This window comes from Hevea brasiliensis, chromosome 4, assembly GCF_030052815.1.
Source record: "Hevea brasiliensis isolate MT/VB/25A 57/8 chromosome 4, ASM3005281v1, whole genome shotgun sequence".
Classification (NCBI taxonomy): Eukaryota; Viridiplantae; Streptophyta; class Magnoliopsida; order Malpighiales; family Euphorbiaceae; genus Hevea; species Hevea brasiliensis.
The window spans coordinates 101,070,932-101,215,110 of record NC_079496.1 but is presented as its reverse complement, the minus strand read 5'-3'; the positions used below and the strand labels follow the sequence as shown (position 1 = coordinate 101,215,110).

Here is a 144,179-nt window from a genome sequence, read left to right as displayed (position 1 = left end):
TATTTCTTGTACCTTTTTCCTCTATAATTCTTCATCATAGTAAACTAATAGTTTGTTATTTTTAATAAAAGTGATGTATCTATAGAGGCACAAATTTAAATATAAACTCATTAGACAAGAATGTATTTAGAAAATTTGTCAGAAACTTGCTAATTATGCAGTTTGAGCATGAATGTGGTTTTTTTTTTTAATCAATCTGCTTTCCTTGTGTTTTCTCCTTTTATATGTTTCTCTAGATGTCATCGACTAGTTCTTATTCGAATGAGGGAACTCTTTTTTTTTTTTTTAGGTGAATGTTGATTTGGATATACATATGAATGAATCTTTTTTCTTTTGGCTTCTGAGTTCACTTCTTAAGTTTTCAGCTGTTATCTCTAATTTCTAAGTTCATGGGTTTTGCATGTATAGTTGTTGTGGACATGATTATTGCTGCATTTAAATTTGATATATTAGTTTTCTTTTTTTAAAAAAAATAAAAGTTTTATCAATAAGAAATAATAATTTTGTAAGATGCATCAGATTGAAAGTACATTTTGTGGATGTTTATGGGGGATCTATGCTTATAACTATGGGAATATGACACAACATCTTAAGGATTAATCAAGGATTTCTTAATTCTTATATATGTGTATTTGCTATGGATCTGTACCTATAAATGTGCATTTAATTTCTTTTTTTTTTTTAAGAAGAAGAAGAAGAAGAATTTCCAAAGTTATGTCAACCAACAATTGGATAGTAGCATCTGTCTTGTATAATTAATGTTGATGAAATGTATATCTTAATATATATATTTTTGACCAAATCATAGAATTGGGTCAATGAGTAATAGTTAATTAATATTTTGTAATTTGTATATTTTTGTTAATGTTGATGACATGTATATTTTAGACAGAATTATAGAACCGCATTATAGAGATGCAAAGGGAATTTTTTTTCACCAAGCTAAGGGATTATATTTATTTAACAGAAAAAAATTATAATTTTTAGTGCTTATGTTTTTTTTTTAAAAAAAGTTGTAATGATTATTTTTGTTTATTTAATTTTAATGAGAATTTTTTTTCTAATATTTAGATTTTAGTGGTGCTTCAATCATTTCAGCAAATATAATAATGTGTGGTTCATTATAGATTTTTAGTTTAGTTAATATTATAAAAAAAAAAGGTATAGTTAGTTGGTTGGGTGGCTAGCAAAAGCATCGAATGAAAATACATTTATTTAGTTATAAGCTAAATGAATTTATCCAAATCGACTAATTAATCCATCAAAAACTGTCATCAAGTTGGGTTGTTTGGCCTTGCAAACTTCAATCAACGTATGTAAAATGGTTTGCAGTTGTTGCATCCAAACTAACCTGTTAAAGGGCCTATTAACCTGTCATCTTCTCGATTCAATCCAAGAGTGAGCTTTTGAGTGAGTGTGAGGAAGCAGTCACGGACCCTTCAATAATGAAGCTCCTAGAAGAAGACGACGTCTGTATTTCAATTTTTCTGTTTTCTCGTTTCCTCCATATTGAGATTTTAGCAAAACTGTTTCCTTCTATAATTTTTGTGTTTATAAGATGAAACTATGCATTATGGTGCCAATGTCGAGGCTTTTCAGGCTTCCCTTAATCAGGATATTGGAGGCAATGTGTCATCTTCTCAGCCATCTGACTCTGGTATGGTTGTTGATTTTGACTGAAACCTAAATTTATTTGTTTCATACAAAAATAATAATTTGTAGTTAGGATTTTGCATTTATTTTTGCTATTACTGCTTTTGTTTTTGTTTTGGGGTTGAATACTGTGTTTGGAACAAATTATAAGGAATTTATTTGCAATTTTATATTGTGGGATGGAGCAGACTGTGAAACAGAGAAACAAAAGTGTTAGGATGGCCTAGTTTTTCAAGTTGTCATGAGATTTTTTTTGTTTGGAATCACTATTTCAAGTTGCTTATGGTTGCTTTGAATTTGAGGCATTTGTTTTTGCCACTTTAGGTGTTTTTGTTATTTGAATCTAGCAGTAATTTAGAGTTGTAATTTGGAAAATGAAGCTAATTCATTTTGTTGCAATTCAGAATTCTTTATTTTCTAATTATACTTGTAAAATGTTTTCCCCTCTTTATCATTCCTAATAACAAGCATACAATTTCATAACTAGATAAAAATAACATCTAGAAGTGGTGAGAGAGATTTTGTGAAAGATAAGATCTTAAACATTTCCGTTGAAGGTGTTCGGGCTTCTCATATGTTCCTTATGTTTGATTTCTATTTGCTTACTTGGAAATTATGGTTATTTCACATTTGTGATGCGTGCAACTTAAAATTACAACAGCTTTGCTCCATTAAATCAATTAAACTCCTAGTCAATCATTTTCGAATTGGCAAACTACTACACAAGATGAAAATGCCAATGGTGCAAGCTAGTAACAACAGCAGCACTCATTTGCAATGGAGCTAAAACAGCATGCTTCTGCTGCTGAAAATCAGCAACTACATAATGATGCCACACAGAAACCTAGTTCCTATTATATCAGAAATGACCCCAAGATGATGTTCAAAAAGGGCAGGCAAAATAAGCTCCTTTTCAGACTCCTTGAACAACTAGGATGCAGATTTCTGAAAGAAATCCTATGCCACTTTCTGAACGTGAAAAATGCAAAATCTAGACACTGAATCTCAATACAAGAAAGTGAACATGGTTAATCAACAGACTGTGGGCATGGAGCAACCTGGTATGCCACACTTTACCCCTCTGTAAGATATGACATGATTTCCTAGTATACCTAATAAATTACCAAACTTCGCCTATTGATAATCTATTAAATATACTACAAGGGATTTTGAAAAAACAAATTCATTTTTGAGGTTAGCATGATGGTAAAGGAATTATTTAAGTGTATTCAATTTACGTGCATGTCATAAAACTTATTTAGAATTAATTTAGCATTTTTAAAATTTTGCGAAAATTTTACGTGGTGACGGCTAAAAAAAAAAAAAACAGTTCTTACATTCTGTTAAAAAGCACCTGTAACAGTTTATATAACTCATGCTCAACAATTTCCATCAAAAAGAAATTGATTCATCAATTACATAGTTTGGAAATAATTTAAATGTCTACATTCATTGAAGTAATAAAATTAATATTACAAAAAGTTTCAACCAATCAAATTCAAAAGAAATAATATTACAATAATTTACATTTGATTAAAGTCCTAAAATAATACTACAAATGTTTCTGTACAACTGCTCGAATATAATTACATACATAAAACTACATGATTACATCAAAATCTAATGTACAAGGATATACCTATGATATACCTGAAGATAGTCCCATCATGACTTCAAGTTATAGCCTCAAGTAGTCTTATTCAGCTGCACTATCCTTTCTTTCACCTGCTACAACATACAAAGTTATCGCTGAGTGGTGAATTCAGTGGTCCACAATTAATAATTTATAACTTAATATAAAATATGCTTTGCCAAATCATAGCAAAGAATTTGAAATATTTAAATTTTTAAATAATTCATAAAACTAATGCCAACATTTTTAGTCATACAAAATCTTTGTTTCAATAACATTTTATCAAACACTTATGTTAACCAAAAACTATAATAACAACACAATATTTCTTAATCATTATCCAAATCATTTAGTCATGTTTTATTTTATTTTAAGCAATCATAAAACATATGTTTTCAACCAAATTTTGAATCAAAGTATTTACGTTTCAAGGGTATTGATAATATTCACACAGTTCAGAGCATGACACACCATGATAAAATCAATACATCCTAATAACCAAAGGCTAAAGGGGAATACAAAAGCTAGCTAGCATATATGAGTACTCATCCAATACATCTTCAATTGGCAACACACCTCTCTAGCCAGAGAGAGAAAACTCAACTCCACAAGTGGAGGAGATTATATCTAATATATCCCACTAGGCAAGCTAATGAGGAACACAGATCATATTGCCATGCTAACTATGGTTTCAAAACAATTTCAAAAAAAAAATTCTTTTCAACAAAACACATTTACAATCAATAAACACATTTGTAAAACAATAATCACATTCAAATCATTATAAAACCTAAAAGGGTTGGCAACACATAATTTCACAAACACTTCTAAAATCATTCAAAATCGGCCCACCCCCTTACTACAATGGTATCAAATGGTCAACATCTATCTTTTCATATTCACAAATTCATTTCATAAAATTAAAGTTCACAAATGCAAGGGAAAATCATAACTCATTCATATAAATTCATTCAAATCAATTTCAAAGTTTAAAACATAGAAAAAGGGTTAGTTGTGCACAAACCGTCAATGAACTTCTTTCTTTATGTCCTAAGCCTTTCCTTCTTTGGAAGTCTCTTTGTCCACTAAAATCATACAATTTCTAAGTTTTAATACTCATTCCAATTATCTCCAATAGTTAATCAAATAAATGCCTAAGACATCCCTAAGCAGACATTGAAATTTTAATGTATTCTGGATCCAGGGCAGTTCTAGACTCTGCCTTTGCAACCCCATTTTAACTTAGTTCTAGTCATAATTTGATGAAGTGTTATTCATGAAAATTGTCCCTCTATATCTTTGTTTTATATTTCCAATTTGAATAACTCAATTTGGAGTTCTGGATCTCAAGTTATGGCTAAATTACTAAACACTATTCCATGTGCTATACCCTAAAATTTCATATTTTCTAGATTTGTATCTTAACTTTGCATTTTACATCTGGGCATCTTAAGCTCCTAATTTGGCCCTAATCCCTAAAATAATGTTTTAGGTCTTTGTCTTAGGTTTCTAAATCATTTTAAATTACTTCAATTGGAGTTTTGTAGAGGAAGTTATATCCTAATAACCATTCAGAGGTCATAGGGCTAATTAGCTAAAGAGCAGGAATTTCAAATTTAGGATTCCTGATTTATCCCAATAATTCCCCTACTTTGCCCTAAGAACTGAGTTTTGGTCAAAACATAAAATCTTTAGTTCTATATCTTATGAGAAGTTTGGCTTTTGAATCACCTAATTTGTATTTTGGTAGCCCAAGTTATGACAATTTTGCCAAAACTGGTCGGATGGCTCATTGTTCAGGATTTCCAGGTTAGTCCAGAATCAAGGTAGATTTGCTGGACCAAATTTGTTTAGCAATTTGATCAACTTAGGGTCATAATGCTCTATAGTCTTCATAAGAATTGTTCTCCTATATCTTAGATTTCCATTGGTACAAGAATTACTTAATTTGGAGTTTTCTAGAGTGAGTTATGCTTAATTTACTTAGTACTGTTCATTTAATCATTTTTTTGTTAGGTCTAGAATTACAATTCGAATTCAAGCCAAATTTAGAGCAACTTATAGTCAGTTTTTGGACAAGGTGTCTTCATGACATTTCTAGCATTATGTCTTAGGTTTCATTTGCAATTGGTTTCCCACCAATTGGAGTTGTATAACTCAACTTATAAGCATCTAACTAGACCGGACTCAAGTGTCCAAAATTCCAGCACAATGACACACTACCAATTCATCCATTCCTTTCATCAATTCAGCATCAATTCTTAACCAAAACATACCAAATGGTCATTATTAGACCTTATAAACATCAATTACATAACATACCACAAAAGCCCTAATTTCCTATAGACCCTAATTCTTCATCTTCTCAATTTCATGCAACTCATGCAATTCAAACACACCAATCAAGCATACATCATCCCCTAAGCTTGAATTCAAGTTTAATTTCATCAACTCACTCAAAACCCTAATTGACCTAGGCTGGCCGAAATTCGCTCTTCAAGATTCAAACATGATTTCATTCATTTCTAATGCTAACTCATCATAATTAAACTTAATTTCAAGAAATCTAAAGTAACTAAGCTTGAACATAAACTTACCTCAATAGGTGACTTTTCCAATCTTCAATTCCCTTCCAAGTTTCTTGAATCCTTTGCTTTAAATCTTCTTATCAAAGGTTAATTTGATGTTTCCTACTAATTTTATATGGGAATTTGGGAGTAATTTCAAGGTTTTGAAAGCTTAGGTTAGTGAAAATGGTGGAAGGGAGAGAGCTAAGGGGAGTCGGCCATATGGGAGGAAGATGATAAGATTTTTATTTTGATTTTAAAATTCTTTTTGTCTTATTTATAGAGATAATTATCCTATAATTTAATTAAATTAAAATTATAGTTTTTAATTGTGTTATGCTTGAGTCATTGTAATGTCATAATTCAATTAAAATTTGAGTTTTTTATTTCTTTCTTTTCTTTTCCATACCCATTTCTATATTTTTTTATTTTTTTTCAATATTTTAATCTTATACAATTTAATGGACATTTAAGTCAAAAGTCACCTCTTGAAGTCAATTGACCAAAATGCCTCTTGTCAGGTTATAGTTCATCTTTTTTCCATAATGCCCAATGAGTCCTAAGTTTCTGATTCACTTACTTGTGCTTGTTCCCTTTTTATTTATTTGATTTTCTAGTTCCCAATAATTTCACAATTATCCCTTAACTAAGGATTTCACAGGGTCTCATACGAATTTAAGATAGCAACTGAGTTTGCAGTCACTTCCTGGGTTGGTTATCCATCATCAGAACTCTAGGCTCATTTAACCTAATTATACTTCATTTCTCTTATTTTAATCCAACCTCATTTGATCTTTATCAATTTTATTTATGGCTCTTTTATGTCAATTAAGTATAGTCCCAGACATTCTAACTGTCCGGACAGACACTAGTTACCGGAACAATAGGATGCACGAAACTACTTAGTGGGAGAGTGTTACATGGTAACCTAAAGAATCAAGCCAAGCAGATATCATTTTTGTTATTGTTGCCTGCCTTAAGGTCTTGATAAAGATCGAGAAATGAAACTTTAGACTCTGTTTAACAAATTGAGGGTTGATCTCTCACTTGAATTTCCGTATTCTAATGTCTTTCATGAATTACTGAATTGATTTGAGATTGATTTGATCTTATTGACTCTCTGAAATTATTGAAATAAACTATTAGAATTGCACTATCAGTTATTATTTGCTATATGAAATTTTTTTGTTGATTTTGATTGATTTGTATAAATTGATTTTCTGTTTTGAATTGGTACTTATACCCAGTATCTGTATCTGTTATCTAGCCCAACCGTGTGGACTATCACGGTATTAGGTTGCATTGTTGGGTCATGCATCATTGCAATTTATGGTTTGCATTAGTATCATATGCATTGATATCTGTGAAGGAGGAGGAAAGTATCTAATATCTAGTAGCACGCTTACCATTTGACCTTTGGTAATGTGGGGTATCATCACCCTGGTATACTATACCATAAAATTTTATTGAATGAATTTCTTTTATATATATATATATATATATATATATATATATATATATTATGACATTATTTTATTAATGATTGTAATAACATGAGCATGATTTTATTGAATAGAAAATTTATTGTGAAATTAATCAAGCATCTACCTGTTCTCGTTTCGTTGTGTGCTATAATTATCATTCACTGAGCATTAGCTCAAATCACGTTTTCTCTATCTATTATCTGTTTTAGATTAGTAGAATTCTACAGTTGATCCAAATATTCAGACCATTTTCTGGAGAGGGAAAATCTTTGATTTGTTCTCATGGTATGCCCGAATTCATGTTTCCTCGAGCTAATAATTAGTTTAGTTTATAGAACAGTTTAAGTTTTTATTTGAACTTTGTAAAGACTCTGCAGTTTACTTATGGGATATTCGTGATGTTTATTCAGTATTTTGTTTATTTGGATTTTATCTATTTTTTTAGGATTAGTAAGTGACAATATATTTATTCAAGATACTCTAATAGAGCTTGCATGATTTAAGAATAGTTAAATTATGCGCCGGTCATGACACAAAATTTTGGGTCGTGATAAAGTTGGTATCAGAGCCCGGTTGTGGTCTAGCAAACTTGCGGAGCATAGGATCCTTAACGTCTTTTCAGTTTATCATTGTTTTAGATGTCTGCGTCCTTCGTACTTTTTCACCTGTCTTAATTTAACTCACATTTTCAGATTTAATCCTTGTTTATTAAAATGAATAGGTGTCTGGGTCTGTTAGACGTAAGAGGAGAACTAGGGCTAAGGGTCTTAATGGTTCAAACCTTGATCCAACGGGAGAGGTACCACCTCAAACTATTAATCAGACATCTGAACAGACGCCTATGGCTAAGACTGGGGCACAACCATTCCAATTAGCTACTGTAGCTCAAGCGCTAGAGCTGATCAGGTTACTGTGGCAGATCTGGCAGCGGGATTGCATGCAGTGAATCGTGCTGTTAATACTATAACTGAGTACCTTACATCTCAACCACAGTAACCATTTGTTGGCTCTATTTCAGCACTAGCTCAGGATAGGGCTCGATTCCTAAACTCTACAGACTTTCTCAAGCTAAAACCAAAGGAGTTCACTGGAGAGGATGCATTAGCTGATCCCTTAGATTTTCTAGATGACATGGAGAGGTGTTATGACACTATGGGTTGCAGTAGTGTTAGGATGGTGATGTTGGCAGGAAATCAGCTTAAGGGAGTTGCTCGTGAGTGGTATATCTCTAAGAAGAATGGGTGACCCGAAGGTTTTATCCTCTGGCCTAAGTTTCACTCTCTATTCTTAGAGTGATTTCTCCCTCTTAGTGTTCAAAAGGCTAAGGCTTTGGGGTTTGAAGCCTTGAAGTAAGGCAACATGACAGTTACAGAGTATGAGATGAAGTTTACCAAATTATCTCGCTTTGGTAAACACTTGATTCCAAATGAGGAGAAGAAGGCTCGCAGGTTTGAAAGGGGCTTATGAGATAGGCTAATTGATCGTGTAGCTCCTTTACGACTACCTAAATATGAGGAGGTGGTTGATCAGGCTAGACAGATGGAGATGTATGATGATGAATGTTGGGCTCGTGAGCAGTGCAAGCAGTTTAAGAAAGATAATCAAGATAATCAGTTTAACAGAGGACAGAGTCATCAAGGTTCTTATCAGGGTAATAAGCAGGGTTCTCTGTCTACAGTTGGCAATAGGGCACATCAATATGGAATTAGTCAGGGACGGGAGTAGAGGACTCATACAGGGAATGCTCGGTATAGTCAGATTAGCATTGGGCTTGTTTCCACTCCTTGTCAGCATTGTGGTAAGCCACATAAGGGCACTTGTCATTGTGTCACTGGAGCATGCTTTGGTTGTGGACAGCTGGGACACCGTAGACAAGACTGTCCTAACAGTGATAAAACTCAGGGTGCTGGTTAGGCAGCACATTCTGCTCCCTCTCAGGTTTAGCCAGTTTCACAGTATAGTGGTAGAAGTCAGGGTTTTGGTGGTCGTGGTCAGGGTGGTAGAGGTTCTAGTGGTAGAGGATCTGCTCGAACTCAGGGACAAACATCTGGTGGTAGAGAGTCAAGCTAAGGTTTTTGCTTTGACTCAGCAGGATGCTCAGGCATCTAATGCAATAGTGACAGGTACACTTTCTATTTGTTCATTTGATGCTAGAGTACTATTTGATCTCGGTTCTACTCATTCCTTTGTTTCTTCATACTTTTTCATGAATTTAGTACACTACCTACTTTGTTAGAGTATCCTTTATTTATATCAATACCTATGGGGAACGCAATAGACACTGATATGGTGTACAGGGTATGTATAGTTCACATTGGAGATAGGGAATTAGCTACAGATCTTGTTTCTTTGGATATATTTGAGTTTGATGTGATTTTAGGCATGGATTGGTTAGCCACTTATCATGTTTCATTGGATTGTCATAATAAAGTTGTACTCTTTAAAATTCCTGGAGAGGCAAAATTTTAATTTCAAGGAGATCGTAGTATAGCCTCTAGTAATCTTATCTCAGTAGCGAGTACTAGCCGATTATTGCGAAAGAGGTGTAAGCGGTATCTAGCTTATGTTAGAGACGTTCAGGTAGAAGGTGCAAGTTTAGAGAATGTTGCAGTGGTTAAGGAGTTTCCTGATGTGTTTCCAGAAGACTTATTAGGTTTACCCGTAGAGCGAGAGGTATAGACTTAGTTCTTGGAACTGAGCCCATATCTATGCTACCTTATCATATGGCACCCGCAGAACTTAAGGAGTTGAAGGAGCAGCTACAGGACCTACTAGATAAGGGATTTATTCGCCCTAGTGTTTCTCCATGGGGTGCTCCTGTGTTATTGTGCGAAAGAAGGATGGATCTTTGAGAATGTGCATTGATTATAGGCAATTGAATAAGGTGACTGTGCATAATAAGTATCCTCTTCCACGCATAGATGACATGTTTGACCAACTTCAAGATGCAAAGTATTTTTCCAAAATTAATCTTCGATCTAGGTATCATCAATTGAGGGTCAAGAAAGAAGACATACTCAAGACGGCCTTTAGGACTAGGTATGGACACTATGAATTTCTTGTAATGTCTTTTGGTCTTACCAATGCTCCAACCGCTTTTATGGATCTCATTAATAGAGTTTTCAAGCCTTTCTTAGATCAATTTGTTATAGTGTTCATTGATGATATTCTAGTGTACTCAAAGAGTAAAGAGGAGCATGAGCAGCATTTGAGAATTGTCCTTCAGACCTTACGGGAACACAAGCTATATGCCAAGTTCTCAAAATGTGAGTTCTGGTTAGATAGTGTGGCTTTCCTAGGCCATACAGTATCTAAGGATGGGGTGTGTGTTGATAAGAAGAAAGTTGAGGCAGTGCTTCATTAGCCTAGACTCACAACTGTGTCAGAGATTCATAGTTTTTTGGGTTTAGCAGGGTATTATAGACCGTTTGTTCAAGACTTCTCTCGTATTGCAGCACCTTTAACTAAGTTGACACAGAAGAATGTAAAATTTCAGTGGTCTGAGGCTTGTGAAAAAAGTTTTCAGGAGCTTAAGACTCTTTTAACTACAGCACCAGTGTTAGCCCTTCCGTCTGGATCAGGGGGGTTATGCAGTGTATTGTGATGCTTCTAGGATTGGTTTAGGATGTGTTTTGATGTAGCATGGACGGGTTATTGCATATGCTGCTCGTCAGTTGAAAAGGCACGAGTAGAATTATCCAACTTATGATTTGGAAATGGCTGCAGTAATTTTTGCTTTGAAAATCTGGAAGCACTATCTATATGGTGAGACTTGTGAAATCTTCACTGACCACAAAAGTCTCATATACATCTTTGACCAACGTGATCTTAATCTTAGGCAAAGGAGATGGGTAGAATTGCTGAAGGATTATGATTGCACCATACAGTATTACCCTGAAAAAGCTAATGTGGTGGCTAATGCTCTAAGCAAAAAGTCTTCTGGTAGTTTAGCCCATATATTTACCAAGAGGAGGCCTCTGATTGGTGAACTATATGAGTTGCTAGATCAGGGAGTAGAATTTGAAATCATATTTGGATCATTCTTAGCATATTTTTGAGTTAGGCCTATCTTGATTGATCAAATTAAGGCTGCTCAGAAGAAGGATTCTCAGTTGTGTAAGATTATAGATAGCATCCATAAAGGCCAAGCTCAAGGGTTCATGTTAGATGATGATGGAGTTCTTCGTTATGGCGCTAGACTTTGTGTCCCTAGTGTTGATGAGTTGAGAAGAGAAATCATGGAGGAGGCATATCATTCTGCTTATACAGTACACCCAAGTTCAACTAAGATGTACCATGATTTAAGGGAGCATTATTGGTGGGGTGGCATGAAGAGGGATGTTGCAGAATTTGTTGCTAAATGTTTAACTTGTCAACAAGTTAAGGCAGAACATCAGAGACCATCTGGGTTACTTCAGCCATTACCTATTCCTGAGTGGAAGTGGGAGCACATTGCCATGGACTTTGTTTTGGGTTTACCTAGTACATGAGGTGGTTACAATGCAATTTGGGTGATAGTGGACAGATTAACAAAATCTGCTCATTTCCTTCTATGAAGACTACATATGACTTTGCTAAACTTGCACAGTTGTATATAGATAAGATTGTTAGTCTTTATGATGTTCCAGTTCCATTGTCTCCGATCATGGTACTGAGTTCACTTCCCGATTTTGGAAGCAATTTCAAGAAGCTTTGGGAACACGAGTAGACTTTAGTATTGCTTTTCACCCCCAAATAGATGGACAGTCAGAAAAGACCATATAGACGTTAGAGGACATGCTTCGTGCATGTATTATGGATTTTGGTGGGTGTTGGGATCATCATCTGCCTTTAATAGAGTTTGCTTATAATAACAGTTATCAGGCAAGTATAGAGATGGCTCCATACGAGGTATTATATGGTCGAAGGTGTAGGTCACCAATTTATTGGGATGAAGTTAGAGAAAGAAGGCTTACTAAACCAGAGTTGATACAGTTAACTTCAGAGAAGGTTTGATTGATTCGTAATAGACTTTTGACTGCTCAGAATCGACAGAGAAGTTATGCTAACCCTAGCATAAAGATGTAGAGTTTATTGTTAGTGATCATGTATTTTTTAGAGTTTCTCCTATAAAAGGAATCATGAGGTTTGGGAAGAAAGGGAAGCTTAGTCCTCGTTTTGTTAGTCCATTTGAAATTTTGGAGAGAATTGGAGCAGTTGCTTACCATTTAGCCCTTCCACCTGGTTTTGCACATGTACATCCAGTTTTCCATATTTCTATGCTTAGGAAGTATGTACTAGATCCATCTCAATTTTTGCAACCTCAGACCATACAATTTAAGGATGGTATGTCATATGAGGAGCAACTAGTAAAGATCTTATATCGATAAATTAAGAAACTCTGGTCTAAGAAAGTGGCTTTGGTCAAAGTCTTGTGGCATAATTACTCAAGTAGTGAGGCCACATGGTAGGTAGAATCTGAAATGCGAGCCAAATATCCTCACTTATTTGATTCTTCAGGTTAGAATTTTGTCTGTTTAAATTCGGGAACCTAATTTATTTTAAGGGGGAAAGCATGTGGAAACTCAATATTTTATCTATTTATTTATTTTAATTAGCTAATAATAATTTAATATATTTATTTAAAAAAAAGAGAAAAATTTTATTGGATGACCTACTTATTTATATTTATATATATATTATTTTTGAAATTAAATATATATCTGTAATCTGAACAACTCAGTTCAATAATAACTCTTATCCTATTCTATACTTAATAGAATTCTTGAAATATACATACCCTAATCAACACTTTCTGCTAACCTTTGCTCTCAAAGCCTATTTATCATCGCATTTTTCTACCAAATACTCTCAACAAGTATTTTTATCATCTTTCATTATTATAATATGTGTGTGTATATATATAAATATATAAAAATTTACGATTTATAATCTGATGTGCGAAGAGAATTCATAAATTCTTATTTCTCTATTAATTTTCAAGGAGATTCGAATATTTAATCTGTCAGCTGAAATTGTCTCTCTTTTATTGAATATAACTATTATCTTGGAGGTTTTAGGTGAGTGGTAATTATAGTATATAGCACCGTTTTAGTCCATTTTAAAATTTTTTATCATTAAATTTGTCATTAAATGAAAATTTAAATCAATATTTTAACAATTATTTTACATGTGATTTTCTAGAGTTTTATTTTATTATTGAATTTTATTCCAATTTTGATTAAATAATTGATTTTGTCAATTATCTCTGCATTAGAGCCATTAGGATTCCGGGAACAGGCCTTTAATGTCTTTATATTGATTGATATCTGACTATAAAATTTACCGATGTGTTACAATGAATTGATTTGATCTTATTGACTCTATGAAATTATTGAAATAAACTATTGGAATTGCATTATTAATTATTATTTGCTATTTGAAATTTTTTTGTTGATTTTGATTGATTTGTACAAATTGATTTTCTGTTTTGAATTGGTACCTGTATCTAGTATCTAAATTTGTTATCTGGTCCCACTGTGTGGACTATCACGGCATTAGGTTGTATTGTTGAGTTATGCATTATTGCAATTTATGATTTGCATTAGTATCATATGCATTGACATCTATGAAGGAAGAGGAATGCATTTAATATCCGGTAGCGCACTTACCATCTGGCCTTTGGTGATGTGGGGTATAATCATGCTAGTGTACTGTACCATAAAATTTTATTGAATGAATTTTTTTTATATATATGTTTTATGACATTATTTTATTAATGATTTTGATAACATGAACATGATTTTATTGAATAGAAAATTTATTGTGAAATTAATCAAAAATCTGTTTGTTCCCATTCCGTTGTGTGCTATAATTATCATTCACTGAGCATTAGCCCAAATCACGTTTTTTCTGTCTGTTATCTGTTTCAGATAAATAGAATTTTGTAACTGATCCAAATATTCAGTCTATTTTCTGGAGAGGGAAAATCTTTGATTTGTTCTTATGGTATGCTCAAATTCATATTTCATCGGGCTAATAATTAGTTTAGTTTCTTGAACATTTTAAGTTTTTATTTAAAATCTGTATAAACTCCGCAGTTTACTTATGGGATATTCATTATATTTATTCAGTATTTTATTTATTTGGATTTTATCTATTTGTTTGGGATTAGCAAGTGACAATATATTTATTCAAAATATTCTGATAAGACTTGTATGATTTAAAATATTTAAATTATGCGCCGGTCACGACACAAAATTTTAGGTCGTGATAGTACTACATTCTGTAAGTTGTCTATCAATGATGGGTATCCTTGTTTCTATATTTATCAGGTAGGCTCTCGGATCCCCATATGTAGCTGCTTCTGCTGGAGTTAATGCAAGAACATCTCCAAAGAAACCTTCAATTGGCCAAAAGAAGTCACTTGAAGCACTTGGTTCTTCTCCACCTATGTCAAGGTGAAATAGCTTCTTCTAACTTTCCTTATGCGTTAGGTCCTATAATCTTCAAGCATCAGGCTGTTTGGTAGCAAACAATTGGAAGGAAAGAAGGGGAAAGTTAAAGAAATGGAAACAATGAGGAAAGAAGCAGAAATAAAATGTGTGAGAGAGAGAACTTTCAGGAAATCAAGAATATTCTATATTCAGTAATGGAATCTCCAATACAACTCTTATCAAGCTTTTATACTTATAAAAATGGATCAACAAACAACATAGATAAAATAACTAATCAGTTTACGAAGAAATAAAGTTTTGACTTATTTACTATCCGCTTCAGTAACCAATTCCAGCAGTCAATTAAGCTTCCAACTGGTCTTGAAAATATTGTTTATATGGCCAGTTGATTTTCTTTCATCTTGATTAGTTATTTTACTAAATCATACAATAAGAAGCAAAAATATCTAGGGCCCTTTGGGATCAAAGCAACGAATAACTCAATGATGTCACTACTGTCAGTGGAGTTAATCTAAGGGTTTGTTGCTTGTGTGTGCCGTCAAGTTTGTTCGTGTAGAAGCATGCACTACTGATTATTATACACTCTCTTTATCTGCACAACCTTTTGACTTGTTGCTTGTCAAAAACAGGAAGAGGAAGAACAGCTATTCTCTGGGTCCAAGGAGGAAAGTCGAGTTTCAGAAGATCTCGGAGGGTTGTACAAGAAAACTTTTTGTAAAACAATGGTAAAAGCAGTAGTAGTTCAAATAGTTAGATACAATTATGCACCCAACGTCCCAGGTCCAAACTCTGCTGCCTTAACCAATTTAAAAAGTTTTTGTTGAGTGAGAAAATCATTTCAGATCTTGCCGGATTTCCGTTTCACTTATTATCCTGTCAGTTCAAACTGGTTCTTACCAATTTTCTATGATCAGGGTTTGTTCATCAAATCGAACCGGATCAGGCTACGGTTTCTGGTTAATCCGGTCTGGATTTGATAACCATGATGCTAGTCCTTGATCTACCATGGCAAAAAAAAAAAAATAAAGGAAATTGGATCAATCAAGTCAGCATGCCTTGGCCCCAACAACATTGGCTGCATTTCACTAGGGCTTCTAAAGGGAATTAAGCTTGTAACATACTATTTGTGGGCGATAGGCTGGAGGTTTTATTTTCAGAATAACGAATTCAATGTCAACAGCACTGAATGTGTGCCCTCCAATGGTGTAAGCAGCCTGCATCCCAGTGTGCATTTGGTTAAAATCAGTTTCAATAAGCATAATATTGAAGAGAAATGGACAGGAACTTCCCAGCAAAAGAACTACAACACCAAACCTTCTGCATTAAGGAAAATAATTTAATATCACTTCTTGGAACCCCATATGCTAGAAAGGCCTGAGAAACAGCAGCAAGAAAAGCAAGTAGAAACTATGAGAGTTGTACGAACAGGAAATATCATCATTGAGGAAAACTTTAGTAAAACACTATATCTGCAAATCCACTTGGCCTACAGATGCATTATTAAATGGTTGGAACAGAGGTTTCAAATGTTCAGTTCTTGTACAGGCCCAGTGTCCTAACTCGGTGACATGCACATTAAAAAGAGATAGGTAGATAAGGTTCTAGAAATGGAAGAATATATGAATAGAGAGAGGCCACAATGCACAAATCGGAGAAGTGCTGGATAAAGTGTGGAAGAGGGGAATTACATGCATGATCAAAGCATTTTTTTATCTTTTTGATAAGCAAACTATTTTATATTTATTAATAGAATATCCAGGAAAAAATTAACATATGTCATCCAGCTAAAACCCACTTAGTAGACCTTCGCAATACACCCAACCTAGGACGACAAATGCTAGGTGAAAAAACCTAGAGAAGCATAGTAAAAAACTCAATACACAAGAAAAACCACACCTAAAACCACAATGCAAAACAATTTAGCCAGTAAGAAAAAGCTTAATCATCAAGAGAAAATTAGAAACAGAGCTTAAAAGAGAGACAACGTGCCAGACTTATAGTAAATTGAACATATCAAACTCCTTGAATGCCCAATAAGAGAATTTAAAAAAAAAAAAATCAACAGAGTATAAGGAGAATGCAGCCCAAGAGAATTGCTATAATGACCAAGAATTGTAGAAAGGTTGTTGCACTATCTTGAAAAAATTAAACCGAGGGAAAATCTAGAAAATCAAGTAGTCAGCAGCATCTCCATTGCAATCATCATTGAAAGACAGTAAACTCATGAGCTGAAAATAAAGAAAGCAGTAGCAGCACCAATACAAGAAAAGATAACTAAATCAAATGAAAGCCATAAAATCTGTACCACGATTAAGACCCTGCTTACAAAACTATCGGTCACATAATTTGCTTCTTGAAGAACATGTTTGAAAGAAACACTTGGAAGCACATTAATGAGTTGAACTATTGAGTTAATTAAAGAATTGAATTTACATGTTGCTTAATCCAAATTAGTCACCCATGCAATTGCATTTGAAGTGTTAGATTCTACAATTAGAGAAACAGAGCCACTATGAATTTTTGCCAAAGATAGGGATAGCTCAAGTGCCTTTTGAATAGCTTTTAGTTCTGCTACATTTGAGTCTTCCAAGCCTGTTGGGCAAGAAAACAAACAAATAAAGTTGCCAATAACATCACGTAATATACCACCAATTGCACTTTTACCAGGTTTACCTAATGAAGAACCATATACATTACATTTCCAAACATGTGCAGGGGAAGCAGACCAAAACAGTTGTAGGTGGGATTTAATAGGATTGGTCCAGCATCTAATTGAAGCAAACGACACCAATAGGTCCAAACCAGAGAAAGGAAAGTTCACATCTTATGCTTTCATCCAAATTGAAATGCGATGAAGCACCAACGCAACCACATCAGCAACAAAGGTATCAGATCCATTGAATATCTTTTCATTTCTATCTAACCAGATAGACCACATGATTGCAAAGAAAAGATTATTTCGAAACCATTTTTTAAAGCAACCAAAAGCTAAAGACTTCCATTCAACAAGAAGAAGATTAACAGAATTTGGAAGATAAAACTGAATCTCCCACCATCTTAGAAACCAATACCAAATGCGCCAAGCAAATGGACACTTTAAAAAAATATGAGGTACCGTTTCATTTTCTGCTGAACATCGAAAGCAAACATCTTCAGTGCAAGGAATAAGATTAATAGAATACAAGCAATCTCGAGTACACAGCCTATTATGACAAGCAAACCAGACTAGAATTTTTTCTTTGGGAGGGGCTAAGCCTAGCCACACAAAAGCACAATTATAATTACTCAAAGAGGTGGATTGTATTAAGCCCTTATATAGAGAACTCACCGAGAATTTCCCATTTGTTGTAAGCTTCCATAATAGCTTATCACTCCTAAATTGACAAAGATTAACAGAGTGAAGAAGGCCCATCAAAAGTGCTAAAGACTCGGCTTCCCATGAGAACAGTGCCTGTCTCCAAGAGAAATTCCATTCCCAAACATTGCCAATCTAGCGCCCCATCTCATAAACAAGAGCATTAGGAGTGCAAGATAGATTGAAAAGGTGGCAAAAGTGAACTTCAGTGGGATATCAGAGATCCACTTATCAAGCCAGAATAGTGTTTTACCCCTATTCCCAACTGCAAAGCATAAGTTATCCATGATTGAGAAGCTACTATTAGATGAAGAAACGGGGTGTTGGATATCCTTACACACTGAGGATAGAGAACACCTGTTAGTTAATTGAAGACCATTATCAAGAGAAAAAGGGTATCTTGATCGAAGTACTGAAACCCAAAGTGCCTCAAGCTGTGATTGAAAATGCCACAGCCATTTGAAAAGGAGAGCTGGATTATGTAAGAGAATATTCGAAATTCCCAAACCTCCATTTTCCTTAAGCTTTGTGAGGGTGCTCCAACTCACAAGATGGATCTTCTTTTTATAATCACCACCAACCTAGAAGAAATCTCTAAACATTTTTTCAATCATCTTAGCCACACCTTTCGGAACATTAGAAACAGATAAATAACATAATGGCAACCTGGATAAGCATGATTTGATCAGTGTCAATCGACTAGATAAAGACAGAATTTTCCCTTTCCAAAAGTTGAGTTTGTTGTCAATTTTCTTAAGTACAGGAGTCCATGTAGCTTTTTGCTTCACATTAGCCCCCAAAGGGAAGCCAAGGTAGGACCCAACTTTGCAACATGCTATTGAAGCTGCAGAATTCAGAAAATCTTCATCTAAATTAATTCCAAAGAAAACACTTTAATGGAAATTTACCCTTAAATATGACAGCATGAAAACAACGCAAAATTCTGGCAAAATTAATAATATATTCCATCTTCGATGGGCAAAAGAAAAGCTTATCATTAGCCAACTGCTAATGAACTTTAGCATACCACCTGAACCAATAGAAACCCCTTCTACACTACCTCTTAAACAAGCTTCCTGAATCAACAAACTGAGAGGCTTAATTGCTATAATGAATAGAAATGGGGGCAATAAGTCCCCTTGTCTTAGCCCATTCAACAAATTGAACTCCGAAGTAGGTCTTCCATTAACTAGGATAGATACCCTAGCATGAGAAACATAAGAACGAATCCAAGAGATCCACCTGAACTCCATAGTTTTTTTTGTAGATGATCCCACCTTACCATATCAAATGCTTTCTTGAAATCCACCTTGAATAGAAAACAGCCAATTTTCAATTTTCTATGGAAGTCCACCTTCTCATTAGCAATGAGGAAACTATCCAAAATTTGGTGTCCAGAGACAAAGGCACTCTGGTATGGACGGATAATTTTTGGCATGATAGATTTTAATTTATTGGCTAGAATCTTCAGAACAATCTTATAAAGACCATAAATCAAGTTGATTGGTCTGTAATCTTCTAGCTTTGAGGCCCCCAGTGATTTTGGAACCAATACAATTAAAGATGAATGCACAGCCGTAGGGAGTACAGAGGAGCAATGGAACTCACCTAGTATATGAAAGATCTCTTCTTTGAGGAGCGGCCATGCTTTCTTATAAAAAAAATGGAAAATTTGCACCATCAGGCCCAGGTGCCTTAAAGGAGTCATAGTCCCATATTGCAAATTTAATCTCCTGAGGAGAAAAAGGAATCTCAAGTGCAGAAGCCTCAAAAAGATCCAGATGAAGATACCTCAAATTTGGCGCTGAGCATGAGTGTTGGTAGGATTGGTAGAATCTAGATTTAAAGTGTTCAAACACAGCTTGCCTGATAGCATTCTTCGAAAAGAAAGCAGTACCATCAACCACAATTCTTGTAATTTGTTTTTCTGCCATCGATTACTGCACTATAAATGAAAGAATCTTGTACTTTTATCTCCCAACATACACCATGATATTCGTGACTTTTGCCTCCAAATGCTTTCTTCCCTAGCTGTCCATAAGTGAATCTCCGATTTCAATTGATGGAGATTTAACTCATCTGAAGTCGAGGTTCTTGTTCTGCCACTGATTCCAAATTATCCAATGAGGATTTCAAAGAAGAGAGCTTGTTGCCTGAATGGCCAAACATCTCATTATTCCATACTTTGAGCTTTTGCCTCAAAAAGTTTCGACTTATGCGGAAAAGATGTAGTACCAGCACATTCCAACCAAAAATTTTTTTACAATAAATTAGGCCATGTCCACCAAGCATCTACAAATCTCATCGGCTTTGGACCCCAATTTTGATTACTTGTAGTTAGCATAATGGGATTATGATCGGAAGGCCCCCTAGGTAAGGCAGTAAGCAGAAGATGAGGAAATTGAGATTGTCATTCAAAAGAAACAAGAGCTCTATCAATTTTGCTCACTGCTTGAGAGTTTCTACAAGTGAACAACTTCCCTGACAATGCAACATCAAACAGATTCAAAGCATTGACAAAATTTCTGAAATTTGCCATTCCCTCCTGAAAGAACCTTCCACACCTTCAGTCAGACCTGTGTAACACCTGATTGAAGTCCCCCATTAACAAAAAATTCCCACCAATGGAGCTTAGTTCTTGCAAAATTTCAAACCATAACAGTTGTTGTTCATGGATATCACAAGGAGTGTATAAAAATGCCATCAACACCTCATAGTTACAAGATAAAATGGAACCGGGTAATAATATCCACCTATCACAGCATAAACTTCTTTTAATATCAATAGTTTCTTTGTTCCATATTACCAAAAGGCCCCCAGAAAGGCCTACTGCTTGAATAGAAGTCCAACCTAAATTCCTCATCCCCCAAACACCTCTTATTTCAGAGAAAGAAATAGAATCACTTTTTGTTTCACCACAACATCAACTGAATATTTTCCCAACAAGGCTCTTAAGGTGGGATTTTTTATTTGCACCACAAACACCCCTAGCGTTCCATGTTAAGCGTGAAAATATATTGACATAAAAGATAAGAGTAGATACAGCCAAAGACAACAAATCGAGCACCAATGGAGAAGGAAAACACCCAATAGATATAATAATTAAAGAAAGTTCATTGCAGTTCTTACGGACAAGGTCACTAAAGATATGTCTGGCAAACTGATCTATGAATCCAATGTCATCTCATTCGAAAACTATTCCAAGTTCTTTTCCAGCTACAAGAGTGGAAGTAGCTTCCTTCCTTCGCGAGATTACTGACTCCTTAGAATTTCATCTCAAAATTGAGTTATTCCTTCACATTATCTCACTGTCAGTGGCCACACAAGCGTCTTGTGTGTGAGAGACTTTATCATGTGGATTTTGAGGTTAGGTCTTGGTATGTTTAAGTTTTTCAGTTGATGCTAATTTAGGGTGTTAAGTCCCATAGGTCAATAATTGGTCTTGGTTTTCCACGCTGCTTAATAACTCTTGATACTTTAAAATGGGATAAGGGCATATCAGTATTGATACTGGATTCGAATGAAATTGGGATTTGAGAAGAGTGCCCTTCAGATGAGTTACCTTTAGAGGAACTACCATCAGATGAATAATCAACATCATTTGAGGACTCTACAATAGCTGATGAAAGTTTTGAGCTGACAGGCGCGTGCTGAATATCCAAACATGTAGCGAATTTGGCACTGCTGTGTATAGTTGTCATATTAAATGCCTGATTGGAGAGCTCGAGAGTCCTGCCCTGTGTGCTTTGAGAGTTGTCATAGTCATTACATGTAAAGCCTGTTTTTGGGCTATTACGGGATCCAGATGTCACACGAGTACAAACCAGACCAGACCAGAACACGGGTCATCACTCGGGGATCTAGAGTCCACATCATTATCTTCACCATTTGACATCGAACTAGCATGGCACCTGGAAGAGGAAGGCACTTTGAGCGAAAAACCATTAAGCTGCTGCGAAAGGACTGAACCTGGTACCATTGAAATCCACCTCAATGATTTTGCTTATGCGGCAAGAGGACTCGGTGCAAATCAGTAGTTTCGCTAAGTTAAAACAGACCTTGGACTAAGTTAAGCCATCCGAAGAAATAAAGACCCTACATTTGTTGCCAATCCAAGAAATCTAAAGTCCATAAGTTTAAAGGAATGCCAAAATGCTAGAGCCAAGCTGGGCGCTTTTATGAGTTGATATCTAGGAAGCACTGATTCAACCTGTTAGAAGAAAGAATATAAGTAATGAAACAAAGTATTGTGTATTTATTTATGTCTTATTTATAGAGATATTACATCTATTTATACATGAGAATATGAGCTAATTTAGACAAGAATAATATGAATTTCCTATAATCATGCTAATTGCTGTAATTATGCTACACAAATCTCTTATAATCATGCTAATTGCTGTAATTATACTACACAAATCTTTTATAATCATGCTAATTGCTGTAATTATGCTAACAACCCCCTCAAACTCAAGGTGGTAGTACAGGTGCCAACTTGAGCTACCACCTTGAGTTTGCTTAAGAGATCCTGAAAGCGAGCGGGAGGATGCGTTTTGGTGAATATATCAGCGGTTTGGCTGACAGAAGAGACAGGAATCAAAAATATGGTGCTATGAGCAACATGATGATGTACAAAATGACAATCATTTTCGATGTGTTTAGTACGCTCATAAAATACATCATTATGAGAAATCTGTATGGCACTTCTATTATCGCAATGAAACATTGTGGCAGAAGAATGAGTGACACCCAAATCAGTTAATAACCACCGTAACCAAAGTAATTCAGATGTAGCATCAGCAAGAGCACGATATTCAGATTCTGTGCTAGAACATGCAACAACAGTTTACTTTTTGCTACGCCAAGAGATAACAGAATTACCCAAGAAGAAACAATAACCAGTTATAGAGCAACGATCTGTCAGATCACTAGCCTAATCAACATCAGAGTAGCCAGATAATACTAGGGAGGAGGTAGCGAAAAAGTGCAAACCATGAAAAAGAGTGCCTTTGATATAACGAAGGATTCGAAGTGCTGTAGAGAAATGAGTTGAGCGAAGAGCATATATAAACTGGCTGACCAGATAAACAACATATGAAATATCAGGTCGAGTAACTGTGAGATAAACAAAACTCTCGACAAGCTGTCGATATAAAGTAGGATCATCAAGAGGAGTGCCATCAAGAGGTTTAAGTTTGCAATTGAGCTCCAATGGGGTTGATACTGTTTTGCTATCAGTGATGCCTGCTTGAGAAAGTAAGTCGGATGCATACTTGGCTTGAGATAGATAATAGCCATCAGAATTTTGAGAAACTTCAAGACCCAAAAAATAGCTGAGAGAAACCAGGTCTTTCATTTCAAAATGCTAATTGAGATAATGTTGTAACTCTGAAATACCAGATGAATCATCTCCTGTTATTATCATATCATCAACATAAAGCAACAGAAGAACAATACCACTGTCAGTTCGACGAGTGAATAATGCAAAATCATGTGGACTAGAGAGAAAACTAAGTTGAGCAAGAGTGGAACTAAATTTGGAAAACCAGGCCCTGGGAGCTTGTTTTAATCCATATAAGGCTCGCCGAAGTTTGCAAACGTTATGAGGAGAATGATAACCAAGAGGAGGATGCATATAAACCTCTTATGTTAAATCACCATGAAGAAAAGCATTTTTGACATCCATCTGGAAGAGTTTCCATTTACGAACTGCAGCAATAGCTAAGAGACTGCGAATAGATGTTAATCGGGCCATTGGAGCAAAAGTTTCTTCATAGTCGATACCATACTCTTGAGTGTACTCTTTGGTTACTAAGCGAGCTTTGTAGTGTTCAATAGTTCCATCAAAACGTGTCTTGATTTTGTAAATCCATTTGCAACCAATAGGGGTCTTATTTGGTGGAAGATCAACTAAATCCCAAGTATGAGTTTTCTCTAAAGCCTGAAATTTGTCAGTTATAGCTTACTGCCAAAGAGGGTCAGTACTTACCTCACAATAAGAACGAGACTCATGAAGGGTTGCAATAGTAGAGTAACAGTGAAAATCAAAAAGATAATGAGGAGTTTCTCTTACACGGGTAGAACGACGAAGAGTAGTGCTAGGAGGAGATGCAGGCGCAGGACTGGTGCAGATTCAACAGTGGCAGGTGTAGGTGGGTTAATATTGAGCACATCATAGTATTGTCCCAAAAGGTAACATGATAAGAGATGCATAACTTATTAGAAACAAGATCCCAACAACGATACTCTTTGTGTTCAATGCCATAACCAAGAAAACAACATAGACGAGCATGGGGTTTTAATTTGGTATGTTCATGAGGTTGTAAAAGAACAAAAGAAACACATCCAAAAGGTTTAAAGATGGAATAGTTATGAGGTTGTCCAAACAACTTTTCAAAAGGAGATAAATTATGAAGAACCAAGGTAGGAAGACAGTTAATAATATAAACAGCATAAAGAGCTGCTTCTCCCCAAAATTTTTCTGGACATGAGGCAAAAAGAAGAAGAGTACGTACAGAATCAAGAATATGGCAATGCTTGAGTTTGGCTCGCCCATTCTGTTGAGAGGTGTGAGGACAAGAATGTTGAACAACGGTGCCTTGTTGACTAAGAAACTGAAGTAAAGAAGAATCCCGATATTCCACGGCATTGTCTGTTTGGAGAATTTTAATGTTACAAGAGAACTGAGTTTTAATCATTTTTGTAAATGTGATGTAAATTTGTGATAACTCAGATCGATGTTTCAAAAAATATATCCAAGCAAACCGAGAATAATCATAAATAAATATCACAAAATAACGAAAACCATTTATTGAAAAAATAGGAGAAGGACCCCAAATATCAGAATGAATTAAACTAAAAGGAGTGTCTGAAGTAGTATTATTATGAGAAAAAGATAATGTAGGTTGTTTTGCAAGCTGACAATTTAATGACTCAAACTTAGTAGATCCTAATAATCTACGAGAAATTAAAGGTTGAATTTTACTGGCAAAAGCATGACCAAGACGAAGATGCCATTAGTGAATGGAGGAATTAGGGATTGTAGCTGCAAACACAAATCTCTGAGGAAGATGTAAAGATGCAAGCTCAAATAATCGACCCACTCTGCGACCCTCCCCAAGAATCTATCCCGTTTGTGGATCCTGTACCTGGACACCATGGGGAGAAAAAATAACATTTAGTCCTTTTTCACACAACTGACCATTAGAAATAAGATTGAGTGCCAAATTAGGAATATAATAGGTGTCAGGGAGATGAAGATTTGAGGTAGACACATGACCAGTATGTGTGATGTTCATTTTAGTACCATTTGCAGTATGGATTGGTGGTAAGGAAGATACAGGTTTTGCAGAAGACAAGAATTTAAAATTAGTGGTCATATTATTACAACATGCAGAGTCAAAAAGCCAATAAAAATTACCCAGAGTGGCAGGCATGGCAGCAAGAAAATTAGAAGAGATAACCTATTTGAATAGTGCCTCAAGATCACTCATGGTGATGGCAGTAGAACCCTCAGTAGCAGCAACAGCAGTGACAGAGGAAGATCCAGGCTTTGAGACATTCTTGAATTTAGAATGCCCTCCTTTTGGTCTTGGAGGGCGTGTGGGACAATGTTCAAGAATATGACCGTAATCATGACAATATCTGCATTTTATAGTAGAACAATATGCAAAAGTATGACCAATTTTATTACAATTCTTACAGAGTTGATTGCCAGATTTCTGATGTGAGGATCGAGTAGTTGCAAGAGCAGTTTCAAATTGAGGAGTTTTATCCAAACTAAGACGAGTCTCTTCAAAAATAATCTCTTGAATAGCAGTATCCAATGATGGGAGTGGATTTCGATGTAGCAGGGATGCTCGAATGGCCTCATATTCTGATCTAAGAGCCATTAGAACTTGAATGAGATGAAGATGATCTTCACTGATTTTGGCCTGAGATATTTGATTCCAAATGGGTTGGACTTAGGCAAGAAAATCATTCACAGATTGACCTGCTTCTTGTTTCAGATTATGAAGAGTAGTCTACAACTGATAATAGTGGGCAAGTCCGGTGGTCTAATATCGATTAGCCAAAAAATCCCAGATTTCTTTTGCAGAGTCATAATTAGCAAATTGGATGTAGATGGACGAGATAGAGGTATTGTAAAATCAAGTGATGATCTGATGATTTTTACTATCCCAATCCTCAAGACGGTCAGCAAATTTTGCATTAGTTTCATCGTTCTCTCTTGTCGGCATAGTAATATCTCCGGTAACAATATGCCAAAGCTTGCGACCTATCAAAAAACTTTTTATTCCTTGAACCCAAATATTATAGTTGGAACCAATTAGAACTGTTGCAATAGGTTTTGAAATATTAGATTTTTCTATTGATAACAAGATGAGGGAAAAAAAATGCTATAATAACAGAAATGAAAGAATGAACCAGAAAAAGTTGTAGAGAGAGAAGAGAGACCCCAGAAACTAGAAATAAAAAAATTACGGCTCTGATACCATGTTAGAAGAAAAAATACAAGTAATGAAGGAAATGATTGTGTATTTATCTGTGTCTTATTTATAGAAATATTACATCTATTTATACATGAGAATATGAGCTAATTTAGACAAGAAAAATACAAATCTCTTATAATTATGCTAATTGCTGTAATTATGCTACACAAATCTCCTATAATCATGCTAATTATTGTAATTATGCTAATACAACCATTCTGAACTATCCTTTAGAAAACCATGCATCAACTTAATAGAATCGAAAGAAAGCAGTGCCATATCTCCCCCCAAAGGAGGGACTTTTACAAAGAAAACACCTTGCACCATCATATAGGTAGTAAGAGAGTGAACATTTCAAATTGTTGCCACAACAAACCTTTTGCAACCAGTCCTTATTTTCCTCTAAAAGCTCCTCAGTAGCTATGTAACGACCTACAAACATGAAAGACTCCAAAGCTCATAAAGAGGAGGGAAAAAGGCTACTCCTCACTGCATACAAAGGCTAAAAGGCAAGATTTTAGGTAATTTAATTCTGAAATAGATTTAAGTACTGAACCTAAATCTTTTGAGAGCCCCAGAAGCATATTCAAGTTCTTTCTTCCCAGCAGACAACCACGAGACCTTAACTACTGTACTATAAGCTCCAGTGCCTTTTATCCAATCTACCTTGCTAAGAATGTTATATGGATCAATTTTACAATATCTTTTAGAGACTTCAGAACCATGTCCCATGTTAACTGATGGATTCTTCATAAATGAATTCATTATGCGGGAGTCAGAGAAAGATGCCAAAGAAGAGTAAGAGAGATGCCTCTAAGGTGAAAAGGGTGATGCCATACATTTAGAAGAAGAGAACTTAGAAGAGTTTGCTAAGAGGATAAAAAACTCTCATGCACAAGACCATTTCTTCGGAAAGCCAATTAGGGTGGTGCCAAAGTTTCTCAACAAAATGAACCCTGTTCAGCTTTTCATTTACATCTTCCCAGATGGGCTTATCATCCGTTTTCCCCTCTACATTATCTCTACAGGAAGGTCTCCTAATCTACAATAAATTATAGACAATTAAATTCTCCCACTTCTCATTTACTTTTACTTTTACCACAGGAGAATGGCGCTACAATAACTGGCCAAACAAACATAACTTGGTCATCTCCTAGTAAGCTGATCTAAAAGTTCAAGTTCGATCAAACAAAAATGCAAAGTTAACTCATACAAAGTATACAAGTTCTGTTAAACAAGCCTGTGAGGAATCCAATGATAATGAAAGTGAAAAGACAAATATATCCTTTATTCAATTAAGAAAAATTTATCATTTGACTATTGGGATTTGATCTTAGATATCTATATTTTATAAATTAAATAATTTAATCTCTCACTCATATTTTTCCTCAATTAAAATTAATTATTATCAATTTTTTTTGTTATATAAAAAGAATTCAAGAAAAAATTTTAATAAGAACAAAGTTAATAAAAATTTTAATAAGAAGAGAGTTAATAGAAAAAAAAAATTCTAATAACTTTAGCGATTATCAAATATAGAGATTAAATTGTTTAATTTTTAAAGTATAAAGATCAAGTTGTAATATCGATTAAAATCTAAGGATCAAATAATAAATTTACTTTTATTTATTTATCTTCTCACTTCAACTAACAGCAATATTGAATGGATTGACCGTTGATTTTAATGAAAAAGTGAAAGGCTAAATTATTCAATTTTTAAAATATAAGAATCAAATTATAATATCAATTGAAATTCAAGCATCAAATAATAAATTATTCATGAAATTAAGTATTAATTCAAATTAAGTACATTTTTTTATAAATATATTAAGTATTATTTTATTTACAGTAAATCAAATATTATTTATTACAAAACAGTTTTAAATAATTTTATATAAATGCATATTAAATCAGCTTAATATACTATAAACAAACTGGCGGAATCCCGTGCATAGTGTGCATATATATATATATATATATATAATTTTTATTTAAAATTTTCTTCTAATTAATTTTATTTATCTACTATTAGTAGAATTTTCAAATTAATTTATGGTGAAATTAATTAAAAATATTTTATTTAATTTATTTTATATATAAATTAATGAAATTTTCTAATTATATTATTTAAAATATTAAAAGATAAATTTATTGAAAAAATAATTTACTGATCAAATAAATTAGATTGCATCAAATTACTTTCTAATTTGATAATATTATAATTCTAGATTGTTTTGAAATTTAATTCATCAATCTATTTAGTTTAGTTATTCTAAATTTAATAAAATATTTATAATTACTACTAAAGTATTTTTCTTAGTTAAAAAAATTCCTTTTTAGTTTTTGTTAAAAAAAATATTAGAATAATGATTTTTAGGAGATTTTTGAAATATTATATTTTATTAGTATTTTTTCAATTATTTTTTTGGAAATATTTTTCAGAAATTATTTTTAAAATTTTTATGCTAAAATATTTTCTTCAAAAAATTAAAAAGTTTAATAAAAAATTGTAATTAAAATTTGTTTGAATTAATATTTTTTTCTTGAAGAATTATCGTTTTTTATGGCAGCTATTTTTAGAATTATATATGCATTTTAAAATTTTAATTGTTTTAATTGATAATAATTAAAAAAAGAGGCGGAATAATTAAACATTAATTAATTAATAACTTGTATCAATCTATTAACAATTATCAAAATAAATATTACTTTTTATAATATAATTTTAAATTATTTTATTAATTTTAATATGTATATATAATTTTAAAATTTTTGTAATGAATTAAAATATTTAAAATTTTAAAAAACATTAAACAAGAAATTTATATAAATTTTATAATTAAATTAACTTTAATTAAATATTATTAAATTGAATTATAATAATAATAATAATAATAATAATAATAATAATAATAATAAAAGATATTTAAAAAACAAAAAATTAAATAAAAACAAAGTTTAATAGTTAACGATAGTTATAAAGTATAATAATTTTTTCGAGTGCCGCAGCAAAGTGAAATTAAATAATGAAACCCATTTTTCATTTTCAAGGAGATTAAACTTTAACATCATCAAATATAAAATCATGTTCCTCCTTCCTCAGAGGCTCAGATCTCTTTCCAACTTAGAACCTCAGATTCTCTGTCTCTATTATATATATGTATAAATATATTTATTTCCATTTCCTGAATCTCTCTATTCTGTGAGTCTGTTCCTTCCTTCCAAAATGAGACTAATTACTAATGGGTTTTGTTTTATGCACTTGAAAGTAAAAACCCATTTGCTGGCTGTGATTTTTTTTTGGTAAAGATCTGATATCTCTTTCTCACCTAAATGTGCTTCAAGGCACTGGCTTTTTCTTCGCCTTTCAACAAATCTCAAACCTTTGGATCTGACCACATTCTTTCAATCCCCTTCAGATCCATCTCCAATGGCCATGATCTGACACACTGTCCTTGATTTGTATTCCTTTTGGGGGAATATAACAAAGGAGAAGATAAAGTTTTAATCTTTCGCCATGTTGAAGCAAATCTTGAGCAAACTCCCTAGGAAATCGTTGAAGCCTGAGTCAGCTGATTTAACTAGCCCTGAGTCGCAGTCAACTCAGCGATCCAACGGTTCAAGCACGGGCTCCAGAGCCAAATCCAATGGTCCTAAACGGACTTCTTCTGCGGTGTTTCCAGCCAGTGTAGTGGCTGGGATTGAGCCTCTGGTGCCATTCAAGGACGTGAGCAGTGCAGAGAGAATGAACCTGTTCGTGAGAAAAGTAAGTCTCTGTTGCGTAACCTTCGATTTCACTGACCCAACTAAGAACACGCTAGAAAAGGATGTAAAGAGGCAGACTTTACTCGAGCTCGTAGATTTTGTGGCTTCTGGGTCCATGAAATTTAGCGAACCAGCCATTTTAGCCATGTGTAGAATGTCTGCTGTTAATTTATTTAGGGTGTTCCCTCCAAATTACAGGTCTAATTCGATCAGTATGAGTGAAAATGATGACAATGATGAGCCAGTGTTCGATCCCGCTTGGCCTCATTTACAAATTGTGTATGATCTGTTGCTTAGATTCATCACTTCTACGTGCTTAGATGCCAAAGTTGCTAAGAAGTATATAGATCATTCATTTATATTGAGATTGCTCGACTTGTTCGATTCTGAGGATCCAAGAGAAAGGGATTGTCTGAAGACTATATTGCACAAGGTTTATGGAAAATTTATGGTGCATAGGCCGTTTATTCGAAAGTCTATAAGCAATATATTCTATAGATTTGTGTTTGAGACAGAGAAGCATAATGGGATTGCAGAGTTGTTGGAGATTTTTGGGAGTATAATTAGTGGATTTGCCTTGCCTTTGAAAGAGGAGCATAAGATTTTCTTGTGGAGGGTTTTGATACCTCTGCATAAGCCAAAGTCTTTAGGGATATACTTTCAGCAGCTGTCTTATTGTGTCACACAGTTTATGGAGAAGGAGCCCAAGTTGGCTAGTATAGTGATTAAAGGGATATTGAAATACTGGCCAATAACTAATAGCCAGAAGGAGTTAATGTTTCTGGGTGAGTTGGAAGAGATTTTGGAAGCTATTAACATGGTGGAATTCCAAAAGGTCATGGTTCCATTGTTCTGGCGAATTGGATGCTGCATTAGCAGTTTCCACTTTCAGGTACTTTTTATTTTTCATGTACCCAATATTTAGTATGTTTGCCTGATTTGCTTGGTCTGATGCTTCATTATTATTATTATTATTATTATTATTATTATTATTACCTGGGCAGGCTGGGCTTTGTGTTTAGCTTTGACACTGAAACGGCTGTGGGCTACAGCTACAAAGATATTTGGAATTGATAGTTATTTCCCTTGCTATGTTTTTAGAGCCTTTGAATTGAGATGAGCTAGATATGACTTGAATATCTTTCATTACACTTGATATTGCATATTGTGCACCTTTGATGCAGACTATTTATGTAGAAGTATTCTTAAAATGTTTCATTTTGGCCGAGTGAAGGGTTCTTGATGTTTTTGAATAGTTAAAGGTACTTCTTGTTTAATATCCACAACAATACACTTTTTCATATTGGTTCAACAGCAAATCCTCATGTCATTTTGTGTTGATCTGAAGTATATACGGATTAGAAACTACTAGTCTAGTGAGTAGCCTCTTACAGTTGAATAACTGAGAATCTAGCCTTTTTTGCTAAAAATTTATGTGTGCTAGGTTAGGAGAGTGGAAGAAGGTCATTCATTAGCTGGGTTATGGTTTTCTGCTTCAAATCTCATATCGGGCTTGGACTTGTTAGAATGGTCCAAGAGTTAGACCTTGATTTGAAAGTGGTTAAACCTTTATCAAGTAGCTTTATGTGATTTCTCAAGTGCGCGCTACTAGATTTAAACTTTGTTTGTGAATATACTCCTCCCTATTCTCATTGAACATTAGCTAGTGTGTGTGAATCTTTCTTTCATTTCTAGCTTATTTGTTGTATCAGGATTCAGGTCTGCAGTCAGGCTATATAATGGCCTTTGGTTGAGGAATGCTCCTCAAAAACAGAAATATCCTGTCCTCTTGAGGATTTAGTCTGTTTTGAAGGATTCTGGGCAATTTTTTGTGCTTGGTTTCTGTCTTGTTCTTTTTTTTATATTTAAAGTCTTTGATGAATGATCTGTTGTTGATCTCAAGACGCTCCGGCTACATGTGTTTTATGGATAACAAATTTGCCAAGAACAATGCAAATTTGTTGCTATGAGGGCCAAATGAGGATTTCTGAGTGGACTAGATGCTCTTAAGCATTTCAAATTTTTATTTGTTTGAGCTATGATTGTTATCTGCATTAAAAACAAATTAGAATCTCTATTTTCATTACTTATTTTGTTTCAGGTGGCTGAAAGAGCCCTTTTCTTGTGGAACAATGACCAAATTGTCAACTTGATTGCACATAACCGGCATGCGATACTGCCTATTATATTTCCAGCATTAGAGAAGAATGCTCATAGCCACTGGAATCAAGCAGTGCTTAACTTAACTCTGAATGTCAGAAAATTGTTCTCAGAGATGGATGAGGCGCTGTTCCTCTCCTGCCTTGCTCAGTTTAAGGACAGTGAAGAAAAACTAAGCTTGGTGGCTGAGAAGCGGAAGGTTGCATGGCAACAACTGGAGAATGCAGCCAGTCTCAAGCCCATAACAGGGAATACTGCAGTTTTGGTAACTCCTTTCGCAACGTCAATAATCTGTTAAGTGACATTGCTAACGCGATGTTGTGTCGAGTTCTTGTTGTTATTTTCTCTCATGAAGGTGGTGGCACTAGCAAGGCAAAAGTGAGAAAAAGGCGGGAAAATTGTATGATAGGAAAATTGCTGCTGTTTGGGATTGTCGCCTTGTTCTGATTGATACTGTGTGGATATTAATTGCTTCCCTTGTAACGTTATGGGAAGGGCCATGCAGTGGATTATACATTTCTGTTCAGCTAATTCTCTAATTATCTTTCGCTTTATCTATCTATCTATATCTATATATAATGTGACTCTCTCTTTGTTTAGCATTCTTATTTTTCGTTTTAGGAATTTTTGAGTGTTTTTTTTCTTTATTTTTTTTATATTTTAATTAGGCTAATCAACATATTTTTAAATTTAAAAATTAATATTTTATATAATTATTAATTATGAGATTGAAAATATAACAATATTAATTGTATATTGCTATTTTTTCTTATTTTTGTGACATTAATATTTTTGTATAATTATTAATTATGATATTTGATATATAATTATATTAATTAATTCCTTGTATGTTATTTTTTTATGTTGTGGTTTTTAATATTTAAAATTTTAATAGGAATTTGAGAATTTTCTTTCTATATTTTAATTGGACTAATTAATATATTTTTTAAATTTAAAATTAATGTTTTTTATAATAATATTTTACAACAATAGTTATATAAATTGTACTTCATTTGAATGGATGATTTACATTATAAATATATTTTTTTGACATTAAAGGAAAATTATAATTGGAGATTATTGCAAATATTCTCTTAAATTTTTTTTATATAATAAAATCACAATATAAATTTATGAATATATGTCAAATCTTCTATTCAGTGAATGAATTCCAATACAACGTATAAAAGGAAAATGGACACAATTTTTTATTTATGTCCAAGTAAGTGTACTAATAAGAATAAAATTAATTCATATAATTTCTATAATTATCCATAGGCCACGCAGGAATTCAACTAGTATTCTATTATGATAGATACACCTTTTAATTTAAAAGGGATTTTAAAGATTTCAAGTTCCTTCTTTTTGAAAAAATAAAATTACAAAATTATACATATCAATAAGAAACTGTCTGTGAACCAAATTTTGTCCAGGTCTTTCGGTATCTCACATTATAACACCTCTAACTTTTAAATAATTATTTTATATGTAAATATTAATATTTTATTATATTAAAATTATAAAAATTATTTGAAAATTTTCTAAATTTTAAAAATTGAGTTCAATTTTCTTAAATTAATAAATTTCATTGATTTATAAAAATTAATTTAAAGATTATGTGATAAAAATAAAAATATATTTGGATTCTAAAAATTTTTTCAAGTTTTCTGAAATTTTTTCTAAATTTTTGGGCCTCGTTTTTTGTCCCAAGACAGAGTAAAAAAATTTAATTTCGGGTATTCTGAATCAGACCGGCCAAATCAAATCGGACAGAATCAAATTGATCAAATCGGACCAATTCTCTTCTTTTTCTTCCTCCCTCTTCTCTCTCCTGACACCCTCTCTTCCCCCCTTTGATTCTCTCTCCTCCTTTCTCCCCTAGGCAATCGACTTCCTCCCCTCCCTTCCCCAGTTGCCCGCGCACCACCCCACCCCACCCCTTCCCCTCCCTGGCCGCCACCCCAGGATGCTAGAAAACGCTCCCAAACTTCCTCCTTTGTGCGACACGTCTCTTCACCTTCTCGGCCAAAATCTAGCCGATCCGGCCACCAATCGAATCAGGTCTTGTCCCAAATCCCTTCTACTCCACAAGAGATTTCCATAGACACCAAGAACACATAATTTCATTAAACGGTTTGTCCAATTTTTATCCTGGAAGTTTTAACCCATTTTAATTTTTGGGCTAAATTTCTCCATAATTAGAAACCCTACAAAAATTTTGAGAGTACCGGCACGCTCTACTCGACGAGAGCTTTGCAACCATATAAATTTCAAAATTTTCCGACACTAAAATTTCAATGGATCCTTCGAACTTTGTAGTATTTTTCTGAGCTTCAAATGAGCTTATTTAATTTTTTTTTAACAATTTTATTCTAATCCTTGATGCTATGGGCTTCATATAGGTACTTTCGTTTTATGAAAATTCGACCGTTGTTCGAGTTTACATTTTCAGGCCAGACATATAGGCTGTTGAAACAACTTTCAATTCAAGTTAAAGTTATAGTCTACCCCACCATTTTCAGATGCCCCGAATGTATTCCAAGCATCAGAATTGGCATAGGTAAACCCGAACCTTAAGATTCTTCAATTACCTAGTGCCAAATTTAGAATAAAAATCTATAAAATATTCATGGGTAGTTAAAAAATTATAAATCCTTTTGTATTTAGCTTTATAATATTGTTAAGGACCGTGGGCAAAACTTTAGAAATTTTAGAGCTCGTTTAAAAGATTTATAATAAAATGATAGTTATACGAACTAAAATGTAATTTTTTAAAATTGTGAGTATTGATTGTTTTGGCGGGTCTTGGAGGGGTCATATGATGATGATGAGATGTGGATGTAGGATTTGTATATAAGAAGTTTATTTGGATCATTTTGTAGGTTGGGTAGGTTTTAAGTATAGGAGAAACTCTGCCGAATTTTCGGCAAAACTTAGGATTTGTCTTTTGATTCTTTGAAGTTTTGTTTGAATAAATATTGATAAAATTTTTGATATAATGTTTAGGTGAGCCAGGCTAGCCTTCCTCCTCCGCCTAGCTGCCTCAGTGATCAAGGGTTAATTTGTGATAGATATTGATTTTATTTATAATTTCCATATTATTATATTTTCAAGGTATGCTCATGCATCACATATAAATATATGTATGCAGTTAAATACTAGACACGCTCTATGTTGCATTTTCTTATTTGAAAAATGGTTGGGGATGTCGCCTTAGGGCAATTTGGAGCTGTGTGCGTGTGTTAGCGTGCGTGTGGTGTGGTATGATGGATATGGGTAGGACGAGCAAATCGGCTTGAGCTAGTCTCGCTTGAGGCCCCGTCTTTTTTGAGAAAGTCGGGGTGAGTGAGACTTTGAATTAATCTCGCTGACTCTCGCATTTGGATTATCAAGCGAAAGTCCGGCTTGAGTTGATCTCACTAGCAAGCCTTGGATTGAGAGAGTCGTATAGAGGATTAACTTTCATATGTTTATACCTGTCATGATGTATTGGTGTGTGTGAGTGCTCCAAATTATTCTTTATGCGGATATTGCTTGAAATTGGTGAAATTGCTAATTGGTGTTGCAATTCATCCTTAGGGATGCATTAAAACTGGATAGTTATAGAAATTATTTTTAAAATCAATAACTTACTTTATGTGTCGAACGCTCATTCCTATTCACTCATTTTTCCAGGCTACAAGAGAGCTTATTTTTGTGTCTAACCTGCTTTCTACCTCATAGGTCTACCAATTGTTATTTTCGTATTTTGTAATGTTCAATTTGAATTCTAAATCTCTGCATGTGTAGAACCATTTTATTTAGTTTGGGAATGTAAAATTAATTATTTTGGGATTGTAAACTTATTAATCTATGAATGTGTAAATGTGTGGATGGATGGCTTGTTGAATGAGGGAGTTGGACTTCCATTTGATTTTATATTGATCTGTGGATGATTGTAAGGGTGAGCTGAGCTCCCCAAATAGTTTTGTTTTGAGATTACAGGTTGGGTGAGTTGAGAACTCCCTATTGGATGGTCCATGTTATGGCCAGACTTTGTCCGGTTGATTTCTTAGAATTGGGCTCAAAATGTGGGCTGTATAGATGGGTTAAAGATTAGTTAGGCTTACTACGGGCTTTGGGGGCCTTATGCTGACCCAAGTCTTAGTGCCGGTCCAGCCCGTGAGATCGGGTCATGACAATAATGGTATCAGAGCTTAGGCTCTAAATTCTTAGGTAGTATGTGTCTTTGGCTTTAAGGAGAGTCTTTTTGGTAGGTCACATGCAGAGTATAGGGTCTATGTTCGTCTTTACACTGTCATCCTTAAATCTAGTTTCTGCCTTATATACCATGTGTGATAATGAGTTTGTAGAGCCGTGTAGCATGCTATTTTGGATTTTTGTGGGCTAATGCTCTTGAATCTCAAGAAAATGCCTAGAAGTAGAAAAGCTACTACAGTGCCAAAATAGGAAGTGCCAAACGAGGTGTCTGTACAGGATGAGGCACTTGCCACAAGAAGACGGGGCAGGAGACCTAGAGCTGCTTAAGAGGAAGAGCAGCAGCCACCAGTGCAAGAGCAGTCTTTTATTGCTCCGGGTCTTATAGATCCAATGGCAGCTACCCTAGCTGGTCTACAGAGGACCATTGACATAATGGCACAGTAGATGGTCTGCCCTCCACAACAGCAGCAGCCCACAACACAGAGAGTAGAACCTTACAAATAAATAATCAATTTTAAGAAGTTAGTATCAGGCATTTATGACAATTTAGATGATGCATACCAATTTTTGGACTCCTACAGACAAGCAGGGATGGAGCTATAGTTAACTGACAGGAGATTAATAGAGTGTGTGCAGCATGTATTGGCGCCCATGCTAAGACAGTGGATAACAGACTACGTACTACCTCGCATTGAAAGGTTATCATGGACAAAGTTTGTGGAACTGTTTATTAATAGATTTGTGCCAGAAAGTTTCAGAGACCAAAAGCAGTGGGTCTTTGAGGCCTTAAGATAGAATAGCAGATCTGTAGATGAATATGCTTCATAATTCTTAGAGTTGGGCAAGTATGCCCCTACAGTAGCGGCTACAGAAAGCATGAAAGTAAAGAGATTTTTAAAGGGGCTAGACAAGAATTGTGCAAACCTGGCTATATTGTCAGATCAACCCTTTGATGTAGTGGTGGATAGAGCCAGAAAGATTGAAATTAGCTATATGGGAGATAAGGGAAGCGGAGCAAAGAAAAACCGAGCTGAAGGGTTATCCAGTATGCCACAGATGAGCATTATGGGTGGCAGCCAAAGCCACCATGGTGGGAAGGTCAGAGGCAATAAGAAAGCAGGCCTTAGACATAGAGCTAGAGGATTCAGGTTACGGTATGGTTCTAGCAGTGGTCAAAGTTTAGGCTGCAGCAGTTTGGGTTTTGGTTCAAGGTCTTCCTTGGTTGTATGCACACAATGTGGCAAAATTCATTTAGGGCCTTATTTGGTGAGCTCTAGTCGATGCTTCAGATGTGGCCAATAGGGTCACTTTGCCAGGGAATGTCCCGTGTTCAATGAACACTTTTAGTATGGCAGGTAGCTAGTACAATGGCCAGCAGGGCCGTGGACTTGGAGGACATGGATTTGGAGGCAAATTAGGGGGTAGGAGTCAACTTTAGGGCCCTGCAGCTCAAGGCAGGGGTTAAGCCCAAGTTTTCACTTGACTTATCAGGATGCCCAAGCTTCAAATGCAGTGGTGGCAAGTATTCTTCTAGTCTATTCCTATGAGGCACATGTTTTAGTAAACTTGGGTGCTATGCACTTGTTTGTTTCTCCTATTTTTGCCCTAAGGTTAGGTAAGAATTCTAGAACTCTAGAGTGTCCCTTGTCTATAGCTACCTCTCTTAGTGATAACATAGATGTAGATATAGTTTTTCTAGGTAACCCAGTAGTAGTAGATGGAAATATCCTTCCAGCAGACTTGGTTCCTTTGCCAGTGATGGACTTTAATGTAATCTTGGGAATGGATTGATTGTCAACTCATTATGCCACCCTAGATTACATAAATAAAAAAGTATATTTCTATATACTTGGAATAGAAGAGTTCAGCTTCAATGGTGACAAAAGCGTGGCACCATACAACCTAGTGTCAGCTGTCAATGCTAGGAAGATTTTGAGGCGCGGATGTCAGGGATATTTGGCACTAGCAAGGGACACATTTGCTAAAGGTATAAATATGAAAAATGTTCCTGCTGTTAGAGAATTCATGAATACATTTCCTGAGGAGTTTCTAGGGTTACCACCAAAGAGGGAAATAGAGTTCTGTATAGACATTATGCCAGGTACCAACCCCATATCTATGCCATCTTACAGGATGGCACCAATAGAGTTGAAGGAATTAAAGGAGCAATTATAAGAGCTTTTGGACAAGGGTTTCATCTGTCCAAGTACTTCACCCTAAGGTACGCCTGTTCTATTTGTAAGGAAGAAGGATGGATCCTTGAGATTGTGCATAGATTACAGGCAGTTAAACAATGTGACTATTACGAACAAGCATCCACTTCCTCATATTGATAGTTTTTTTGACCAACTACAAGGAGCAAGGTACTCTTCAAAAATAAACTTGTGGTTGGATTATCACCAGCTGATAATTCAAAGTGAGGATGTACCAAAGACAGCATTGAGGATAAGATATGGTCATTATGAGTTCTTGGTGATGTCTTGTGGACTCACTAATGCACCAGTGGCCTTCATGGACTTAATAAACAAGGTTTTTAGGCCGTTCCTAGATCACTTTGTCATTGTATTTATAGATGATATTTTGGTATATTCCCATACCAAATAAGAGCATGTTTGGCATCTGAGGATGGTGTTGCAAACATTAAGGGAGCACTAGTTGTATGCCAAATTTTCAAAATGTGAATTTTGGCTGAAAAACATCTCATTCTTGGGACTTATGGTTTCTAGTGAAGGTATTCAAGTGGATCCCAAGAAGATTGAGACAGTAACTAACTAGCTTAGGCCTACAACAGTCACTGAAGTACGGAGTTTTCTAGGCCTGGCAGGCTATTACTAGCGCTTTATGCAGAATTGCTCCAGGATAGTAGCTCCCCTAACCAAGTTAACTTGAAAGAATGTCCCATTCTTTTGGTCAGACGAGTGTGAGGAAAGCTTCCAAAAACTTAAGGAATGTCTAATTATAGCTCCTATGTTGAAATTACTGATAAATAGTGAAGGATATACAGTGTACTATGATGCTTCCAAGGGTGAGTTGTGGTGTGTCTTAATGCAGCACGAAAAGGTAGTGGCCTATGCTTCAAGATAGCTAAAGAGGCACGAGCAGAACTACCCCACCCATGATTTGGAGATGGCAGTTGTGGTCTTTACATTAAAGATTTAGAGGCACTATCTGTGTGGTGAGGGGCGCGAGATATACACCTACCATAAAAGCTTGAAGTATAATTTTCAGCAGAGGGACTTAAATCTGAGGTAGAGAAGATGGATGGAACTTCTGAAAGATTAAGACTACATCATTCAGTACCATCATGGGACGGCAAATGTAGTGGCAAATGCCTTGAGCCAAAAGTCTTTTGGTAGTTTTACCCATATATCAGTGGAAAGGAGACCATTGATTCAAGAGATACAAGAGTTGATGGACCAAGGTTTGATTCTGGATATTTCAGATGAAGGTGCATTGCTAGCCCACTTTAGGGTGAGGCCAGACCTACGGGATAGAATCAGAGTATCCCAGCACAGAGACCCACAATTAATGAGAATTGTAGAAAGGGTACAACAAGGGGAAGATTGTGAATTTGGATTTGCTGCAGATGGTGCTCTTGTGTAAAGTTCCAGGATATGTGTGTTGGATGTGGACAACCTTAGAGTTGAGATCATGCAAGAGGCACACTACACACCCTATAATGTCCATCTAGGCTCCACCAAGATGTACCATGATGTGAAAGATGCGTATTGGTAGAATGGCATAAAAAAAGACATAGTAGATTTTATGTCCAAGTGCTTGACTTATCAGAAAGTAAAGTTTAAACATTAAAGACCATCAGGGAAGTTGCAAGAGATCCCTATTCCAGAGTAAAAGTGGGAAATGATTATTATTGATTTCGTGACTAGGTTGCCTCGTACCACACATGGATATGACTTAATATGGGTGATAGTGGATCGTTGGACCAAGTTAACTCATTTCTTACCTGTGTGGACTACCTACTTTGTTGCTCAATATGTCAGACTCTATATTGGTGAGATAGTCAGATTACATGGAGTTTCTACTTTTATAATATCTGACAGGGCGCCCCAATTTACTTCTCAATTTTGGAGAAAGCTGTAGGAGGTACTTGGCACACAGTTGAACTTCAATATTACCTTCCACCCTCAGATAAATGGACAGTCAGAGAGGACAATTTAGACACTCGAAGATATGCTTCATATGTGTGTCCTAAACTTTGAGGGACAAAGGGATAATCAGCTGCCTTTAGTAGAGTTTTCCTATAATAACAGCTATCACTCCAGCATTGGGATGGCACCTTATGAGACCCTATATGGTAGGAAGTGTAGGTCCCCTCCGTGTTAAATAGAAGTTGGAGAGGCAAAGGTACATGATGTAGATCTGGTGCAATATATGTCAGAATTGATTTCTTTGATTAGAGAACGTCTGAAAACAGCTTTCAGCAGGCAGAAGAGCTATATAGACCCTAGGCGAAAGGATGTAGAGTTTGCAGTAGGTGACTATGTATTTTTAAAGGTCTCCCCTATGAAGGGAGTTATGAGATTCAGGAAGAAAGGTAAACTAGCACCTTGGTACATAGGGCCATTCGAGGTTATTGATAGAGTTGGAGTAGTTGCCTATCGACTGGAGCTGCCCCCAAGCCTTTCACATGTCCACCCAGTGTTCCATATCTCCATGCTTAGAAAGTACATACCTGATCCTTCCCATGTGCTGCAACCTGATATAGTGGAGTTAAGTGAAAACTTGACTTTCGAGGAGCAACCAGTAGCCACAGTGGACTATCAGATGAGACAGTTAAGGTCAAAGTAGATTCCTATGGTTAAGGTCTTGTGGAGGAGCCAGTCAGTGGAAGAATGCACCTGGGATGCAGAGTGGGACATGCGCAGCAAGTACCCGAACTTGTTTAATGTGTAACCCTGTAATTTTATTCTGCTTTGTGTAAAATTCGAGAACGAATTTTCTGTAAGGGGGGAAGAATGTAACACCTCTAATTTTTAAATAATTATTTTATATGTAAATGTTAATATTTTATTATCTTAAAATTATGGAAATTATTTGAAAGTTTTTTGAATTTTAAAAATCGAGTTCGATTTTCTTAAACTAAAAATTTCATTGATTTATAAAAATTAATTTAAAGACTACATAGCAAAAACAAAAATATATTTGGAATCCAAAAATTTTTTCGAGTTTTCTGAAATTTTTTCAAAATTTTTTGGCCTCGTTTTTTATCCCAGGGCAAAGTAAAAAATTCAATTTCGGATATTTTGAATCAGATCGACCAAATTGAAGCGATCGAATCGAACTGAATCGAATCAAACTATTGAATTGGAACAATTCTCTTCTTTTTCTTCCTCCCTCTTCTCTCTCCCGACACCCTCTCTTCCCCCCCCCCTTCGATTCTCTCTCCTCCCTCCTCCCCTGACCGGCCGATCAGCTCCCCTCCCTTCCCCAGTCATTGGCGCACTACCCCCATGCCTTCCCCTTGTCGGCCGCCACCTCAAAACACTAAAAAATGCACCCTTCCTCCTTTGAGAGGCGTGTGTCTTCACCTTGTTAGCCAAAATTCGGCCGATCCAGCCAACAATCGGATCGAGTCTTATCCTAAACCTCTTCTACTCCTCAAGAGCTTTCCATAGACACTAAGAACACTCAATTCCATTGAGCAGTTTGTCTAATTTTTGCCCGAGAAGTTTTAGCCCATTTTGACTTTTGGGTTAAATTTCTCTCAAATCGGAAACACCATAAAAATTTCAAGAATACCAACATACTCTACTCGACGAGAGCTTCGTAAAAATATAAATTTCAAAATTTTCTGACACTAAAATTTTGGTGGGTCTCTCGAACTTTGCAATGTTTGTTTGAGCTCTAAATGAGCTTATTTAATTTTCTAACAATCTTATTCTAACCCTTGGTGCTATGGGCTTCGCTTAGGTACTTTCGTTTCGCAGAAATTCAATCGTTGCTCGGGTTTGGATCTTTGGGCCAGACAGACAGGCTGTGAGAACAACTTTCAATTTGGGTTGAAGTTAGTCTACCCACCATTTTCAGATGCCCCAAACGCATTCCAAGCATCAGAATTGGCATAGGTAAACCCAAACCCTAAGATTCTTCTATTACCTAGTGTCAAATTTAGAATAAAAATGTATAAAATATTCATGAGTCGTTAGAAAATTATAAATCCTTTTATATTAGCTTCATAATATTGTTAAGGATCGCGGGGCAGAACTTCAAAAATTTTAGAGCTCGTTTAAATGATTTATAATAAAATGATAGTTATAGGGACTAAAATGTAATTTTCTAAAATTATGAGTATTAACTATTTTGGAGGGCCCAGGAGGAGCCATATAATGATGATGAGATGTGGATGTGGGATTTGTGTATTAGAAGTGTTATTTGGATCATTTTGCAGGTTAGATAGGTCTTAGGTATAGGAGAAACTCTGCCGAATTTTCGGTAAAACTTAGGATTTGTTTTTGGATTCTTTGAAGTTTTGTTTGAATAAATATTGATAAAATTTTTGATATAATGTTTAGGTGAGTCGGGCCAGCCTTCCTCCTCCGCCCAGTCACTTCAGTGATCAAGGGTTAATTTGTGAGTAGATATTAATTTTATTCACAATTTCAATATTATTATATTTTCAAGACATGCTCATGCATCACATATATATATGTGCATATAGTTAAATACTAGGCATGCTATATGTTGCATTTTCTTATTTGAAAAATGGTTGTGAATGTCGCCTTAGGGAAATTTGAAGCTGTGTGCGTGTGTTGACGTCCGTATGGTGTGGTGTGATGGATATGGATAGGACGGGTAAATCAGCTTGAGCTAGTCTCACTTGGGGCCCGATCCTTTTTGAGAAAGTTAGGGTGAGTATGGCTTTGAGTTAATCTCATTGACCCCCACATTTGAATTATTAAGCGAAAGTCCGGCTCGAGTTAATCTTGCTGGCAGACCTTGGATTGAGAGAGTTATATAGGGGATTAGCTTCCATATGTTTATATCTACCATTATGTATTGGTGTGTGTAAGTGATCCAAATTATTCTTTGTGCGAATATTGCTTGAAATTGGTGAAATTACTGATCGGTGTTGCATTTCATCCTTAGGCATGCATTAGAACTAGATAGTTATAGAAATTATTTTTAAAATCAATATCTTACTCTATGAGTCAAATGCTCACTCATGTTCACTCATTTTTCCAGGTTACAGGACAACTTATTTTTGTGTCTAACCTATTTCCTATCTCGCAGGTCTACTAGCTGTTATTTTCATATTTTGTGATGTTAAATTTGAATTCTAGATCTCCGCATGTGTAGAACCATTTTATTTAGCTTAGGACTATAAAATTAATTATTTTGGGGTTGTAAACTTATTAATCTATGAACGTATAAATGTATGGATGGATGGCTCATTGAATGAGTGAGTCGGACTCCCATTTGATTTTATATTGATTTGTGGATGATTGTAAGGGTGAGTTGAGCTCCCCAAATAATTTTATTTTGAGATTACAGGTCGAGTGAGTTGAGAACTCCCCATTGGATGGTCCATGTTGTGGCTGATTCTATCTGGTTGATTTCTTGGAATTGGGCTCAAAATATGGGCTACATGGATTAGTTAGAGATTAGTTGGGCTTACTACGGGCTTTGGGGGCCTTATACTGACTTAAGTCCTAGTGCTAGCCTGGCCCATGGGATCGAGTCGTGACACACATCACTTGTGAGGGTGTATGTATAGGATATATAACTTAACATATTTTGATAAAATTACCATGATTTCATTAAGAGGTGTGTTCTTATCTTGTGCATATTTTCTAAAAAAAATTAAAGAAAAAAACTAAAATTATGCTTATATGAGGTGTGATGCCATATGTTATCCTCTGAATGTTTCAATGTGTAAGGACTAATCTTTCGAAATTTCACATTACTTGTGGAGAAGAATGTATATATAGTATGTGTAACTTAACTTATCTTGATAAAATTATTATGATTTTGGTAAGAAGTATTTGTTATCCTGTTTTGTATGTTCTTTATCAAAATAAATAAATAAACTTTACATTTGCAAAGCAAGTAATCAATAAGTAAAGAAATGAAAATATTTCTTTTTGTTTCACTATATAATTCACAAGGTTTACATACAAAAATGATCTCTAAATAAGTATATTTTCCTAGTGCCAATTTGCAACCTAGTGAATAATCTAGCTACTGTTAAAACTTCCCATGGGCTTCAAAGTTTTCAACATTATTTTGCTTAAGACATAAATTACATTGAGTAAGTATGTTACACTTGCAACTAGTATTTACAGTGGCTTGGGTCCCAAAATAAGATTAGATGTTACAAAAATTATGACAAGCACAACTTTTGGATTTAAAAAGAAATTTTTTGTGATTAATGTAAGATGCTGCACATGTTAAAGCAAGCCCAGATATCCTTCATGATTGGAATAGTGATAAAACTCGTTGTGAAGAGCTCAAACTTGCCACGCACTTGAACTGTGTCATGATAATATGTAAAATAACTAATTAATGAAAATGTCATATCTTGGAAATGCAATAGAACTACCTCAATGTGTTATCAGTTAAAATAGAATGAAATAAGCAAACTATGGCTGAGTGTACTAATTGGTTACCTTCTGTTGTCGATACTTTTCACGTATAACATTGAGGGAGCAACCGTTAGTGTTCTACTATAATTCTTCAAGTGCAAGTACTATAGTTTTCAGTTATGATGCGTTGTAATTTGTATGTATAGAGTTGGATTCTGAAATATATATGTATAGGGTATTTTCTTTAGACATTTCTTAGATGAAAGAAACAGTGAAAAAAATGGAACTAAAAAAGGTAGACCCATGGGTGGTTCGATTGATCGAAAGTCCATTGAGCAAGGAACACTGAAGATGCTACTATAAGAGAAGGTAGGAACTTAAGGCAGTCATATTCAAGAAGTGTCAGCTCTACTACATAATTTGCTAGGAACTCCAGTTCAATGCAATAAATGTAACATCCCTATTTGCATAGCCTGGTACATTTTATTGTTCCGGTGACCGGTGTCGGTCCAGACAATTAAGAGAATTAGAACCACAACTAAGACACCTAGATAAGCCCTGAACACAAATAATTAGTAATTGCCAAATAGTTAAGTATAAATAAGAAAAACAGAACACAAAAAGTTAAATGAGCAGGGAGTCACAACGATGGGTGACCTTCTCGGGAATGATTGCGAGGTCAGTCTAAACTCAAATTTCGAATCGTAAAATGTGACAACGCGGTCCTTAGGACCATTGCGAACATAGTGGAAAAGAGACAATCATGAAAAAGAGTTGTTAAGCAGGTCAAATAATTAGGTCAGGGATCCAGAAGAAATATCGAATAACTAGTAAACTAGATTGAACCGGTGAGGAGCAATTTGGTCAATTCTCCCCTAGACCTGACTCCTGACCTAGCTGTCCAATAAAATTGGGGAAAAGAAAATTTTAGGATCAAGAATTAAATTAAAGAACTAATGAAAAAAAAAGGAAAAGAAATAGATTATTACATCATTTTTGTGACCTCACCATGATGTCAAATTAAATTTTAATTACCCAATTTTTTTGACCAAGTCAAATTCAACTCATTTAGACATAAAAATACAAAAAATTAAAAGAAAATATTCATTCCTTCTACCACCATTAGCCGACCAAACTCTCCTAACCTCTCTCTTCCCATGGTTTCCTCCATTAACAAGCTTTTTAAGCTTGAATAACTTAGTTTTGTCCCATAAATTCTAACCCTAAACCCTAAAAAACTTCCAATCTACACTAGGCAAGGAGATTGAGGAAGAAAAGAAAGGAAGAAAAGAGAGAAAATTGAAGAGGTGAAAATCAAAGAAAGGTTAGTAACTATTACACTTTATTTTGTATGTATGCCTTGTAAACTAGTGTAGATGTAATCAAATAAGTAAGAAATGAAAGTAATTATAGAGAATTTGAAGAAGTGTAACAACTCTAGGGGATTAGGGTTTAGTATGTTTAAGTTAAATTGGATATGAGATTAAGCTTACTTGAGGTGGATTAAGTGAATTATACATTGAATTTAAAGTGAATTGATTGATTTCAAAAATTTAGGGTTCTTGAACTTTGAAGTTTGGAGGAAAATTTGAAGAAAAATTTGAGAATTGGCCAAATGATGTTATTGACCTTATTTGAGATGAGAAATGGTCAATTGTGATCATTTGTGATGTGTATGAATTATTGGAAACAAGTTTAAATTCGGATTGGTGAGGGTCAATTTGCAGGCAGCTTGACCTAGGTCCCTTTCAGGGACCAAAACTGAAAATTTACCAATCCAATTGGTGTGAAGCCAATTGGGAATGAAACTAGACACAAAATGTCACATTTTTCATTTAGGAATCATGCCCAGAAAGTGACCATAACTTAGTGAACAAATTGGCCAAATCTGGATTAGGCAAACTTACCTGTACAAAAATGACCAAATAAACAGTAGTTATGTAAATGACCATAACTTGGTCTAGGAAAGTCCAAATGACCTGAATTTTTACCAGTAGAAAGATGAGACATAGCCCTACAACTTTCATGAAGAAAACAAACCCAAATTTTGACCATAACCTATTTGAAAATCCACCTGTAATCAACCATAAAAATTGCCAAAATCCAGAATTTGCCCAGAATTCTGGGTAACACCAAATCCGGCCAGCCATGTTCAAATGGCTATAACTTGGGCTACAAAACTTCAAATGGAGTGATTCAAAAAGGGAAATAAAGTTAAGACAATGAGGAACAACTTCTATGAAGAAAACTTAGCCAAATTTTCATAGCAACATGATGAATGGAACAGTACGAAACAGGATACCAAAATTGAAAATTTGAAATTTGTGCCTAAAAGACTTAAGATTTGAGAAAACAACCAAGACCAACAAATTAGGCAACCAAAATGTGGTATATGGGTGAAATTAGAATTCTCATACCTATTAAGCATTAGAATGTCAACAAATTGACTTGAATAGTATCATGAATAGTAACCCCGAAATACAAATTTTAAATAACGTCAAGTTTAGCATATTAAAGCTAAGTATAAGTAGATTTAAATTTATTTTTGGACTTATGATAAATTGTGATACTGAAATACTGTGAAACTGTATGTTTCAATTGAAAAGCATACTGGGAAAGAACCCAAGGCATCGAGTCAAGGCCAAGAGGTGACTCGCATAAAGTTTGTGCACAACATAAATATTCTTTAAAATTCCTTTGCAAAGTGCATGAAATGAATTGTGATTTACTTATATTGCAAAATGGTGATTGAAATATATGTTATGCTTTTGACTTAAATTGTTAAAAGTTTAATTGTATATGTTTGATTTAGCAATAAATGTTTAGTAAATTGCTAAGACAGTTTTGAAACCACAGTGTCATGACCATATATTTGAATGCCCCACTAGCATGACTAGTGAGAGGAATTAGTTTTGAATTTTAATTCTCTCTCTGGCTAAAGTATTGAGGTGTGTGCCAATAGAGGAAGAAATTGAATGGGTACCCATATATTTGTGCTAGCTAGCCTTGTGATTTCTCATAAGCTTCTGGCTATTGAGATGAATATGTTTCGAATGGCATGATTTAACTGTGTATTTTTATGAAATTCGTTTTGAGATTTCCTAAATGAGATTGTTTGGACTAAAAATTTATAAATCATGTTTTGTACCTGTTTTTCATGTTTAGTTCAATATTTGAATAAATGTGATTTGGATTATGCATAAACTATTATTTTTTGTATGTTGTGCACCACTGAGTGATAGTACTCAGAGATGGCTGTTATTGCTGTCGCAGATATAGAGACTATAGGAGCAGCAGAGTGAGCTGCTGAAGATATTAGACCTACAACCCTGAAGTTCTGTCGGGTATATTTTATACCCTATTTTTAATATTTATTTTGATGTATGTAAATGTAATAACTGGTCATGAGCAGTTGTATAGAGTTGTAATAATAGTATTTTGGATTTGTAAATGTAAAGTTTGGTTGATTAATGTAAAGTGAATTTATTATAATGAAATATGAATGGAATTATTGAGTACTATTTTTTATGACAATTGAATTGAGAAATGATATTGAATTGTGTTGAGGTAGTAGTGAGTTTGATGAAAAAGAATCATTGGAAGTGTTTTTACAGATTTTTGAAGAACTATTTTCTTAAAATACAGATGACACTCTGCCGAAATTTGTCCAAAATTTGTAGACAAATAAAAATGGACAAAAATTCTAACTAGTTTTCAAACTCCAATTAAATGTTTTTAATACCTATTAGAAAATGCTCACCACTTCCAAAAAGTAAGAAAATTGTTTTAAAATCCCTTATAGGGTACTTAATGAGTTATCGGTAGGTGAAGTTCGGTAATTCATTAGGTATTCTACGAGATCAGGTTATGCCTTACAGAGGGGTAAGGTGTGACAATAAACCTAATATCAGATAAGATTTAAGAATCAATTTTAATTTTATGCTTGGATAATTTCTTAGTAGCTATATTAGAAACAATGGTTTCCATTTAAAATATCTTGTAAGAAACTTGTGTTACTTTAATGAATCTCCTGAAAACCAATCATTAGGTTTGGAAAGATAAGCATTCCATTATTAGATGAGACTTTTATAATAGCAGGAGAGAATATTTTACCTTAGAAATGTTTTTGTAGTGGGAACAGAGATTTGAAAGTATAAGAAATTCAGAACTTAACTCTCTATTTTCAATACCTGCCATAATACTATATTAGGAAGCTTATATTTCAAAATGCAACTAAATTTAATGCTTGAAAATGTATCTCATATAGATTATATGTATGCCACATGATCCAACACTCAGGTGTATTTTAAATTCCTCTATACACTAAAGATTGCAAAAAACATAAGATTTTGCAAATTTGTCAAGACTTTGGAGACAAAAATAGAAGAGGAACTTCAAAAGTTGTACTATGCTTTATAGCAAGTGATTCCTGAGGCAATTTATTAACAAATTTCATCTTAATATGAAACAAATTGAATAATTTTAACCCCATTTGTCTGAGGTCAATTGCTGAAATGCTACAATGGGCTTCATCTCACAAATAATTTCTCACAGCCATAGCAAGACCCAAATAATTCATTAGGTTTAAGAAAACACAAAGGAAGGTTGAAAGTCCAAAAGTATGTGGCTTAAGTTAACAAAAAATAAAAAAATGTCAATGATGCAACAGACTATGTTGTAGCTTATACATAAAGTTGTCAAGCAGCCTTTAACTATACCTCTTTTCTTGTGTAAGTGTTGTCAGTAATGAAGCAAAATTCTTCAACCCATGGAGCACAAATTTTTTCATACTTTCTGCAACCATGGTGGTAAAGAACCAAATAATAGATACAGTCAATAAAATATAAAACTAGCATGACAATGGCAATAAATATTTTTTTGTGGTACATATTAAAACTTTTAAGTGGTAGAAAGGTGTTAGTGATTGAACTCCTGATCTCCTATACTATAAGATAAGGACTTGTATCAAAATGTTACGAGCCTATTCATGCAAAAATGTGAATATCTGCAAAAATTTCGAAAACAAGGAGGGAGATGTAAACATGTGTAATGCATCATATGCGCCATCATCTAGAAGCCAAAAATACAACAGGAATTTTGAAAATTACAATTCAACATCTAATGAATTATTCAACACCTAATGAATTATGTGCCATACTATGCTAATTAGGTCAAGGATTTCTATCACTATCCAATATCCATCATTATTTTGCGATCATTATAGATTTATACCAACTATAATTAGACCTAAAAACTCAAAGAAAACTGGTGCATTCATCCCACCTAAATTCAAAACCACCAATGAAACTTACGAGGCAATTAGCATGCAAGTAACACCAAGTAGTTGGAGCCTTCATTTCTCAACATAATTTTTAGAGAGGAATCTATCAATGAGATTAACTGTGAGGTAAAGCGTATTAGGAACAAGCCCATACTCCTCAGAAACCTGAAATAGGACATATAAATCATCAGTCTTCAATCAATTTTTCATCATCTAATATCACTATATCAGTAAACAAAGACCTAATATTTAATTCACATTTAGATAAGAAAAGATCAATGTATTCTTAAAAGTCTAGAGCTTTATATAATACAACACAAATTCCCAATTTATGGTCAATGTATCCTAAAAATGAAGTAGATCAACTTGTCATCAAATTTAGGAGTTTTATGTTAATAATAAAATAAAATAAATAGAAATTCCAAAAATAAACATTAAAACTGACAAATGTGATTTGGACCGGCTTGCTGAAACAGTATTCAAATTAGTAAGAAAGATCAGGTGTTCTCTAATGATGACCCTATTCACAGGACTTTGGGCTATCCTTTGGCTTGAGAAAATAATTGTCAATTTTGAAAATAACCAACATTAAAAGGATGGGACAATGTAAAAGAGAATGAAAGCAAAACATTTAACAAATTTGTTTCGATTTGTGATTGCCTTAACAAAGTCGATATGCTACAATGCAACTTAACCAAGAAAGTTTGGATGAAAATGCAAGTAATAGGTTGATAATAGCTTCTTGGCTAAGACAAAACAGTTGTTTCTCTTCTTTTTAATGGACAAGGATGCAAACTTGTTCCAATGTATTTAGTTAAAACATAAGAGCTATGCCTATGCTTGTTTTAAAGCATGTGCCTCAGATGGCTTTCTAGATATACTGACCTCCACAAGCTAATCAATCAAAATTCCACGCATGCTTGGAGTGATATCATGCTTCATTTTTTCCATGTAGTTGGTCAAGGTCTCTGGTCAAGCTATAGAAGTAGACATATCATAAAGTTAGCAATATATTTGATGGGTGATAAATAGTGATTTGTTAAATCACTAGTTTTGTCTTTATAAGTACCCTGCCAAGAGTGAATTCCATTTTCAAACTGAAGTACTAAACTAATGTTGTTTTGCTGCCTTTTTTCGTTCCCATTGAGGGAAAGGAAAAAGTCCACATTGCCTCTAAAGCCAACTTGGAAGAACAATGGTAATTATATAATGGATTTTGCATGAATCCTACTATATACATAATTATGTCAAGTTATAGTCGACAATGATAATACTTCTTAAATGAAGAAAGTAAAAACAATAATCAAAATTAAACACTGCAGAAATATTAACAATGTGCTTAAAATGTGAAACAACTTTTTAACATTTAAGAATAACAATAATTAAAGAATGAAAATTTATTGCAGCACTTAACAAAGTAACAATTTCAGCACTAACCTCTTTAACTCGTATGTTGTTATATATTTCAGGAGCATACATGCCATAGAATTGAGTATCTTTTAGATTTGAATCAATGTCCACTATGCTTAGTCCACTTGAGGACACCAGCTTCTAGCAAATCTTGTTTTCTTCTGCATAAATCCAATTAAAAGATATTGTCATTTAGCAGTATATTATGATAAGAACAATGCAATAGGCAATGTTATTCAACTAACATGTAATTTTTTTTTTCTGAAAACTTAATGGTTCTCTACTGCCAGAGAAACATTAACCATGCCAACCAGCAAAACAAACTTAGCTTAACTATTACAACAAGATGCAGTCATCAGCTGATTAATTTAAATTTGGTAAATGATTTAGAGCAATATTCATATGCAAATGATAATGAAATAGATAGCTTTCTTATGAGAGCTTGGGTGTCCAGCAGGTTTTACTGGAGCCAGCATTGGAAGCATTGGATCTGCTACAACACACTCTCTTTCCCCACAACATGCTCTTTGTTGTTTTCTTTCTGTCTTTATAGGTAAAGTTATCTTCTGTGCTTCCACCATTCTTATTTTTGACAAGTCTTCAGCTAACTTAGTTTTCACATCCTCTCCACCTTCTGAAATTTCCATAGATATATCAGCAGCCACCTCTGTATTCTTCTTTGTGGGTCATTTTATAGCCTGCTTGCTTGTCTGTGAACAAGCAATATCAACAAACAGTAACCTCAGATCATTTTGCAACTATTAGGATCCTTGTAATTATTAGGTGTGTCAGTAATTATAGAAAACCTATGTAATTAGAATCCCTGTAATTAGCTAGGTCTTTATTTAGCTTCTTTTTATGTCTGTAACTCACCCTATATAAATAGAGAACCTTGTATATGTTTAAACACATAAGAAATAGTGATTTTTCTCTAAATTTACTATTTTCAACATGGTATTAGAGCACAGCCAAATTTTTTAGTGTGAAATTTCCTGAACAGTACCAAGATCTAGGGTTTTATTAAGGTCATTACTTGGAGCACCCTCTACGATGGGAGTTGGAGGTCACCACCCACTTCAAACGGTAGCCCACTCGTCGATCGGCACTTTTCTGGAGGAAGTGCCATCATCTGGCCACAGGCGTGAGTACACATGCCTTGTTTGTCCCTGACGTCTCTCATATGCACCGGCACATGGGGCATTTTCTAGCAACCTTTTTGGCTGAATCCTCTTCCGATAGCCTCGCCCGTGTGCTATAACCCTGTTCAACCTGTTACTCTTTGCTAGTTTGCTTTTGTTCATTGGTTCAACCTTTTGTTTGGTACTGCTTCTATGTGGATTCTACTGTTAGAATAATTTTACCATTGTCAGTGTGTTTTTTTCTTGTTCCTTTTAAAATATGGCTGATGGAAAGACAATGGATTCAAAAATTAATTTTGATAATCTCTCTCTGCAAATTAGCCTCGTGAAGCTTGATGGAGCCAACTATCTTACTTGGTCAAGGTTTTGTCTTTTGTTCATCTAGGCTAGAGGACCACAGGGTATCTTATCGGAGATAAGAAGAAACCAGACACTTGGACTTCTACCTACAGTCAATGGGAGTCAAAAAACTCTCTTATCATGTCATGGCTCATCAATTCCATGCAAACACATATAGCTCATGGGTATTTGCTGTTGGATAGTGCAGCTACCATTTAGAGTACTGTTTCCTAGACCTATTCTCAAGTTGGGAATGATGCACAGGTTTATGAGCTGATAAACAAGGTTCATGGTATGAAATAAGGTGAGATGACTATTGCTCAGTATGATGCTAAATTTACTGGTCTGTGGCAGGAACTAGATCACTATCAGGACTTTTAGGCCACATGCCCTACAGATGCTGTTAAATTTTAGAAGTTAGTTGAGAAAGAATGGATCTATGATTTTCTTGCTAGACTAAATATGGACTATGATCAGATACGAATTCAGGTTCTTGGTAAAGAGCCCATGCCTTCGTTAAGGCAGACTTAGTCCTATGTACCGTAGGAGGAAAGACACAGAAATGCTATGATTCATTCTTTACCAGTTGACAAACCAGAATTGATAGCGGCTTCCTTTAAAGTATAGTCACAGGCTACTCAGAGTCCATCAGATAAGGATCATTTATACTGTGACTATTGTGGCAAGTCGAGGCATACAAAAGAATATTGTTGGAAGTTACATGGTTGTCTAACTAAGGGGTGTGGAGGGAAAATAATGGTGCTTGAGATAGTGGAATCATCTAAAGAGGTTTCTAATAATGGGAGTTTTTCAAGTTCAGAAATTTAGACCCTAAAACGTTTGTTGTCACAACTGGAGTCTAAACCAACCATTGCTGCCTCCTCTAACTTTGTCAAGTCAGGTACATCTCTTCTTGCCAATCTTGATAAATCTTTTTGGATTATAGATTCAAGAGCAAACAAATATATGACAGGCTCTTCAAACAAATTTTTTACTTGCTTTCCATGCTCAAAAAAAGAAAAAGTCCGTATAGCGAACAGATCTTTGTTGTCACAACAGGTTCTGTTGCTTGCACTCCTACACTTAACCTTACTTCAGTTCTTCATGTTCCTAGTTTTTCTATGAACCTATTGTCTGTCAGCGCTCTTAATTGCAAAATTTAGTTTTTTCCTACACACTATGTTTTTCAAGAACTGAAAACAGGATGGATGATTGGTAGTAGTAGATTGTAAGATGGCGTGTATCTTTTAGATGACAAATGTGGGTTTCCAGACTAAGCTTTACTTGGACACTTTATGACTTCTAATAATGAGATTATTCAGTGGCATAGATGTTTAGGACATCCTTCTTTTCAGGTTTTAGAAAGGTTATACCCTATTTTATTTAATAAGTACAAATCTGATTTACTTTTTTGTGATGCTTGTGAGCTTGCTAAACACACAAGTCATTCTTACCCTTCAATTAATAATAAAAGCTTGGTTCCTTTTAAGACTATTCATTCTTATATGTGGGAACCTACCCAAACTATTTCTTTATTTGGTTGTCGATGGTTTGCTACTTTTATTGATTATTGCACCAAACTTATTGAAGTGTCTTTAGGGTTAAAATTTATCAAATTAGCTTTTTAATGATTCAAACATATTGAAAATCTAAGTTTGGATCAAAAAGTTATGAGTTTTTAATCTCTAAACTTCTTAGTGTCTCTATTTGTAACTTTTTCTTGACTAAACGGGAGTAAAATGAAATTTTCACTTTTGAGAAATGAAAATTTATTTTTGAAAGTGTTTTGATTGAAAAATTTATCAAATTAGCTTTCTAATAGTTCAAACGGATCAAATATCCGAGTATGGGTCAAAAAGTTATGAGTTTTTAAAACCTAAGTACTCTTTTGTCCAGAGAGCACTTCGACAACTGAAAGTGGGAACTTTGGTAGCTAAAGTTCACTTCTTAAATGATGGTTTTAAAGTGTTTAAACCCTTTTTATTCAGAGAGCACTTTGGTAGCCAAAAGTGAAAACTTTAGTAGACGAAGTTAACTTTTTGAATGGTGTTTTTTGGCTCTCCAACCTATGGCAGCCGAAGTAAAGAACTTTAGCAGTCAAACTTGGGTTTCTGAAACTCAATAAATAGAGTTTTGGATAGTTGAATAGCTACATTTACATTTAATACACCCCTAACATTAATTTTCTTTCCAAAACTATAAATAGAGGCCATTTATGATAGAAGGAAGCAAACAACAACTATTTTTTTAAAATTTATTGTGTTCAAAAGATTTTTTCTTCTTCTCTCTCTCTAGAACTTGAGCTACCATAATTGATTACTGAGAGCTTTATATTTTGAGTTATAATTTCTTTGTTCTGAGTGTTAGTTCAAGGTTATTGTGAGCATTTATTATAACTTGAGTTTGATAGAGCATTAAATTGCTCGAGTGCAAAGAGATTTAAAAAAGAGCAAGGGTTTGCTCTTGTGGTGATTGTAAGAGATTTTTTCTTTACCTAAAAAAGAATTTTAGTGGACTTAACTCTCAAGGAGGGCCTTGATGAGAGGACGTAGGCTTGGAATAGCAGAAGCTCTATAAAATTCTTTATGTTTTTTTTTTCCTATCTTTTCTTTGTGCTCATCACTCAAAATTTCTCTTTGTGCTCGACACCCAATTCACCCCTCCTCTTGGGTTGCTCATCACTGAAAATGGTCCCTTCACTCCGATCAAGGTAGTAAATTGTAACATTCTCAATTCTACCCTAAAATTTTATTTATTTATATTGTAAGAGTTATCATATTGACATTGGAGCTTTAACATAAAAGTTATTTATAAAGAGTAATATGTACATTTTTTTTTTGTAAGGAAGAAAGGACTTGAAGATGACATTAAAAAGTTAAGGGGTAAATTAAAATAAATAAGGACTAAATTAAAGTAAATAAAAAAGTTTTGGGGTAGAATGTATAAGGGGGATTAAGACCATTTGACAAAAACTTGTATTAACCATTGGATAAAAGAAAATTTGTCCTTATCTACCTCACCATTCTATTGCCCCAATTAAAACCCTCTTCTCCCATTTTTCTTTCATCCCTCCATAGCCAAACTCTCTCAAATTGAAGAAGAAGAAGATCAAGAAGATTAACCTAGTTGATTTCTACCTTAAACATCATTAATTCAAGCCTTAGGAAGAAGAAGAAAACTAGCTTTTGAAGAAGTTGAAGTTAGGCATCCCCTTCTAGGGTTTTGAGTAGAAGAGTTGAAGAGAAGTAGAATTAAGTGATTCTACTAGAGATTAGTGCTTAAACTCATCCTTATTGCCATGTTTATATATGTGATTTCTTGTTATTTGCTAATTAGATGAAATTAGAGTTTGAGGGATTGAAATATGAAATCTGTGTTGGGTGAGGCTATCGGATAGCCACATTCAAAAATTCATAACTTGAGTTAGGAAAGTCAAAATGAGATGATTCTTATGGAAAATGAAACTTTGAAGAGTGCCCTAAAACTTTGTAGTTCAGTGTTAGCCTTAATTTTAATGATAGAATAGAGGTTGAAGCCAAAACATTTAATTGCTTAATTCTGGAACTAGTCTGGTAGATTCCAGCAATAAGGACTCAATTTTAAAAATTCATAACTTGAGCAAGAAAACTCCAAATAGGGTGATTCTTGAGGCTTTGGAAATCTTAAAAGAGCTTTAAAACTTTGTAGTTATAGCCAGGAATTAATTTCACGTATTAGAATTCATACTTTTCTATTGCTGTGTACACTGAAACAGATTTCTAGATAGCTTGTATACTTTTGCTTATATCTTGAGTTTTAAAGTATATTTTGCTATGATTCCAATTGGAAATCAAAATAGATATAAGAAAGTTGAGTTTTGCAAAATTTTGCATTAAAATTCTATCTCTATGAATTTTGGTGGAATTTTGAATGTTAGTATTCACGTGGCTAGTTTTCTACAATTTTCTGTAGATTCACGTGGCTAGTTTTCTACAATTTTCTGTAGAAAGTAATTGTTAAGCTACACACTTCTCATGTAGGTTTGTTTGAGTATTTCTCATCAAATTGTGAAATAAACCTTGTTTGAAATGAATTAAGTGAAATTTTGGCTATGTATGGCAAATATGAGCATATGAAATAAGTACATTAACTTGATAATTATAAAAGAATGTAATATATTGTCACGACCCAACCTATGGGCCGGACCGGCACTAGGACCTGGGCCAGCCTAAAGCCCCCGAGGCCCGTAGTAAGCCTTAACTATTCATTAACCCAACTCTAAGGCCCATTTGGGCCCAATATCAAGAAAACAAACGGACAGAGTCCGGCCATAAAATGGACTTTCCAACGGGGAGTTTTCGACTCACCCGACCTGTAAACACAATAAACAATCCATTGGGGAGCTCAGCTCACCCTCCACATACTCATCAACATAATAATAAATGGGAGCTCAGCTCCCTCATCCACTCCATCAAACAGACTTAAAATATTAAGTTTACAGGTCCAACATGAATATAATATTACAGACCAATTTCAAATAATTACTGCTAACACATGCGGAAATTCTAGGAGTAATTAAAATTACACAATATTGATAAACAACCTGCGAGGTAAAAAGCCATGTAAACCCCGAACAAAATAGCCTCCTGTGGCCTGTAAAAATTTGAACACAGGAGTGAGCGTTCGACTCAGAGAGAAAAATATAAATATTAACTATAATCTCTATAAATATCAGAAACTAATGCAACCAGTAGAGTGAAATCCAACATACACAACATGATCACATCATAACATCAAAAGGTAATTTGGAGCACTCACACACCCTGTAGTATCCATCATAACATATGGGAGTGATCCCTATGACTCTCTTAAATCCAACACGGTGCGGAATTACTCAAGCTCGGACTTCCACTTAATAACCAAAACGAGGGTCCCTGAATTACTCAAGCGTGACTACCCCTCGAAGGAACGTCGGCCGAATTACTCAAGCCGTGACTACCCGTCCTATCCATAGTCCACACCACATCACACGCACGCCAACGCACGCACACTGCTCCAAATTACCACAACAACATCCATGGTACATCAACAGTTATGAATGCAACATAAATCGTGCCTAGAGTTTAACTACATAAATATATGCATATAAGTGATGCATGGGCATGCTGAACATATAATAATATCGAAATTATAATTAAAATTAATATTTTACTCACAGACTTGACGACAAATTACTGTGGCGGCTGGGCGGAGGAAGAAGGCTGTCCCGGCTCACCTGACAATCATATTACATTTATTTAATACAATCTGACTCAATACAAATAAAGAAAAAGACCAATTACGTCCTAAGTCGTGCCGAAAATCCGGCAGAGTCTCCCCTATACCTAGGACCTACCCAACCTGCAAAAGGGCTAAAAACGCACTTCTATACTCACAATCCATACATCAACAGTTCAATCATATCACACAGCCCCTCCTGGGCCCATCAAATCAATCATCCATCACAATACGCAAAATTTCAATTTAGTCCTTATTATTGATCATTTTTGCAAAACTGCCCAAACAAGCTCTAAAAATTATAAAACTTTGCCCCGCGGTCCTTAGCAATATTACTAAGCTATTGCAAAAAGAATCGTAATTTTCTAAGCTACCACGAATATTTTATGGATTTTTAATCCTATTTAAGCACTAGAAAATTACGTAAAAACTAGGTTCGGGTTTACCTTTGCCGATTCCGACTTCGGGGACGCGCCGACGTCGACAATGGGGGCTAGCCAAAACCTCGCCCAATTCGAGACTTTTCCGGTCCAGTTCATGCCGAAATTTGCAAACCCGGTCAATCGCCGAATTTCGCGAATCGAGGATACCTACACGAAGCCCATAACACGGGGTTAGCACATAAATTTTTCGAATTTTCTAAGCTCATTTAATGCTCGAAATTACAACTGCGAAGTTCAGTGGGACCCACCGAAAGCGGTGTCGGAAAAATTCGAAATTTATGTCGTTGCGAAGCTCTCGGCGAATGGAGCGTCTTTGGTGGCCTCGGTTTCCTCGTGGGATTCACGGTTTTAGAAATCTAGCCCAAAAATTGAAATGGGCTAAAATCTTCCCGAGCAAAAATCGGACAAACCGCTCGATGGATTTCGGCATTCTTGGTGTCTATGGAAAGCTCTCCGAGTAGATGATTTTAGACACAAGACCAGGTCCAATCGGTGGCGAATCGGCCGGATTTGGCGGAGCTGAGCGGCAGCGCGAGGAGGAGGAGAGAGAAAGAAAGAAAAAGAGAGGGACGACGGAGAAGAAAAAGGAAAGGAGCGGTTCGATTCGATCGGTCCGATCCGACTAGTTCGATTCGGCGGTTCGATTCGAAATACAAAATTTTGAATTTTTACTGCGCCTCGGACCAAAGCGAGGTCCAAAAATTAGAAAAAATTAGTAAAACTCGAGAAAAATCGTAGACTCCAAATATATTTTTAGTTTTGCCACGTGGTCTTTAAATTAATTTTTAAAAATCATCAAAGTTTATATTTTGGAAAATCGAACCCGATTTTTAAAATCAGAAAAATCTCAAAAATTCCTAAAATTTAAATAAAATTAAAATATCAAAAATACTCATAAATAATAAAATTTGGGGTGTTACATTCTTCCCCCTTACAGAAAATTAGTCCTCGAATTTTTACACAAGCGAATAAAACACATGATTATGCATTGAACAAGTAAGGGTACTTGCTACGCATGTCCCGCTCGACTCCAGTGCACTCTTCCACCGACTCCTCCACAAAACCTTAACCATAGGGATCTGTTTGGATCTCACTGTCTCACTTGGTAGTCCACTATGGCTCTGGTGCTCCTCAAATGTCAAGTTCTCTTTTAGCTCTATCACATCCATTTGCAGTACATGAGAAGGATCGGGAATGTATTTCTGAGCATGGAGATGTGAAACACGGGATGAGCGTGAGAAAGGTTGGGTGGTAGCTCCAGCGGTGAGCAAGCTGCTCGGCTCTATCGGTAACCTCAAAGGTCAGATATCCGAGGTGCCAACTTGCCCTTCTTTCCAAATCTCATGACTCCTTCATTGGAGAAACCTTGAGGAATACATAGTCGCCCACTTTGCAAACTCCACATCCCTCGTGCAGGTGCATAACTCTTACGCCTCTTTTTGTCCTCGGTCGTTCCACGATTAAAGGAACTACCTCACGAAGTGTCTTGCACTAGGTCTACATCATGCACTTCGCTTCCCCATTTCTGTCCAACACAGAGGAGACCTACACTTTCTTCCATATAATGCCTCATAGGGTGCCAACCCTATCTTTGGAGTGATAAGCTGTTGTTGTAGGCAAACTCCACGAGCTAGTTGCTCATCCCATCGACCTCCAAAATCCAAGACACTCATGCGAAGCATGTCTTCGATGTTTGGATCGTCCTTTCAATTTGTCCGTCTGCATACGAGGGTGGAAGGTCATCTTGAAGTTCAGCTGTGTGCCAAGTGCCTCCTGCAACTTTCTCCAAAACCGAAGTGAAGTGGCTGGGCCCTCATCGGATATTATGGAAGCGAACTCCATGCAATCTGACTATTTCTCGAATGTAGAGCCGGGCATACTGTGCCATAGAGTATGTAGTCTTTACAGGTAAGAAGTGAGCTGATTTGGTCAAGCGGTCTACAATTACCCATATCGAGTCATATCCTCGCGTGGTACGAGGCAACCCAGTCCACAAAATCCATAGTAATCATTTCCCACTTCCATAATGGGATAGGGAGCTCTTGCAGATTAACTGACGGTCTCTGATGTTCAAACTTCACCTTCTGACAAGTCAATAACTTGGACACGAAGTCTGCTATGTCTCTCTTCATGACATTCCACGGTAGCTATCTTTCACATCATGGTACATCTTGGTGGAACACAGGTGGAATCTTGTCTGATGTATAGTGTGCCTCTTGCATGATTTCATTCTGAGGTTGTCCACATCGGGCACACATATCCTAGAACCTTGCACTAGGCGCCATCATTGGCAAATCCAAACTCACCACCTTCACCTTCTTTGTACTCTTTCTATGATCTTCATCAATTGTTGGTCTCGTGTCTTTGGGAAACTCTAACTCTGTCCCTCAAGTCGGCCTCCTTTGAAAAGTGAGCCAACAATACCCCCTCATCTGAAAGATCTAGGATTAAACCTTGATCCATCAACTCGTGTACCTCCTGAATCAATGGTCTCTTCTCTACTGAAATGTGCGCCAAACTGCCAGAAGATTTTCTGCTCAAGGCATCTGCTACAACATTGGCCTTTCCAGGGTGGTACTGGATGGTGCAATCATAGTCTTTCAGAAGCTCCATCCATCTCCTCTGTCTCAAGTTTAAATCCCTCTGCTGAAAGATGTACTTCAAACTTTTGTGGTCGGTGTATATCTCGCATACTTCACCATACAGGTAGTGTCTCCAGATTTTAAGTGCAAAGATTACAGCCGCCATTTCCAAATCATGGGTGGGGTAGTTCTGCTCATGCCTCTTCAGCTGTCTTGAAGCATAAGCCACTACTTTTCCATTGCATCAAAACACACCTAGGCCAACTCTGGGCGTCCACGGTACACGGCGTATCCTTCACCACTCACGAGGTAGTGTCAACACGAGGCGGTGGTTAGACACTCCTTGAGCTTACGGAAACTCACCTCACGATCATCTGTCCAAATGAATGGAACATTCTTCTGGTCAACTTAGTTAGGAGCGCTATCACGGAGAAATCTTGCACAAAACGCTGTAGTAGCGGCTAAACCCGAAAACTTCGCACCTCGGTGGTGTTGTAGGCCTAAGCCAATCGATTCTGACTTCAATTTTCTTGGGATCCACTTGAATACCGTCACTTGAAACCACGTGTCCCAAGAATGAGATGCTTTCTAGCCAAAATTCACATTTGAAAATTTGGCGTATAGTGGTGCTCCTCAAAGTCTGCAACACCATCCTCAAGTGCCACACGTGTTCTTCCTCGGTCAGAGTATACGAATGTCATCTATGAATACGATGACAAAGCGGTCCAAAAATGGCTTGAACACCTGTTCATCAAGTCCATGAAGGTCTTTGGTGCATTAGTGAGTCCAAAAGACATCACCAAGAACTCATAATGACCATATCTTGTCTGAAAGCCGTTTTGGACACGTCCTCATTCACGATTCTCAATTGATGGTAGCTTGACCGCAGTCTATCTTGGAAAAAATCTAGCTCCTTGGGTGATCAAACAAATCATCGATCCGATGAAGTGGATACTTGTTCTTCACAGTCACCTTGTTCAGCTGTCTGTAGTCGATACACAACCTCAATGACCCATCCTTCTTTCTCACAAATAAAACAGGAGCACCCCAGGGTGAAGTGCTCGGACGTATGAAACCCTTGTCCAAAAGCTCCTGTAGTTGCTCCTTCAACTCTTTCAATTCTGCTGGTGCCATCTGTAAGGTGGCATCGATATGGGGTTTGTACGGCACAACATCGATGCAAAACTCTATTTCCCTTCCTCGTGGCAACCACAGAAGCTCCTGCAGGAAGACATCCATAAATTCTCGACAACGGGAACATTTTCCATGCGACACCTTCTACGGATGTATCTCTCACCAATGCCAAATACCCTTGGCATCCACGCCTCAACATTTTTCTAGCACTAATTGCGACACCAAATTATATGGAGCCACGCTCTGTCACCATCAAAACTAAACTCTTCCACACGGTATGTGGAAATACACCTTATTGTTCCTGCAGTCTATGGTGGCAGAGTGAGTTGCCAACCAAGCCATCCGCAGGTTTACATCGAAATCCATTACTGGTAGAGGAACCTAGTCTGCTGGTAGGATCTTTCCATCCACTTCTACTGGGCTACCTGGAAAAACCATATCTACATCTATGTTGTCACTAAGTGGGGTAGCTACCGACAAAGGGCATTCTAAGGTTGTAGGGTTTCTACCCAACCTCATGGCAAACACAGGGAGACAAATGAGTGCGTAGCACCGGATCTATCAAAACACGAGCCTCATAAGAAACGGACGGAAGAATACACCACAAGCGCATTTGAAGCTTGAGCATCTGGTGGGTCGGGGTGAAAACTCGAGCTTGACCCCTACCCGAGTGGCGGAACCACGTCGACTTCTACCTCTGATCGCCTCCAAATCCACGTCCCCCTTGTCCTCGATACATTGTACTGATTGCTGCCATGTTGGAAGCACCGGATACAAGCTGTCGAGGAACATTCATATGAGAACCTTGTGACCCCATCGTGGCTCGGCGAACATGGGGCATTCTCTAGCAAAGTGACCGGTTGGCCACACAGAAGCATACTCTGATCCCATCAAACAAGGTCTGAATGTCCTCTTCCACACTTGTGCACAAGGTGCCAAGGAGGATCTGAACTGGACCAGAACTCTGTGCCAGACTGTTACCGCTGCTTTGGATCCGTACCACAGTGCGAATCCTCGTGGTCGATGTATGCGAAACCACTTCTCTTGCTCCTACCCTTTCCTCTGTAATTACCACAGCCACCATCAGGAGTACCCATGGTAGGGACACACGAGAACCCTACGCTCTGTTTTCTTTGCTCTTCATTTGTCATCCACGGCATAGCTAATCTCAATCTGCGGCTCAATCAACCACCACATCAAAAGGCGATCCGACATCATGGCGAGTTCGCATACCTCTGTCAAGCCCCTTTAGGAATCTTTTCACCTTCATAGTCTCTGTAGATCTTGCTGTAGGGGCATATCTGCTCAATTCGAAGTGCAGAGCATATTCATCTCTGGACACTGCCATTCTGTCTTAAGGCCTCAAAGGCCCACTTCGATCTCTGAAGCTTTACGCACAAACCGATTGATAAAAAGTTCCTGGCCCGAGCCCATGTCAAACCCTCCATCCGGGTAACACGTAGTCATTCATCCATTGTCTAGGCATGGGCCCCATGACGTCTTGCATACATTCTATCAATCTTCTATCGATCAGCTGTAATTACATTTCTGCACATGCGAGAATCCAAAACCGATATGCATCGTCTGACACATCATAAGTACCAGGCACCAACTTCTTAAAATTTATGATCTGTTTGTAAGGTTCCCCTCTTGGTGCGGTGGACTGCTGCTGCTGTGGAGGGTGGACCATATACTGCGCCATCATGTTGATGGTTCTCTGCAGACCAGCTAGAGTAGCTGCCATAGGGTCCATAGGACCCTGTGCCATGAAAGACTGTTCTTGAACTGTGGGTAGCTGCTCTTCTACTTGAGCAGCTCTAGGCCTCCTACCCCGCCTCCTCGGGGCAGGCGCCTCATCCTGTGATGACACCTCGTCAGGCACATTTGGTTACAGTGCGATGGCGGCTCTCACCTTCTACGCATTTTCACGAAATTCAGCATTAGCCCACAAAATTCAAAGCGCACATTGCGACTCTATAGACTCATATTTACACACAATATATGAAGCAGAAACTAGAAGCAAAGACGACAATGCAAGACGAATATGGACCCTATTTTTCCGCATGTGACTCCTATTAGACTTTTCCCAACACTTTAGACAACTTTTCCCTAGGAATCTGGAGCCTAAGCTCTGATACCACATTTGTCACGACCCAACCTATGGGCCGGACCGGCACTAGGACCTGGGCCAGCCTAAAACCCCCGAGGCCCGTAGTAAGCCTTAACTATTCATTAACCCAACTCTAAGGCCCATTTGGGCCCAATATCAAGAAAACAAACCGACAGTCCGGCCATAAAATGGACTTTCCAGCGGGAGTTTCGACTCACCCGACCTGTAAACACAATAAACAATCCATTGGGAGCTCGGCTCACCCTCCACATACTCATCAACATAATAATAAATGGGAGCTCGGCTCCTCATCCAATCCATCAAACAGACTTAAAATATTAAGTTTACAGGTCCAACATGAATATAATATTACAGACCAATTTCAAATAATTACTGCTAACACATGCGGAAATTCTAGGAGTAATTAAAATTACACAATATTGATAAACAACCTGCGAGGTAAAAAGGCAGGTTAACCCAGAACAAAATATCCCCCTGTGGCCTGTAAAAATTTTTGAACAGGAGTGAGCGTTCGACTCGAGAGTAAAATATCAATCTTAACTATAATCTCTATAACTATCTGAAACTAATGCAACTTTGTAGAGTGAAATGCAACATACACAACATTTTCACATCATAACATCAAAAGGTAATTTGGAGCACTCACACACCTGTAGTATCAATCATAACATATGGGGTGATCCTATCTGACTCTCTTAAATCCAACACAGTGCGGTAATTACTCAAGCTCGGACTTCCACTTAATAACCAAATCGAGGGTCCCAGAATTACTCAAGCCGTGACTACCCCTCGAAGGAGCGGGTCCCGAATTACTCAAGCGTGACTACCCGTCCTATCCATAGTCCACACCACATCACACGCACGCCAACGCACGCTGCTCCAAATTACCACAACAACATCCATGGTACATCATGATTATGAATGCAACATAAATCGTGCCCAGAGTTTAACTACATAAATAGATGCATATCAGTGATGCATGGGCATGATGAACATATAATAATATCGAAATTATAATTAAAATTAATATTTTACTCACAGACTTGACGACAAATTACTGTGGCGGCTGGGCGGAGGAAGAAGGCTGTCCCGGCTCACCTGACAATCATATTACATTTATTTAATACAATCTGACTCAATACAAATAAAGAAAAAGACCAATTACGTCCTAAGTCGTGCCGAAAATCCGTGAGTCTCCCTATACCTAGGACCTACCCAACTGCAAAGGGCTAAAAACGCACTTCTATACTCACAATCCATACATCAACAGTTCAATCATATCACACCCCTCTGGGCCCATCAAATCAATCATCCATCACAATACGCAAAATTTCAATTTAGTCCTTATTATTGATCATTTTTGCAAAAGCGCCCAAACAAGCTCAAAAATTATAAAACTTTGCCCCGCGGTCCTTAGCAATATTACTAAGCTATTGCAAAAAGAATCGTAATTTTCTAAGCTACCACGAATATTTTATGGATTTTTAATCCTATTTAAGCACTAGAAAATTACGTAAAAACTAGGTTCGGGTTTACCTTTGCCGATTCCGACTTCGGGGACGCGCTCGGGACGTCTGACAATGGGGGGCTAGCCAAAACCTCGGCCCAATTCGGAGACTTTTAGGTCCGCAGTGCATGCAGTCGAAATTTGCAAACCGGTCAATCGCCGAATTTCCGCGAATCGAGGATACCTACGAAGCCCATAACACGGGGTTAGCACATAAATTTTCAGAATTTTCTAAGCTCATTTAATGCTCGAAATTACAACTGCGAAGTTAGTGGGACCCACCGAAAGCGGTGTCGGAAAAATTCGAAATTTATGTCGTTGCGAAGCTCTCGGCGAATGGAGCGTCTTTGGTGGCCTCGGTTTCCTCGTGGGATTCACGGTTTTCGAGAAATCTAGCCCAAAAATTGAAATGGGCTAAAATCTTCCCGAGCAAAAATCGGACAAACCGCTCGATGGATTTCGGCATTCTTGGTGTCTATGGAAAGCTCTCGCCGAGTAGATGATTTTAGACACAAGACCCGGTCCAATCGGTGGCCGAATCGGCCGGATTTGGCGGAGCTGGAAGCGGCGGCAGCGGGAGGAGGAGAGAGAGAAAGAAAGAGAAAAGAGAGGGACGGCAGCGGAGAAGAAAAAGGAAAGGAGCCGGTTCGATTCGACCGGTCCGATCGGTCCGATTCGATTCGGCGGTTCGATTCGAAATACAAAATTTTGAATTTTTACTGCGCCTCGGGACCAAGCGAGGTCCAAAAATTCGAAAAATTAGTAAAACTTCGAGAAAAATCGTAGACTCCAAATATATTTTTAGTTTTGCCACGTGGTCTTTAAATTAATTTTTAAAAATCATCAAAGTTTATATTTTCGGAAAATCGAACCCGATTTTTAAAATCCGAAAAATCTCAAAAAAATTCCTAAAATTTAAATAAAATTAAAATATCAAAAATACTCATAAATAATAAAATTTGGGGTGTTACATATATATTCTTAGCCTTAGTAAACTTTGATAGTGGTCGTAGGTTAGTATAAGGTGTGGCATGCCATATGACTTAGCAGTACTGCAACCACAGAATACATAATATTGGCACATGGTGCCCTACAATTCTTGGCTTTTGAGCCCTACAGTTCTGGCACGCCGTGCCCTACAGTTATAGTTTTTCCTTATCTAACTAAGCAATCCTGCTAAGAGTTTATATGGGCTGAGACATAAGTAATATGATGTAAATTGATTAATATTTGTCATATGATATGTTTTCTTTATCTTTTTAATGATTTATTTTTATTATGGATGGATTTAAAATGATGTTATACATGGTTTGTTCTATTGTTTAAAAATGTTTAAAATAAAATATTATGCATTTCAACACAGTTTGTGGCATTCCCGACTTAGCTTATTATTGACTGGGTAGGGGGTGTTACATTTAGTCGTATCAGAGTAAGGTTTAGGTGGTTCTAGGTTATTATAAGGAAAGATATGTGTTTAGGTAAATGTACATGCCAATTATGTTAAGGTTATGATGTGACTCTGATGTAGATTTATTTGTGACTTTTAATAGGTTATAAAATGTCAGCAGACTCCCAGCATGCTGGAGAGGAGGAGATTGAGAGCCATGTCCCTCCTATAGTAGCAGAACCTACAGGTGCTCATGCTCCTCCTGGTGTTGGTGGACCCAGTTAGGATGCATTTTTCCAGTAGTTAGCTGAGATGTTTCAGCGGGTTATAGAAGCCATTCCTCAAGTTCCAGTTCCACTAGTAGCTCAAGTCTAGGTCCCTCATAAGCTACCAATAGAGAAGCTTTAAAAGTATGGGGCTGTAGAGTTTAGAGGACGAAAGGATGATGATCCTGCAGCTGCAGAGTACTGGTTGGAGGCTACGGAGAGAATCTTACAACAGCTTTAGTGCACACCAGAGGATAGATTAGTGTGTGCAGTCTCTTTACTGAAAGAAAAGGCATATTTATGGTGGGACATTACAGCTTAGACAGTACATGCCGATTAGCAGACATGGGAGTTCTTTCTGACTAAGTTCAGGAAGAAATATGTGGAAGATTTGTATATAGGAGAGAAAAAGAGAGAGTTCCTCCACCTTAGACAAGGCAAAATGATAGTTAGTGAGTATGAGAGTGACTTTATCTGGCTTAGCAGATATGCATGGGAGATAATCTCTACTGAGGAGGATAGGTGTAAGCGGTTTGAGCAGGGTCTTCATAATGAGATTAGGATACATCTGGCAGCTCGACCCATCTGAGAGTTCTCTGCTTTGGTGGGTGCAGCTTTGAGTATAGAGCAAATCAGAGAGGATGAACAGAGCCAGAGGTAGAAAGGTTAGCAAAAGAGGAGTCAGTGTCAGAGTTTGATTTCTTTGCTGGCTAGTAAAAAGTTGAAGGGATCACAGTCAGCAGGACAGGGCCAGAGACAGAGCCAGAGGCAGGGTCAAGACTCCACAATTAGGTCTAGACAGCAAGCCACTTTAGTTACCAGTATTAGAGGTTCGAGTAGGGTTATGCACCCACTCTGTGAGCATTGTGATAGGAGGCACAGTGGGACATGCAGGGAGCTGACAGGTGCCCATTTTAGTTGTGGTTCCACTGATCACCTTATGAGAGATTGCCCTAAAGGTCAAGCTGCAGCAGCCCCGCCGACTGAGAGATCCACTCCCACTATTCAGAAAGGTAGAGGCCGGGGTAGAGGTGACACAGTTAGTGCTGCTAGTCAAAGGACTACATCTGAGATAGTTGACAAGCCAGATACTCGTACACCTGCCAGAGTATATGCCATCAAGGGGAGGGAGGACCAAGACTCACCAGATGTTATAGTTGGCACTTTCTCTATCTTTAGTACTACAATGCATGCATTGATAAATCCTGGTTTACAATGCATGCATTGATAAATCTTGGTTCCACACATTCATATATCTATATATCCATTACTAGTCAGGGAGGTATTCAGGTAGATACACTAGATCAAGATATATTAGTAACTAACCCTTTAGGCCATAGTGCAATGGTGAGCAAGGTACATGGAGAATGCCCTTTGATGATACATGGCCATGTTTTTCCTGGTGATTTCATAGAGCTACCTTTCCAAGAGTTTGAACTGGTTATTCAGACACTAAGTCATAGTAGATTGCATATTGAAGAGGATTACGCTTATGACACCTGATGATGTTGAGGTGGTGTTTGTGGGCGAGAGGTTGGATTATCTCTCTAATGTCATTTCATCTACTACAGCTAGAAGGTTAGTAAGAAAGGGGTGTGAAGCCTACCTAGCCTGTGTAATTGAGACTAGGAAAGAAAGTCCTAGTGTTCATGACATACCCACAGTGTGTGATTTTCCTGATGTATTTCCAGAGGAGTTGCCAGGTTTGCCACCAGAGAGAGAGGTGGATTTTGTAATAGATGTTATACCAGGAACTGCACCGATATCTATTGCACCATATAGAATGGCTCCCATAGAGTTGAAAGAGTTGAAGATAGAACTACAGGAGTTACTTGACAAGGGTTTTATATGCCCTAGTGTTTCACCTTAGGGCGCACCTGTACTTTTTGTAAAGAAAAAGGATGGATCCTTGAGATTATGTCTTAACTATAGGCAGCTAAATATAGTAAAAATTAAGAATAAATACCCTTTTCCAAGAATTGATGACTTATTTGATTAGTTGAAGGGAGCAGGTGTATTTTTTAAGATTGAATTGAGATCGAGTTATCATCAGTTAAGGGTGAAAGAAGTAGATGTTCCTAAGACTGCTTTTAGGACCTGATATGGATATTATGAGTTCTTGGTTATGCCTTTTGGGTTAACCAATACTCTAGCTGCATTTATGGATTTGATGAATCGTATCTTCCACCCATACTTGGATCAGTTTGTAGTGGTGTTTATTGATAATATTTTGGTATATTTGAAGACTAAGGAAGATCATGATCACCACTTGAGGATAGTGTTGCAAATTTTAAGAGAAAAGCAGCTGTATGCCAAGCTTAATAAGTGTGAGTTTTGGCTAAGTGAGATATCTTTTCTGGGGCATGTAGTTTCTTCAGAGGGGATTAGAGTTGATCCTAAGAAGATTGAGGCGATCTTAGAATGGAAGCCACCTAAGAATGTTACAGAAGTTTAGAGTTTCTTAGGGTTGGCTAGATATTATAGACGGTTTGTGAAAAGATTATCACTTATTGCTACTCCATTGACTAAGTTGCTACATAAGAATGTTAAATTCAAGTGGAGTAACAAATGTTAAACAAGCTTTGAAAAGCTTAAAGCGATGCTTACTAAGGCGCCAATCCTTACATAGCCGATAGCGGGCAAGGACTTTGTGATCTATGGTGATGCCTCACATAATAGACTTGGCTGTGTGCTTATGCAGAAGGGAAAGGTAGTTGCTTATGCATCCAAGCAACTTAAACCACATGAGAAGAACTATCCTACTCATGACTTGGAATTGGCAGCTATAGTTTTTACTTTAAAGATTTGGAGGCATTACTTGTATGATGAGAAATGTTATATTTATACAGATCACAAGAGTCTTAAATACTTGCCCACACAGAAGGAGCTTAATTTGAGACAAAGAAGATGTTTGGAATTGCTTAAGGACTATGATTGCATTATAGACTACCATCCAGGCAAGGCTAATGTGGTAGCAGATGCGCTTAATAGAAAATTTTTGGCAGCTTTAAGGGCTTTGAATGTTCACTTGACTTTGGCAAAAGATGAAGCCATTCTAGCAGAGTTGATTATTAGACCCAATTTGCTCCAACAAGTTCGAGAAGGTGAGAAAGGAGATGAAGAAATAGCAGCATGGATAGGATAAGTCCAAAAGGGGAAGAAAAAGGAGTATGTAGTTAAGGATGATGGTTGTTTGTATTATAAAGATAGAATATGTGTGCCTGATGTTGGTGGATTAAGAAAGAGTATTCTTGAATAAGCACATTGTAGTTCTTATGCCATGCATCCTGGTAGTACCAAAATGTATCAAGATTTGAAAGCACATTACTGGTGGCCGGGTATGAAGAGAAGTATAGTTGATTTTGTTGCTAAATGTTTGACATGTCAGCAAGTCAAAGTTGAGCATCAAGCTCCATCTGGACTTTTACATCCTATTTCTATACTCGAATGGAAATGGGATAGGATCACTATAGACTTTGTCATTGGTTTGCCTCCCACACCAAAGAAAAAGGATGCCATTTGGGTGATTGTGGATGAACTGACTAAGTCAGCTCATTTCTTACCAGTGAGGATGGACTACACACTTGAGAAGTAAGCAAAGTTATATATCAATGAGATAGTGCGGTTGCATGGAGTACCTAGTTCCATCATATCAAATAGAGACCTGAGATTCACTTCTAGATTTTGGAAGAAATTGCATAAGGCCTTGGGTACTAAACTGAGTTTTAGCACCACTTTCCACCCTCAGACAGATGGTCAGTCATAGAGGGCAATACAGGTACTAGAAGATATGCTTAAGAGCTATGTGATTGATTTTGAAGGAAGTTGGGAAAAATATCTTCCTCTAATAGAATTTTCATACAACAATAGCTACCAAGCAAGTATTAAGATGGCACCCTATGAAGCCCTATATGGGAGGAGATGTAGGACTCCTTTGTGTTGGACAGAGCTTAGTGAAAGAAAGATAATGGGTTCTGACTTGGTGACACAAATGGAGGAAAAAGTTAAGATTATAAAGGAAAGATTAAAGGCAACTGCAGATAGACAAAAATCATATGTAGACTTGAAGAGAAAAGACATAGAGTATGCAATCGAGGATAAGGTGTTCCTTAAAGTTTCTCCATGGAAGAAAGTGTTGAGATTTGGTAAGAAGGACAAGCTAAGTCCTAGGTTTATTGGCCCATATGAGATCACTGAACGTTTGGGTCCAGTAGCCTATAGGTTAGCTTTGCCACCAGAGCTGGATAAGATACATAATGTCTTCCACGTGTCTATATTGAGGAGATATAGATCCTACCCTTCACATGTCATTCTAGCTGAAACCATTGACATTCAACTTAATTTGTCTTATGAAAAGGAACCAGTGAAAATATTGGCATGAGAGACCAAAGAGTTAAGGAACAAAAAGATTCCCCTAGTGAACGTCCTTTGGAGGAATCAAGGAATCATAAGTTTGAAGAGGCAACATGGGAGAGCAAAGAGGTGATGAGGCAACATCATCCATAACTATTTGAGACAATTAAATTTCGAGGATGAAATTTTATAAGAGGGGAAAAGTTGTAACATTCTCAATTCTACCCTAAAATTTTATCTATTTATGTTGCAAGAGTTATCATATTGACATTGGAACTTTAACACGAAAGTTATTTATAAAGAGTAATATGTACATTTTTTTTTTTTTTTTGTAAGGAAGAAAGGACTTGAAGATGGCATTAAAAAGTTGAGGGGTAAAATAAAAGAAATAAGGACTAAATTAAAGTAAATAAAAAAGTTTTGGAGTAGAATATATAAGGGGGATTAGGACCATTGGACAAAAACTTGTTTTAACCATTGGATAAAAGAAAATTTGGCCTTATCTACCTCACCATTCTGCTGCCCCAATTAAACACCTCTTCTCCCATTTTTCTTTCATCCCTCCATAGCCAAGCTCTCTCAAATTGAAGAAGAAGAAGATCAAGAAGATTAACCTAGCTGATTTCTACCTTAAACATCATTAATCCAAGCCTTAGGAAGAAGAAGAAAACCAGCTTTTGAAGAAGTTAAAGGTAGGCATATCCTTCTAGGGTTTTGAGTGGAAGAGTTAAAGAGAAGTAGAATTAAGTGATTCTACTAGAGGTTAGTGCTTAAACTCATCCTTATTGCCATGTTTATATGTGTAATTTCTTGTTATTTGCTAATTAGATCAAATTAGAGTTTGAGGGATTGAAATCAAAAATTTGTGTTAGGTGAGGCTGCTGGATAGACACATTAAAAAATTTATAACTTGAGCTAGAGAAGTCAAAATGAGGTGATTCTTGTGGCAAATGAAACTTTGAAGAGTTCCTAAAACTTTGTAGTTCAGTATTAGCCTTAATTTTGATTATAGAATAGAGTTTAAAGCAAAAACATTTAATTGCTCAATTCTGGAATTGGTCTAGCAGATCCAACAACAGAGGACCCAAATTTAAAAATTCATAACTTGAGCTAAAAAACTCTAAATAGGATGATTCTTATGGATTTGGAAAGCTTAAAGAGAGCCTTAAAACTTTGTAGTTATGGCCAGGAATTAATTTCGCTTTTTTCCCATTAGAATTCATACTTTTCTGTTGCTATGCACACTAAAATAGATTTCTGGACAGCTTGTATACTTTTGCTTATATCTTGAGTTGTAAAATATATTTTGCCATGATTCTAATTGAAAATCAAAATAAACATATGAAAGTTGATTTCTGCAAAATTTAGCATTAAAATTCTATCTCTATGAATTTTGGTGGAATTTTGAATGTTACTGTTCACGTGGCTAGTTTTCTGCAGAAAGTGATTATTAAGCTACACACTTCTCATATAGGTTTGTTTGAGTATTTCTCATCAAATTGTGAAATAAACCTTGTTTGAAATGAATTAAGTGAAATTTTGGCTATGTATGGCAAATATGAGCATACGAAATAAGTACATGAACTTGATAATTGTAAAAGAATGTAATATGCATTCTTAGCCCTAGTAAACTTTGGTAGAGGTCGTAGGTTAGTATAAGGTGTGGCATGCCATATGACTTAGCAGTACTGCAATCACAGAATATATGATATTGGCATATGGTGCCCTACAGTTCTAGCACTCTGTGCCCTATAGTTATAGTTTTTTCTTATCTAGCTAAGCGATCCTGCTAAGAGTTTATAGGGGCTGAGACATAAGTAATATGATGTAAATTGATTAATATTTATCATATGATATGTTTTCTTTATCTTTTTAATGATTTATTTTTATTATGAATGGATTTAAAATGATGTTAAACATGGTTTGTTCTATTGTTTAAAAATGTTTAAAATAAAATATTATGCATTTTAACACAGTTTGTGGCATTTCTGACTCAACTTATTATTGACTTGGTAGGGGGCTGTTACATAAATGGTGAGAATGTGCCAAAGACAAAGGGTGAATGGAGTAAGCATGATAAGTATATGTTTTCTTTGAATATAAGAGTTATGCATATGTTGAGAATTTCTTAAATGATTTTTCTTATGCTAAAATTTTTAAATGCTCTAATGCAAAAGATATATGGGATTCTGTTGATTCTATGTAAAATTCTAACCATTGTTGTCAAGTTAATGAAGTTGAGAACACAAAAAACTATTCCTCTCATCAACAAATGGAGCAAGTGTTACAAGTAGATAACACTCATGAACAAAGCTTCAAAGAACACTCCATGATTGACATGTGCATAATTGCTTTAAAAGATGGTGAAAAAGAATCAAGAAGAATGAGAAGCATGCAATCTTCAATATCCACAAGATGTGAAAGTGAAGAGACCGATGATGAAGTTACCTAAATGTGCTTTATGGCAATAGAGGAAAGCTCTAATAAAGTAACTTTAAATGATGATTTTGTTGAATTTTCTTATGATGAACTAGTTAGTGCTCTTAAAGGTTTGAATGATGAACTAGAATTAAGTCATAAGAAAAATAAACTTTTGAAAAGTGAGCTTGCTAGTTTGAGGAAGGAGAATGAGACCTCAACTAAGGATGATAGACCTTTAGATAGTAATATGCAAAAATCCTTAGATGAGCTCTCATTAGAAAATGAGAAGTTGAGAAATGAAATTGCTGAGCTAAAAACTTCTCTTTCCAAATTTGCTAAACGAAAGGACAAACTTGATGCAATTTTGGACTCTCAAAGGTCTCCTAGCATCAAGTATGGACTTGGCTATAGCAAATTTGCCCAAGCACCTCCTTCCAAGACTATTTTTGTTAAAGCATTAGGTTCTAGTGAGCCTAGTCCCCAAGTACCTAGTCCAAGGGTGTCCAATCCTAAAGCACAAGAACCAAAGATATCTAGTGGAAATGAAACTAGAAAGACTTCATTTCATCAATATGCTCCTAAATAAAATGTAAATAGGACATATACATCTAAGAGAGTTGCATCTAAGCCAAACTTTCATAAGGGATATGCTACTAGGCCTCATAACTATCACCACACTCACCATGCTTCATGCTCACATGCACATAATTGACTCAAAAAGAATGGTCACATAAGACCATATGCACATTCTCATGCATATAGACCAAGAATAAGAAGGTTTAATGGTCATTGTCACTATTATGGCAAATTTGGTCACACCAACTATAAGTGTGCCATTAAGAAAATCCATCTTGGATTCGATAAAATATATGATTCAAATGATGGAACTACTAACCCCCAAGGACCCAAGTACATTTAGATACCTAAAGTAAATTGAATTATATTGTGTAGGTCTGCTTGAAATCCTCAAAGCTTAAAAGAAAGTGGTATTTGGATAGCGAATGTTCAAGACACATGATCGGAAATGCCAACCTTTTCCTTTCATTTGTAAAGAAAGATAGAGGTGGGTAAGTGACCTCTAGTGACAATGGTAAAGGTAAAATTATAGGGATAGGTAAGATTGATAAGGAAAACTCTCCAATTCTTGACAAAGTACTTTTGGTTGATGGTTTAAAATATAATTTGCTTGGTGTTAGTCAATTATGTGATAAAGGTTGTAAAGTCATTTTTTAGTCTAAATTTTACTTTGTGTATAGAATGTGTGATAATAAAATATTATTTGTTGATGAAAGAATTGAAAATATTTATATTATTGATTTGCATGCTTTGTCTAACAAAGATATCAAGTACTTTGTTTCTATTAGTTATGACTCTTGAACTCGGCATAGAAGGCTTGCACATGCTAGCATGGACCTTTTTGCAAACTTGAACAAGGATGAGCTAGTTGATGGGCTACCAAAGATCAACTTTCAAAAAGATAAGGCGTGAGATGCATGCTAAATGGGTAAACAAGTTAAGAGCTCTTTTAATTCTATTCATAAGGTATCCACTTCTAGACCTCTTCAATTGTTGCATATGGATTTATTTGGTCCTACAAAAGTAGCTAGCTTAGGTGGTGCATATTATGCTTTTGTGATTGTTGATGACTATTCTAGGTATACTTGTAACACTCCTCACCCGTCTACAGTGTAGCCGAGCAAGGTATGTCACACGGAGTGCCGAAGCACCTAATCTTATCTGATTTCATTATAGTTCTTGATTTACTTATTCAAAAACTTTATCTAAGGTTTAGGCTATTTTTATTGTTTATCAAAATCTGACTAATTTGGAAATTTTAAAAATTTTAAGGACAATCCGGCAGAGTGCTGACTGTAATTTAGACTAACAGTTCTTCTGAACATGCAAAAAACAATTTCAATATATACTCAAATTCATAACTTAGATTATCTCAAAGCATTCTCAACAGTTTCTCAAACTTAGATTCAGTCTGAAAATTTCTCAAACTCAATCTTATTCAGAATCATTATGATTAGATAATCAACTCAGATATCAGAATTCTTACATTTCATTAACTTATATAATTTGCCAACTAATTACATAAGTTTGTCAAGTACATGATATACAAATAATTTACAATATACTTAGAATGAACAAAATACATAACATGTGTAAATATAAGCCCTATCTACATGCATTGCTGAGGAGGTGACAACCTTGTACTTTTGTGATACTTCTGCAGATCTAGACTCCAAAAATCTCAGTCGACAGTCTACTGGTTTTACCTTCAATACCTGCGCGAGGAAGCAATTCCATCGTGCTAAGCATTTCTGCTTAGTGGTGCAATAGTATAACAAGAAATAATATATACAAATAGAGAAAGAAATAAATTATAATTCGGATACTCAAAAATCGATTTAATTTAGTATGGTATTTCTAGTATCAACTATCTTATAGACTAGTTTGTTCCTCTTTGGAAGTGTTTAGTTTATAACCTTTCAGTAAATATACTCGGTATATAAATTATTCTAACTATATTATATTTTAAGTCTCTATGGTTCTGCAAATTATATTTTTGTTATGTTTCTATTGCTAATCTCTTTTCCTCATTTCATTCAATACTTAATTTAATTGTACTGAAATTTCATTATACTTAACTGCTTGAATTGAATAATGTTTTAATTGACTGCCAGTGTAGCACTGACCAGACTGGATAAACGGATATACTAGCACTGGGTACCTAGTACCTCGGGCGGTCACACCATCGATCACAAAGTATCTCTCGGTGTGCAAACAGTGTGGCTAAAAAGCTATATAATCAATCAGTAAGGCAATAAGCCAAGTATAATAGCATAATCCATATAGCCATAGGTTATTAAAATCACAGTGTGGCATAATAAGCTATAGAACATAATATAGCATAAAGCCATTTACAGAACAGCTGTCAGAATCCTATTGACATGCCAGCCTATCCAAACTAGTCAACTAGGCAATACTAGGGCATTTACAAACTTAAATATTTAATTCTTTATTTTTAGGGTTTATAAGTCATTATGCCTTTCACTGGTCAACAAAATTGTTGACCTTTTTATGCATCATGGATAGGTTGATTCTAGTATCAATATGTCATAATTATTCAGTAGATCATCAGACAGATCACATTTCCTATCAATTGTTCTGAAGTACCATTATGCTCAAAGCATTTTTTTTGTCTCTGATAATAAGGACTAATGTCCCATTCATACACTCATGTGATTTATTAAGTCATTATATTTCTTATTCACATTACTAGTCAAACATAAATGTTGACTTTTCCATACTGAACAGATATGTTGGTTCTAGTTGTACTAGGATTCCTCATTTTGAGTTTATACTCGTTGGCATTGATTTCCAAACTTAATTCAAGGCTAATTATAAGTGATTCTAAATTTTCAGATTTCATAGCCAATGGTTACTGTTCCTTTGGGTCAGGCTATAGGGTGAAATTATCAAAAATCTCTTCATCAAATTGTTTCTTATTGTGTCTTCTTTAATTTTCTTTTTGAATTACTCCATTTTGAGTTGTATAACTCAAGTTATGGTCAATTAACCATAACTAGGTCAAATCTGAATTTTGGTTTCCTTAGTAGTCATTTTGATTATGGACTTTACTAATTTATTTAGACTGCTTATAATCATATTTAGGCCTAGTGTGCTTCATAGGATTTATTGCCCTATGTCTTATAGTCATTTAGAAATTTTACTTGTAATTTTTCAAGTCTTATAGAATTATTTATAGTCAAATTGTTGACTTGGACTCAAAAGTCCTACATTGGCATGGTCCTCAATCAGGTCAATGGCTTTGACCTTAAAGTCTGGCCTTATACATTTATAATTTGAGGAAGTTGCCTAAAACAAAGTAATAGGTCTCTTTCTTAGCTTTCCAGATTGGTATGGCTCATTACATTTGGAGACTTCTTGTGCGAGATATACCTATTTGAATTTTTTGGACTTAATGGTCAATTGTACCAATTCCAGATTTTGTATGTCAAATTAATCAACTTAATTGGCCTAGTTCCCTTGATTTCTGGGTTCTAGTCAAAATTTCAATATTGTAGGTTTATGTCTTATTGAACTTTTGGCAAAAAATTTCAAGTTATTCTGAGTTGTATAGACCAAGATATGGTCAATTACTAAAGCTGGACAGATTGCATCTTTAGTGCAAAATTTGGTCAATTTTAGGTCAAATTCAGTTCTGGCAGTTTTGGTACCCTAACTTGGGCAAGAAATTTGACTTGGTTCTAGTCATTTTTGGACTTTGGTGTTTTCATAAGAATTGTAGCTCTATGTCTAAGTTTTCCATGGTATAAATTTCAGGTCATTTGGACCTGTTTTGAGTGAGTTATGGTCATTTTAGTGACTACTGCTCAAATGGTCAAATTCTGGGTTGCAATGGTTCTGGACAGTTTTGTTACCTCAAATTGTGCAAGCAATTTGACTTAGTAAATGACATTTCTGGGTTCTGTGATCCTCACCAATGTTGTAGCTCTATGTCTAATTTTTCCATGGTATAAATTTCAGGTCATTTGGACCTGTTTTGAGTGAGTTATGGCAAAAATACTGGTTACTGTTCATATGGTCAAAAATCTGGGTTGCAAATTGCTAATTCCGGATTAGGTCACTTTTTGAGTCACCTTCTGGACAGAATTTAGGTAAGATTCCTACATGAAAGTTGGTTCATTACATGTCTAATTTTACCTTCAATTGGCCTCACACCAATTTGGGTCACACAATTAGGGTTATAGGCTCGAATGCATATTGCCCTCAATGCAGTCCTCAAATACCAATCAATTTACACATTCAACTTGCTATACCTTAACTTCCCATGCCTAAATTCTGGACTCCTAATGTACTAAAATCATTCATCACATCTCATTAAGGTCATTTTGAACAGTATATACAAATTCTCAATGTACAATACACAACCCTAAATCACAAAGTCCAAAATCAACATATTATACACATGAATACACCTAATTATTACATATAATTCCAACAATAATTTATATACACTTCCATTAATCCCGTAGTACCACAATTCATCAAACAACTTCACGAATTCAAGCACTCTTCAATGAATCATAAGGCTACCAAATTATCCAAAAATGCATAAATCTTCCACAATTCCTTCAACTCCAAATTCAAATGCTCAAATATATATTCATATGGAAATTAACTTACTAGCACCTTAAATTGCCTTAATCAACATTCAATCCCAACAAATACATGTAAGAATAATTCAATAGCCATGCACTTCCATGGCTGCCAAATTCATGCTCCATCAAATACTCATCTTTTTCTTCAAATTTCACAACAATTACACTCATTACAACCTTAAATCAAAGATTAATTAAGGGAGGAAGGAAATTTAGCACTAACATTATTTTGAGCTTGACAAATCCTTGGAATTTCCCTCCTTTTTGCTGCCCACATACTGCCCATGGTGTGAGGACCACTTTTAATGAAGGGAGTTTGAAGAAATATGGCTTGAATCATGGTAGATTTGAGCTTATGCATGAATGGCCATGGAGGAAGCTTGGAGGAAAAACACATTCAGCAAAGAAGAAGAATGAAGAAGAAGATGAATCATTTAGTGGAACAATCTGTCCTAGTGGTCCTTATATACTCCACTAATGCCCCACTAATCACAATTAAAAATTAGATTAATTCAAGATTTCCTTTAATTGTAATTATGCCCTCCAATTCCCTTAAATTACATGTTATCTTGAAATTCATTTTTCATTAATTTTTCAAAATATAATACCACTTATTTTTCATGGACATTTAGGTCAAAAGTCAACTCTAGGTATCAAATGACCAAAATGCCCCTCTTTGGGTCAAATTCAGACCTTTTCGGTAACACCGATTTAATCCTTGTCCTGCCGATTTTCTTAAATTTTCGTTTTTTATTTGTACTAACTTACTAATTTTTATTTGACATTTTCAATGTCAATTATACCTCAGTAGACCTTTAATTAGGTCTCAAAAATATTTCTTGGGCTAGTCAACGGTCCTCGCCGTAACTTTCCGGTGCAGTCATCCATCGCTACGATGCCGACTCGTTTAACCTAGTTTCATTTCCTCTCTTTTATCTTTCCTTAATTTTTCTCATCACATATTTCATTATTTTATACTTCCTCACTGTCATTGCAGTGTAGTTCCAGACATTCCGACTTTCCAGGGCAGACATTAGCAATCGAAACAGTAGGGCGTACGGACTACGAAAATGAGGGTGTCACAACTTTTTCCCTTTAAAAAGGAATTTCGTTCTCAAAATTCATCGAATTTAAACAACTGAGCTTATCGTTATCTTATAATTCTATTCACTTTCCCATCATTGTTTTCTTTTGCCTTTATTATCTCTACTCATGGAAGTCTATTATTCAGTAGTTCTTTAATTTCTCATACTATAATCGTTACTGGTCCTTCAATCTCTTTTACCAATTCCATCTTTATTAAATTACCCTTTGTTTAGGTATTCTGTATTTATCTCATACAAGACCTTATACCTTGGTATCTTCATGCTTATTTAATAAATATCACTATACACAAACTCCATCAATGTAAGGTATCTATTCTTGCTTCCAAAGGGAATAGCACTACAACTTCTAAATATATTTTCGAATACCTAAATCACTCTTTTCTGATAAAAATATCAAAATAATTATAAGACTCTATATCAATGTCTAGATATATTTACCCAACTCAGCTCAACGTACTGGTGTTCTGCACTTTTTCCCTTACAGTGTTTCATAGGGTGTAGTTTGTATGCTAGCTTGACACTTATTATTGTATACAAATTCTGTTAGTGGGAGGTATCTGTCCCATCTTCCCTCGGATTCAATGACACAAGTTCTCGGTATATTCTCGAGGGCTTGTCACATATTATAGGTTATTATTATCTTTTTATTTCATTGTTTACAGGAACTCAATGAGTTTCAGAATTTACCTGAATTACTCATTTCGACTGTTCATCCCTCGGAGGATGATAAGTCATACTGATTTCTCTAAGCTTATAGCAATTACTGTGATACAGGTAGTTCACATTAGTGTAACTGAGTGACTGACTCTAGCTACCTTACAAGTGTGATCTTTCAGTATGCTAGTTCTGAAGTTTAATTTTTTAACTAGAATTTTCACATTTATTTCTTGCAATAGTACTCAATTCGGGCGTAACTGTATCAAATTATAGATTTCTTACAAATATTCTTAGTTTATTGTACCACGAGAAAGCACATAGCTCTATACAATAATCCCATGTCGGTACTGTAATCTGCAGCTTACAATACAAACATCAAGAACATTACATAGTCACTACGTTATAACCTCATGAACTAGGTTTTCTACTTTTTTTCCTATGCTCTCTGCAACTCTGAGTCCATATCTTAACTTTGAATAATCAAAAGTAAACAGATTTGCATTAGTGTCACCTCGACTCTTATGAATGCGATGCATGTATGCACACTAGTTCTTTCTACTTATCTGTGCCTAGGAATGCCTAAACCGTGCTTTGATATCACTAAATGTAACACCCCTCACTGGTCTACAGTGTAGCTGAGCAAAGCGTGTCACACGGAGTGCCGGAGCACCTAATCTTATCTGATTTCATTATAGTTCTTGATTTACTTGTTCAAAAACTTTATCTAAGATTTAGGCTATTTTTATTGTTTATCAAAATCTAACTAATTTGGAAATTTCAAAAATATTAACGACAATCCGGCAAAGTGCCGACTGTAATTTGGACTAACAGTTCTTCTAAACCTGCCAAAAACAATTTCAATATATACTCAAATTCATAACTCAGATTATCTCAAAGCATTCTCAACAGTTTCTCAAACTCAGATTCAGTCTTAAAATTTCTCAAACTCAATCTTATTTAGAATCATTATGATTAGATAATCAACTCAGATATCAGAATTCTTACATTTCATTAACTTATATAATTTGCCAACTAATTACATAAGTTTTTCAAATACATGATATACAAATAATTTACAATATACTTAGAATGAACAAAATACATAACATGTGTAAATATGAGCCCTATCTACATGCATTGCTAAAGAGGTGACAACCTTGTACTCTTCTGACACTTCTGCAGATCTGGACTCCAAAAATCTCAGTCGACAATCTACTGGTTTTACTTTCAGTACATGCGCGAGGAAGCAATTCCATTGCACTAAGCATTTCTGCTTAGCGGTACAATAGTATAACAAGAAATAATATATACAAATAAAGAAAGAAATAAATTATAATTCGGATACTCAAAAATCAATTTAATTTAGTATGGTATTTCTAGTATCAACTATCTTATAGACTAGTTTGTTCTTCTTTGGAAGTGCTTAGTTTATTACCTTTCAGTAAATATACTTAGTATACAAATTATTCTAACTATATTGTATATTAAGCCTCTATGGTTCTGCAAATTGTATTTTTGTTATGTTTCTATTGCTAATCTCTTTTCCTCATTTCATTCAATACTTAATTTAATTGTACTGAAATTTCATTATACTTAACTGCTTGAATTGAATAATGTTTTAATTGACTGCCCGTGTATCCTATACACTGATCAGACTGGATAAACAAATATACTAGCACTGGGTACCTAGTACCTCGGGCCGTCACACCATCGGTCACAAAGTATCTCCCGGTGTGCAAACAGTGTGGCTAAAAAGCCATATAATCAATCAGTAAGGCAATAAGCCAAGTATAATAACATAATCCATATAGCCATTGGCTATTAAAATCACAGTGTGGCATAATAAGCCTTAAAACATAATATGGCATAAAGTCATTTACAGAACAGCTATCAGAATCCTATTGGCATGCCAACCTATCCAAACTAGTCAACTAGGCAATACTAGGGCATTTACAAACTTAAATATTTAATTCTTTATTTTTAGGGTTTATAGGTTATTATGCCTTTCACTCGTCAACAAAATTGTTGACCTTTTTATGCATCATGGATAGGTTGATTCTAGTATCAACATGTCACAATTATTTAGTAGATCATCAGACAGATCACGTTTCCTATCAATTGTTCTGAAGTACCATTGTGCTCAAAGCATTTTTCTTGTCTCTGATAATAAGGACTAATGTCCCATTCATACACTCATGTGATTTATTAAGTCATTATATTTCTTATTCACATTACTAGTCAAACATAAATGTTGACTTTTCCATACTGAACAGATATGTTGGTTCTAGTTGTACTAGGATTCCTCATTTTGAGTTTATACTCGTTGGCATTGATTTCCAAACTTAATTCAAGGCTAATTATAAGTGATTCTAAATTTTCAGATTTCATAGCCAATGGTTACTGTTCCTTTGGGTCAGGCTATAGGGTGAAATTATCAAAAATCTCTTCATCAAATTGTTTCTTATTGTGTCTTCTTTAATTCTCTTTTTGAATTACTCCATTTTGAGCTGTATAACTCAAGTTATGGTCAATTAACCATAACTAGGTTAAATCTGAATTTTGGTTCCCTTAGTAGTCATTTTGATTTCGGACTTTACTAATTTATTTGAACTGCTTATTATGACATTTAAGCCTAGCGTGCTTCATAGGATTTGTTGCCCTATGTCTTATAGTCATTTAGAAATTTTACTTGTAATTTGTCAAGTCTTATAGAATTCTTTATAGTCAAATTGTTGACTTGGACTCAAAGGTCCTATATTCGCATGGTCCTCAATCAGGTCAATGACTTTGATCTTAAAGTCTGGCCTTATACATTTATAATTTGAGGAAGTTACCTAAAACAAAGTAATAGGTCTCTTTCTTAGCTTTCCAAATTGGTATGGCTCATTACATTTGGAGACTTCTTGTGCGAGATATACCTATTTGAATTTTTTGGACTTAATGGTCAATTGTACCAATTCCAGATTTAGTGTGTCAATTTAATCAACTTAATTAGCCTAGTTCCCTTGATTGATGGGTTCTGGTCAAAATTTCAATATTGTAGGTTTATGTCTTATTGAACTTTTGGCACAAATTTCAAGTCATTCTGAGTTGTATAGACCAAGATATGGTCAATTTACTAAAGCTAGACAGATTGCATCTTTAGTACAAAATTTGGTCAATTTTAGGTCAAATTCAGCTCTGGCAGTTTTGGTACCCTAACTTGGGCAAGAAATTTGACTTGGTTCTAGTCATTTTTGGACTTTGGTGTTTTCATAAGAATTGTAGCTCTATGTCTAAGCTTTCCATGGTATAAATTTCAGGTCATTTGGACCTGTTTTGAGTGAGTTATGGTCATTTTAGTGACTACTGTTCATATGGTCAAATTCTGGGTTGCAATGGTTCTAGATAGTTTTGTTACCTCAACTTGTGCAAGCAATTTGAATTAGTAAATGACATTTCTGGGTTCTATGATCTTCACCAAAGTTGTAGCTCTATGTCTAATCTTTCCATGGTATAAATTTCAGGTCATTTGGACCTGTTTTGAGTGAGTTATGGAAAAAATACTGGTTACTGTTCATATGGTCAAAAATCTAGGTTGCAAATTGCCAATTCCGGATTAGGTTACTTTTTGAGTCACCTTCTGGACAGAATTTAGGTAAGATTCCTACATGAAAGTTGGTTCATTACATGTCTAATTTTACCTTCAATTGGCCTCACACCAATTTGGATCACACAATTAGGGTTATAGGCTCGAATGCATACTGCCCTCAATGCAGTCCTCAAATACCAATCAATTTACACATTCAACTTGCTATACCTTAACTTCCCATGCCTAAATTCTGGACTCCTAATGTACTAACATCATTCACCACATCTCATTAAGGTCATTTTGAACAGTATATACAAATTCTCAATGTACAATACACAACCCTAAATCACAAAGTCCAAAATTAACATATTATACACATGAATACACCTAATTATTGTATATAATTCCAACAATAATTTACATACACTTCCATTAATCCCTTAGTACCACAATTCATCAAACAACTTCATGAATTCAAGCACTCTTCAATGAATCATAAGGCTGCCAAATTGTCCAAAAATGCATAAATCTTCCACAATTCCTTCAAATCCAAATTCAAATGCTCAAATATACATTCATATAGAAATTAACTTACTAGCACCTTAAATTGCCTTAATCAACATTCAATCCCAACAAATACATGCATGAATAATTCAATAGCCATGCACTTCCATGGCTGCCAAATTCATGCTCCATCAAATACTCATCTTTTTCTTCAAATTTCTCAACAATTACGCTCATCACAACCTTAAATCAAAGATTAATTAAGGGAGGAAGGAAATTTAGCACTAATATTATTTTGAGCTTGACAAATCCTTGGAATTTCTCTTCCTTTTTGCTGCCCACATACTGCCCGTGGTGTGAGGACCACTTTTAATGAAAGGAGTTTGAAGAAATATGGCTTGAATCATAGTAGATTTGAGCTTATGCATGAATGGCCATGGAGGAAGCTTGGAGGAAAAACACATTCGGCAAAGAAGAAGAATGAAGAAGAAGATGAATCTTTTAGTGGAAAAATATATCCTAGTGGTCCTTATATACTCCACTAATGCCCCACTAATCACAATTAAAAATTAGATTAATTCAAGATTTCCTTTAATTGCAATTATGCCCTCCAATTCCCTTAAATTACATGTTATCTTGAATTTCATTTTTCATTAAATTTTCAAAATATAATACCACTTATTTTTCATGGACATTTAGGTCAAAAGTCAACTCTAGGTGTCAAATGACCAAAATGCCCCTCTTCGGATCAAATTCAGACCTTTTCGGTATACTGATTTAATCCTTGTCCCGCCGATTTTCTTAAATTTTCGTTTTTTATTTGTACTGACTTACTAATTTTTCTTTGACATTTTCAATGTCAATTATACCTCAGTAGACCTTTAATTTGGTCCCGAAAATATTTCTCAGGGTTCTCTATGGTCCAGGGCTAATCAACAGTCCTCGCCGTAACTTTCCGGTGCAGTCACCCATCGCTACGATGCCGACTCATTTAACCTAGTTTCATTTTCTCTATTTTATCTTTCCTTAATTTTTCTCATCACATATTTTATTATTTTATACTTCCTCATTGTCATTGCAGTGTAGTTCCAAACATTTCGACTTTTGGGGCAGACATTAGCCATCGGAATAGTAGGGCGCACTGACTACAAAAATGAGGGTGTTACAATACTTGGGTTGGGTTGCATTCCTTGCTCATCAGGATGAATGTTTTGATATTTTTGAGAGATTTTCAAAAAGGGTTCAAAATGAAAAAGGTTTTCAAATTTCTTCTATTAGGAGTAATCATGATAGAGAATTTGAAAATGAGATATTTGAAAAGTTTTGTATCTCACTAGGGATCACTCATAACTTTTCTTCTCTTAGGACTCTCTAACAAAATGTTGTTATTTAAAAAAAAAAAAACCGTTTTAGACATGGGGAGGACTATGTTAAATGAATATAACTTGCATACTTATTTTTGGGTGGAAGCCATTAATAGGGCTTGTTATGTTTTAAATAGAGTTTTGATTAGACCTTTTTTGAAGAAAGCCCTTATGAGCTATGGAATGGCAAGAAACCTAAAGTAGGCTATTTTAGAGTTTTTTGTTGCAATTGCTTCATTTTGAATACCAAAGATAATCTAGATAAATTTGGCTCCAAAACCAATAAAGGTATCTTCTTGGAGTAATCTATATCTAGTAAAACATATCGAGTCTTCAATAAGAGAACTTTAGTTATTGAAGAGTCAATGCATATTATATTTGATAAAGTTAACCCCTTTGGTCTTAGAAAGGATATTTCTTATGATGATGATGTACGTAATTTTGATGAGTTGACTCTTAGAGATCCTCAATCTAGTAAAAATCAAGATTAACTCGAGGAAGATCCCTTGAAGGATTTGGGAGATGATGAAGTTAAGCTTCAAGAGCCACAAGGTCAACTAGTTCCTAATTAAAATGTTTAACAAGATCTACCTAAAGATTGGACCTTCAAGAAGGATCATCCTAAAGACCTAATCATTGGTGATACATCAAAAGGGGTAACAACTAGATCCTTTCTTAGAAATACATGTAATAATCTTGCTTTTATTTCTCATGTAGAACCTAAGAGTATAGATGAGGCCATTAATGATGAGAGTTGGGTACTTGCAATGCAAGAGGAACTCAATCAATTTGAAAGGAATAAGGTTTGGACCTTAGTTCCTAGGCCAAAGGATCATCCATCTATAGGCACCAAATGGGTATTTAGAAATAAGTTAGATGAGGATGGAAACATAACTAAGAATAAGGCTAGGTTAGTAGCCAAAGGCTATAACCAAAAGGAGGGCATTGACTATGATAAAACTTTTGCCTTTGTAGCTAGATTAGAAGCCATTAGAATTTTGTTTACATATGCATCATACATGAATTTTAAACTTTTTCAAATCGATGTTAAAAGTGCTTTTCTAAATGATTTTATTACTAAGGAGGTATATGTTGAGCAACCTCCTGGTTTTGAAAATCATGAGTTTCCAAATCATGTTTTTAAATTAACTAAAGCTTTGCATGGTTTGAAACAAGCTCCTAGAGCTTGGTATGAAAGGCTTAGTAACTTTTTTTGGCAAAATGGTTTTTCAAAAGGAAAAATTGATACAACTCTTTTTGTTAAAAATCATGAAAATAACATCCTTATAATGCAAATATATACTGATGATATTATATTTGGTGCTACTAATGAGTGTTTGTGTGAAGAGTTTGCTAAAACCATGAAGAGTGAGTTTGAGATGAGAATGATGGGAGAACTTAAGTTCTTCCTTTCGCTTCAAATCAAGCAAGCTAAGGATGGCATCTTCATCAACCAAGCTAAGCATACCAAAGAATTGATTAAGAGGTATGGGATGGAGAATAGCAAGCCAAGTAGAACTCCAATGAGCACAAACACCAAACTTGACAAGGATGAAAAAGGAAAACCGATTGATGAAAAGCTCTATAGAGGTATGATCGGAAGTCTCTTATACCTCACGGCTAGTAGACCGAATATTTTGTTTTTCATATATTTTATATGTACTTTTTCAATCATGGCCTAAAAAGTCTCATTTGCATGCTGTTAAACTCATTCTTGAATACTTAAATGGTACATTGCATTTAGGTCTATGGTATCCTAAAAATGCATCTTTTGATTTGTGTTCCTACTTGGATGCTGACTTTGCTGGAAGCATCCTTGATAGGAATAGTACCTCAGGTACTTGTCAACTCCTAAGACACTCTTTAGTTTCCTGGTGTAGCCAAAAATAAAATTTGGTTACACTTTCCATGGTCGAAGCCGAATATATAGCTACAGGTCTTTGTTGTAGCCAAATTCTTTGGATTAAACAATAATTAAGGGACTTCAAAGTGTCTCTTAATCACATTCCTATTAGATGTGATAACACAAGTGCAATCAATTTGATCAAAAACCCCATACAACATTCTAGAACCAAGCATATAAATATTAGACATTATTTATACGTGATCATGTATTGAATGGTGATGTTGTTCTTGAGTTTATTGATACTAATCACCAATTAGCTGATATATTTACAAAACCTTTATGTAAATATAGGTTTAATTTCATTAAGAGAGAATTACGCATGCTTGATAACTTTGATGCTTGAAATTGTGATGATTGAAAGTATGTATATTTTTTGAAAATTCTTGTTAAATTAGTCTATGTTTGGTGTTTTAAGATTTGTCTCAATATTTTTCAAAATTTTTTCGTGTTAAGAGTCTTAGTTACTCAAAAAGAAAAGAGATATTGCTGTGGTCTTGAAAATGTGGTTCTAAAAATTTCAAGCATAGGCACTTTAGGCAGCCGAAAGTCCTTGTTTTGGCTACCTAACCTTCAAATTCTTTTTTGAAATTGGGCAACAGCTAAAGCAGCAGCCAAAAGCCTTGGTTTCAGCTGTCGAACCTTAACTTTTTGAAACCTTCTCTCTTCCACTTTCCTGCTCTCTCTCTTTTTTTTCCCTCTATCACTCCCGACTCTCTCCTCACTCAGTTTCTCAATCAATTTTCCCTTGAACTCATTATTTTCAAACCTTCCTAAGCTCGATTTTACCATAATTTGATACATTTGACCTCCTTAGGGTTTCACAATCCATATAGTTATTAATTTATTGTGGCTCTTGGGAACTCTTTTCCAAATTTTTTTTTTTTTAGTTTCTTCTCTTTCGGATAATTAGTCACATCTTCAATTAATCTTCATGTTATATAATGATTGATTTGAGTTAGCACAATGTTATTTGATCGGCTGCTACATGCGTATATTTATACTTGTAATTTTATGAACATTGAAATTCAATATTGAGATTTTGCCTAATTTAGATTATTGATCCTTCTTATCGTTAGTTAGAATTCTTATTCCTATATGGTTTATACCTGTACTTGCTTTATGATGTTGCATACATATTGTGATTTACTGTTCACATAAACAAATACTGGTATTCTTTTTTGCTACCACATGATCACAATACTACTTCTCATTAATTTAGATTATTCTCTTTGATTATCCTAAGAAAGTTTTTTGCAAAAATTTTGTTATTGCTTTGAATAGACTCCATGATGGTTTTACAAGTCCTATTCATATGAAATTACTGAATTTGTATTGTGGTCTTTTTGGCTCATTGTAAGATATTCTTGAGAATAGTTGTTTAGTATGCTACCTCTAGATTGAACATACACCATATATTTGTTTTAAGTGTCTCAACAATACAATTATATTCATGTTAGGATTCAAATCAAATAAGTTATGCCTTGTCTTGGAAATGCTCCTTATAAGTTTGCCATTATATGAAGTGTTCTTGTAATCTTCATATATTGTCATGTGTTTTTATATCCTCACAATTGGTTTTATAGTTGCTAAGGTTAGATATATATTTTTTAAATAGTTGATTGGTTTGAAAATATCTTTCACAATTAGTCATGTTAAATTATTTCTTGGGCATTGACATTATTTTGTGCATACTATTGTGTTTTTCTCTCTAAAATGCTAATAATCTCACCAACTAGTTTGTTACCTTGATAATGTTATGCTTACTAAATTGACCATACAATTTGATATGTGTTGACTTTCTTACTACTAAAATAATTTTGTAATGATGCTAAGCTTAAGCGCTCAATCCTACAATAATTGGCACCATTATCAGGGAGATATGTAGATAGTGTATTTTGATGATACCAAAAGGGAGAGAGATATATGTAGATAGTGAATGTGACACATATTATTGATATAGAATCTGAATAGAAATATCTTTATACTTGTTTGTTGTATATTTATATGATGCTTTTTGGTATATTTATGATACATATTCTAATCTATCGGATTATAATTTAACTTTTGCATCATCATTCATCTAGGATTCATTGAGTTAAAATTTCTCTTATGTGCTCTCCAAATTCTAGTTATTAAAGCATAAATTATTTTTAAAAGGGGGAGTACATTAAGGGGGAGAATTTTTGGAAGACACATACTTCACTTATGATCAATTTTTCTCATCCACTAATTATTTGTCATCATCAAAAAGGGGAGATTATTCGACCTAGGGCTCTTAATACATATTTTGATGATTATAAACAATTAGTGTGCTACTAATCTACCTTGAAAGTATTTGTGTTAAGTTTGTAGGTTCCAAGTTCAAAATTGAGAAATTACTTCAAATCAAGATTGAAAGAGAATAAAAAATTAAAGCAAAGATCAAGGCGACACTGCAATGTAAATTTTTCTTTTATCTTATGAATCTCAATTGGTTGGTTATGGTGGCTCAAGTCTAGGTGTCTCTAAATTTCTTAGTGTCTCTATTTTCAACTTTTCCTTCACCAAGGGAGTAAAATAAAATTTTCACTTTTGGAAAATGCAAATTTGTTTTTGAAAGTTTTTTCATTGAAAATTTTATCAAATTAGCTTTCCAATTGTAATGGCCCAGCCCACTAGTGATATTGTCCGCTCTGGGCCAAAGCCCTCACGGTTTTAAAACGCGTCACTAGGGGTTACGAACCACCAACTTATAAACCCAACATCTCTCCCGTGTTTTGCCGATGTGGGATTTGCCTAGGGTGTTACAATCCACCCCCTTTATGGGACTCAGCGTCCTCGCTGAGGTTTGCCCACCATCGCTGAAGGTTGCATGCGGAGCGGCTCTGATACCACAAATGTAATGGCCCGGCCCACTAGTGATATTGTCCGCTCTGGGTCGAAGCCCTCACGGTTTTAAAATGCGTCACTAGGGGTTACGAACCACCAACTTATAAACCCAGCATCTCTCCCGTGTTTTGCCAATGTGTTATTTGCCTATGGTGTTACAATCCACCCCCCTTATGGGACTCAGCGTCCTCGCTGAGGTTTGCCCCACCATCGCTCAAGGTTGCACACGGAGCGGCTCTGATACCACAAATGTAATGGCCCGGCCCACTAGTGATATTGTCCGCTCTGGGCCGAAGCCCTCACGGTTTTAAAACGCGTCACTAGGGGTTACGAACCACCAACTTATAAACCCAGCATCTCTCCCGTGTTTTGCCGATGTGGGATTTGCCTAGGGTGTTACAATCCACCCCCTTATGGGACTCAGCGTTCTCGCTAAGGTTTGCCCCACCATCGCTCAAGGTTGTATGCGGAGCAGCTCTAATACCACAAATGTAATGGCCCGGCCCACTAGTGGTATTGTCCGCTCTGGGCCGAAGCCCTCACGGTTTTAAAATGCATCACTAGGGATTACGAACCACCAACTTATAAACCCAGCATCTCTCCCGTGTTTTGCCGACGTAGGATTTGCCTAGGGTGTTACAATAATAATTCAAACGGATTAAAAATCTAAGTTTGGATCAAAAAGTTATGAGTTTTTAATCTCTAAACTTCTTAATGTCTTTATTTATAACTTTTTCTTGATCAAGGGGGGAGTAAAAAGAAATTTTCACTTTTGGAAAATGCAAATTCATTTTTAAAAGTGTTTTCATTGAAAAATTTATTAAATTAGCTTTTCAATGGTTCAAACATTGAAAATCTGAGTACAGGTCAAAAAGTTATGAGTTTTTGAAGCCTAAGTGCCCTTTTTACTAGATAGCACTTTGACAGCCAAAAGTAGGAACTTCGGCAGCCGAAGTTCACTTCTTAAATGATGGTTTTTGAGTGTTTAAACCCTTTTTATCCAGAAAACACTTTAGCAGCCGAAGTTCACTTTTTGAGTGGTGTTTTTTGATGCTCCAACCTTCGACAGCCGAACTTGGGTTTTTGAAACTCGATAAAATAGAGTTTTAGGTGGTTAAATAGCTATATTTGCATTTAATACACCCCCAATAGTCATTTTCTTGTCAAAACTATAAATAGAGACCATTTATGACTGGAGGAAGCAAATATCAACTATTTCTTGAGAATTTATTGTGTTCAAAAGATTTTTTCTTCTTCTCTCTCTCTAAAACTTGAGATACCATAATTGATTATTGAGAGCTTGATATTTTGAGCTGTAATTTCTTTGTTCTGAGAGTTAATTCAAGGTTGTTGTGAGCATTCATTGTAACTTGAGTGTAATAGAGCATTAAATTGCTCTTAAGTGTAAATGGATTTATAAAAGAGCAAGGGTTTGCTCTTGTGGTGATTGTAAGGGTTTATTCTTCACCCAAAGAAGAATTTTAGTGGAGTTAACTCTCAAGAAGGGCCTTGAGGAGAGGACATAGGCTTGGGATAGCCAAACCTCTATAAAATTCTTTGTGTTCTTTCTTTCATTCCTTTTCTTTGTGCTCTTCACTCAAAATTTCTCTTAGTCTTCAGATTTTTTAATTAACACCAAATTCACCCCCCCCCCCCCTCTTAGGTTGCTATAAGGGACAACATCTGTAAATCACCCTATATAAATAGGGAATCTTGTATATATATATATATTTAAACACATAAAAATAGAGATTTTTCTTCAAATTTACTGTTCTCAACAGCAACCAGTAAATAACAATAGGAAACATTAGATAGAAGTAAATCATCTTGACAAATACTAGTGTAACATACTTGACCTTGAAATGAGAATTAGGAATTTGGGATTACCAACTAGAAAACTGCATAGCTTTACCTGAACCTTAGTTCCATTGATGCAATTTGTAAATGAATTCTCCCGAGTTAAGTTAGTCACATCTTTAAGCACTGCCCTTCTCTTACACTGAAGGTCAGAAATTGCGATCACAGAAGCTTTATTATCATCTGATGGTATTCTTTTGGTATTGGCTCTATGAACACGCTTCTGATCCTCTTTAAAAGAAGGTTTTGAGGCAGGAAGTATTCCTCCTAAAGTCTCTAAGGCTTTAGCCCTTGCTCGAGTGACTCGGGTAGTGGGCTCTTCAACTCTGGCAGCAACTGTATTTTCTTTATCCATATTTGCTTACCTTCAGGAAAAGCAATCCATGATTCTAAATTGAATTCCTCTTCACTGAACCTGCATTAATCAATAATGGTAGTTCAATATCATATGTAGGAAAATTAAAGCATAAGTCAAAGCTAAAATAAACAGTTGATATTCGTATTCATAATTTAAGCAAAGCAAACAATTCAACAAGCATTTTATTTCTCTGAGAAAAATAGTCAACACAAGGAAAAATGATTTAAAAAAAATTAAGCACATTGGTCAACAACATAAATCCACTTTCACCAAGTGCTATAAAATTATAGGCCTAAATCATATGCAATCATATCTCTTGCCCAGAGAATTGCCAAGGTCAACCCTTTGTTGAAAAGTTATAGTTCGATCACACAGCAAACCAAGGGTCGTCTTTAACTTAGAGAAATTATGCAAAATATCTTCAATCTTCTCTTCCTTATAGCTACTAATCAGAAATCTGGAAAATGATAACTCCCTAAATATACAGGCTATTTATTCATGCTTAGATGCAGTTATTATTGGAAATACTACTATTTGAAAATCCATGATGCAATGACAAACTATTATTATTTAAAATTTACAAAAAATATTGAAAGATAACATAGAGTTTAGAGTGCCAAATGTTTAGACAAACATGATCTTCCCGATTGCTTCTTACCATTAATGAACCACTAACTCGTATCTTAATTGACAGAACAACTCAGCATAGTAGTTCACGTATAGAATTCAAGTATCTAAACACAACCCTTAAGTCTTCTAAATTTTATATCACTTTGTCCTTTTTTTGGTTCATTTTTTCTGCTTTTGTTTCCTTTCTAAACCTCCATATAGCAACTAAAAAAAATTAACAATCCAAAACTTGTTCTACTATTTCTCTCAACTTATATACCATGGGAAAACCAATGGCGGATCCATGCAGTAAAAAGAGGGGTTGATTGACCCCACTTTTTACTAAAAAAATATAATTCTTATATGTATATATTTAAATTAATACTTTATAAATTTAATTATTGAACCCTAATAAAATATAAAACTAAATAAGGGTACAATCATATTTTATCAAAATAAAATTACATAATCTTATGTGTGGTCAATTTATATATGACTCTTTAGTCACCTATGTAAAAAGAAATATTTTTTATAATATTAATAATGTTGTAATTCTTGATATTTTTCAAGGTCAATCCAATTAGTCAATCCAATTATAAGATATTAAAATTATATATTTTATATTTTTAGTAGTATTTTATAATTTATTTTTTATTTATTAACACAAAAAAAAAAAGAAAAAAAAAATTCTAAATCCACTACTGGGGAAAACCACAAATGCATTAACACTGTGGCCAACCCGTCAAACTCCTCTGTAACGCCCTCACTTTAGGTAATTCGCACATTCTATTGTTCTGATGACTAATGTTTGTTCGGACAACTAGGATGTTTGTAACTACATTCAAACTAGAGTGAGGAGCCATAAATTGACTGAATAAAGACTAAGAAAAATTAAGAAAAAATAAAAGAAGTGAATTGCAAATGAGTTAAATAAACCGGGGTCACAGCGATAGGTGACCTCACCGAGCAGCTACGGTAAAGATAGTTAGCAACCCTAAACCTGTGGAGAATCCTGTGAAATAATATTTGGGACTCCAGGGAGGAGTTATAGAGGTTTCAATGACAAAAGATTGTTAAGAAAATGCAAGGATAATTAAATCAATCGGTACAGATAATTTTAGTTTGTTAAGCTAAACGAAGGGTATTTTGGTCATTTCACCTTTAGAGATGATTTTTGACCAACTTGTCCAATTGAGTAAATAAATTATATGATATAAAATGTGAATAAATGTTGCTAAAAATTTAATTAAAAATAAGTAAAAGAAAGAAGATAAGAAAAGAAATAAAATTCAAATATTATTTATTACATAAGCATGACATAGGGGTGATCTAATTAAAAAGAAAATTTGGACTAATTAAAAATTGACACACATAAATGAACAAGATAAATACTAATTAAAGAAGAGAAAAAGTCATCATCTTCTTTTTCATCTTGTTGGCCGAACCACTCCATGAAAGCTCTTCCTCCATTTCTTTCATCTTAAGCTTAAATTTCTTGTCTTCTTCTCTATATTTTCTCAAAATCCAAACACAAAAATTTGCTAATTGATCTTGGTGAAGATATTGGGAGCAAAAAGAAGGGGAAATAGTGAAGGTTTAGCTAGCTTGGGAATCTCACAAAAGAGGTTAGTGCACTAAACCATTCTTCTTCCTTTCATAAGCATGAAAAACATGCTAAATTAAGTTAAATTAACATGAAATCAAAAGAGATTCATGAGGATATGAAGTTACTAAATTTCGACAGCCTTAGAATAAGAATGAAATTGATGGTTTTGATAGTTTTAAATTGGTTAGGGAAGTTGATTAATGAAGTTTAATGTATTGGGAATTGACTTGCATGGGTGTATGCTTGATTTGGAAATATTGAATTAGGGTTTGATCATAAACTTAGGGATTTTGTGTAATTGTTAGAGATTGACTTGTTGAAATTGATTTTTGACTAATTGAAGTGCTATGAATGACAAATTGTAGTTTAGGAGTAAGGAGGAATAAATATAGGGAGTATATGTTCTTTGTAAGAAATTCAGACCTATGAGTCTAGTGTTTTGTTTGAGCTATAACTGAAATTGTGTGACTCTAATTGGTATGAGGCCAATTGGAGGGGAAACTAAACCCAAAATACCCCATTTTTCATGAAGAAAACCTGCCCAAATTCTGTCCATAAGTTGACCAATTTGCTAATCCAATCCGGCTTACCAAATCCTGAACCCAGAAAAATGACCAAATAAATAGTATATATTCATTTGGCCATAAGTCCCTCTAGACAGGTCCAAATGACCTGAATTTTATACCATTAGAAAGCTTAGACATAGGACTACAACTCTCATTAAGAATACCAAGCCTAGAAATGCCTCTAACTAAACGGAATTGCTGGCCCAAATGAGGTCGCCAAACTGACCAGAATCCATTCTGCCCAGAATTTTCTGGACATAAGCCTACTCGACTAGTTTTGGCAAAATGGCCATAACTTAGTCTATAAAAACCCAAATCCAATGAAACCAGAGGCAAAATTTCCACAAGACATAGATCTACAACCTTGATGATTTGACCAAAACCCAGAAACCAAGGAAATTAGTTCAATTTACAAGGTCAAGTCAGTATATGAATTTTGAAAATTACCTAAGTGATCATTTGACCCCAGAACACTCATTTAGTCATATCTACCACTAGAAAACTCTAATTAGGATGAGCCATACTGATCTGGAACCCTAAGAAACAGGGATCCAACTTTGTTTTAGACATGGTCTTCAAACTATGAATATAAGAACCCTAAAATGGAGGTCAAAGTTACTAACCTGAACCTGGACCCTGAAGACATAGGGTACCTAAGTCCAGGCCAGTGATTTGGCCATAACTAATTCTACAAAATTTGAAAAATTGTAATTAAAATTTTTGAGTGACCATAAGACATAGGGTAATAACTTTTATGAAGAACACTTGGCCTAAAAAGGACTGTAACAGGTCCAATTAATTAGACCAAGACAAACTCCAGAATCTACCTAATTTTGGACCCAGAAAGAGACAATGAACCAGTTATGGTTATTTGACCATAACTTGAGTTCTAAAACTTCAAATGACATGATTCAAAAAGGAAAACAATGACAAGACATAGAGGAACAACTTTCATGAAGGAAGTGTAGCCAAATAAGGGCCACATCTTGGCCAATTTACTAGGTGAATCTAAGATACTAAACCTGGACCTTGAGAAAGGTTCCTAATATGATTTGGCATATGAGATGAAATAAATTATAATAACTTGTTAAGCATGAAAATGACATGAATCAATGAAACTATGAGTATTAAATAACATTGTTTTGCCCAGAGTACACCTATACTCATTTATATAGCTTGGATCGATTGATATACCAATTAGGGACTACATATTGCAGCACTGCCCACAGGGATAATCATTGATAGACAACATATGTCTAAGATGATTGTTCTACTGGCTTTATGCCTGCCCGATGGCCATAGTGCCAATTTTCATTATTATTGGCTTATGCCTGCTCGCTGGCCTTATGCCTGATATGACCATTGTATACTAGGTAGACATACGAATATCTAACTAGTATACTGCCGTGTATCCAGTCATTATAGTCTATCATAGGTTACTTGGGCACAGTTATGAGAAATAAAATTTTAAATTCAAACAAGTACATGGGAAAACCATTAATATAAATTATATAAGACCGAATATAAATTACATGAAAAAAAATATCCCGATTAATTTAATTATTTCCAAAGTTTGATAAACAAGTAAAAAGACTGTAAATTCATATAATTGTATGTTACTTTATAAGGTTATACTTAAAATAATTATTTTAAATTATTTAGTTATTTTTCTTTATATATGCACCACTAAGTGTTATGCTTAGCGCGTTAGTTTTTCCATCACGTAGGTACAGGAGAACCACAGCAGCAGCAATAGAGCCTAGACAGGACTTGAGCAGATCTACTACAGTGTAGATTGTTACCTCATCAGTCATTTTGGTAGGGCTCATGTATAGCTAAATTTTGCATTTTGGTATTGTATGTAATTAAATGATGTAAATCATTTTTAGATTGCATATAAATTATAAATAACTTGACTCTATATGAATGAAATGAGTTATTTTATTTTCTTGAAAAATTTATATGAGTAAATGAGACATGATGTGATGAATGAATAGATGAAATAGATATAAATTGTTTTAACAGGTAATAGTAAAACTCGCCATGTACTAATTAAAATTAGAGGAGACTCTGTCTGAGTCTCCATAAAAATGAAATGAGATAGAAAAAAAATTTTCTACATGTAAAATAATATAATTAAATTAATACGGTATAAGATAGGATAAAATAGGGTGCTCTGGCACCGAATGTAGCAGGCCTCACTCGACTATACTATAGACCGAGTAAGGAGTGTTACATCCTCTATCTTGGAAACAATCTTTAGCATATGTTCTTAAGAAAAATGGTGACAACAAAAGGTGCAACATTCCATTTTCTCACTAGATCAGTGGTAAAGCCAAATGGACAACAAGTACATTAGTAAAATTTTAGTACGCTTAACCTTTATTTGTTAGCTATAAGAAACAGATGACCATAATTTCTCCCATTTATGCATTTTTGCAACAATGAAGCATGCATTACAAATCTTTAAGCCTTTTCAAATAAGATATAGGATTTGCTTAGACACCTCATCGCTAATAATAAGAAATGCAAAACCCAACATTAATAGCAAAACCCTAATCCCGTAAAATTTCTAATCTTAATCTTTCTTAGTACCAAATGGTTCAAAAGCTACAAACTCAAAATTAGAACTAAAATGCACCACAAAATGCTACGACCATCAATCAACATAAATTCCTCCACGAATGAGCTATAAATAAAGAATAACATCAAAACCACAAAGAAAAAACACAATGCACTTAAAAATCTAGATAATTCGAAAGCAGCAAGCAAAAGAAAAGGAAAAACATATAGAGAAGTGATATCAAATAGAGAAACGCAAGAAATGTATGGAAAAAGAATATCGATCACAGATCTACCGAGAGAGAAACTCTAAACATATCAAATTTTCAAAAGAATCTACGACTCTGATTGATCCAACAGCAACAAAAAATCATCTGTACACATTCAAAAGCTCAAAAGCCAAAAAAAAAAAACAAAAAACAAAAAACAAAGAAGGTGAAAAGAACAAGAACGGAGAGAGCGAGAGAGTTAACTGTGCTCTTGAGAGCTCCTCCAAGACCTTCAGTGACAGACAGTGTACAAAGCTCGAAAGAGAGATAAAGAGATAGCTTTTTAGGTGGCTTTGAAAGAAATAGAGGGAGACAGGTGGGAGGAGGAGTGGTGTTTTGATATAAGCAGGACGAGGCAGTTTGAACTTCCAAAAAATTTTGTTTTTTCCACTATTGGTTTTTGCTACTTCCAGAAACATGTACTATCTATGCTTGGTGGGGTAGGTTAGGTGAATTATGAATCGCTACAGAACTTGGGTTCAAAATATTAAAAAAAAATTATTGGGAAGGCCAATCATAAATTTTAAAAGATTACTATCATGTAATTTTTAAAATTAATTACTTATTTAAAAAAAAAAACTCAATTAAAATGTGCTATGATTTTGTAGAATCAAAATCTTTACTCTTTCTATTAGATTTCTATCAAAGAAAATCTTTACTCTTTCTATTAAATTTCTTTCAAGGAAAATGTTAATCAACTTGATTTAACCTTAAATAAATTTAGTATGAATAATTAAAATTATAGAGACCAATGCTAAAAAATTATAAAAATTAAATAATATAAATATTCAAAGTTAAAATAGATCAACTAACATTTGACTTTACAAAATATTAGAATGTTTTTAATTAAACTTTTAAAAATAAGAACTAAACAATTAATTTTAATAAACAACAAGATATCATAATAATTTACCCATTATTAATCCTCAAGTAATATAATAGTTGAAGGATCAATTTTACTTCATTAATTTTCAATTTTAATCTTAAATTGATGTATGTGTAACATAAATTATTAAAAAACTTCAAATTTTAGCCACAACATTAAAGTATAAAGGGCTTTTTAAGCCTTTTATTATTATTCAAAAAATATTTTTTCCTACTGCAATACCTACAAATTTCAAAAATTTAAATACTTTCTCTTATTTTTTTGTGTACATTCTCATACAGATTTCTTTCATTCTCATTTTTTATAAAAAAAAATAACGATTTCTTCATTAGCTTCCATAAATAAATGAATAATTTTCGACCGAGATGAAAAAGAAAGGTTTAGTGATAGAATAGAATGATTAAAATTAATTACACAAGGCAACATCATTACTCTTTTGTAAAATTTTATATTAATAATCTCGTTGACTAGTGATTCACAGAATGCGGCCGCAAGCTATAATTTATAAATCACTCTATTTTTTCTTTTTATCCTTTTCTTTTTCAACTTCAAAATTCTCAATCCTTTTATTTTTTACTTAGGGGTATTTGATCTACTTGTTAAATATAGTTAATAACTGATAAATATCCAAACAGATAAATTATAGTGTTTGACGAGCTTAAAAAAATAGAGCTGATAGCTGATGGACAACTAAAATAATACCCATCAGCTACAGTTTGTATCAGCTCTATTTTTAGAGCTATTTTTCATCAGTTAATAGCTGATTTAGTTTTATTTTTTATTTTGACTATATTATCCTTTTTTATTTAATTTAAAAATTAATATTATTAATATTTTTTTTATTTATAATTTTAATATTTTAATTAACGTATTTTAATTTTATTAAAATATTTTTTATTAATAACATAAAATATAAAATATTTATTTATATCTAAAAACTTAAAATTAATTATAAATTTTTCTATTAACAATAATAATTATTTTATTATTTTATCTATATTTTTAAAATTATGTAATTATCTTAAAAAATAATTATTTTCTTATTTCAATAATAAAATAAATAATATAATATAAAATATTAATAATTATATATTTATTTAAATAATATAATATATTAATTTAATAATTATATATTTAATTTAATATAAAATAAATAATATAATGTAATAAATTTATAATTTTATATTTATTTAAAAATAAAATAAATTATATGATATATTTTAGTCATTTCACATATCGACAGCAACAGTTAAATATAATTTTACCAAACACTTAACATAAAGCAGCTGTCATCAGCTATCAGTTATCAGCTATCAGCTAACAGCTATAAATTGTATTCAACGGTTAAACCAAATAGGCCCTCAATTTTTTTTTTATTTTTCTCATTGCTTTCATTCTCTTTAATTTGCTACTGCTATGCTCTTGTATTTTTAATTTGACATAAATACAGACCGCTCAAACTCATACGCAATTAACCTAATTAACCATTAAATTAAATAATTATATATAAATTATATATAGATTTCCGCACACTACATTAAATTTGTTCTTTTAAAAGAGCCTCTCAAAGTTTTAAAAGGAACCCATAAATCTATAGCAAAGTAACGTCAAGTTGTTGGGGTTGGGGAAATATTTAATTGAACCGTTGAGCCATTACGAAATATGAGAAACCTAACAACTCTAGAAGTTTACTGACGAGTGCTGGCCCATTACTCTACACTTCATCCTAATATTTTAAGGAAAATACTATTCAGTTTTTGTATTTTTATAAATTTATTATTTAATTTTTAATAAAAATAATTAATTAGTCTCTATATTTTAAAAAATATATTAATTAATTTTTATAATTTAATTTCGAAACTGCCCAACTCTCTTTTTCTTATTTCTTTTTTACTCTTTTTTATTTCCCTTTTTATATATTTTTTTCTCTTCTGCACTCATACACCTGTCTTCCTCATCTTCTTTATATTTCTCATCTTTTGATAAAATTTGATATAAACTGTAAACATAAAAAGGCTCATTAATTCCTCCATGTCTCTAAGTAATTAACTATAATAATTTTAAAAAATTATTTTCTAATAAAAGAAATGCAAAAATAATATCAACAGAATTAAATGAATTGCATTCTACTTGACTTTTAATGAGTCCTCAATTTGAATTCACAATGCACCTACGTTACACGCTACAATGTCTTATAAATTAATTTCTCTCAGGTAATTCACTCTTATAAAAATAATATATGTTTTAATTTCTTAAATCCAATGTAGATGCTTTTATTTTTTAATTAGAGTGAAAAGATATATTTAATTTCAAACAATAATCCATCTAAAATGATGAAGAACATGGACTCAACAAGTAATTTTGTGTTTATAAAGAAGAATCTGATTAAGCTTTATGATGGAGGCTAAGTACAAGCTCAAAGATACAAAATTCAGTAGGGCCAGTTAACTGCCAAGTGCCAACGACATGGTCCACCTATTGACCTTTGGCTCCTCTCCTATCACCTTCAACATCTAATCATCTTGCTCAATTGTTAGTGGGGTATGTTTAAAAGTAGAGGAAGCCAAGATTTGACAACAAGCACAGGATTCCTTATAGGTAAATGAAGAGTATTTGTTTTCTGATTCGACCTTTATGTACTCATTGCCAATTCACATTAGTACTTGTTCAACAATTAAATTGAAAAAAAAAAGAAAGAAATAAATATATCAACTGCAATTTAAAAAAAAAAATTATACAAAACTCAAATAATTCATGGATTTAAAAAGATTTTTTTTTTCTTTTTTTTTTCTAGCCTAAATAATTTCTACATTGAGAAAGTAATATAATCTTTAAAAAATTTTTTAAATCATCAATAATAAATTATTCAATATTTTTAAAATGAATTAAAATAAAATTTTATAAAATAAAATTTTTCAAAATGAGATATTTTATAATTTTCAAATCTTCATAATTTTTTTTAGTATTTAGAAAAAATAAAATTTTTTTTCCTAAAGCATTTAGAGGTTTTGAAGAGAAAACCTTATTAACTCACCAATTTGATGGGTTGAAAAAATTATAATTTTTAAAAATTTTCAAAAACCTTCAATAATCATATCTTAAAAAACTTTTTATTACTTTTGTGACAGGGAGAAACACACACACGGAAGTATAGGAGTTATTATATCAACACTCATACCCAGACAATTGCTGACTGAGTGGAGCCTTAGCACATACCTATAAACTCACACACACACTTTCATAACCGATGTGGAAGCCCGAAGGCTCTATCTTGGGCACGCCCCACATGGGATCTCAACCAGACCACACCGACTTAAGGTAAGGTAGGATAAAATAAAATAATTTAAGTATGAAAACCTTCCAAACCTAGCCATTTGGTAGACTGAAAAAGTGTGGTTTACAAACTTCTTCTCAAACAATCTTATTACTTTAAAAATTCTTCCTTTACCTCCAAATACCTCCTCCCTACCATGTGTAATTTGCAGATTTTAAGATTCTAAGCAAATAATTAAAATTAATGATAGCTTAATAGACAAAATTTTATTCAATAAGTTTTAGTTTAGTGATATTGGAGTTGTTTTTATTTTCAGACCTGTGAAGTATGGAGTTCAAATTCTAGATAGAGCCACCTAAAAAAGAAAAAAGAAAAAATTGGTATCATCTATTTGAAAACATGGGAACATTTGGACTTCCTTTGCTGTGATTTAAAGCAACCCCTTTTATGGCCATACATTTTGCAAGTCCTTATTTAATAGAGAATTCAAATATTGAGATTCCAAAAGCAATTCAAAAAATCATCAGATCCTGGGAAACTTTTGTATTTGCCTGTGACTTGATTCATTATAGCCAACTAAAAGCAGAACATTTTACACCATAAAAGACAAAGGATTGAATTTAAATGTTGTTACTCCACGTTTTCAGGACTTTGTGGGTTACTAAAATATGTTTCTAGTCATTTCTGTGCTTTTGTCCAGGAGGGAAAAGTAGAAGCACGGGAGTCCTTTTTGAATGTGTCAGAGGCTGTTCTGGCACAGCCATTTCTGCAGCTTTTAGGCCATTTGAACTTTGAAGACCGACTCTTAATTAGATCTAGGATCCCATGTGTTAAGTTCTTAATAACAACATGCACATTAAATCATTTTTCTTATCAGCGAAGAGAAAATTATTATTTAATTTTTATATTTTAATAAAATTAATTATTTAATTTATTTATTTTAAAAAATATATTATTTAGTCCCTATTTTTAATTCTCAAACTTAAGATTTCTAGTTTTTCTCATTTTCTTTAAATAAAATCACAATGTAATAATTTTATAAGAACCATGAAAGATGGTTTTCCATTTTCTTCTGACAGTTGCAACGAGAATCCGCCTTAGCTTCTTTTTTTTTTTTTTTTTTCATTTATCTCTCTGTTGTTAATTTCTTATCATTATTTATTAAATCGAACTTCCTAAATTTGAAGCTCTTATCCTTTCTCAATTTTCCAAAAAGCTTTTTCTTTCGATTATTTAGAGTTGAAATTAAGAAATTTATCGTCTATAATTATTTCTCTTTTTTTAGTATGGTTTCAATCTCATTCCCTTCTATTATTTCATTGCTAAAACATATGGGGTAAGATGTCAAATTTTGAATTTGAGTAATATAAAGAATTTTATTTTAGAGTTTGGGAATGATTTGTGATAGCCATTTTGGATTTCATTTTCTATAGCAACTGAAAAGAAAAATTAATGATGCTTTACTAAGGAAAAAAGAAAACAATTATAAGAAGACAAGAAACAAAAACAAAAAATAGTTTCTGGTTTTTTGAAAACCAAAAACAAAAAACTTAAAATGATACCAAACATCCTCTTAGCCCTTCTTGTTAACTTTTCTGTCAGTTAAATTAGTCAAATGAGAGAGAATAATTGCAGGTAGAGACTAAATAGTTGATGGATTTAAAATTATGAAAACTAAATAATTGTATTATTTAAATTATAAGAATTGAATAATTGAGTTGGGAAAAAAATTTTGCTTTAAAATAAGGGGAGGAATTAAATAATTCACAGACTAAAATATAGATAGACTAAATAGTATATTTTTTTAAAATAGATGAACTAAATAGTAATTTTTCTTTGTATAAAATATTGTCTTTATAATTCAACTTCGTGCTGTAAAAATGGCGTGCATATTAAAAGATACAATATTGGATGATTTACCATTTAGCTCAAATAGCATTGAATAGACATGGTATCATATTGTGTAAAGATGACATCACAATTTAAATAAAAGGCTAAAATGAGAAAACCAATTTCATTTTGTGCAGAGTCATTGAATCTTTTCCTATTATAGGTAGCGTATAATGAATACAGTTAATAAGCATTTGCATGCCAAGCTAAGGATTCTTATGAAAGGTTACCATGAATTTATGGCAATTGATATTTTTGATGGCCTGACCTGATGCCTCCTTCTTAAGCTAAAATTCCTAGTCATTTCTTCCATTGGGGCAACCTCTGAACCACAACCTGCGACAATCAAAAGAGCAGATATCAATTCAATCTGTTAAATAGAGAACCTCAGTAACCTCTATTGCTCTGCAAACCAAATAATGCTGTTGTTCTTCTGTTGTGAAATTTTTAGGGGATAACTTCCAACAAGAACGTCCAATCATAATAGTTTTTCTGAATATTCTTTGCCAATGAATAGCCATCTACCTTGCCAGCATTCTCTTTATTTCCAACAATAGTTTGACAAGCAAGCCTCCAGGATTCAGGTTTCTGCACAATATCAATCAATTAAATATGTATCCAAATGGAAATGGTGAAACATTGAAATTAACTTGCAGGATTCTAACAAAAAGGACAAAGCAATTTAATAAAAAAAAAAAAGATGAACTAACTTTTTTCCATCTGAAGAAACACATCCACACTTACCAGAAAATAATATTTCATATTGGCTTTTGGCATTCAGTATTATCAAACAGAACAGCAGCTAGATACGTTATATTTCACTATCCATATTTAGCACAGAATTCTTTTATCCCAATTCCACCACATCACATTATCTCAAAGATTAATAATTAAATGATTGGTTAGGGACCTTTTGGGTGTTTGGAATGAAGGACTAAAATTTTGGGGTCCTTCGCTGGGTTGTCCCTAGCCTGGGAGAAGAGTTATAAATAGAGGTGAGGCGTTGTGAATAATAACTATCTCAAGTCAGGACCATTATGCAACTTCTAAGCTGTGAGTTGCTAGCGCAGTTTAAGCATGTACATGAAAAGGGAATATGATTGCAGATTGGTTAGCAAACCATACCACATCGTTACCTTTTAGGATTCATGTTATGGAAGAACCAAGAGTCCTGCTCATGTGGATCTTTTGTAGTCTTAGGGCTTAGCTTTCTTTTTTTTTTTTTTTTTTTTGAAGGGGGAAAAAAAAGGCAAGCTCAACTGGATAGAGGAAGGATTGTGATAGGTTACTCAAGAAAAATAAAAGATTCCTTGAATTTCATTTGATGCAAGTATATGAAAGAGGGCGCACCTTCTTCAAAAAACGAAGTTCAGTATTGGTTCTTTCATTCAAAAGATCTTTTCCATCCAGAATCTGCACAAGAAGAACAAGCATGATAGAATCAAGAATGGTACTCTAATGTGAAAAAATGAGACGTTGGAAAGAGCAGCAGCATTGTACTTGAAGATCTACTGATGAGTATAAAGAAGTATGGCAACGATTTTGGTAAAAAAGAAAAACAAACCCTTTATCATACTACCTGTAAATCAAAGAGCTTGATATTTTGCAAGCAGCAGGGAAAATTTTAGTTTGGGACCAATTAAAATATGTTATTTGTTAAATAAATAAAAATTGACAAGAAAATTTCTTGCAATAGTTAATATGTTATTATAATTAATTTGTAATGGACAAAATTAAATACCTTAATTTTCTTTTTAACAAAATTAACTTGCTAAAATTAAACAAAATTATTTAAAATTAAACAAAATTATTGTTAATTTAAAAATATAATAGATATTTCATGTTATGAATCACTATGATGTCCTAAAATTAAAAAGTTTATTCAAATTATCTCAAATCTTTTTTTTTTCAAAACAATCATAACATGTAAATTCAATTAAAAAATATAAAAAATTACTTTAATCATCCTAATTTTGAATATATTTTATTACTTTCACATATCTCTAATATATATATATATATATATATATATATATATATATATATATATATATATATATATATCAATTATTTCCAATAATTTAGGGAATAATGTGCAAAAAATATTTTAATAAAATAACTTATTTGATTTTAAAAATACAGCGATTCAAAACAATAAGAATTTAATTGTTTCAATTAAAAATGAGTTTAAGGATGAATTAATGATGTGAACTATTTTATTGATATATTAAAAAATAGAAATTAATTTATTTGATTTTAAAAATATATAATGTTGTCCCAAAATAGTCCAAGAGGAGGGTGAATTGGACTTTAACAATTTTTCAGCCCTTGCTTGTAGCCTAATGAAAAATTGTGGCTTTGTTCAACTAGGTGTTTCTCTATATAAAATAAAAGTAATATGTGCTTCAACAATGTGTTCCTAAGTTTCAATTCAAGCCTCAATCAATTAATATGGCAATATTTAACAAAGCATTTATCATACAATATACAACCAATTTCTCAAGTCACTCAAAATGTCAACAAATTTATCAACTCAATCTATTTAACCAACATTCAATATCATGTATATGAGGAAAATTTAAAATTGCACAAAAGTAAGGAAGTAAGGGTTAGAGAAATCAAACACAAGGATTTTTATAGTGGTTCGGCTTAACTAGCCTACATCCACTCTCTCAAAGAACCCTCTTTGAGTCTTCTTTCCACTATTTGCTCTTTTGAAGGCAAGAGACCAAAAGCCCTTTACAATTTCTCAACACCAAGCTTTTACACCAAGGTAGCTTGAAACCTTCTCAAGTGCAATCACAAGCACTAACTCTCCCAAGCTTCAATAGGTGCTTGTACAATCTCTCTTGAATGTAATTCAATGTTTCAACACTCACTCTTACACAATACAAATCAAACTATAAAGAAGAGATGAGTTGATTTGCCAATGGTAGCTCAAAATCTTTAAAGCTCTTAAATGAAAGCAATAAATGAAAAATCAATGTTGGAGTTCAAATGTAAGCTTTCATTAAGTGTAAATGAAGTGAAGAATGTGTATTTATAGTCCCAAATCATTTTAGACCGTTTGAAACCCTTTTGGAATGTTATACACACTGCCCAAGACAAAATAGCCGTTATTTTGTCCTTTTGTGCGAAGTTGAGCAGCTCTGATAAATTAGCAAACTAATAAAATTTTAGGAGCAACAAGAATCGGTTAGTAAACTAACGTTTTTAGCAAACTCATCAGCAAACTAAAAAATTTAGCAAACCAGTTAGCAAACTAAGTCAACAGCTGCATGTCTCAACTTGCAATGCAAAATGATTTTGACCTTTAACAAATATTTCAATAGTTGTGTTCAAGGTCATGATGAGAAAAAGTAATCAGAAAATAAATTTTCATTTTTGAGCTCCATATGACTAAATTCTCATCCATTCTTTTTCACACAAGACCTAAGACTCTAACACTATGCTTTTCATACCTTTGCTTTGAGTCTTGATTTCCATAGCCTTTTTCTCATTTTGGATTTGTCTTGAAATACCTTTGAGTATCATTTCTCCTTAGATACAACTTCAAAGGTTCTTTATGCATAAGACAAAGAATCTACACATCACTTTAAGGTTAGGTTAGATAGATTCTCTTTGAGTTTTGTTATCATCAAAATCAATGCTCATTTTGAGCTACACAGGGTCAACAATCTCCCCCTTTTTGATGATGACAAAACTCAACTGAATCGATCAGTCAAAAATAAAAGTGTGTGAGAATTTATGTGAGTATGTAAATCCAAGTATAGTATACCGAAAATGCTCCCCCTAAATATATGCGCATAATTTCCAAGAAATCTATTGTAAGCTCCCCCTGAATTTATGCTATAAAGCATATTCACACTTCACAAGTATCAATCACATATATCCAGCAACACAAGTATCATCACAAGTATAAGCATATATCCAGCAACACAAGTATCATCACATATATATATCACCACACTTCACAAGTATATATATATCAACACATTTCCATATTTTCATGGTCATTGTTATGGAAAGTCAATCATTATATTATTTCTGTGTATATTCTGTATTCTGTATTCCTATTTAGGATTTCTTATTTAGGATTTCTTCCTAATTAGTATAACACAATTATAGGAATCAATTGTATATAAATACCCATGTACAGATTAATTGATATATATGAGAATCATCTCTTTCTACATGGTATCAGAGCAGGTCATCTATCTAGGGTGATTATTTGTTCTCACCACCCACCAGAGAGACCTTGGTCACGACCTACTGCTTCGACCGATCATCATTGCTAGCGTCGCCTGAATCCCCTCATTCCACCACTGTGTCGTTGTTCGATCCAAGACACCATTAAAGGACTTCTCGAGGTTTGGCTCTCGATCCTATTTCAGATTTGATTGATTTGTGATTTTGGATTATTTTGTTGTCACAAGACTTTGGATTAGCGTTTGGTTAGTTTTCTTTGTCTCAACAAATGGCGCATAATAAGAATGTTATTTCGATGTGATTCCGATGATGACTAAGATCACGAACACAAACTTAATGGTTCGAATTATCTGGAGTGGAGTAAGACTGTTAGGGTCTATTTGCGTAGCATTGATAAGGATGATCACCTTACTAAAGATCCACCCACTGATGATACACAACAAACTTAGCTAAGGGAGGATGCTTGGTTGTTTTTGCAACTTCGGAACTCGATTCACAAGTGAGGTAATTAGTTTAATTAATCACCGTGGAATTTGTTAAGGAATTGATGGATTACTTAGATTTTTGTATTCGTAAAGGGAATATCTCCGTATTTATGATGTTTGTAAGGCATTCTACCGTCGAGAAAGAGAATAAGTCTCTCACGGCTTATTTTATGGATTTTAAACGTATATGAGGAACTTAATGTATTGTTGCCTTTTAGTTCGATGTGAAAGTTCAAAGAGCCCAACGGAGCAACTGGTCATTATGAGTTTTCTTGTGCCTTCCTTCGAGTATGAGATCGCTAAATCTCGATTCTTTCCAGCTCGAGATTTCCTCTTTGCATGAAACATTCACACGGGTCCTTCGCATGCAGAGTACCCAATCTTCACACCGCCAAGAGTGCTCTTATTAGCCGTAATCCAAATGGACAACAGTGGTAATAGAAGAGGAAGTAGAGGAGGAATTACAGCAAATGTAAGTAATCAGAATGGAGAGGCTAGTTCTAATCAGACTCAAGAGGAGTCATTTGTTATTATTGTCATGAGCCCGCCATACAAAATATAATTGTCCGCAACTTCAGAGGAAAATCGATCACAGATGGCAAATATGGCGGCAGAGGATTCTACAAGATTCTTCCTCCGAGAAAACTGCTTGGTATCCGCAGAGGATTTTGCACGCTTTTCCCAAAGATCGTGCATCTCTAAAGCCTACCAGCTTCCCTATCATCTGCGATCACGAGTCGTAAATCCACTACATGCCTTGTGTCTTCCTCATCCAAATGGGTTATTGATTCTCGTGCAACAGATCACATGACAGTAATTCTAGTCTTCTATCTACTTTTCGCCTAATCCCACTTCCTCATGTTACTTTAGCCGCTGGTTCTACGTCTTGTGTCATGGGTTCTGAAACGGCGAATCCGACTTCGTCAATTTCTTTGTCATCTGCTTTGTGTCTACCAAATTTCTCTTTTAATCTACTTTACGTTAGTAAACTTACTCGCACTTAAATTGTTCTATTTCCTTTTTCCGATCGTTGTTTGTTTCGTGATCTTACGACGGCAGATGATTAGTAGAGGACGTGACACATGTGGTCTCTCCATTCTCGAAAATCATGTAACGCGATCGCTTGTTTGCTCCAAACCTTAACACCTCTTGAAGCTCATTGTAGATTGGGTCATCCTTCTTTGTCTACCATGAAGAAGTTGTGTCCTCGCCACTTTTATCAAGCACTAGAATGTGAGTCGTGTCGCTTTGCAAAACATCATCGCTTGCCTTCTCGTGTCTAGAGTCAATAAACGGGCTTCATCCCCTTTGAGTTAGTTCATTCGATGTTTGGGGTCCTTGTTCTCATACTTCTAAACCGGATTTCGTTATTTTGTTACTTTTGTTGATGATTACTCTCGTGTTACCCGTTATATTTAATGAAGAATCGTTTCGAGTTGTTTTCTATCTTTTGTGCCTTTTGTAATGAAATCAAAACTCAATTTAATATTTCATGCGCATATTAAGAAGTGACAATGCTAAAGAATATTTTTCAAAGACAATTTCACTCTTATATGACACAAAATGGCATTCTTCATCGATCTTCTGTGTGGATACCCCATCCCAAAATGTCGTAGCCGAAAGAAAAAATCGCATCTTCTTGAGGTAACTCGTGCTCTTTTTTTCAGATAAAAGTTCCTAAACACTTTTGGGCGGATGCAGTTTCTACGGCATGTTTTTTGATCAATCGTATGCCTTCTTCTGTCCTTAATGGGGATATTCCTTATATTGCTTTGTTCCCTACAAAATCTTTGTTTCCCGTTGAACCCCGTATTTTTGGTTGTACTTGTTTTGTACGTGATGTTCGTCCGCAGGTTACTAAATTGGATCCAAAGTCTCTCAAATGTGTCTTCCTTGGGTACTCCCGGATCCAAAAAGGGTACCGTTGTTTCTCTCCTACTCTTAATCGTTATCTTGTTTCTGCAGATGTCACATTTTTTGAGTCCACTCCATTTTTTTCTCAATCATCTGTGTATGAGAGTCAGGGGGAGGAAGATGATATCTTAATATATACTGTCCAACCAATGTCTAGTCCTCTCTCACAGCCTATTTCTTCTGTCTCTAGACCTACTCGGCCTCCCGTTGTTCATGTTTATTCCAGGAGATTGGAGATTCCCGACTGGATCCTCCACCGCCTACTTCGTTGGGAGATCCTGCACCTCACCGATCATGATTCCGATCTAGACTTACCCATTGCTCTTCGTAAAGGTAAACGTTCATGTACTTACCCTATCTCTTCTTTTGTTTCTTATAATCAATTGTCTTCTTGTTCCGGTGTTTTGTTACTTCTTTAGACTCTATTCCCATCCCTAATATCATTGGTGAGGCAATCGTCTCATCCCGCCGTGTGTCGCTATGAAAGAGGAAATGGAGGCTTTAGATGCTAATGGTACATGGGAACTGTTTTGCCCACCGGGTAAGAAAGCTATTGGTTGCAAATGGGTATTTACTGAGAAAGGTAAATCTCGATGGTTCTGTGGCTAGATTAAAAGCACGCCTTGTAGCAAAAGGATATGCTCGGACATATGGGGTTGATTACTCGACACTTTTTCTCCCGTAGCTAAACTTACTGCTCGCTTGTTTATCTCTTTAGCGACTACATATGATTGGCCCTGCACCAATTGGATATCAAGAATGCCTTTCTTCATGGTGATCTTCGGAGGAGGTGTATATGGAGCAACCACCGGGTTTGTTGCTCGTGGGGAGTTGGGTAAAGTTTGTAGGCTTTAAGTCTCTTTATGGCTTGAAACAAAGTCCTAGGGCCTGGTTTGGGAGATTCAGTGAAGCAAGACAGAATTTGGTATGCAAAAGAGTAAGTGTGATCACTCAAGATTTTATAAGCAACTGAGGTCGGGTCTAATTCTCCCAGTAGTCTATGTGGATGACATTATCATCACCGGGAGTGACTCTGCAGTATTTCATCTCTTAAAACCTTCCTCCAAACCCAGTTTGGACCAAAGACTTGGGATTATTAAAGTATTTTTGGGTATTGAAGTTATGAGAAGTAAGAAGGGTATTTTCTTGTCTCAAAGAAAATATGTCCTTGATCTATTGACAGAGACAGAAAATTAGGTGCTAAGCCTTGTAGTGCACCAATGACTCCAAATTTACAAATCATAGCGGTGGGATAGTGAGTTGTTTGAAGATCCAGAGAGATACAGAGATTGGTAGGAAAATTGAACTACCCATCACACTCGTCCCGACATTGCTTATGCCGTTAGTGTGGTAAGTCGCTTTATGTCTTCCCAACTGTTGCTCATTGGGAAGCCTTGGGACAAATCTTGTGCTATCTCAAGAGAGCTCCAGGAAGAGGTTTGTTATATGGTAATCATGGGCATTTAAATGTTGAATGTTTTTCGATGCCGACTTTGGATCTAAGGTTGATAGGAGGTCAACTCTCGGATATTGCGCTTTTGTTGGAGGAAATTTGGTGTCTTGGAAAAGCAAGAAGCGAGTGTAGTTTCTCGATCTAGTCTTTGTCAATCCGAATACAGAGCCATGGCACAATCGGTATGTGAGGTAATGTGGATATTTCAATTACTAGATGAGACAGTTTTAAGACCCCCGCTCGCGAAATTGTGGTGTGATAATCAAGCTGCTCTCCATATTGCATCTAATCCGGTATTTCATGAGCGGACCAAACATATTGAGATTGATTGTCACTTTGTTCGTGAAAAGATTCAACAACAGATCATCTCAACAGGACATATCAAAACTGGAGAGCAGTTAGGAGATATTTTCACAAAAGCTCTGAATGGAGCTAGGATTGACTACATTTGTAACAAGTTGGGCATGATTAACATCTATGCTCCAACTTGAGGGGGAGTGTTATGGAAAGTCAATCATTATATTATTTCTGTGTATATTCTCAGATTCGTATTCCTATTTAGGATTTCTTATTTAGGATTTCTTCCTAATTAGTATAACACAATTATAGGAATCAATTGTATATAAATACCCATGTACAGATTAATTGATATATATGAGAATCATCTCTTTCTACAGTCATCAACACATATTCACATATTCACATATCCATAACCATTCTCCCCCTTTTTGTCATCAATCAAAAAGGAAACAGGAGAAAGTACCCAAAAAGAATCATGTGAGCCAGAATGTAAATGCAGTAAGATAGACAGTAGCAAACTAAAAACCAATAGCAAAGAAATGCACTAGTAAACTAAATATGCAATCAGTAAACTAAAAATCCAGATGAGATGCTATTTAAGTCTGTTACTCCTGCGAGTGGATTTTGAAGGCACCATTTTCTTCCTAGGCAGTTTAATAACAGGGGCCGGAGGTGCTTGATCAGCCACTTGATCATCTTTCTCGGCCTCATCATCTTCAGAAGGTGGTTGAAGAGCAGCAGCGAGGGTCTGGTATGGATTTGACACGGTTGACTTGTACCTTTTCTTACCTTTCTTTGCTGCAGGGGCAGCAACTGCAGATAGCTGAGTTTGAGCACTAGCTTGGTGATCTTTTGAAGGTTCCTGGTGTTGCGTAGGAGCAGCAGCTGGCTCAACTGGTGGAGCAGGTGGAGGTTCAACAACTTGTTCAGATTCTAGAACCTTTTCACCTTCCTTTGGTAACTCACTTTCAGCTTCTACAACCTTGTTACCATCAAGTTCAGTAGGTACATCAGCTGTAGGACCAATTTCAAGTTCAAGAACCTGGTCACTAGCATGCTCATCATGGGTATCCACTACAGGTTCAAGTTCAGCTTCAGCAGCTTGACCACTTTCACATGCCATATCAGCAGGAGACTCTTCAACTTTGTTGCTTTCTTCCTTATCAGCAGAAACCTGAGTAGCAGCCTCAACTTTAGCTGGAACTCCAATTTCCTTGGCCTGCTGAAGAGCCATAATCAGCTTCTTTAACTCCTCATTTTGAGTGAGCAGGTGACTCACTTTATAGTCAACCACATCCATAAATTTTCTGAGAATGTCAAGGGACTGATTTTTTAAACTAAAATGGTCATGAACAGTAGCTTTTATCCCTTGAATTTCATTCAAAACTTCACTAGCAGAACCAGAATCAACTTTAGCAGAGGAGGAACCACCCTTTTCAAATCTTGTTTTTCTCCCATCAGTTTCTGAATGTATTTCTCTAAGCACTATCAAGTCAGCCCTAGAGCTTTCCTTAGTGACATTCACCTCTAGCTCTTTAAACACAGCAGTTAATAAATGTGCATAAGGCAGTGTTCCAATCCCATAGGCTTTGCACATGTTTTTGAAAATTAAGTAGGCTAAATTCAACCTAACTTTATTCACAATGTGCCACATAATACACATGTCCAAGTGACTCAGATAGCCATAACTGCCAGATTTCGGACAGAACAATAGTTTACCATACTGTGAATAATTTTGATATGCTGGAGGGCTTTGGTACTAGTGGATTTCTCATTTTTGGCAGTGTTAGCAGGGAACACCTCATTTTCAAACTCAACCAGATTGAACCCTGCCACCCTAGCAACATCCTTATGGGAGGAAATTTTATTTCCATCATTGGGCAATTTCAAAGCCGTGGCTATCAGGTCAACAGAAACACTATAAATAGTTGTATTCAAAATCACTTCAAATCGATCCTCATCATCAACAGTTCTCATGGTTCTATAAAATTCTTGTACAAGCCTAGGGTAGTACTCATTTGTACATTCACAGACACCCAACCAGCCTTGAAACTCAAAAAGCTCTTTAAAGTGAAAGTGTAGCTGATTAAAGTTCTCCCATTTGATGAATTTGCAATCCAACAGTGCTTTATCCACTGAACCTGAAAGTTTTTCAATACCCATTTTCTTTTTAGCATCGGTCCCTTGCTTCTGTACCGTCTTTTTCTTTTCTGGCGTCGATTTAGGGGATTCGACACCCTTGGACGAGTGAGAAGACTCACTAACTGATTTTGATTTTGGCACGTTTTGCTTTCCTTTCATTTTCTTCTGCAATGCCGCGACAGGAACATCGTCGGAGGCTGACGAGGAAGATGAAGCAGCGACAACAACAGGGGATTTTCGTTTGGTGCGAGCCATTGAGACAAAATGAAATCGGGTAATGGTAGTTCGGTGGGTGAAGAGAGAAAGAGAAAAGGAAATTGAGATTTTTGGTGAGTTAGGGTATGCTTTGCCTGAAAGAGGTATTGGGTATGGTTTTGGGGATGTCGGAAATCGAAACAGAGAGAGAGAGAGAAAGCGTGGGAGGTTTCGTGTGACAGAGGGTTAAGTCCTCTTGAGTCCCGCGCTTTTCATTTTCACTGTACTTTCAACTGAACCTGTTTTTCCCTTTTCTTTCCCCCTTTTTTTTTTATTTTATTTTGCATTTCAAGCAAGTCTACCTATACCTATAAACACAAAAACACATTTCTACATGTCTGACACATTACAGAGAGTATGATATCAAATGTGGAAAGATAAATGCATTGGTGAACACGTAGAAAACTTCAAGAACAATCACCTTTTGATTTGAAATTTGAACAGTACACGATATAGCAAACTAATTTTAGTCAAGCAATACTAGCATACAACACAGTAAACTAATTTTACGAGTACACAAACAAGTTAGCTAATATCTTCAGAAATTTCTTAGCAAACTTTATATCACAGCAGATCACACATGCATTAAACAAGATGCAAAACATGAAATTTTTATGACTTAAATTTTAAGCAAGTGGTTCACACATACCAATTTCCCTTCTAATTCTACAAAAAGTTTCTTCATTAAGAGGTTTTGTAAAAATGTCAGCAAGTTGATTTTCAGAGGCAACAAACTCTATTTTGATATTTCCATTTTGAACATGATCTCTAATAAAATGATGTCTAATCTCAATATGTTTAGTTCTTGAATGTTGGACTAGATTTTTGACCAAGTTTATGGCACTAGTGTTGTCACACCTAATTGGGACAAGGTTATATTTTAGATCAAAATCTTCCAATTGTTGTTTCATCCATAAGATTTGAGCAACACAACTACCAGCAGCTATATATTCTACCTCAGCTGTAGATAAAACTACTGAAGTTTGTTTCTTACTGTGCCAAGAAACTAGTGCAAGACCAAGAAATTGACAAGTACCTGAAGTACTTTTTCTATCCAGTCTACTTCCAGCAAAATCAGAGTCACTATAGCCAACAAGATTAAATGATTCACATTTTGGATACCATAAACCAATTGATTGTGAGCCTATGAGATATCTAAAAATCCTTTTAACTACACTTAAATGGGATTCTTTTGGACATGATTGAAATCTTGCACACAAGCAAACACTAAAGTGTATATCTGGCCTAGATGCAGTAAGATACAAAAGAGAGCCAATCATACCTCTATAAAGCTTGGTATCTACTTCTTTACCTTTTTCATCACTGTCCATTTTAATTGTTGAACTCATAGGAGTGCCCATGCTCTTCAAATTTTCCATCTTAAATTTCTTTAACATATCCTTGATGTACTTTGATTGATTTATGAAGATGCCATCTTTCATTTGTTTAATTTGAAGTCCAAGGAAGAATGTGAGCTCACCCATCATGCTCATTTCAAATTCATTCTGCATAATCTTAGAAAATTTCTTGCAAAGAGATTCATTAGTAGCACCAAAAATTATATCATCAACATAAATTTGCATAATGAGCATATCATTATGATGCTTCTTAACAAACAGTGTTGTATCCACTTTGCCTCTTTGAAAATCATTTTGTAAAAGGAATTTACTAAGCCTTTCATACCATGCTCTAGGAGCTTGCTTTAAACCATATAAAGCTTTAGTAAGTTTATAAACATGATTTGGATACTCATTATTTTCAAAGCCCGGAGGTTGTGCAACATACACTTCCTCATCAATATAACCATTTAAAAATGCACTCTTGACATCCATTTGATAAAGCATAAAATCCTTGAAACATGCAAAGGCACACAACATCCTAATAGCTTCAATTCTAGGAACCGAAGCAAAGGTTTCATCAAAATCAATCCCTTCCTCTTGGTTGTAGCCTTGAGCCACTAGTCTAGCTTTGTTCCTAACAACATTGCCTTTTTCATCCATTTTGTTTCTAAAAACCCATTTAGTACCAATAATTGAATGATCTTTTGGTTTAGGCACTAAATTCCAAACTTTATTTCTCTCAAATTGATTTAGTTCTTCTTGCATAGCAAGAATCCAACTTTCATCATTTTGAGCATCTTCAAAACATTTAGGTTCAATTTGTGAAACAAAAGCAACATTACCAAAATATCTTCTCAATTGAGCTCTAGTCATCATCCTTTGAGATGGATCATCAATAATGTCTTCTTGAGGATGATTTCTATGGAATCTCCATTCTTTAGGTAAATCTTCATGTTGGGGCTCATTTACTTGTAATTCTTCCAAATTTGGTATTTCTTCATTAATTTGATCTTCATTGGCATCATGGACATCTATTGTAGTTTCTCCTTGAGTTTCCTCATCTTTGTCATCAACTTGTTCCATTTCTTGACTTGATATTGAATTTTCTTTTCCAAAAATCTGCTCATTATTATCATCACAAGCATTTTTCCTTCTAATAGAAGAGTTAGTCTCATCAAACAAAACATGAATAGTTTCCTCAATAACCAAAGTTCTTCTATTGAACACTCTATAGGCTTTACTCTTTGTTGAATACCCAAGAAAGATTCCTTCATCGGATTTAGCATCAAATTTCTTTAAGTTATCCTTCTTGTTATTTAAAATATAGCACTTACAACCAAATGCTTTGAAATATGAGATATTTGGTTTCCTTCCTTTCCATAGCTCATAAGGGGTCTTTTTCAAAATTGGTCTGATCAAAACTCTATTCAACACATAGCAAGATGTATTAACAGCTTCAGCCCAAAAGTACTTTGACAAGTTATTTTCACTCAACATAGTTCTAGTCATTTCTTGCAAAGTCCTATTTTTCCTTTCTACTACCCCATTTTGTTGTGGTGTCCTAGGAACTGAAAAATTATGATTAATTCCATGTTTATCACAATATTTCTCAAATAAATGATTTTCAAATTCCGTTTCATGATCGCTTCTAATAGATGATATGCAAAAGCCTTTTTCATTTTGAACCATTTTACTAAAAGAGGTGAATTTTTCAAAAGTTTCATCTTTATGAGCAAGGAAAAATGTCCATGTATATCTTGAATAGTCATCAACAATAACTAAAGCATATGACTTTCCACCAAGACTAGTAGGAGTTACGGGTCCAAATAAATCAAGATGAAGCAATTCTAATGGCCTAGTGGTAGACACAATATTTTTAGATTTAAAAGATGCTCTAGTATGCTTTCCTAGTGCACAAGCTCTACATTGAAATTCATTTTCATACTTAACCTTAGGAAGACCATTAACAACTTCTTTCTTAGACAATTTTGAGAGTGTATGCATGCTTGCATGACCCAGTCTTCTATGCCATAAATAACTAGAGTTATCAAGAGATACTAGACATGTATCATGATTAGTTTCAAAATTATTCATGTCAAGCAAGTAAACATTATTTGATCTATTGGCAATGAACAATGTATCATTATCTAAACTATTGATTGTACATAGAGACGAAGTAAACCTTACCTCAAATCCTTTATCACACAGTTGGCTTACACTTAGCAAGTTGTATTTCAAACCTTCAACAAGCGATACATCTTCAATACAAGGTTTGGTGCCAATTGTGCCATTTCCAATTATTTTTCCTTTCCCTTTGTCTCCAAATTTTACATATCCTCCATCTTTCATTGCAATTTTTGAAAACTTGTCTTTTTCACCAGTCATGTGCTTTGAACAACCACTATCTATATACCATTTATCACTTTCCTTCATCCCTTTGCAACAAACCTGAAATTTAATCATTTAGTTTTAGGTACCCAAGCAACTTTGGGTCCTTGGGGGTTAGTGACCTTAGGTAAGGTTCCCTTTGGTACCCATACCTTCTTTATCTTAAGATAACATTTCCTAAATGCACAAGAGCTAATCATATGACCTCTTTTATTGCAATAATAACATGTAACATTAGACAAGGAAGATGTAGATGCTTTAATGAAATGATTCTTGTACTTGTCATAGTTCATGAAACCATCAAAACCAATTCCATATTTCTCATTTGAAATTCTTTGGTTTCCAAGAAGTACATCTAGAGTTTCTTTTCCTTTTGTAAATTTTGCCAAATCATTTGTCAAAGACTCTACTTTAGTTTCAAGAACTTTATTTTTCTCAATGAGCATTTCACAAGTATCTTTTGAGATTTTCAACTCTAGATCTAGTTCTTTAAACATGGCAATTTGTCTTTTGTAAAATTCATTTTCTTTATACACATTTGACATGGCAATATTTTGTGATCTCAATGATTCAATCTATAAATTCATTTTAGTGCACTTTCTCTTGTAATTTCTATACTCATCATATACTCTAGCAAATGCAAGTTCAAGTTCTTCTACATTAGGAGATTCATAAGAGTTTACCTCATTGTCACTTTCTTCTTCCTTTTGTGAACTTTCAACTTTCTCTTCAAGTGCCATCATACAAAGGAGAGCAGCCTCTTTGTCACTTGATTCATCATTTGAAGATTCTTCACTGTTGCTCCATACTACTTTCATAGCTTTCTTGCCCCTATCTTCTTTTCCTTTCTTCTTTTTGAGCAATGGACATTTGGGCTTGATATGTCCAGGTTTGTGACACTCATAACATACAATTTCTTCTTTTGAATCTCTGAAGTGTTTATCCTTGGGAGTATACTTTTTCAAGAATTTCTTGTATTTGCTTCCTCCTTTCTTGAAAGCTTTTTTAAATTTTCTTGCAAGTACAGCCATTTCATCTTCATCATCACTTGAAACACTTGAGTTGTCACTTGAGTCAACTTTGAATGCAACACCTTTCTTCTTATCTTCATCCTTGTTTGACTTGAGAGCAATGCTTTTCTTCTTCTTTTGCTCATTTTTTACTTCATCTTTTTTGTATACCATCTCATGTGCAATAAGAGAGCCAATGAGTTCATCATAGGTGAAAGTTTTAAAATCCTTGGTATCTTGGATAACTGTAGTCTTTGCTTCCCAAGATTTTGGAAGTGATCTAAGAATTTTCTTCACAAGTTCAGCTTCCTCAAATCTTTTACCAAGTGCTTTGAGAAGATTCACAAGATCAGTAAACCTTGTACTCATATCCGCAATTGATTCTCCTGGCCTCATTTCAAACAACTCATAATCTCGAATCAGAAGGTTTGCTTTGGATTCTTTAACAACATCAGTTCCTTCATAAGTCACTTCAAGCTTATCCCAAATTTCCTTAGCAGATTGACATCCTGAAACACGATTGTATTCATTAAGGTCAAGTGAACAATGCAAAATATTAATAGCTTTAGCATTTATAGAGATTTTCTTCCAATCATTGTCATCATATTCATCTTCATGTTTTGGAACTTTTGTAGTTCCAGTACCATTCTTTTGAGGAACATGTGGACCATTTTTAATAATTCTCCATGCATCAATATCTACATATTGTATGAAATTTCTCATTCTTACTTTCCAAAATGAATAATTAGTGCCATTGAAAAGTGGTGGTCTAGTGATTGAGTAGCCTTCAACTAAAGGTGCAGTATCTACAGTATTACTAGATGAACTAGCCATTATGGATCACTCTAAGGTTGTAATACCCTAAGCAAGAGAGTCAGGCTCTGATACCAATTTGTTGTCCCAAAATAGTCCAAGAGGAGGGTGAATTGGACTTTAATAATTTTTCAGCCCTTGCTTGTAACCTAATGAAAAATTGTGGCTTTGTTCAACTAGGTGTTTCTCTATATAAAATAAAAGTAATATGTGCTTCAACAATGTGTTCCTAAGTTTCAATTCAAGCCTCAATCAATTAATATGGCAATATTTAACAAAGCATTTATCATACAATATACAACCAATTTCTCAAGTCACTCAAAATGTCAACAAATTTATCAACTCAATCTATTTAACCAACATTCAATATCATGTATATGAGGAAAATTTAAAATTGCACAAAAGTAAGGAAGTAAGGGTTAGAGAAATCAAACACAAGGATTTTTATAGTGGTTCGGCTTAACTAGCCTACATCCACTCTCTCAAAGAACCCTCTTTGAGTCTTCTTTCCACTATTTGCTCTTTTGAAGGCAAGAGACCAAAAGCCCTTTACAATTTCTCAACACCAAGCTTTTACACCAAGGTAGCTTGAAACCTTCTCAAGTGCAATCACAAGCACTAACTCTCCCAAGCTTCAATAGGTGCTTGTACAACCTCTCTTGAATGTAATTCAATGTTTCAACACTCACTCTTACACAATACAAATCAAACTATAAAGAAGAGATGAGTTGATTTGCCAATGGTAGCTCAAAATCTTTAAAGCTCTTAAATGAAAGCAATAAATGAAAAATCAATGTTGGAGTTCAAATGTAAGCTTTCATTAAGTGTAAATGAAGTGAAGAATGTGTATTTATAGTCCCAAATCATTTTAGACCGTTTGAAACCCTTTTGGAACGTTATACACCTTGCCAAGACAAAATAGCCGTTATTTTGTCCTTTTGTGCAAGTTAAGTAGCTCGATAAATTAGCAAACTAATAAAATTTTAGGAGCGATCAAGAACTGGTTAGTAAACTAACGTTTTTAGCAAACTCATCAGCAAACTAAAAAATTTAGCAAACCAGTTAGCAAACTAAGTCAACAGCTGCATGTCTCAACTTGCAATGCAAAATGATTTTGACCTTTAACAAATATTTCAATAGTTTTGTTCAAGGTCATGATGAGAAAAAGTAATCAGAAAATAAATTTTCATTTTTGAGCTCCATATGACTAAATTCTCATCCATTCTTTTTCACACAAGACCTAAGACTCTAACACTATGCTTTTCATACCTTTGCTTTGAGTCTTGATTTCCATAGCCTTTTTCTCATTTTGGATTTGTCTTGAAATACCTTTGAGTATCATTTCTCCTTAGATACAACTTCAAAGGTTCTTTATGCATAAGACAAAGAATCTACACATCACTTTAAGGTTAAGTTAGATAGATTCTCTTTGAGTTTTGTTATCATCAAAATCAATGCTCATTTTGAGCTACACGAGGTCAACATATAAGCTTAATTCATTAAATATTAAGTATTAAAGTATAAATTGTCCGATAAAATATTTATTTTTGAAAAATTATCAATATACTCCTTAAAAATTTTTGAAATCTTAGGGCCAATACTCCCCTTGCCTTAAATTCCCCCTCGTCCCCGTTTGCAAGACTTTATTATTTATATAATTTATAGTTCCAACTCAAAAAAATGTATCTTCATTTCAACAACATTAGATAATATCAATTAAATCTTAATTCAATATTAATTAAGGTTAGCTATATAAAGTTAATTCATCATTAATTATAGTTATAAACACCAATTGAATTTACATATGAATCCCACTTTCTATCTCTACAGTTAGCAGTGGACTAGGTTCATACAATATTTTCTTTCATCCCCATTTCTGGCTTCAGTCATTTTCATGAATGTTTCAATGGTAGTAGCTGCAATTATCTTCTAAAAATTAAAATACTTGTTCAAGAAATTCAGAATTTGCTTTATCTTTTAAACCTAAACACATTGGAGTATCATCAAAAGCATACCTCCACAATGCAAGTTCCACAGCTTCCTCCTCCTCCACAGTTCATTACTTTGCCCTGTTATAATGTCCATCGTCTTAAAGTTGCACATTATAATTATTTTTTCAAAAAATAAAAAGAAAATGAAAAACACTTACATATGTGGCGTAAAGCTCAATCTTATTGTCCAACATGATGTTCCGCAGTAGCTTCTCACCACTTATTTCTTTAGCTCTGATCACCGGATACCTCCTGTCGCCGTCTGGCTTCGGCTGTCACCGCCACCGTCAATGTATCATTGTGTTTTAAACAACAAAAATAACAATAATAATATATTTGAACATTTAACTTTTGGCATATGTGTTTTACCTACCCCGATGAATTCTAGCTCAATTTCAGGCTTTTCCGGCACAGGAGGTGAGGATTCCGATGAGCTTGCAGCGACAGAGACTGAAGCCACGGGTCTCTTTTTTAAAACAAACGAACTCCGGAATGTGTTTCCTTTCCCGGAAGAGAGTTCCGGCAGCCACATTGATACGGCGGCGAAGTTAATGGCTGCCATTATTTAGTTGGCTCGATCACTCTCAGCACGAGTCTTTTGATTTCTTTACCGTTTCCTTTCCATTTCAAGAGCAGTCCTGAAACTTCCGAAACTTAACTCTGCGTCGAGGGGTAATTTCGTAATTCAATTATACAATCCTGTGCTCAATATTGAGCCACCTGAGAGCTCCTTTGTGTGCTGAGAAATGAATTGCTTCAAGAAATGGAAAGCTTTGGCTGTTCTCTCCTCAGCCAATGCTGCAAAGGAAACGACGAGTCGTTTGTTATGCTTCTCTTCTTCCCCCTCAGACCAATCTTGTGTCAAGTGGCTACCACTTCCTCACCAGCATCTCCCCTCTCCAACTTCGTCCCAGAACGCCAACCCTAACTATTCGCAGCATGACTTCTCTACTCTCTGCAACCTCCTCAGGAACCCGAACATCAGTCCCGGACCCTCCCTGGAAGCCGCCTTGGACCGGACGGAAATCCAACCGGAGTTGAATCTGTTACTGGCGCTATTCGATCATTTTGATTCCTCCCCTAAATTGCTAGAAACTCTGTTTCTCTGGGCGGAGAGGAAACCTGGGTTTCAATCGTCTGCTATGCTCTTGAGTTCTGTGGTCAATGTGCTTGGTAAAGCGAAGGAATTTGATTCTGCTTGGTGTTTAGTTCTTGATCGGATTGGTGGAGATAAGGGACCTGTATTGGTCTCGATTGACACGTTTGCCATTCTGATCAGAAGGTACACTCGGGCAGGTAACTGTCATTCGTGCTTTATTTTGAGTTAATATTCAATTTGCATGCTTGAATTGAACGCTGACTATGCATGTTACCCTTTATGTGCATTTGATTTGGAACCAACTTATCATTTTCTTCCTAGATTGAAAAGCTCTCTTGAAGTTTCATGTTACCATTACAATCTTTATATCCAGCTGATATATTTCCTGTCAAATATTTGATTTTTGCATGGTATAGTATTCTAAGGGAATTTCATGAATGTCACATTTTGTCTCTGGTTTCTATGTGCAATTAAATTTTTTGTAGTTGATTATCGTAATCGCAAAATGGTGCTGAATTCATGCAGGAATGCCTCAATCTGCAATTCGGACATTCGAATATGCAAGCAGCGTTAACTTGATTTGTAATTCTGATCCTGGAACAAGCTTGTTGGAAATTTTATTGGATTCCCTTTGCAAAGAAGGGCGGGTTAGGGTGGCTAAAGAATATTTTGATAGAAAAAAGCAACTGGACCCTTGTTGGGCTCCATCTGTTCGAATATATAATATACTGTTAAATGGATGGCTTCGATCAAGAAAGCTCAAACATGCAGAGAGACTTTGGACGGAGATGAAGAAGGAGAATGTGACACCGGGTGTTGTAACATATGGTACCATGGTAGAAGGGTACTGCCGAATGAGTCGTGTTGAAAGGGCAGTTGATTTGTTGGATGAAATGAGAAGGGAAGGAATTGAACCAAATGCAATAGTGTACAACCCAATTATTGATGCATTTTCAGAAGCAGGTAGGTTTAAGGAGGCATCAGGAATGATGGAGTACTTGTTGCAATCTGAATCAGGCCCCACTATATCCACTTATAATTCTTTGGTAAAGGGCTACTGTAAGGCCAAAGATCTTGTAGGTGCTAGTGTTGTCCTTAAAATGATGATTAGTAGGGGTTTTATCCCAACCCCTACAACCTATAATTATTTCTTTAGGCATTTTTCAAAATTTGGGAAGATTGAGGAAGCGATGAACCTTTATGCCAAGATGATTGAATCTGGATACACCCCTGATCGGCTTACTTACCATCTTTTGTTGAAGATGTTGTGTGAGCAGGAGAGATTGGAGTTGGCTGTGCAGATTAGCAAGGAAATGAGAGCTAGGGGATGTGATATGGACTTAGCAACTAGCACTATGTTAATTCATTTACTTTGCAGAATGCATAGATTTGAAGAGGCATTTCTGGAGTTTGAGGATATGTTACGGAGGGGCATAGTTCCTCAATATCTTACTTTCCATAGATTGAATGATGAGTTAAGAAAACAGGGAATGGTTGAGATGGCACAAAAACTAAGCAATATGATATCTTCTGTCCCTCATTCAACAAACTTGCCCAATACATATAGTGTAGAAGGAGATGCGTCATGGCGTGCAAGGAGAACATCTATATTGCGGAAAGCAGAAGCAATGTCTGAAATACTGAAGACTTGTACTAATCCAAGAGAGCTTGTTAAGCGCAGAAGCAGACCTGAAAATCTTGTGTCTGTTGCCAATCGGTTGATAGAGGATATCAGAGAAAGAGCAAACAAGAAATGAATTTACAAATTGCAAAGGAAACTCTTTAAAGGTATGTAAAGTCAGGGAATTGGACAGCAAGATATTATTGCTATATGCATTTTAGATCAAAGTCTCAATGGCTCAGTCATACTGTCCTCTCACACTCAAGCTCATCACAGCCACCATATCTACTGCTCTGCGGGAACAATGGCTATCTCTTAGCTCCCTCCGCTAAGCAATTGTTCATTGCTAAGCTCTGCAGCCAAACCACCACTATCTGCCATTGCAGATTTACTCTCTCTCTCTCTCTCTCTCTCTCTCTCTCTCTCTGTGTTTTTCACCTATGGTTTTGGTGTGGGTCCTTGTACAGTTTCTAGGTTTCTGCTGTTGAGGTGAATGGATTGGATTCAGTTTTGCTATATGCGCAATGCTCCTTTGTCACTTTTGCTGCATCAATCATTGGCTGAGTTATAAACGTATATAATAAAACAGTTTACTGAACATAGTTGTAAACTGAAACTTTTCATTCTCATTGTGATACAAGAAATGATCTGAGTTAAATCTATAATACCTAGTAGTGATATTTTAATTGGTAGGGCATAGCTTTTTGCATGTTCGCTTCTTAATTAAACCATTGAATGCTAAATAAACAAGTTGAAGAATGTTTTAAATGTTAAAAGAAAGAAAGCCCAAGTTTGTTATTGTGGGTTACAATTGCATGGGGATGAGGGTATATTTGTAGAATGTAGCATGCGTAATGCATGGTGAGCCAGAATAAAGTATCAGTGGATTCTGAGTTTTCTCATGGGTATTATGGGTTTTCTTTTTTATTTTTATTTGTTTTTTTGGTATGTTTATTTCTTCTGGATTCCATCCTTGCCCTCTCATGATAGTATGCTTGTCTCTATGTTTTTTTTTTTTTAAGATTATTATTATTTTCTTAAGAAATGTATCAATTCTGCAAGTGAAGTAGATAAGTGTTGAATTTATTAGCTACCTTCTTTGTACACACAGTTATTTTGGAATGTAATTTTCACCTGTTTTCATCATTTTCATTGGGAAGGGTTTCGTTTTAGGGTTAGAATTTGTACTATTTTACTGATTAATTGAGAAAAATTTTGAGGAAGATACTAATTGTTGTGTTTATTTTCCCACTCCTCTTATTTTAGGGAATACTCAGAGGAAAGTTGGATCAGTTCTGAAGGTTCTGTGAGGTCTGTGAATGCTATGATCGCCTTCCCTTAATGCTGCCGCTGTTTAATTTCCCCTTGTCTCCCATTTGAGCATATTGAAACTTTTCTAGTTTTTAGTGATATACTGGTCCAATTTGCAGCTGGGAGGGATCTGAGACCTGGACAACTTGGGAATATGTGACAAACACTAACAAACGGGTAAGTCTCTGGTTCGAGTAGTATCTTTATATTTTTCTTTTACCTTGTATGCCTAGCAGCAACAACAACTTGTTACAGACACAATTCTGTCCTTAGAAACCATAATGCTTATCTGACCTGAATGTTTGACATGTCAAATAATACCATAATTACGTGTTAAATTGATTTGATTTTCAAGTTCTTGGGCAAATTACCTTTTGTCTCTTTTGCAATTGTTAGGTTTTCTTAAATCAAGCTTATGAGTTCAAGTTAATTGGTAGTTACTTGAGATCTAGTATATTATAGTACTCAACTGTAGATCTTAACACACTGTTAGTAAAACTTGCCTTCTAGTCTCCTAGCTGTTTCGGTTGTTGTTTGTGCACTATGTAGATAGATGACATTGTTCAAATATGTAGATGCTGGGGGCCTCTGTTTTGTGGATTGATTAAAGTTTGTTCGAATTAGGAATTCCCAATATCCTTGAATACTGTTGATCTGGCTATAAGTTTTCTACATGATCTGCATTGTATTTTTTGATAGCTTCTGCACATCAGTTGCTGAATTCTAGGCTTTATTGCATTATTTCTGCATTTGTCATCCCATACTAAATTTCAATAAGCTCAGGCTAAGTATTACTATTTGCAAGTTTTTGGAATTGATCATCCGGTTGAGCAATGAGCATTATCGTCTCAGATTTGCAACCAACCTGTGTAATTCTTAGGTTATTGTCATTCTCAAATCTTCTACCTGAGAAACAGTTTTAATTCATTTCAAATTGAACATCTTATTATCTGGCTTGGCGACTTCATTTAAGAACGTCTTGTTTAAATTTATGTTTTAGGAAAATAAAATGCTTTTTTCCCCTCGATATCTGCAGGGGCAGTATATTCTGGGGTTGTGGCAATCAGAGAACACCAGAAGTTTACCCGACAAATCAAAACCCAGCATATTGTCTCAGTTTCTCACTATATTTGATTTGTAAATTATTTCAAGCATGAAGGGATCAATGCTCTTTGGTTACAATTAACACTTTCGCCAGCGAACTACTCGTGTACTGAACTTACTGCTACTTGATTATCTTGACATAGTTGGAACTGTAATGCAGGAATTTTCCATGTAGACTTCTGACTGCCTTTGCAACAAAATTCTTTTAAGAAGTGGTTCATTATTTGAAATAGAATTTGGATGTAAGAAGGGTTCAATTTTCAGGTAGAAGTTGAATAATAATTGATTTGCATTTAAATATACTTCCTGTTATGCTTTGCTAATTGTCATTAAAGGCGCACCTGAGACACAAGACTTACTAGGCGCAGGTGGAAACGCCTCAAAGCATCAAAGGCGCAAGCCCTCACTCAGGCGTGCCTCAAGGAGCTCAGCCATAAAACAACCAGAGCTGGGTTATCATTTTTACCCACATGCATATAGCAGCAACAAAACCGAAAGGATATCTGACCTGGGCCTTCCTGGTCCTCCGCTTCTCAATCCACCTCGGCTTTTCAATTCAGGTCTTTATTTTTAACTTTCTCCATCCTTCTTTCTTCCTTTTTTCCCTTTACCCTTCTTTCTACTCTTTTTTTAGGTACGCTGCCCAATTTTTTCAAGGTTCCTGACAGTGATGCTCTGTGCTTGTGCCTTTCTGCATGCTATGTTTTTATTTTTTATTTTTTATTTTTTTTTAATGTTAAAAATTCCATATTGCAGAATATTTAGTTTTGGTAATTATAATTTGGGAACAATATTTGCTGGCAGTTTCAATCTATTAACATAAAAAAGAAACAATTTCACTTCTAACTCCATCCATTCACCATTCTTTCACAATTTTTTTTTTTATTTGAGTGTGCAATTTTTTCAAAGCAGATAATTTGTCATATATTTAAGTTTAATTGGTGATTAATTTCTTTTTTTTTTTCTAAAGGCTGAATATTAATTTCTTTTTTTTTTTCTTTTTTTTTTAACGATTGAATATTAATTTTTTTTGTAAAATTAACATAAAATAAGTGTATAATTTAACTATTTAACTTTTTTTCTCACTATCATATTATTTAACAAAGATAAATTAATTAAATGTATCTGATTTCTTAGTTTTTTGCCTCTTCTCGCTCAAATTTGCACCTACGCTTGCCGCCTCATCTTGCTCAAACGCGCATCGCGTCTATAGACTTTAGGATCCCTTTTTATGACACTATACATCTAGTAAAATGTCTTTGTAGAATTTATATTGGATTATAAATTTAATTTAAGAAAAAGAAAAAAAAATAAGTCTACGTATAAATAAATATAAAATTAAGCTTTATACCAAACAAAGATAGAACTATTTAATTAAGCCTAAATACATCCAATTTTTAGTTAAAAAAAATTAAAGTATTATTTTTTCTTATTTTTAATAATAAAATATTAAAAATAATAATTTTACTATTAGATAATTTTTGTTTATGTTTTTCAATTTCTTTTAAATTTTATTTTAATGAAAAAAATAAATAATTTTTAATATTTAAAAATTAGAAAATATTTTATTATTAGAAGAATAATATTTTATCATGTGAGGATTTATTCAGTCCTAATTAGAAAATTTAATTCGTAGTTAATCTAAAACTTAATTTTAAACTTATTTAATCTCAATTAAAAAATAAGATTTTTTTTTTTCCTTCACTTTTAAGAAAATGGATTTCACATTAAATAAAGCTGTTGGACTGCAAAAATTAAAAAGAAATGAGAAACTGAAGGGTTTCACATTAAAGAATGGCACGTTGGGCTGCTTGGGTTTCAGTTTATAAATGAAAAATGGGCTCGACCTAATTTGAAAAAACGGAAGAACTATAGTTTTTCTTTCCATGAAATGAGAAAAAAAAAACGTCCCATCCGTGGTAATTTATTTAATTTTAATAATTATATTTTATTTAATTAATTTTTATAATTATATTTAAATAATTGATTATTTTTTATAATTTCTATGTTCACTGAGTATTTTCATAGAAATAAGCAAATCGATCCGGCTCAACTTGGAAGGACCTTGACTAAGGTAGTGATAATAATAGATAAATTCCATCACAGGTCCATTGAGAATTAAAATTGAATTGAAATTGAAATCAGATAAAAATCAATTCAAATAGAGTTATTCAAAATTAATTTTAAATCGAACCGAGATCAGATTAAAAATTATTAGTTTTGCTTTGAATAAAATATTATTTTTTTTAGAAAAAAAAAATAATTTGTATGTAACAGCAACCACTTGTGGGTAGAGAATCTGGTACAATGATAGGGCTTGACAAAATAAAAAAATAATAAGGTCCACATAGGAATATTTAAGTGTGTAAGAAACACCAACCACTTATGCTGTTATGCAGAGTTTAATTTGTTTCTTGATGTGAGTGCTTATTATTGGTGGGGTCTTCTTCTTCTTCTTCTTCTTCTTCTTCTAATCACTCTATCACCTCACCTCCCCCTTCCTAATCCTAATTCCTCCTTAATTATTTTAGATTGGAAATTGAAGGACACTAATTGCTTCCAAGTTGAAGTTGATTAATCAACATTTTTGTATTATTAAATTATTGCTACTTTTTTTTTTGTTTGGATTATAATAAATATGACCAAATGATTATCTTTTAGTTGTTTTGTGAATTATTTTAATAAGTAGGGAATTTTACAATACAAGTTTTTGTAAGACTATATTATTTGTATTTATTTTATTTAATTAAAAAATAATTAAATAAAATAATAATTAAATTTTAATTTTGAATTAATTAAAATCGATTATGTTAATCCTTTTTCATTATTTATGAAATTAATTTCTCATTAGTATTTAAAAATTAAAAATCTTTTAATAACGCTTTTCTTCATGTTTATCCTTTTATTTTTTATTCTTTTTATTATTAATTTATTATATTTTTTGTATACAAATATTTGACCTTTTATATTAGATATAATCAAATCATCTTAATCGATGCTCTTTTATTCTATTTTTAGAATTATATATATATATATATATATATATATATATATATATATATATATATATATATATAAACCAAATCTTCTCTCTTCATTATTGTGTTAAATATGGAATAATATTATAACTACAAATTATATTTATCCAATTTGTGCTAAGCCATTGATGAAATTATAAGGAGAGAGAAAGGTTAAGAAATAGAGTTGCATAGTGGGATAAATCACCATCAAGAAAGTGTTGGTTGGCCACTTATATATCACCTCTTACACCATATAAGCATTAAAATTATAAAAGATATAAGTAGCTAGCTAGCCCTAAAAAACACTAAAACAAACATCTTTTTGTCAACTTAAAGCTTAACCTCATAGGTAGAGACTTTAAAGATAAAATTTCGAACATATTCTTATAAAAATATTGATTGAATTTGAAGCATGACTAAGTATAAATTCACTTTATATTGTATTAAAATATTTAATTAATAAATAAAAATTATCAGAATTCAAACTCCAAACCTTATATTATTATCAAGAAATCACTTAACCTATAAAGTGGAGTCTCCAAAATAATTTTATGTCTTTGATACTCTAGGGCAAGTTGACCTATAATTAGGAGACACTAAGACACATGTCCTAATCTAATTATTATATTTTTAGCTTATATCATTAATCAATAAGTAATATTTTATAAAATTGAAAGGGATAATTGAATAATATATCATTTAATGGCAATGATAAAAATAGAATATTCGCCAAAAATTTAAATTATTTGAATTTGTATAATATATATTATTTAAACATGTTTTAAATTTAATTAAAATTTATTTTTAATTACTACTCAAATCCATCGGATCGCATTTAATTTTTTTTTCCCTTGAAATTTAATCAAAATAGTTCTCCACACTTCCATTGCTATCAAATTGTGGCATCTTGAGACACTCTAAACACAAATTATTATAAATTTATTTAAATAAATTTGTTGTAACAGTTTTAATTAATAATAATAATAATAATAATTTTTATATATATAAGCAATAACAAATGAAAATATGTTTTATAGTAGGTTTCATTTATTTTGTGAAAAATAACTTATATATGAAAAAAAATATATATTTTTCATTATTTAGTTATAATGTTAAATTAATAGTATATGCTTATTTTATTTATATATAAGTACTTTCACATTTTAATAAAATTATCAAAGTCTAGAAAATAAAAATTAATTTTTTCTTTTGAGAAAAAAATAATTTTATGTAAAAATAATTTAATTTTTTCTTTGATTAAAAAAATATATTTTCGTTGATTAATTTTTCTAAATCTCCAAAAATTTAAAAATTAAAAAATTATTTTTTAAAAAAATATTTTTCATAAAACAAATAGAGCCTAATCACAATAATCTTCCATACTCAAGCCATTAACTGGGAAGTTAATTATCCTACCATGCAAGTAATTTATATTTCATTAGTAAAATTTTCAATACATGGAGCATGTAATTAAAAGTCCTATATCTAATCTTTAATATTGTAAAATCTTATGAGTTGTTTTACTCAATTATAACATCAATTTTTTTTTAATTAAAATTATATACAAAATAAAATAAAAATTTACAATTGAATAACTCATAAATTACAAGTTGAAAATTAGCAAATGCAATTAGATTTATTAATAAATATAGCAACCATGAAAAGTTAATTCTTTTAATTAATGCATGTACTTTAATTTAATTTTTTTTAATAACAATAAAAATGATTCAAAGAGATTCTATGAGGCAATTAAATGAGAGTGACTAATGATGGTTTTGTTATGCTACTTTATTTTTACCATTATTATTATTATTATTATTATTATTATTATCTAATAATAGGGATGGTTAAGTGAATTCAACTGAAGAGAATTTTGAACTAACTAAAATTTTAGTCAATTTTTAAATAATAATTGAACCAAATTACAATTGATAAAAAATCAAATTTAATAAAAAAATATTCAATTGATTATCGATTATAAACGAATTAATCATAAAATAATTAACATTTTTTATTATTCAATTATATCATAATAATGCACAAGCTCCATCCATAATGTTGTAATGCAATTTCTGATTGATACTGTGCTTATCTACGTGCAGTGATCATTGTCCACTAGGATTTGGCGTTTTACTCCAATACCCACGCTTCTCACTTAATTAACAAATGAACCTTTGCTAATATATTTTATTTTAATAATATAATATAATATATTTTTATAATTTATATTTTATAATTATATTATAAAATTTTATTAATAATAAAAATTTTTACTAATTATAATTTTATATGTAATTAAATAAATAAATTCATCAATATATAATTTTAATTAATTTTAAATTATTTAATATATTTATATTATATATAAATGTGGTCAGAGGAGAGAGAAATTGACTTGTAAAAATGTTTTTTATTTTTAAATTAATTATAATTATAATTTTATTATTTAAATTAATTTTAATATTTATATAAAATTAAAATTTTAAATTATAGAGTCATATAAATTTAAAATTTTTAATTCTATTTTTATTTAACTTTAATTAAATATAAAATTTTTTAAAAAATAATTAATTAAAATAAAAAATTAATAAGTAAAAATAAAAAAATATATAATTAATCTATAATATAAGATACTGCGCGTACCCACGCTTCTCACTTAATTAACAAATCTGCCTTTGCTTACTTATGTTTTTTGGTAATTATTTGGTGCATTTAATGATTAAATTTTAGTATTTTTTTTATATTCGAACCAATATAAACTTTTTCCATAAATTATGAGAAATGAATTTCATATTTATATAAATAAAGAAGCACATAAATCTCCATTCATTATTTACACGCAAAAAATTAATCCTTTCTTATTTGAATGAATTGAAACTCCAAAGTTTCAATTTTCTCTTATAAAAATCTATAATTTTCTGTTATTATAGGCTATGATGCCAATTTGTTCTCCTACTCAAAAGCCCTTGATGTTTTCTCTTTTTAAATTTAATTTGATTCGAGTGAGATTTGAATTTAAAATTTTACAGTTTTAGAAATAATTTCCACGCACAAGAGCACTTGTGTTAAGGGTAGAATCTGAACCGAATCGAAATAACCGAAATTTTTAAAATATAAAATCGAATCAAATTGAATTATCTTAAAAATCAAACTAAATTATCAAATTAAGACAATCCGATTTAATTTGTTCGATTCAAAATGAATGGTGCTCACCCTTGTATCCATTAGCCTTCATTTGGCTGAAATCACGAGCATTTGTCTCTTCTTATTTCTTTTTCTCTTTATAATTGTGTTATTGCTTCCTGCTTGTCATTGGCTTTCTTTCTTATCACCAAACATCAATAATGAAACAGGCAACAATTTGAGAAAAAAGACCACTATTAAAGGGAAAAGAAAACATGATTGTCAAGGGAAAGGGAGGGCATAAGCAAAAAAGCCGTAAATTTAGTGGGTGGCCCAAGAGAAAGAATTTCAATTGAAAATAAGTCTTTTAAAAAGGTGTACCAATATTTGGTTTAACTCATAAGAAGATAAATATAAGTAAATTAATGCTATAAATTAAAAAATATATATATTTTAAATAAATTAGAAGTCATAAAAATATCAGACTAAATAAAAAATAATATTATTCTAATAATTTTTAAAAATATTAATATTTTTTTTATTTTAATAAATAGGACAATTAATCATATATCTTTTTTTATCATTTTGATAATTGTATTCCTTTTAAGTATTTTTTTAACTAAATAATTAAGTTATTTGAGAGTTAATTTTAATTAGTTTTATTAAATAATTAATTATTTATTTTAAATTAATTTATAAATTAAAAATTATATTTTAAGTCAAAAATTAAAAGTAATTAATCAAGTTAAACACTTTTATAGTGCCTATTTGACATTATGGTTTAAGGGTCAAAACTACTTTTTAAGAAAAAATAATAATTTTAAATAAAGTTAAAAAAATTATATTGTTATTTTAACATTACAATAATTAAAACTTATTAAATTTAATTTTAAATTATTTTTTAATATTCTCTAACTAATAAAGAAAAAGTTATTTTATAATTTTTTCACACTTAGACCAGAGTGATATTTAAGTAAAACACTTTCAACAATAGCGATTTTAGGGTTTGAACCCTAACTTGCAAGTAAAGTTTATCTATTTGATATTATGGTTTAAGGGTTAAAATTACGGTTTAAGGGTTAAAATTACTTTTTAAGAGAAAAAAAACATAATTTTAAATGCATTTTAAAAAAGTTATATTGTTATTTTAATTAAAATTTATTTAATTTAATTTTAAATTATTTTTTAATACCCTTTAATTAATATATTTAGAAAAAAAAAAGTTGTGTTATGATTTTCTCGTGCTCGAGCTACAATAGTATTCAAGTAAAGTCTTTTTAACAATGGCAACATCAGAATTCGAATCTCTGACTTATAAGTAAAGTTTGCCTAAGATCAACTTCACCTCATTGATCCAATCACTCGGTTGGTATCTTTTTTTGACTTTAATGAAAGCATTTGCGTATTATTTTTCTAAGAAAATCTTTTAAAAATGAAAATCACGAATTTTTTTTGTTTTAAAAACATGTTAAAGAGTGATGTGAAAAATAAAATGATAATAATATTCTAAATATGTTGGACACGTTTTTTTCTCAAAAATAAAAAATAGTGTTTTCCAACGTTTTCAAAAATTTTAGGGTATTTTTATTTTTTTAGAAAAATAAATTAATTCCTTATATATATTTATTTCAGAAAAAAATAGCCATAGTGAGTTAAAAATTAGAATAATTTAGTCTATTAAATTTTACTTTTTTTAATAATTTAATTTTTATAATTTTAATATTTATAATATTTTAATTCTTTAAATTTGGATTGACAGTTTCAATTATAATTGACTAATGATGAATTTTACCGAAAAGATTATTTTGTTAACAAAAATATAATTTAGGAACAAACTTATTTTTCATAGAAAAAAAGATTAAACTGTAGTTTTTATCATATCTCAAAAATTAAATCATAAAACTATTAAAATTTTAATTTTGCATTACATAATTTATATTTTTTTGGTTTACACCACAAGTGTCTCCACCCACTTATGCGGATGTATCTAATCTCTGCTCAAATCAGAGTAGCGTTTAGGTAAAATCTTTTTATTAATGACGATTTTAAAATTTAAAACTCTAACCTTTTAAATAAAGCTTATTTAGAGATGTAAAGCATTTCTGAAATTCAACTGTCCGTCAGTTTATAAAATGCATATTTAATGATTAAATAAAGGAGACAACAAAAGTTTTAATTCTTTTTTTTAATTTAGTTTAAGCTCACATATTTCACGTAAAACTCCCTTTAAATTTCTCAGTTGGATTAATATTTTCATCTACATTTTCTTTATTTGATCTGTGGAGGTAGCCATGAGCAAATTTAAAAGTCTGTAAAAGTTATTTCGGAATCAGAATCACAGCTAGAGGACCGATATCACAAGGTTGATATGAGGATGTGTTTATGTATATGTAAAATATGATTGTATTTTATATATATATTTCTTGATATAATAGGATAATCAAAATATTCAAAATAAAATTTGATATTCACTTGATCATTATTATAAGAAAAAATAGGTATAATTTTCATTAAATATCAAATTAAAACTTAAATAAGTTAACTTGAGTTGGCATTATTTTTGAACTTAGGTAGACCCATCAATTGAATTGGAAATTTATATAATTTGTTTATATATATATATATATATAAATAAAATCATTTATATGTGCTTATATTATATGTATAAATTAACTTTTTATGAATTATATACACTTAAGGTAAGGATGACATTATTTTGTATTTTATATTTATTGTCTTTTAAGTTAAATTGATAAAATTATTTATATTTATTTACTTTAATAGTTTAAAAAATTCAATAATTATATATAAAAAAATTAAAAAATATTTCTCTTTCTTAATTATTATTTAGTTATTAATAGGAACACGCATACACCAACATAAATTTACGTTGAGAATGAAATATTTATGAATGAGATATGGAATTCTAATTTTTTTTTAATTTAAATAAGTCTTAATTAGTAGATTATTTGAAAATATAAATTTAATGCAATCAAAATCATTTATTTCACAATTTATTAAAAAAAAAAAATAGGCATCACAATATAATACTTTTTTTTTATCTAATGAAAAAAATATAAATTTAATTCTAAAATAAGTATATAGCAAAACTTTAAATAACTTAAAATTTTAGATAATTAAATCCAACAATCAAAATCTAATATATTATTAAAAATCTAAGTCTAATCTTAAAACTCAGAAAACAAGAGCAAAGGGACTAACATGTTATTGAGAGGTTAAGAAAATTTTCTTTTAATATCAATCGACTTTCACATAAACTTATGAAAAATGATAAAAAAGTGTGATTAAGTTTTGATAATATATTAAAAATTTAAGTCTAACTTTAAAATTCAGGTGCTCAGATTAGAGAGCTAACAAAGCCTCAAACTTTACAAGTATAGAATAAGAGGTTAAGAAGAATTTTTATAATTAATATATATATATATATATATATATATATATATTTTCCTTGAAAGCATACCTAAAATTTTATTTTTTGTCAACTGTCTCAAAAGTGAAAAGGTCCAAGCACTTTTTTTTTTTTTTTAATTTAAAAGGTATTTCTCTTTGAAGGAGCAATGCCAATAAAGTGGACATGCCTGCCTTTCATAAATTCCTACAAGGAATATTATATTAGAAGCACTATACTGAACTAGTAGAAACTTTTCAAAGAAGCATAGCACCTCTTTTCCCATGCCTTAACTTCATTTAAGTGAATATTTTTTTAAAATTAATTTTAATATTATTTAATTAAAATTTATTAATTTTATAATTTCTTGACTAGAAATTAAATTTAAAATCTTACAATTTTAGAGATGATTTTAATACTACTGAGTCAAAGCTTATTGATATATAATTGAATAATTTAATGCATAAATAAAGTAGTGGGTTCCTAGATGTAATTGCTTATGTCTTTGCATTTTAATAAAAAAAAATAGTAAGATTTTAAATAGTTATCTTTAACTTGGGTATAATGAAGGAATGAAAATGAAATTAAAGATATTATATATTATTTAAGAAATTAAAAATAAATAATCAACTTTAACTTTATTAGTTTTAGTGTGGGAAGAAAAAAAAAAGGGATTCATGTTTATTTTATGGTGAAAATTATAAAAGAAAATGATTATATATTCACAATGTATAAATCACCACACTCATAATAGGTCAAAATAATTAAAAGATATGTGAATTATAATCCTGTCTTTTAAGTTTATCAATATTAATGTCTATATTCATGTATTTTGAAAATTAAATTTTATATATATATATATATATGATTGGCTTGATTGAATTCGAAATTAAAATCTAGAGACAATTCTAATACAACTAAGGTAAATTTAATCTTTTCAGATAATTTACTAAAAAATAATTTCTCAAAAAAATTTCTTTCTAAAACCTCGAAAAAAATTTGGCAAACATAAAGATAGACCAAAGTAAACGAAACAGAGTAGATCGGTCATTAATAGATATCGGTAAAATGAACGCATGAAAGGTCAATAAATCAAGTCCAGTTTTCCCGATCTAGTCAAAAGGTATCGAGAAGCCTTATCCCCAGCATCTTAGAACGCCAGAATCCTTAGCTTTAGGTTCTTATGTCATGTAGTTGAAATTAAAAATCCGGGAGATCGGAGAAATCCCTTCCAGGCTCCTGTTAATCTGAAAGAGATCGGAAGAGAGTTCTTATCCAGTCTCAATCCAAAATTTTAATAAACGTAAAAAGAGATCGGAAGAGAGTTCTTATCCGGTCTCAACTCAAAACATTAATAAATAACCTAAAAGAGATCGGAGGAGGGTTCTTATCCGGTCTCCCCTCAAAATTTTAATAAATAACTCTAAAAGAGATCGGAGGAGGGTTCTTATCCGGTCTCCCCTCAAAATTTTAATAAATAACTCTAAAGGAGATCGGAGGAGGGTTCTTATCCGGTCTCCCCTCAAAATTTTAATAAACAACTTAAAAGAGATCGGAGGAGAGTTCTTATCCGATTCTCACACCCGTACACTAAGGTTGTCTCATTTACTTATGTATCTGGGTGATCCAAATTTAGTGAAAAATCAAGTATTCCTTTTACCAAAAGGATTAACATTGCCGTCTAAGCCCTCCTAACTAATTTATAAAGGACGCAGAATTAAATCTACTTACCCTTATTAAGGGACGAGGTGGGGTGCCTAACACCTTCCCCACCCGTTTACGGACCCCGAACTTAGAATCTCTGTTTTGAAGTGGTTTCATTTTTAATTTAACTTCGCAAATGGTTTTCTTTAGTTTCCCTCAAAACTAAGGTGGCGACTCCTCACTTTTTCCCACTTCGGTGAGTGATCGTCCAGGCGACCGCAAAATCCCATTGCGACAGCTTGAGCCTTTCATAAATTCCTACAAGGAATATTATATTAGAAGCACTACACTGAACTAGTAGAAACTTTTCAAAGAAGCATAGCACCTCTTTTCCCATGCCTTAACTTCATTTAAGTGAATATTTTTTTAAAATTAATTTTAATATTATTTAATTAAAATTTATTAATTTTATAATTTCTTGACTAGAAATTAAATTTAAAATATTACAATTTTAGAGATGATTTTAATACTACTGAGTCAAAGCTTATTGGTATATAATTGAATAATTTAATGCATAAATAAAGTAGTGGGTTCCTAGATGTAATTGCTTATGTCTTTGCATTTTAATAAAAAAAAATAGTAAGATTTTAAATAGTTATCTTTAACTTGGGTATAATGAAGGAATGAAAATGAAATTAAAGATATTATATATTATTTAAGAAATTAAAAATAAATAATCAACTTTAACTTTATTAGTTTTAGTGTGGGAAGAAAAAAAAAAGGGATTCATGTTTATTTTATGGTGAAAATTATAAAAGAAAATGATTATATATTCACAATGTATAAATCACCACACTCATAATAGGTCAAAATAATTAAAAGATATGTGAATTATAATCCTGTCTTTTAAGTTTATCAATATTAATGTCTAAATTCATGTATTTTGAAAATTAAATTATATATATATATATATATATATGATTGGCTTGATTGAATTCGAAATTAAAATCTAGAGACAATTCTAATACAACTAAGGTAAATTTAATCTTTTCAGATAATTTACTAAAAAATAATTTCTCAAAAAAATTTCTTTCTAAAACCTCGAAAAAAATTTGGCAAACATAAAGATAGACATCATAGAGGAATCACCAAGCAATAGAACAAAAATTGGGAATCAACTTTACAATAGCAAAATGGATGTTTTGTGTGTAGCAAGAACGGGCATTTTGCTAGAATTTGCAAATTTTGAAAACATGATGCTAATCTTCAAGCTAATGTGATAATGTTACTGAAAAACCATTTGTGGCAATGATTACAGAATTAACAAGGTATAAAATTCAAAAGAATGATGATAGACTTTGGCACAAGTAGCATATCTATCATGACAAAAATTGGTTCAAAGTATATATTTCATATGAGGAATCAAATACCATAATGTTTAGTGATATTCTCATATAACTCAAGAAGTGGGGAGTGGAGAAAGTTGAATTAAAATTCACCATTGAAAGGGTGTTGATTATGAAAGATGTGCTTCATGCTTGAGTTTTCTTTAGAATAAGGTTGGATTGAAACAAATTATGGAATCTAATTAATATATAATCATTAAAAAAAAAAGAATTTTTGTGGGTAAGGATTGTGCTTGTGATGGTATTTTCAAATTAAATGTTGAAAAATAAAACATATGATATTTAATTGCTCTTTTCTATGAATTTTTGGCATGCTGATTTATGTCATATTAACAGTAGATATGTTGGTATAATGGGCAATTGTTAATTAATTTTAACGTGGAAAAATGAATTTGAGAAATGTGAAGTATCTAGTAAAGATCACTAAAAGGCCTTATAAAAAGTGTTAGAAAAAAGTTGTCACAACCCAACCTATGAGCATGACCGGTACTAGGACTTGGACCAACATAAAGCCCCCGAGGCCTGTAATAAGTCTTACTATTCTCAAACCCATGACTAGGCCCACAATTTAAGCCCAATATGCATATAAAATAATTTGAATTAAACTGTTATAATTTTATTTTGGACCAACTTAACCCAGTAATTATCAGAAACTAAAATTAGGAGAGCCCAGCTCAACCCTGTTACATCATTCATAAATTATTTAAAACTCATAAAAATTTGTCATTTGTTAATACAAAAACTTAAATTCATGCAGTCCCTGACATGATTAATGCTACTACTAGTACATGCAGAGTTCTAAATTACAAATTTAGATAATAATAATACAGTTAAGTAATTTTTTCATAATCTGCGAAGAAAGGAATAGGTTATTCTGAAAAATGTCTCCTCCTGTAGCCTAAAAAAATATGGTAAACAGGAGTGAGCGTTCGACTCAGAAAGTAAAATATCAATTTTAACCATAATCTCTATAGCTATCTAAAGCTAATGCACCCTGCAGAGTGAAATGCAACATTATCAATATTTTCATATCATAACAGCAAAAAGGCAATTTAGAGCACTCACACACCCAACACTGTTAAACAATACATATATGGGAGCTGATCCCCTATACAACCCTTTTTATCCAACCTCTGCCAACGAGTGTCTCTCAAGCTGGACTTTCGCTTAATAAACCAAATGCGGGGTCCCAGCGAGTGTCTCTCAAGCCGTGTCTATCCCGAAGAACCGTGTCCCAGTGAGTGTCTCTCAAGCCGTGTCTACCGTCCTATCCATATCCAATACCATACCACACGTATGCCACATACACACACTGCTCCAAATTACCACAAACAACATCCATGGCACTCCAACAATTATGAATGCAATATAAAATGTGCCTAGTGTTTAACTACATAGATACATATTTATAAGTAATGCATGGGCATGCTTGAACATATAATAATATCGAAATTACAATTAAAATTAATATTTTACTCACAGTACACCGAGAACTATTGTGGCTGCTGGATGGAGGAAAATAGCTGACATCGATCACCTAAATAATTATATTATAAATTTATTAGTACTAAGTCAAAATAAAACTCTAAAGAGACAACAGACAGCCTAATTCATGCCGAAAATCCAGCAGAATTTCCCCTATACCTGAGATCTATCCAACTTGCCAAAAATGGTTCAAATAGCACTTCTAAACTCAACCCATATTTCATCATCATTATATGGCCTCTCCTGGGCCCTCCAAACCAAGCAATACTCAAAATCTTAAAAATTACGTTTTAGTCTCTATAATTGACATTTTGTAAGAATCCACTCAAACAAGCTTTAAAAATTCTAAAATTTTGCCCCGCGGTCCTTAATAAAGTTATAAAGCTATCGCAAAAGTAATTGTAATTTTCTAATCACCCATGAATATTTTATTCAAAAATATTACTCAATTCCATAAGTTTCCAACAGCTAACATATTCTTAATTCAACCCAATTCAATATTTACATATTTAAACCTCCATCCTCAAGCTTCAACCAATCATATAAAATTTAAATATCATAATTTCAAATAATCTTATATGCCCATATACTAAAAATCTAACTAAAATCTATCTATATTTTTCAAAAATATTCTACAATCACTCAAAAATTCAACAAATACCACAGAATATCTCC

At 33.9% G+C, this 144,179-nt stretch overlaps 3 protein-coding genes, 1 long non-coding RNA gene and 1 pseudogene across 7 annotated transcripts; 2 read left to right on the top strand and 3 right to left on the bottom strand.

Moving 5' to 3' along the window:
- Positions 1 to 15,206: 15,206 nt before the first annotated feature.
- LOC131179289 (uncharacterized) lies at positions 15,207 to 22,139 on the bottom strand. 2 transcript variants are annotated; one of them, XR_009148274.1, is made up of 4 exons: positions 17,207 to 22,139; positions 16,088 to 16,147; positions 15,895 to 15,987; positions 15,207 to 15,773 (listed from the first exon to the last, which is right to left on the bottom strand). It is a non-coding gene; the product is annotated as an uncharacterized LOC131179289 (long non-coding RNA). The 2 variants fall into 2 exon arrangements; XR_009148273.1 differs by having other exon boundaries at positions 15,207 to 15,987.
- A 7,523-nt stretch (positions 22,140 to 29,662) lies between these two features.
- On the top strand, positions 29,663 to 33,147 carry LOC110669700 (serine/threonine protein phosphatase 2A 57 kDa regulatory subunit B' kappa isoform). Its single transcript, XM_021831463.2, has 2 exons — positions 29,663 to 31,277; positions 32,487 to 33,147. Exons 1-2 carry the CDS (start codon positions 30,138 to 30,140, stop codon positions 32,841 to 32,843), a joined length of 1,497 nt encoding a protein of 498 aa, XP_021687155.2. The 5' UTR covers positions 29,663 to 30,137; the 3' UTR covers positions 32,844 to 33,147.
- A 12,028-nt stretch (positions 33,148 to 45,175) lies between these two features.
- On the bottom strand, positions 45,176 to 94,370 carry LOC110669707 (cyclin-A2-2-like; annotated as a pseudogene).
- An 11,722-nt stretch (positions 94,371 to 106,092) lies between these two features.
- On the bottom strand, positions 106,093 to 124,844 carry LOC110669703 (photosynthetic NDH subunit of subcomplex B 3, chloroplastic). Its single transcript, XM_021831468.2, has 6 exons — positions 124,656 to 124,844; positions 124,441 to 124,554; positions 124,307 to 124,360; positions 107,333 to 107,395; positions 106,508 to 106,570; positions 106,093 to 106,318 (listed from the first exon to the last, which is right to left on the bottom strand). The coding sequence occupies exons 1-6, from the start codon at positions 124,842 to 124,844 to the stop codon at positions 106,283 to 106,285; spliced, it is 519 nt and encodes a 172-aa protein (XP_021687160.2). The 3' UTR covers positions 106,093 to 106,282.
- Positions 124,845 to 125,028: 184 nt separating this feature from the next.
- LOC110669702 (pentatricopeptide repeat-containing protein At5g11310, mitochondrial) lies at positions 125,029 to 129,629 on the top strand. 3 transcript variants are annotated; one of them, XM_021831467.2, is made up of 5 exons: positions 125,029 to 125,578; positions 125,907 to 127,169; positions 128,269 to 128,313; positions 128,433 to 128,490; positions 129,578 to 129,629. In XM_021831467.2, exons 1-2 carry the CDS (start codon positions 125,029 to 125,031, stop codon positions 127,136 to 127,138), a joined length of 1,782 nt encoding a protein of 593 aa, XP_021687159.2. In that variant the 3' UTR covers positions 127,139 to 127,169; positions 128,269 to 128,313; positions 128,433 to 128,490; positions 129,578 to 129,629. The 3 variants fall into 3 exon arrangements, with proteins under 3 accessions (XP_021687159.2, XP_021687157.2, XP_021687158.2); XM_021831465.2 differs by having other exon boundaries at positions 129,350 to 129,629; XM_021831466.2 differs by having other exon boundaries at positions 129,314 to 129,629.
- Positions 129,630 to 144,179: the final 14,550 nt, after the last annotated feature.

What these genes read in the sequence shown, in the direction of transcription:
- LOC110669700 (XM_021831463.2), top strand. Translation starts at nt 30,138, where the DNA reads ATGTTGAAGCAAATCTTGAGCAAACTCCCTAGGAAATCGTTGAAGCCT. An exon ending in TTAGCAGTTTCCACTTTCAG is followed by an intron (nt 31,278 to 32,486) that starts GTACTTTTTATT and finishes ATTTTGTTTCAG; the next exon opens with GTGGCTGAAAGAGCCCTTTT.
- LOC110669703 (XM_021831468.2), bottom strand. Translation starts at nt 124,844, where the DNA reads ATGGCAGCCATTAACTTCGCCGCCGTATCAATGTGGCTGCCGGAACTC. An exon ending in GTGGAACTTGCATTGTGGAG is followed by an intron (nt 107,396 to 124,306) that starts GTATGCTTTTGA and finishes CTTCTTGTGCAG; the next exon opens with ATTCTGGATGGAAAAGATCT. An exon ending in AACTTCGTTTTTTGAAGAAG is followed by an intron (nt 106,571 to 107,332) that starts GTGCGCCCTCTT and finishes GATATTGTGCAG; the next exon opens with AAACCTGAATCCTGGAGGCT.
- LOC110669702 (XM_021831467.2), top strand. Translation starts at nt 125,029, where the DNA reads ATGAATTGCTTCAAGAAATGGAAAGCTTTGGCTGTTCTCTCCTCAGCC. An exon ending in CAGAAGGTACACTCGGGCAG is followed by an intron (nt 125,579 to 125,906) that starts GTAACTGTCATT and finishes GAATTCATGCAG; the next exon opens with GAATGCCTCAATCTGCAATT.